A 108839-nucleotide genomic window follows, 5' to 3' on the forward strand; every position below is an offset into this window, starting at 1 on the left:
GGATCTTTGACATGTATAGCAAATCACCTCAGAATGATGGCAAACGGGCAATTGCCTTATGTTAATCTGTATAGATAATTACCAGTGATGCTTAGGAAATGGATCTACTTCAATTGCCTATTGTTCACGGAAGGACTCCGAGCTGTCACAAGAAGGGCTGAAACTGTATAAAGATGTTCGGGTCCCAATCCTTTTTATCTCAGATCTATTTGAGGCTTCATGCAGGGGAAGCCTAAGCCATAAGGACTGAGATCCCAGTCCTGACTGGACCACCCTGAATATAAACATTGGACTATAACCTAAGAATTGTTTCTGAAAGAACTCTTTGCAACTTCAAAGCTCACCATCTCTGCTATTAATCTGAATCTCAAGTTTGTACTCATGTCTGTATATACACTGATCTTTCAACCAATACTCTCTCTTTTCTTTTTTAATAAATTTTAGTTTAGTTAATAAGAATTGGCTGTAAACCTGTATTTGGGTAAGATCTGAAACATTCATTAACCTGGGAGGTAATGTGTCTGATCCTTTGGGATTGGTAGAACTTTTTTATATGATGAATAAGATTTTCAATAATCCTTATCATATTTGACTTGGGTGTCTGGGTGGAGGCCTGAGGCTGGATTACTTTAAGGGAACTGTGTTGTTGGCTTCTGGTAACCAGTGAGGTATTATAGAGGCTGTTTTGTGCTGGCTTGGTAAATCTAAGTATTGGAATATCCACCAGCTTTTTGGAGATTGTCTGCCTGTGGTGGAGCAGCTGCCCCACTCCTGGAGAACCGGGGAAAAGCAGTCAAGTAAGGCTGATTGGGGAAGCAGCCACAGCTGGGACCACACCCAATCAGGGTCCAGCTGGCCCTGCTAAGAGGGCTGGGGGCCACGAGCTGAGGAGTCTCTCTCTAGATGTGGGAAGAGAAGGACCTGGCTGCCTGGGAGCTTAGGGTACAGGGAATAGAGCAGTGCTGGGGAAAGGCAAGAGGAGCTGGGGAGCTCCAGCCTGGAGGCCTTGGGAAAGGCCAAGGCAGCTACCTGGGTTGCAGAGGCAGCTGGTCCGACCCCCTTACCAATCATGAGTGGCCATTACAGACTGCAGTTTGCCCCAGTGAGTGGGGGCTAGAGGATGACTGGCAGTAGCCACTGAGGCAAGGTGGATGAGAGGTTTCCCCTGGGAGGGGAGACCTAGAGCGATGTGGGGTACTTTTGGGGCAGAACCCTGAGGTAAAGGGCACCAGGGTCCAGGAGGGACACGGGGCCAACGGCAGGTGAGACACTGGCCTGCAGAGGGCGCTCTGTATGCTGGAAAAGAGCTAATGCCCAGATGAACAGCAGGAGGAGCTGCACCGGTGAGTCTCAACCTTGCTACACTGCCCCATTCTCTGCCGTTCACCCTGAGTGACCTTAGTGGGCTCCCCTGGAACCCCAGTCACATAAGCTTACTCTATAAATCTGTTGCTACTGTCTTTTAAAAATCATATCACTGCTGCTGTTCAGCTCCTAGTCTGTCAGCTCTGCTCTCTCCAGCTTTCTTTTCTCTCTTTGCTGCAGCTTTTCTTTGGCTTCTCTTGCTGTCTCTCTGGCTCTTCCTGCACGCCTATCTCCTTTTCAGATGCAGCCTCTGCACTCCAAAACTGTTGCTGGCAAAGGGCCTTTTATGTTCGTTCTTTATCTAGCTTCCTATTCTTAGAAACAGTTACTTACTTGCACGTGCACAGTCTTGACCATTATCTCAGAATTCTGATTGACAGCTCTGTCCTTTACACCCCGCTGTGACTGGTATGAGTGGGTTCTGACCAGCTAGCTGCTCCTCTGACTGACCTGTCACCCCTTGCTGCACATGCTCAATAGTTGCCATTATTGCACATGCTCACTGTTGGCCTTTACCTCAGAGCTGTGATTCTGCCAAGCCACACCCATACCCACTTGGCTCTGTGCCAGGGCACATTCTTTTTTTTAAATCCTAAAATCTCACTGAGCATTCTCAGGGTCAGCAGTGTCCATCTCACGGTGGAGTGATTTTGTTTGTTTGTTCAGAATAGGGATCAAAAATACAAAGTAGAGACTAGAGAATCTTCTCTGGTAATAAGTGCCGCTCTCATACTACTGGTCCTACACTGCAGGGCTGGAGACCGTTCCGTACACACATCAAGAAATGTGGCCTTGCTCATCCAAAAGTTCTGCAGCCCAAGCCTGTGTTATGATAGGATCCCACCAGTCAGTGCCCCTTTCTCAGGCCCAGAAGTGGCGCTCCGCCATCTGCAGCTGCTCTGTGAACATTACCAACAACCTTGAATTGGGTGTGGCTATGTCCCACAGCTATCTGTCCTCCATGAAACTGTCATTTTCTCCACTGATTTGGTGGTGGTTGCAGCTCTGCAAATACCAGAGGATTGCGTGTCCTGTGCTTATAATGCTCATGACAATAGTCCAGAGCTGTGCAGGCTCCATACTTCTGACAGAGATGGAAGACAGCAAGGAGGGCCATGGGGGTTCATGGGGAATTTTAGCAAAGGTGTGAGAATATATGGGATATACAGGACATTATGGAATGGAGAAAGTTGCATGCTGGGAAGGTGATCCCTTGTTCCCAGTCACCCCTGTGAGTCTTAATTTTGCCCCTGCCCCCATCCATTGCCACAATTTATAAAAAGACAGTGCACTGAATGGTGGCAAATTGCATGCTGGGCTACCTACTCATGGTGCACCACACACTGTATATCAACACAAGCTCTCCTGGTGAGTACACGCAGTGCCGATGCAAGGAGCCAAACATGTTCACAAGTGATATACCAACTGCGGTGGCTTTATGCCAAAATAAGTTGTGGGGCAAAAGTTTGTAATGTAGAGCTGGCCTTCATCTAGTTACCCAGCACAGTTCTTCATGGCCTATGTCTCAGATGGAAGTTGCCTTCTGCATTACTTACACTCCTCAGATTGCACAGGAGAGGTGATGCCATTGTCATCACCAAACTATAATGTGCAAGTTGCAGAATTAACTTAGAGAACCAGGAATTCAAAGGAACTGCTTTTCCCTCAGTCTGCTGTGGGATACTGTATCTAAACACTTTCACCTGACTCAATTCTTCTTAAAGCCTGGCAGGAACCATAGTAACAAACTGCACCATCTGTTGACTAAGGGCTAAATTATCTCTTAGGAAAGGAAAAGCCATAAATGGCCTAGAAGGGATTTAGGATGGAAAGACAGGGAAAATAGCACAACAGCATGGCCAGCAATTATCTGACTTTCTGAGGTGTGGGCTAGATTTTGGTTCTATTGAAATCAATGGCAAAACTCCCATTGATTCCATTAAGGTCAGACTTTGGCCGTTAGTAAAGGCAATACAAACAAAAACTCTGTGCTTCAACTAAGTTATTAAAAAAGCGGCCTGTCTAGTGAAAAAGAGTGGAGCTGGAGGGAAAGAATGGAATATGAGATGATTTCCAATGGCTCACACAAGTATATACGTAAGACTCCACCTAAATTAATGTTGGCAGAACTTACTTCAACCGGGTTTAATGTGCAACCGATTATCTGTCTGTCAGTGCCAGATACTTCAGTGAGATAATATCTTTTATTGGACCAACTTCTATCTCTCTCAGCAACAGAAGTTGGTCCAATAAAAGATATTACCTCACCCACCTTGTCTCCCTAATATCATGTGACTTACATGGCTAGAGCACTGCACAGATACTTCTGCAATCCTTTATCCCTTAAAATGCTACTATTCCTTCAAGTGGCGCTGAGATGGAATTTGGATATACAGCTTTGTCATCACAGTTGCAAGCATTGGGGACCCCTACCTCCAAACACAGTGGATTTATTGGGCTTCAGTAATTTCTACTACTGCTCTTAGGCGTCTTGCAATATATCTTATGGGGTCTTTGATAAATCTCACTCCTCAAATGATGGGGTCAAGACCACAGATTTTTCTTCCACTAACTTTAGTCCCCTAGTGAGACTTTTCCATCAAATATAATCTGGGCCTATATAATATAACCTAGCATAAGGTAAATTTGTGGGAATTACTATATAACCATTTATTTTAATGCAAAAGAAGCTGCCCACATATTCCTGTTAAATTATTGTCAAGCTTCTTGCAGAGGGCTCTACAAGGCCAGGGCTGCTACTTTCCTGATGCTAAAAATAATGACTGCAAATTAATCTTTAATGATTTTTCAGCTCTGCAAATAGAGCAAAAAATAATTTACCTTGAATATATCCAGTTCTACAATATACTCTGTCTTATTTTGCTATACAGGAAAAGAATGTGGTGCCTACGGCACAACTTCCCAGTGAATTCCCCATGTGTCTTCTCTCTGGTTAATGGCAGAGATTGGCATCTAATCTATATATAGTGTAGCATAGCACAATAAAAACAATACCTGCATTCAGCACATATAGTTGATGTCAGCAGTTGATATTTCATGGGAATTGAGAAGAGAAAGAAATGGAGAAGAAAGAGAGAGGAGGCCCCTTGCCCCCTCATTTCACATAACTTCCTTTGCTGCCAGATGGGAAAGCATGGGAATCCTTCCCCTGAATCTTGAGATCACCATCCTCGGATCCTGGCATAGTCACATCTGTTTCCCTGATTTCCTACTTTTCTGCTTTCCTTCACCTGCACTATACCCACTGTCTTTGTAAAGCTTCCTGAGATGCAGCTTCTGCCATTTGATTTTGCTTTGTGAGTCAGAGCTCTCTCCTTCCTCATAATTACTACTGATTTGCAATACCACCCAAAAGATGCTATGCACTTTTAAAACACAGAGGAAGAGTCTCTCTCCTGTAAAGCCCTCACAAGCTACTTAGCTGTTTTTATTTAAAAAACAACCCCTTCCCTCCCCCCACCACCCACACACAAACAGCTATCCTTAAAGTTACTGAATAATAAAAGAGTCTGTCAGATTTAACATAACCCCAGCTCTCTCTTGGTTTGTACCTATTTTATTTAAAAGAATCTATAGCACGCCAGCAGATAAATTTGTTTGTTTTTCCTTTAAAAGGAAAGGCTATATTCTTCTTTGTAAATGATGTAGACAATCAGTTATAATTTCCCCAGATTGAACTTGCAGCTGTGACCAGATAGCTGATGTCCTGGATCAGTAGTTTTAAAGTTTGCTTGAATGGGGAAGCACTGTCTTTCTTTGATGTTCTCGCACCTGAAATCTATACCTACAGCCCCCTACATTTTCAGAAAGTTTCCCTTTGTTTTTTCAAATAGCCTAGTTATATCTCCCAGGCCAGGCTCAATCAAGGTGTTTCAGAATAGGAATATGGAATGATTTTATACCACTATTCCTGTTTTCATTTCTATACACAGAAATTAAAAACACAAGAAACAGATGTTTAATATCTTCCCTAAGAACAAGTGTACACATAGGTACTTAAAACCTGGGCCAAATCATTCACTTCAAGGGAGCTACACCAATTTATACCCATTGAGGATCTGGCCCTTATGTTTTGGAAATCATACATGCCATCCTCTGGGGCATGCAAAAAGAGTTTTGTATTGTACTTGAGTAATACGATTCCTTTTGAAATACCTCTGTCATAAAGGGAAAACATGCTGCCCACTCAGGAAAAGTAGTATTGAGGGGACACTGCCTGAGCAGGATTGCCTTGCAACATGGCTCCTTTGGACTCAAACTGTCAGGGAACTGAATCAGGGGCCAGGAGGAGGACTGACAGCAAGGGCCTCTACATAGATCACCCTGTATCTCCAGAAAACCTCTGGAGATCCCTGGGACTCGGGGTGGAACCCCTTGCATCTTGCATGTGTGTAAATACTTCATCCCATTCCCTTCCCAAAGGAGGAATCTGGAGGAAACTCTACAAGACCAACCTTGCAAAAGCTTCTCCCAGTCCCCTTTTTCTACAGGAGCCTACTATAAGATTACACGGGAAGACTTCTGAGAAACTTCAGTTAACGCAATATGTGGCTCTCTATTTATTAAACAGTATTTCACTTAAGGAGCATGTTACATTTATGTGCACTAGACTGCACTGGCTTCCAGTTAGTTTCCAGTTAAAGATTAAGGTGGTGTTTTTGACCTATAAATCTTTAAATGCTTTTGGACCTGATTATCTCAGACTATACCTCTAAGAGTATATCTTTACTGCAGAGTTAATTTATCTCACTCTACATTCAAGTTACTCCTCTCAAGTTGGCCTACCTCAAACGTAAGCAGCTGCACTGTGAAATAACTAGGTGTGGAACAATAATTGAAATTTAGAACTTATTAAAATTTTTCTTAAAGACATTTACTTTGTATATTTTGATATGTGATGCTGACAACTTGTGTTTTAATGGTTATAAAGCTTTCCATCTTTGAATCAACATCTACTTTCATTAAATTATTGTCTAACTCTCCTCTCATGATTTCCTGCAACTGTGAAAATTTAAATAGATAAAATAAAAATGACTTACAATCCAATTTTGTGCAACTGAAAATCTAAATTGATAAAAATTGAAACAAATGCTTGAAAATAAATATAGATATCTATCAACATTATGTAAAAAAAAAAAAAAAAAATCAAATTCTTCAAGCCTAGAAATAACACTCAGGTTGCTGCATCCACCCTCACCCCCGTGTGGCACTAGAGGCACATCAGTAAGCTGATCTGCACTGAATTCTTTCACAGTGCATTGTGGGAGAATTAGTCTAGGCACACAGGGGGAACAATGGGAAGGCATTGGAGGAGTAGCAGTACTTAGTGGAACTAGTCTGGATTTACACTGTGGTGTGTGGATATGTTGGCAGCTGATGAGTTGTATTAAATCACTGCTTTAGCCCATAACCCCTGATTTAACAGCCAACTTGAGTTTAAAGCACCACCACACTCAAGTTAAGGATTTGTGTGTGAGAATAGGAGAGGAGTTAGTGGCAACATTTGAGTTATAACTTGAGTTAACTGTGCAATCCCTAAGTGGGATACCATAGCAGCTGCAATCTCCTGGAGTGCTTCAGTTGATAGCCACCTCTGCTCCCCTCCCCATGCACTTTAAACAGCAGGGGGCTGGCAGCAATACATTTTCAATTATAAGCCCTCAGTGCTGGAACCTGCTCTCACCTGCTGCCTGCCAAAAGCCTGGATTTCTTGACTTTCATGGTATGTTACAAGGCCTATCTGTTCTCCCAGTCTTTTCCTGAAGTGAACTGAAATGTGGGTTGATTGACATAGAGGGAGAGATCCTATTTGGGGTGAATGTGATGTTTGTTGAGCAGGGAGGAGTGATATGAAGGGGGCAAAGTTTATTTGGGGATGGGCTTGGAAGCTTTTAAATATTAATCTAGTGGCATTTTTGTATGCATTTTATACATTATGAATGGCATCTAGTCAGTGGGACTGTGAGCAGTTGGTATCTGAAAACCAGGCCACTTATTTAGGAATCTAGATCTTAATTTAGCCATACTTACCTCTAGGCACCCACATTTGAAAACTGTGGTGGATTAAGTGATTTGCCCAGGATTAGAATTTAAGGAGTTCCCAGCTCCTAGCTTTGAGCATAATTTGGAGGGGTAATGGCTACAGTGCAGTCACCTGGGATTAAAGCCAGTGCAGGTGTTCAATTTAACAGGATGCTCAGTTTGATCACAGGTACATAGTAAGTATTAGTGAGGTTGTATAAGAGGAAATTGTGACAACAGAAATGCACTCAGTGTTAGAGATATCTGGGGATAGAAGTCCTTGTGAATTACACAATACTTAAATTACAATACATTATCCGTACTGGATGGCACTCAGTTGACAGTTCTGAGGGACTTTCTGAAGCATTAAAAAAATCTGTATTTTCTCTCTCTCCCAGATTCTCTCCTCCCCCCCTCCACCCCCATACACACAGTAGTAGCAGAGCTGGAGGGTGGCCAATGTTGTTTTCATGTTTGAAAAAGGTGCTCTAGGTGACTCAGAAATTACAGCCCAATGAGCCCTTTAGAACACACAAAAATGCAGGCTGTTCACTTGTAGGAGACAGGAAACTGAGATTCTTCTCATTAAATTCCCTACATGTTCTTGACGGGAGCAAAGTTTGACTCTCCATGGAAGTGAGGAGAGGGAGGATTAATCACTAAAGCCAGTTGATTTTAAGGGACAGAGACATCAGCCACCTGGATGAAGTCCCCGTGTCTCTGGACTGGCCCCTCTCTGCCAAGTCCGTATGACTTATACAGGAGCCATTCTGAAACAAGAAGAACAGGAGTACTTGTGGCACCTTAGAGACTAACAAATTTATTAGAGCATAAGCTTTCGTGGACTACAGCCCACTTCTTCGGATGCATATAGAATGGAACATATATTGAGGAGATATATATATACACACATACAGAGAGCATAAACGGGTGGTAAGACAACTCCCACCTGTCCACGCTCTCTGCATGTGTGTATACACATCTCCCCAACACATGTTCCACTCTACATGCATCCGAAGAAGCGGGCTGCAGTCCACGAAAGCCCATGCTCCAATAAACCTGCTAGTCTCCAAGGTGCCACAAGTACTCCCGTTCTTGACAGGTTTCAGAGTAACAGCCGTGTTAGTCTGTATCCGCAAAAAGAAGAACGGGAGTACTTGTGGCACCTTGGAGACTAGCAGGTTTATTGGAGCATGGGCTTTCGTGGACTGCAGCCCGCTTCTTCGGATGCATGTAGAGTGGAACATGTGTTGGGGAGATGTGTATACACACATGCAGAGAGCGTGGACAGGTGGGAGTTGTCTTACCACCCGTTTATGCTCTCTGTATGTGTGTATATATATCTCCTCAATATATGTTCCATTCTATATGCATCCGAAGAAGTGGGCTGTAGTCCACGAAAGCTTATGCTCTAATAAATTTGTTAGTCTCTAAGGTGCCACAAGTACTCCCGTTCTTCTTTTTGCGGATACAGACTAACACGGCTGTTACTCTGAAACTTGTCATTCTGAAACAGGCTCCCTGCTGGCCCCTGAAGGGTGCAGAGGGGGAAGGTGGATATGCTAACTTACCCTCCACAAAAGTTCCATAGACTCGGTGTGGGAGGAAGGCTCTGCGTCTTCATCCATTCCTCTTTCCCAGGTTGTTGCCTAGATCTTTCCCACAGATCCCAAAGCCCACTAAATCCACCATAGAGTCTTAGGGACTTGGCTAAATCATGCTGAGTAGACAGCTCCTGCAGATTTAGGAGATGTTATGTAGGCAGCACTTGCCATTTATGTGCCCCCTAAATCAGGATCCACTGGATCTTATAAAGGTAACTGGAAAGTCACTTAGGGAAGTATCACAGAGAAATATAGAGAAAGTTGGATTTATTACTGTACTTGCTCATGGATGGATATGTAGCTGAGCAAGAGTCAGTGTACAGGTGGAGAAATCTTGTACTTTCTTAGCTGACACAGTAAACTTGGAATCTGGGGTCGCTTTAGCAGTTGTGAGGATCAAGCCAGAAAGAGCTCAAGCCAGAATTGGTTTGGCTGGATTTAGATGGTGCAGCTGGGACTATCAGTTGTTCAAATAGTGTGCAAGCCAAGCAGAAACAAGATACAGTGCACGATATCATTAAAAGTATCTGCCACAACCATACGCTTGCTGTTTTGGATCTCAAAAATATTATCCCTGTTTAGAGTTAATTTTGAAATATGGTGTCAAATTTTATTATTTAAATCCCAAAAGATGATGCCAACTTTGAGCTCTTGCTGAGGCCTTTGGAAACAGATATTTTGGATTTAACCACCAAGTATATTTGGTTGTTATAGCACTGAAGGAAATGATAAAAAGCTATGATTTGTCTGTCACTTATTTGTAATAGTGAGTCAGGGGCATTCTTAAGGAGATCAAGACAGGCAGGTTTGTGGGCACATTGTGTTTCATGATGGACTTATTCACTAGGAGAGGATCTTGTCTTGCGTGAGGCTTTGCAAAAGCTAGAAACTATTATACTAGAACTCAAAGCAGTGAAAGGCAAGCCTGCCTTTTATGTCTACAATCTTATCTCCAGGGATAGATAATATGAAGGGGTAAACATTTCTGGGTCTTTGGAGGTAGAGAAGCAAAAAACAAAAACAAAACCAATCAAAACCAACAATCAGTATGCTTGAAGCTGTCAATATAGAGATCAGATTCCCCAGGCTACAGCAATTACCATTCACATGGTTTCAGTGCTTTGACTTTATATCCTGTCTTCTTACTAAAATAAGAATTGGTCCAGTATGGCAGTGTACAAATTAACAATCAGCTGGACTGCTTTACATAGGTGTTGAAGGAGGAGGAAAAGGAGAGCTCCCTATATCAGTGGTTGTCTCTAAAATTACAGTTAAATGCCACCAAATCCACGGCAAATTACAGTGCACATTCATGTTTACAAAAGCTTTTAACCAGCAGGTAATCTGCCTTTCAGGATGTATTAGAATACAATAATAATTGCCCTGTAACACTGCAGTGTTAGAACATGGGCTTTCCCTGATGACATTAATCAAAACAAGCCTCCACATATATTGGTAAAAGCATACTCCAAGATGTGATGCAGATTCTAGTGAATAGCTCAAGTGCAGTTGCTTTCCAGCCCCATCATGCTATTCTCCACCGGTTTGAAGAGGGAACGGAACAAAACATTCATAGACACAGTTATGAGCACAGGGAGACAGCACGAATGGAGGACTAGACAAGTGCTATTGTCCATTCAGTTGGAAATCTATATCTGACATTAACTCTAATATTGTTTAGGTATTAGAATTTGTACTTTAATTCAAAATAAATTATTACATAGTCTCAATTCTAACTTATGGTCTCAAACTAGCATTGGTAATGATGTTTTAATTTATATTTAAGTCAGGACAAAATAAAATTTTAAGACCAAGTGTGAGTCAAACATTAAAAGGAAGGAAAAAAAAAAAAGAAACACTGGCACAATAGTCTAAAAGAGAATTAGCAGAATGCAGAGAAATATCTTTAGACAAACACAGAAGCATCAATATTTCGTTTTAGCTTACAGAAGAGAATGAGACTATGGTCTGAAAATTAGGACAATTTTCATAAGCAAATTTTAATTACCTGCCCATTAAAAAATTAATAGAAAAATGTTTCCAATCCTGCTTTCTACCCATGAAAGTGGAGGTTCTTAAGATGCAGTCATCACCTTTAGACTATTACATCCACTTTTGCAAGATGAGGGTTTTAGTGAACAGTAGATGATTTAACACATTAGGGGGAGGAAATGTTTTTTAACGTAACAAAATGTTGCTGATTCAAAAATGTGGGGGCAAGCATATTCAGCAGAAAAACCCATTAAGCTATTAACTGTGCAGTTAAAGATAGATGAGGTGTATATGAATGATCAGTTAGCTAATACTGGAGTGTGGATCTCACCACTTTTAGAACTAAATGCAAAACTAAGTTTAGCATTACTTCAATATTTTTTTGGTACTCAAAATAAAAACCCACTCTTAATCAAAACAAGCAACTTGCTCTGATCTTTAAAGGGTGAGGGGGAGATACAATTTTAATTTTTAAAAAATTGTAGGTGTTCAGCTCTGAAGGTGATGATTGTGGCATAAGAAACACTGTAGAGAGCTAATTGTTTACAGCAGTTTACAAGCTCCGTTGCTGAAACAGGAAGAAACAGTGTGCTGTAAGGCTTAAAAGGTTTAGCACAAATGCAGTGGATCTTGTAAGTGCTGAGGAGTTTACAGACTGTGTGTGTAACACTGGGACCCTATTAGAGGCACTTGGAGCATGGAGGGGCAAAATTCTTTGTTCAAGTTTGTTAGCTGAAAAAGCCAAATAGTGTCAACATGCAAAGCATGGGTACATGGAAATAGTCCACCTTGGAAATTCTGTCTGATTAGATGACTATTTCTGAATGAAGAAGCTGACAAGATCCACTGAGGAAGCTCTTATCTGAGCAACCAAGTGACCATGTTAGCAAGTGTTAGCTGTTCGGTGAGCCAGTGCACCTTGCAGTATGAATCAGTCAACTAGCTCTATATTAAACAGAACAAGCTCCCCAGTAGTAGAGTCCTCTGCTGGTCCAGTAGACCTAAGCTTGTTCAAATTTTGAGGGAGACAACTGACTTTCAGATAACAGAATTCTGGTCAACCAGACTTCAGATAACAGAGGTTTGACTGTGGCACAATGATTTTGTAATCTCTCCTGGTCAAGCCTGTAGTGTGTTTAACCTGTACACAATTGATAGCTCAATGTTTTTCCTTTTATTCCTTTGGGTGAAACAAAACCAACAACAAAATGAGGAAATTAAATGCAAAATGGATGTCTTCTGCAGTATTAACTCAACCACCTTGGACATTTGTATATGTAGTATAAATGTGTATAGCATCAGGAAGTGGTCCTTTATAAATATGACAAATCCCTGTCCTGAAGATATTACAATCTAGGGCCATGATCCTATAGTGTAAACATTCCTGCCTATACATACATTAATGCATGTGAGCAGTCCCATTAACTTTATAGCCCATTCCCATAGTCTGATCTATATGTGTGGACTTTTATGTTCTCAGGGAGTCCCACTCTTGTCAATGTGGCTGTGCAAGGGAAAGGGTCCTCATTTGCAAATCTCTTTGCAGCATCCAGGACCATACAGAGTAAAGCCCCTGTTCTCCAAATACTTAAACATGTGCTTACTTTTTGGCACTAAAGGAAAGCATGTGCATAAATATTTGCAGGACAGAGCTAAAAGAGGAGGAGGAGGAATGATATACAATCTGTTTACCCTGTTTTTCTTTTTCCTATTTTGCTCATTTATTTTATTAGCTTTTGCCTTTTAACTGTTTGTTTCATACCCTGTTTATGTCCAGATTTGACAGTTTCAGCACTTTCCTAATATTTTAATTTATATATTTGTACCCGTTTTGGCTTTGTAGCTCATTTCTAACTCTAACCCTACCTCATTTTCATTTTTTAAAATCTCTCTTCAGTATTTTGTTTCCCTTATTATTTGTAAAACATCATGTATCTTTTCATGTATGGTGCATTAAAGCACACCATATATACACAGTTCAAGCAATCTAGCTGAGTTAACAGTGAAGCAGCAACTTTTCCTCTTGGAATTTCCTGCCTTTTGAGAGCTTGGTTAAAACACTAAATCTTTATTTAATTTTTTTGGTGCAATCTTCATATTACATTAAGGCTAGTTTTGTGTATTTACTTATCTTCTTAAAGAGCTCTTAAATACTAATCCTAGAATCCTTTCACCCACCCCTTACATTTTGATACAGGATTTCTTGTTGTTTTAATTTTAAACTGGATCATAGGTATGGGGTTTAGTCAATAAATAGTTGTCCAGGACATAACAAAAGGGGTTATTTAAACTGAGTGACTTAAGGCTTAGAACTATATTTTTAATTAGATAATAATTAATAATAATAAAGTTGTATAATTGTCCTCTCCATAGCTTTTAACATCAAGTCGCTCCTTCTTTACAATGAGAATCACATGATTACACGTATAAAAGACAAAATAAAATAATCATAATTAGTACACATAAACGTATCTAACAGTTATAGAACTAATTAATATAAAGACGGACAGACAACGCAATATAAGCCTTAAAATACTATAAGCAGCCCTCGCAGTCTTAAAAAGCTGAATTACTAGAAGATTCAGGAATCCACGGCTGCTAGGGAAAGAGGCAGCACAGAAAAGCCAGCACTAGTAAGAGGGTTAATGTTTCCTGTTTGCCTTTAAACCCCCCTCCCCCTAACCACCCCCTCAGAGCTCAGGCGGAAGTGAGTTCGCTCCTTTGGAGATTAAAAGGATTCCGAACTCTGATCAGTTTCAATAACAGGCGTCCAGAGAGAGGGAAAAGGAGAGGGCGCGTACCCAGACCACGAGCTGCCCGGAGCCCCTGCAAAAGCCATGCTCTCAAACACAACCTGAGGAGAAAGCAACCACCCCAAGCCCCCACCGCCACAAAGAGGGGAAGGGGAGAAGCCACCCATTTTCCCCCATCCCCCCCGTGCGATGGCTCTGCTGGAATCCAACATTATCTGTATCACTTGGGATTCTGCTGCTGCTGAGTGAGTAATTGCTATTGCTGCCGCTGTTGCTAATTCAAACCCGGTGCCAATCGCTAGTGGATTTGGTTGTGCAAATTGCGGGGGAAGCGCTTTTTTTTTTTTTACTTTTGTTTCTTAATAAAACACTACACGAAGAGGCGAGATGACAAAGGAAATGTGATCCCAGTCGTTGCAGAGGCTCAGGCGAGCGAGCGAGAACCGGAGAGGACGAGGGGGGTGAGCGTGGGACTCTCGGATAGCATTGCACAGCGGCTCCAATTTGTGCAAGCGAATATAATACACCCCCCATGAATAATTCAGGGCGGCCGGCGGGGACCTGCCGCTGCTGCTCTACCCGGCGGCTACCGCTGCTGCTACAGCGTGTGCGAGCCACCCCGAGCCTGCCCGGGCTGCGAGTCTAGAGGGGAGACCGCGTGCTGGAGCGAGCCGGTCTGGGGCTGACCCGAAGCGGGAGCGGAGCCAGCCCAGGAGGGCGTGCGGGCAGCGGTTCAGAGCGATCCAGGGCTGGGGAGAACGCGCCCACCAGGACCGAGGAGCACCGAAGCGACCCCCTGCTCGCTGCAGTGTTGGGTGTCTCTCTTTATTGCATCCCGCCAGCCTGAGTGTCTCCCGGGGGGGGTCCGGCACCAACACCGCCCTCCATCCCCATCCCCCAGTCATGCGGTGGTGGAGCAGGCGTCGGCGGGGGAGGGCTGGAGCCGGAGGAGTCTGCTTGGCCACTGTGTTTCAGTGTCTCTGCCTCTCCTAGAGCTGGACTGAGCCGCAAAAAGGGGAAAACAAACAAAATATTTCTCTCCTTCCTCTTCTCCCTTCTCCCCCCCCCCCCCAGAGGAGCTAACTTGGAAGCCCTTTGCCTCGCCGCCCAGCAGCCCCTCGGGGTCAGAGGGGGGCTTGCCCCGCAGACCCCCCGGCGCTATTCTCCGGCTGCTGAGGAAATCGGAGCCGAACCTCCCGCAGCGCTAGGTCCAGTTCACGCTGGATTTGGGGGGGGGGGGTCACAGGAGTGGCGCCCATGCACTTGAAGAAGAACATAGTCACCAACCACGTTGTAGAAGTGCCGACCCCGGGGGAAAGAGGCAGACTCTGTGTCAGCCAGTGACTAGTTTTGGGAAATCGATACAATTTGTCCAATGCGGACCGGGATCGGAAGCTAAGTACGGGTAGGGAAGGCAGACTCCATTGGCCACCAGCGAACGGGACAACCGCACCCAGCGCCCCCCACCTCCCCCAGGGGCGAGGCGCTCCGAGGATCCGGCTCCCTGCAGACACCGACTAATAATCGATGCCAAGCGATTTGCAATCCGGTTTCTCCATGAGTCCCTACTGCTGAGGCGCTTGCACGCCGCGGCTCGTGCCCCCCTCCCCCCGCAGCCAGGCCGCTTGCAAATGGCTTCGTTTCCCGAGGCGGACTTCCAGCTATGCCCGCTGTGCAAGGAGATGTGCGGCTCGCCGGCTCCCATCTCCTCCAACTCCTCCACCTCCTCCTCCTCCTCGCAGACCTCCAACTCCTCCTCGGCGGGCGGCTCGTCCTGCGCCCCGTCCCGCCGCCTGCACGTCCTGCCCTGCCTGCACGCCTTCTGCCGCCAGTGCCTGGAGGCGCAGCGCCAGCACCCGGCCGCGGGGGACGCGCTCAAGCTGCGCTGCCCCATCTGCGACCAGAAGGTGGTGATCTCGGAGCCCTCGGGCATGGACGCGCTGCCCTCCTCCAACTTCCTCCTCAGCAACCTGCTGGACGTGGTGGTGGTGGCGGCCGCCGCCGCCGAGGAGCAGAAGAACAACGGCCGGGGAGGGGGAGGCGGCGGCAGCAGCAGCAGCAACAACCGGCACCACCACCCCCGCCAGCAGCAGCAGCAGCAGCACCGCTCGGCCGGCAGCGGCTCGTCCCCCGCCGCCGCCTCTGCGATCGCCCCGTCCCCGTCCTCCTCCGGCGGGGGCGGCTCGGCCTCACTGCTGCTCCGGCGGCCGCACAGCCGGCAGGGCGAGCCCCGCTGCAGCTCCTGCGACGAGGGCAACGCGGCCAGCTCGCGCTGCCTGGACTGCCAGGAGCACCTGTGCGACAACTGCGTGCGGGCGCACCAGCGCGTCCGCCTCACCAAGGACCATTTCATCGAGCGCTTCGGCGGGGCGCCCGGCTCCGCCGCCGCTGCCGCTCCCGGGCCGGCTGCCCAGCTCGCCCTCGGCCAGCCCTACCCCGCCGCGCCCTACAGCATCCTCGCCTCCGTCTTCCCGGACCGGGCCAGCTACTGCCAGCACCACGACGACGAGGTGAGCCTCGCGCGCGCCCCCCTCTCCCCCCCCCCCCGGCGGCTCCGGCGCCTTTGGCAGCGCTGGGCTGGAGTCCGCGGGATTTCACTCCCCCGGGGCTGCCCCTTCCCGCGCGCCCCGTCCCCCTCCGGTCTCTCGTGGAGCTGTCCGCGCTCCCCCGACTGAGCCGCCTTAGAACCCCCCCGGGAACGCCGGGCTCAAGTGTGCGCCGGCCGCCTGCGCCGAGCTGCCCGCTCGCCCTTCTGCCTCGGGCCCCTTCTCCCAGCTCTTCCCGGCGGGGGCCATGGAGTCCCTTAGCCCTTCTGGGGCTCCAGGTTCCCTCCGCCTGCACCCGCAGAGGGCAGCCAGCTGCTACTCGGCTCTTGCCTGGACTCTGTTCCCACCAGCCCGCGGGTCCTCTTGATTCCTTTCCCTTCGGCTAGCTGTCCCTGTTAGCCCTTGGAAACCTAGTCGGAAATATTCCAGGGGGTGGGGGAGCTGGTTAGAGTGTCTTCATTTTCCCATCAGAAACATCAGTGTAACAACTGAGTGTCTCGTGTGTAACGCTGGCTACGGTAAACGGGGAGAGGATATTTGCGTTCAGATCAAGCACTTCCGAATGGGCCTGAAAGCCGGATGAGCTTTAAGTTCTTTCCCAGAAACGTGTTTACTGGCTGGCAGCGAGAATGTGCTGGTTTGCTTTAGACTGTCCTGTATGGGAGGCTTCCCACCTCAACTGCACCCTCCTGCCTTAATCAAAGGGCGGGGAAGAGAGGACTTCTAAACCTTCTTCCACTTCTATTTGGTTTCAGTTGGAGATGGGCTCATTGTTCCTAGTCCCCATGAGTGTGGTTTCAGTTTTTTTTGTTTAATTTGTTTAAGAGCACTATCTATAAACGTTTATCGTTTCATCTGAGCCGCTAGAAGACCCACCAATGTTCTTAACAGTTCACTTGGTATTGTAAATTATAAATATTTCAGAGGAAGAAGTATTGACTTTAGGGATCAAACATCTATTTTTGCTAACCTAAAAGTAGGTTAAAAGTTGTCATTGGGTCCCATTGCTTACTTCAAAAGATGGTGCATGTTTAAAATTTTTGTTTTTGTGGTGGGGAAATTAGTACATATAGGCAAAGAGTATGATTGTGAATCTGCCTTCTGGTCAGACCTGTGAGGTAGCTTTTTTGCTTTTAATTATGCAGTGGTGTTGTAGCCCTGTGGGTCCCAGGATATTAGAGAGACAAGGTGAGTGAGAGAGTTTTATTGGGCCAACTTCTGTTGGTCTCTCACCCACCTTGTCTCATTTACTTTTTTGTGGAGGAGAGGGGTGGTTGAGAATGGGGGGTGGAGAATGTATGCTTTCCACAGCACAAACTGCTTTTATAGGCTTAAATAGTTTGGGTAATGGATTTCCCCTAAAACTTGAAAGCACATATAGTGAAATTAGAAACAGAGTCTTAAAGAGTCCCTGAATCTCAAGTTTATAGCTGGTCAAATTTTTGAAATACATGGTAAGCTGGCTTGAAGGGATGGGGAATCATACACTTCCGCCCCCCTACCCCCTCCAAAAAAAAGTTTAAAAATCAAATAGCATGTAGAACTGTATTTTTAAAAATCTGGAGAGATTTGTTGGAATGCAGAGAATATTTAGATAAATACAGTAAACTTGACTAACTCCAGGAGTAAGATTGCTTACTGTTAAGACTTAACACCATCCAAATGGATACTTAACAGTAAAGATGACAGACTTGTCTCCGAGATATTGATGTTGCATTAGCAAGACTATGAATACTCCACCATAGAAGCAGAAAACCATTAAAAGGTGTTGGGAGAAGAGAATGTGATGCAGTAGGGAAAAACAAACTTTCAAAGGAAGTAATCAGTTTTGGCAAATGTATTAATACTTGTCTACATACTCCTGGTTAAGATTATAGCCATATTTTTATAATACAAAGGAGATAGGAGTTTGATATTGCCAAACTCTTGCTTAATCTAGTCTAATCTTTTTTAAAATAATATCTCCTTGTATAATAATAATTTTTGGTGGCTATATTTTCTTAAAGGCGTTCCTCGTGAAAACAAACATTTTCAACATGCAGCTGAAATGTCTATGCCTGTTCTAAAATAGTACCAATGTGTCAGCTTGGACTGACTTAATTTAAAACTGGAAAATGGCACTCCTCTCTTTCCCTTCCCTCTTTGGAGCTTAGCATGATGCCTCAGTGGAATTTTCCATTAACTTCATTGTTCAGGATGATTTACTCCCTTCTAGTTATTTTTGTGTTGATTCTGTACTACTTTTGGAGATAAGATCCCTGCCTGAAGACTGAATGAGTGCAGAAAAATTCCATGGACGCTGCTGAATAAATATCTTTTCAATTGGTTGAAAAACTGGATGCGTTAGGAAGTGTTAGTTCTATTTAGTAGGGACAGCTAGGCTACTAGAGTTTATGCCAATGTAATTGTAACTGATTTGTTCTCTAGTTCCAGTTTTTTTTATAAGGTTGTCAGAGGAGCAAAGAACAGAACATTTAAATTTAATAGAATGAGTGTTTAGAAAAGCATGTTTTGGAGAAGGGGGGAGGGCCAATGAGAGGAAATGCAAAAATCTCCTCATTAGCACTTGGACCTCCTGTAGTGCTTGCAAAATTTCTCTGTGCCTACTAGTGGATGTCCTAAATAACTATCAGTGTAAAATCCAGAATGGGGTAGCCGATGATTACCATTTGAAACAATACTTGTTCAGCATTAAGGGCTAGATAATTTCCTTCCTTTAAAAAGTGGCCCATAGTGCTTTAGTTTAGACCAGACTTATTGGATGTGTGATAATAACTGTAGTGAAATTCATTCACTCTTTTAAGTGTTCTTAAAGTTCTTTGTCACAATTTCCTACGAAAGCACAGCCACATGCAGTATGACTATGAGAAGAGTGGTGTTACAGCTTCCAAAGTGAGTGCTCCATACTCTCCAGCAACAAGCTAAGGGCAGTTCAGGAGCTCGAGCTCCCACTTGGTTAAATTCCAAGGGAGGAGTAAGCCATCTTGCATTTTTATTTTTATTTTAGATGTATGTCTTTTCTACATAAAAATGTTTTTATGGGGTACTTTTAGAAGTTTATTACATGAGCAACAGAGCTCCTCCTGTGATGGTCATCCTCTTCTATAAAACTTCACTCTGACTTTGTAAAATGTCAAATGTTTCATATTCCTACATTCGAAGCTGTAATGTAAATGAATCTATGAAATTAGTAATATATTTGTAGCATTTCATTATTGAACAACTAATTGATTAGCTAGATAGTGTCGTGGTGGTATATTAACTGGTGCACATGTGGTGTCTGATAAATGAATAATAAGTACTTAGTATTTTCAAAGACCATCCTCTGGAAGAAACCTTGTAATCATTCTACAGAAACATAACTGACAAAGAACTAAAAATTTATGGTAGCAAAACTATACTGCATGGGGAAGAGTGGCTGAGAAACGGTGAGAATTGTCATCTTGTTAACAAAATGCATTGTTAAATGAGGGTTTTTACTTTTGGTAGCATCTAATGATGTAACTAACAAAAGACAGGAAACTCCAAAGGAAGGCTAGAGTGGCAGCCTCACTTTGGAATCTTCTTGCTCTAACAGTGGTTTTAAAACACATTAAGTACACATGCATTAGAGCTAGGATAGAGGTCAGTATTATGGATAGTTACATGTTCACAGTTTCAGAATTGAAGTACCCAGGGTCCTTGGGACTGGAAGTTAAAGTTACAACAAGATCAACATAGTCATTCAGCCTTTTACTGTAGATACTTGAAGTTTCTTGTGGTCTGTTTGGGAGGGTCTCCTTAGATAAGTTGGGTTTTGTTCTGCTCTATGCTGTTGATGCACAGAAGACTACACAGCTGTGTTGTGTACTATGACTATTTCTATACAAAGTTATTGATAGGGCCCTACCAAACTTATGGCCATGGAAAATGCATCATGGACTGTGAAATCTGGTCTTGTGTGGTTTTTGTCTTGTACTATACAGATTTCACGGGGGAGACCAGTGTTTCTCAAATTGGGGGACCTCACCCAAAAGGGCATTGCAGGGGGATTGCAAGGTTATTTTGGTGGGGAGGGGGGAGGTGTCATGGTATTGCCATCTGTACTTCTCCGCTCTGAAGGTAGCGCAACAGCTAGAGGGTGGTGGCTGCTGACTGAGGGCCCTGCACTGCAGGCAGCAGCGCAGAAGTGTAAGGGTGGCAATATTATACCATGTCATTCTTTCTTCTGCGCCCTGCTCTGAAGGCAGTGCCGCCGCTAGCACAGAAATAAGGGTAACAGTACTGCAACACCCCCTTCCCCCACTACGCTTGTGACCACCACACAGTTCCCTTTTGCGTCCGGACCCCTATAATTACAACACCATGAAATTTCAGATTTAAATAGCTGAAATTATGAAATTTACTATTTTAAAAATCCTATGATCGTGAAATTGACCAAAATGGACTGTGATTTTTGGTAGGGGCTGTAGTTATTGACAATTCAATGAGACTTTATTGAACACTGAAAATTGCTTAGAGCCCCATTTTCTTGAATGTTTTAATGTGATAATGTTGTACTTAGGAAAAATGAAGCAAACTGGGTTTTAATCTTGTTTATGTAGACTTTATTTCTGTTCAGGACTAAGGGCTTGTCTAGATGTGAACTTAAGTCAAATTGACTACAGGTGTGAATTAAAGTGCATCAAATCCCTGGGTGGATGCCCTCATTCAAAAGTAAAGTGGCCTTTGTTTAGCTTAATTCACAAGTGAACTAAAACCACTTTCTTTCAGAATAAAGTGTTCACATAGGAGCTTAATGTACTTTGTAAAGTGCCTTGAGATTTGTGGCTGAAAGGTGCTATGTAAAAACCCGATATTAAGCAAAATTTAGTGTCTGGGTTTGTTGACAATATCAAATTTGAAGAATTTCTTAGCTATAGTAGTTTTGGGCATTATTGTAATGCTAAGCGCTGCACACAGATGCATCCTTATTAAACATGGCTCTACTTCAGGAAGTAACTTTTTAAAAGGCATTGTGGGGTTCAGGGTTTGGGTCCCAATGATAACTCTATCAAGTGAGCCCAGCTGATATTCCTTAGTTGGCCTGCTATTTAAGTGACCTTTTTAATTTTTTTTCCCTACATAATTGACAGTTGTTAGTTCTGCACCTCGGCTATGCTTGAGCTCTCTGTCTCCTGGTATTTGCAGAGGGCTAACTAATTGTCACTTAAACCATTCTCATGAAGCACAAAATCAAGTGGTAACCACACCTCACTCTTAAAGGGTGTCTACAGGGTTTTTTTTTTTGTTTCATGCACAAAATTTTCAATCACTACTACCACGAGTTCAGTTTTGTTGCTGGTAACGATAGGCGGGTTAGTGTAGAGGCAATACTATCAATTGCCAGGAGCCATCTACATTAGTGTCCCCATTATTACTGGCTTTGTTGCTCTCACTGGCTCAGCTCCATTTGAAAATGGGGCTGGGAGGGAGAGGGGGAAGCCTAGTGTAGTCAAGGTCTTTGCAATGTTGGCTCTTCGATGACACAGGTGCCTTAAACAGTTTAAAAAAAACCACACCATTTTTCTTTTGTTTATCAGAAGATCCTATTTTAAATTTGCAACTGAACCGCGCCTCTCCCTCCCGCCCCCCCCGCCCCCTTAAATTCACACCTGGAGTTAATTTGGCTTGTCTTCCTGTGTAGACATGCCCTTAGTCCTGAACAGAAATAGTCGACATAACATGATTGTAGTCCACTAGGGGCAAATTTTTGTTTGTTGCTCAATAAATACTTTAATTTAGAAGAATACTAAACCAGGACACTATGTAGCCTATTCTCTCTCCTCCCAGTGCACATGTTTAGAGCAGTGCTAACCCTCTTCATTTTACAAGTGTAGAGGTAAATATCTTCAGCCGTCCAACTTTTGTAACATGATGCACAAATTTTACTCGTTGCAGAACAGTGCTCTGATATTACAGTGAAAGAATCTTCTGTTTCTGAGGATTAGATGGGTATGTATTGGACTGCTGTGTTGCTTGCTGATTCTTCCAGAAGTTTCTCTGGTCCCAAACTTTTCATATCTAACATACAGTGACTTCAAATGAATCTTGTATTTTAAACATCAGAGGGGTAGCCATGTTAGTCTGTATCCACAAAAACAACGAGGAGTCCGATGGCACCTAAAAGACTAACAGATTTATTTGGGCATAAGCTTTCGTGGGTAAAAATCCCACTTCATCAGATGCATGCTCCTCATTGTTTTTGTTTTAAACCTGTAATTTTTCCTCTTTTCGTGCTTCATCACACTGAGATTCTTACTTGTTACTAGTATGTGTTTTTTGTTGTTTTTTAACATGGCCAGTTTGATTTCCTTGTTATGGTAACAAGCACCATACAGTCTTTGCCCAAACATTCCTACTGTAATTCTCAGCATTTTTGGCTAAACAAACTGGAAATCTTATTATTCTGGTGTCCAGTAAATTCTGATATCACTACTTTATTTGCCTAATTTAGCATGACTTCAGACCGTTTCCACTGAAACAAAACTTGGAGAAACACAAAGTCCCTGAAACTGTTTATATAAGTGCTTTTTTGTGGGTGGGTGATTGTTTGTTTTGTTTTTCTTTAAAAAAAGACCAAGTCTGTCTCTTTTAGAAGTTGGCAACACTGGCTAGAAATTGTATGCAGACTAAACTACAAATTGCTGAGTATGTAATAGATTACACGAAAAACACAGTGAAGATATGCATATTGTGTGCATGTACAAGCTGCTCATTGGTGTATAGAGATCAAAAATCATGAGTCCGATTTCCCCCCCTCCCCCTTTGTTTTGTTTAAAAAAATCCACAATATAATTTTCTTTGTCTCTTGAATTTTTTTTTAAATTCTGTTGTGTGTATGTGAGAGAGTTAGTGTTACACTTGGGAGAAGACCATTGGGAAAGGTGGTTTTTTGGCCCTGCTGCAGGAGCTTTCACCCCCACATCTGCCCATTCCCTCCGCAGCAATTAATCCTGTCCCCCCTTCTCTCTCAGCCCCCAGCCTCATCGCTGCTCCTCTTAGGGTTCTTCAGGTGCAGAAGGGGAGGCGGAGAGGCACTTCCTCAGGGCCGGCTTTAGGACCTGCGGGGCCTGATTTGAATACCCGGCGGCGGTCCGGGTCTTCGGCGGCACTTCGGTGGTGGGGGGTCCACTCTGGGTCTTCTGCGGCACTGAAGGACCCTCCCGCCACTGAAATGCCGCCGAAGACCCACAGCGGACCGCCTCTGGGTGAGTAAGAAAAATTAAAAGGTTGCCTAAGGCGCGGGGCCCGATTCCGGGGAATCGGCCTAAAGCCGGCCCTGACTGTCCTGCCTGTGTTTCTCCAAGTAGGGGAAGAGGGAGTGGAGCTATGCTGAGCTGCTGGTTTGCTCTCCCAAGAGGGAGCAAAGAATGAGCAAGGGGAGAGACTGCCAGCTTCGAGCAGGGCTGAATTTCACGAGGGGGTTGGAGCGTCTCTTGTCATGGGGAGACCAGCTCCCGCACCTTCTGAAATCCTGTTGCTTGCAGACAAATTGCAAGAGTTGGCAACACTATATATTTACCACACACATCAAAACTGATGGCTTGCAGTACAAATCCTGCGCTAGATGGACAATGCATGGTGACATCAAGACTGATGCGTACATGGGTAAGATGTAAGGGGCCATCTACTGTCTGGCCCTCAGTGTGGCATGACCGTGCAAGCCGTTTTTAATACAATATTAATTATTTAGAATCTTTGTTTTTACAAATACATTGAGATTTTTTTAAATGTTTTTTAAATATTCTACTTTTTATAGGTTTGATCAGTTATACAATGACAAATCGAATGTTTTAAAATAAAATGAAATCATAACTGCAAGTAGCTAGGTGTAATTTTATTATTCTTGTTTCCCTGGGCCCTCCCACAGCTCCCTTTCTCCTGCTGCCATGACCCTCTGCTCCTTACATAGGGATGAAGGCAGGGCAGTGGCAAGGACCGGTCTGGTCCTTCACAGGGTCTCTTGCCCACAGCTGTGCACCCCTGTTTTCAAACCAACTCTGAAAAATCACAGGAGCAAAGGAACTTCTTGCATCTTCGCTAGAGCTGCTGCTGCAGGCTCCTGCTGTGTGACTCATAATAAATTGGCAAGAGTTGGCAACATTAATATCAACACTGAGAACTCCTGTCTGATTCAGTACTGTTTAACATTAAAATCTGAGTTCAGATGCCTTTCTTACAATTGTTTTTCTTCTCTTCAAAAGAGAAATTAAGAGATGTCAGAACTGTGGATTTTGTGGGGGTTAGTTTTTGTTTTTTTTTTTTTTGCTGTAGCAGTTAGATCTTGTATTGCATTACAGTTTACCTTTTTAAAGGCTGTTTTCATACATAACTAGAAAACTCAAATGTACCTACATCTGCTACATTAACAGCTTAACACCTTTTAAAATTGTGCCAGCTGGTTGTGTGGTGTAACTTTGGCTCCCCCTAGGACATACTACACCAGCTAGCTTATGTTAAACTATGCCTATACTAGGTGCTAAGTTGTTTCAAATTTAACTTGAATTAAATAAATTTAAAAAACACTTTTTTTCCTAGCCTCCATAATGTCAAGAGTATATGATCTTCAAATGGCTTGCTATGTTGCTATTATGTAGACTTGACAGTATTAGATTTTTATTATTTTGATGGATAATAGAGGCTTATTCTTAAGCAATTTAATTTTTTTTTTCTCTCAAATTCAGTTTCAGGAAATTATGGAGGGGACAGACAATTTAATGATAGACATTGAGATTCAAAAAGTTAAAGCTTCATACATCATTATAATGCAAATTGTCAACATCACATGGCCAAAATTTACAAAGTAAATATCCTAAACTCAACAAATCATACCTGTTTTACTATTCATTCACTAGTCCATTTCGAACCAGCCTAATTCAAAAGTCTACATCACTGGATTTTGACTAAGTTCTGAAGCAGCATTTTTCCTTTTTTGTCTACATTTCTGTTTATTATTGGTGGAAGTGTGTGTTTTTGTCCGTTTGTGTGTACAGTGAAATTGATGTGTATCAATTAAAAAATATGTAATCCTTCCAAGCCTACTGTTACTGCTTTCCTACCAGATCCATTGCTTATCTCTTTTCAAAAACAATGCACACACATGCTGATGAACTGCAGGAACTGTTACAGGGTTTTTTCACCCCTGCTCTTGAATGCACAAAGAAATTGTCTTGGGATTTTTGCCTAGGATGGCAGGCTGATGCAGGTAGACTTTTACCCCTTCTATTTAGTTTTTCGTTTTTGACTATCTCACACTATTATGCGAGTTAATTATAGCTACAAAGCTTCACAATTCCCCCTAGAAAGTAGCTTTAAAATTCCTGAAAATAAATATATATTAAACACCCCGTCACCCAAGCAATCTTTAGAATATGCTGCACTAGAGAACCACTTATTTGTCTCTGAAACGTAAATTATGACTACATAATACAACCTATCATGTCAAGGGACCTGGTAATATTGTTTTCTTACAGTATGATTCTGTTTAGTAGTATGGATGGATTATGAGTAGCCATTGGACTAGTCAGTATTGGTCTCTGTCATGGGACAAGCTTAATAATCTTTTGTGATCTTGATCCATGTCATGTCAGGTAACTGGGTGCAGGGTGTCAAGATAAAGACCTTCTAGCACATCTGTGTTGCAAATTTTACGTGGTACTGGAAGTAAATGATATGCTTACAAATAATAGAGCAAATGAAGCCACTTGAATCCCTCACTGTGGAAGGAAACTATTCTATATCGACTTTTTTAATATGCTCATTGCTAGGGCCCTACCAAATTCACGGCCATGAAAAATGTGTCATGGACTGTGAAATCTGGTCTTTTGTGTGCTTTAACCTTATACTGTACAGATTTCACGGGGGAGACCAGCATTTACCAGATTGGTGGTCCTGACACACAAGGGAGTTGCAGGGGCGTCACAAAGTTATTTTAGGGGGATTGCGGTATTGCCACCCTTGCTTCTGCACTGCCTTCAGAGCTGGGGGGGGGGGGAGAGGGTTGGAGAGTGGTGGCTGTTGGCTGGGTGACTAGCTATGAAGGCAGTGCCATGCCAGCAGCAACTCCGATGTAATGGTGGCAATACCAAACCATGTCACCCTTACTTCTGTGCTGCTGCCTTTAGAGCTGGAGGGCCATAGAGTGGCGACTGAGGGCCCAGCTCTGCAGGCAGCAGTGCAGAAGTAAGGGTGGCAATACCATACTATGCCATCCTTACTTCTGTGCTGCTGCTGGTGGCGGCTCTGCCTTCAGAGCTGGGTTCCTGGCCAGCAGCTGCTGCTCTCCGGCTGCCCAGCTCTGAATGCACCGCTGCTTCCAGCAGCAGTGCAGAAGTAAGGGTAGCATTACCACAACTCTATTCTCTCTTCCCTTCCCCCCCCCCCCCCCCCCCCCCAATAACCTTGCGAACCCCACCGCAACTCCTTTTTGGGTCAGGATCCCTACAACTACAGCACCATGAAATTTCAGATTTAGATATCTGAAATCATGAAATTTATGAATTTTTAAAATCTTATGACCATGAAATTGACCAAACAGAGCCATGAATTTGGTGGGGCTCTACTCATCACTGTAGCCTCTGAGCTTTCAGTAGTGAATTAAGCAACATGACTACACATTTGTCATGTGGTGTTTGTTCTCTCATCTCTTCCCAGAGGGAAAAGCATGTGCAGTGGAGTGTCTTGTTGGGTAGGTGGGTTTGCTCTCTCTTTTTCCCCCATGCCAATGCTTCCAAGCTTTTCTTGAGAGCAAATGTTATTGCAAAGAAATTAGAGAAGAATCAAGGATGTCACTTGGGAAAGACACTGCTTTTTACAAGAAACCGTCTGGCAAGTTAGATCATAGATGTGTAGTAAAGCTCAATGTAATAGAGCTAAATTGTGGGAATAGATGAACGAAATGGAAGCTAAATTATTTGTTGCAACTGATAACCAGGCCAAAATTTAAACCACAAATGGATGCGACCCTGATGCAACTCAAGAGAGCAATGGGCATTGTTGAGCTGATGAAAATTGTGCCTCTCAAATTAGAGTATTGGCAAGCAGTGAAAACTGAAGTGCACCTAACTAAAAAAATACCAAAGCACAAAAACTGAATACAAAGGCAAACAAATAGCAGATACCAGATTTGTTGACACATTTATTGGAAACTAACTGCAATGTGACAAAAGTGCAAGGGGTTTGGTGTCACAAATGCAATAAAAACAATGTCTCTGAGACCATAAACTCTTGGGAGGCCATGTAACACAAACCGTTGAGCAGAGCCAAAGAAGTTCTGTTGGAGCCAGGCATGGATGCTGCCTCTGATAGTAAGGAATCAGTCTGAAAACAGCAGTAACTACAGGGAACCATGCAAAATAATTACTGAAACCATGAGAGCCTTCAAACTGCCTTAGTCCAAGGTTGGCACCAATCTAATTTAAAATAGGAATGATTACAAGTGTCCTAATACTTGACTGTTTTTGCTTTTCTTTGTAGTAACTGTTTGCCCATGTGGCAAAGCCATTGAAGTTCAAAGGTGGTGGCTATTGACAAACCTTCACTAAGAAGAAGCAGAATATATCTACTTTGTTAGAAATTCAGGTCATCTATTCTGTTCTCCATCTTCGATGCTCCTATGTGCACTTGTATGAATTGGCTGTCTGTGGTGGCTTTTCTTTCTCCTGACTCATAAGCTACTGGTTTCCTTTTCAGGGACTGTACAGAGACTCTTAAGGTATTTCTACACTGCAATTAGACACCTGCGGCAGGCCCTTGCCAGCTGACTCAGGCTCGTGGAAGTCGGGCTGTGGGGCTCTTTAATTGCAGTGTAGACATCTGGGTTCAGGCTGGAGCCCAGGTTCTAGGACCTCGCAAAGTGGGAGCCTGAGAACAGAAGCCTACACTGCAAACAGACACCCCTGCAGTCTGAGTCATCTGGCATGGGTCAGCCGCAGGTTTTTATTTTTTATTTTTTTATTGCAGTGTAGACATAACCTCAGTAGAGAGAGAGGTGGTGATGAATGGCTGCAGGCAAGCTCACTTGCTTGGCGAAGGCTTCACTCAGGTCTCTTAGGTGTTAATTGTCATTATCTACTAAAATGAGTAATATTTCATCTTCAAACTGTATCCATTACAGGGCTTACTTTAGGAGTGATGACGTTGGTCTTCCCTCTCCATACATGCCAAACAGCTGGGTGTAGTAACGTTGAGTCAGAATTTTCAAAGATATTTAGGTGACTAAAGATATGGATAAGTGCATAGTGGGACTTTTAAGAAGTGCCTCACGCCAATCTGAGTTATACTTGTAGGTGCTTCTGAAAATCCCATCTGCCTCTTTAGGCATCTAAAATACCTTTGAAAATCTGGCTATTTGTTCCCCAAATGATAAGTAGTCTGAAACGAAATAGACTGCTTGAGAGAAAGTTCAGTCAGCAGAACATGTAAAATAAGATAAAGACATGTTTGTAGAAAATTCTTGAGTTGAGAATCTTTAGATGAGGCTTAACCAGGAAAAACTATTAATCTCGCTGGAGAAGGAATTCATCTACCTTCCTTCCTTGTGGGCAGAGGTGACTTGAAATCTTTTGGAGGTTGAACTCCTAGTTCCTTATTCTAGCAACCATTGGCAACGATCAGCCACCCACTACTATCCCTCACAGATTCTGTTAGTCTGAAAAAAGGTAAAGAACATTGGCTGTATGTCTGATAAAATGCTTAGCAGTCAGATAATTACTGGTGCTGACATTTTATATTGTCCTCATTAGACTTCAGAGTTAAAATGAATGGGAGTAGGCTAGGACTAAAACAATATTCCAAGAGGTAATTTGTAGACGTGAGCAGATGGGATAGCAGCAGTCACAGTCTGAAAGTTATGTTCTTGGGCTAGAAAGCTTAATTTTATAAATGAGCGCTTCTGATGAGATAGATTCTGCTTATTATTCTGTGGCAGGATAATTACAATGAACATAGACCCATTGTTCATCTTGCTATGGACCTTGTGGCATTGGCTGCATATTGGTGAGTTCAACATGTGCAACCTAAATAATACTTTGTGGTTGGCCACTTAAGTTTGCAGCAACATGCTGTACACAAGGGTTTGGACTGGTTCCAAAGACTCTTCTTACACTATCTATTCTTTCATCATTGTGTCATGTCCATAATGGCCAGTGATGTGAGATGTCAGATTGCTCACAATATGTACTGGTATTCTGACTTTATGTTCCTTGATAAAGCCACACTTAGAGTTGTATATCTTTTTGGTGTAAGAAAGGGGGAACCGTGTGTGTATGTATATATAATAAAATAAGCTTAATGTTGCCATCAAAATGAAAAATGTATTACACTTTGAACTAGGCTTAAACAATTAGACTAATGAATATCCTTGTTTTCATATCACAATTCTGTTCATTAATCTTGCATGTGGCAGGGTAATTGCATACTGCATTGTATTAAATGGACCCTTCTGTTTGTTATAGTCTGTTTGATTTGGAGGTCATTCAGGGTGTCAAAACTGCTTTCTAGCTTTATTTCATTACAAATGTGATTCCAGCTGTTGCTTCAAGCCCATACTTATACAGAGCAACACAGTTAGAACCAAGACCTAAGACATAGTAAACAATAAATTTCTTGAGAACCTACATTTAACTCTGGCATCTCCAAGTCAAATATAGTTACTCACGAAAAGCTTCATTTTGTAAAAACTAGTGTCCGTGTTTAAATCTATGATGTAACCCTTTGATTGCGTCTTTTCTAGGATTTTTCAGTTTGGAAAAGAGGAGACTAAGGGGGTTATGATAGAGCTATATAAAATCATGAGTGGTGTGGAGAAAGTGAATAAGGAAAAGTTATTTACTTGTTCCCATAATATAAGAAGTAGGGGCCACCAAATGAAATTAATGGGCAGCAGGTTTAAAACAAATAAAAGGAAGTTCTTTACCCAGCACACAGTCAACCTGTTGAACTCCTTGCCCGAGGAGGTTGTGAAGGCTAGGACTATAACAGGGTTTAAAAGAGAACTGGATAAATTCATGGAGGTGAAGTCCATTAATGGCTATTAGCCAGGATGGGTAAGGAATGGTGTCCCTAGCCTCTGTTTGTCAGAGGGTGGAGATGGATGGCAGGAGAGAGATCACTTGATCATTACCTGTTAGGTTCACTCCCTCTGGGACACCTGGCATTGGTCACTGTCGGTAGACAGGATACTGGGCTGGATGGGCCTTTGGTCTGACCCAGCATGGCTGTTATGTTCTTCTTGACTGGCCTAATTTTCCTAACCAGTTATCCCCTGTTACATTTACCCAATGGGGAGCAAAGGGAGCAACTGCAGAACTAAGGCTAAGGGAATCTCTGCTAAACTTGCAAAGTTGGAAGACTGGGTGGGGAAAAAAAGATAAAGTGCAGGATTCGGACAGGAAGCTGAAATTAACTGACCAATGTGTCTGAGCAAGAAAACATTTTGCTTGCTTTGATTACTATATAAAATAAAACTTAAAGGTACCAAACTATAGTTTCCTTCCTCTCGTTCACCTCTTCTCCCCATCCCACAAATTGAAACCTAGTTCCGTAGGCCAGGAGAAGGGATTAAATGACTCAACTATTCTGAAATCCTTTTTGGACAAAGGAGCCATAGCTTCCATTTTTCTGTCAGCATTTTTTTTTTTTTTCCAGTGGGGAGGCATATTACTTTATGGGATCAGAAATCAGCAGAAGGTCTACTTCAGTGGTCCCCAATCTTTTCTGTGGGGCGGACGCCGGACGACTAGCTGCCGAGGACCATGGATGCCGGACAAGCAGCCGCTGAAATGCCACCGTGAAGCGGCAACATTCGGTGGCATTTTGGCGGTAGCGCTTCTTGACATTGCTGCTTCTCAGCGGCATTTCGGTGGCTGCTTGTCCGGCAGCCAGTAGGTGGGCACCATGGTGCCCGCGGGCACCACGTTGGGGACCCCTGCTCTACTTGATCTTTACTGAGTACTTTGTTACTTCTGTGTCATCTCCTTGCTTGAGAAAATGACTGGAAAGATTTGCTGAGTATATTAGAAGCTTCAGTCGTGGACCAGGTCTTCATTGCACTAGGCTGTGTGTACACACACCGTGCATGTTCCCTCTCTCCTTTACCCCAGCTATCTCCCCCCCCCCCCCCCCCCGGCCCAAACACAAGACCTCAGCTCAGAAAGAGGCCTCCAGGAGGCTCTGGAAGTCCTACTATGACCCATACTATGGGGTTAGGGATCAATGGTACCTTGCTGGGGCCTGTATCTGTTCCCTTATATGCCCCCTAGCCATATGTGGGCCCATGGAATCTATGCATTTGGGACCCAGACTGAGGATCCTGGGCACTGTCTTCCAGAGATCACCTCCAAGGGAGGCGTCTCAGCCCCCTGTTGCTTAACAGGAACAGTTGGTATTGTCAGATTCACTGATAGCATCTTCATTTTCACATGAGGCGGTGGCATCAGTCTCTCCTCTCCCCCAGATGATTATAGACATGCCAGAAGCTCTTGAGGAGGATTATAGACCCCCTCCAGATCCCACTGGGAAATGTTCAGGACCCTCCCACCCATAAGCTTCTAGACATTCTCCGCTCTATGGCTTCTTCTAAAGTGGTGCTCACAGTCAATTAGTCCATATGGGAGCTTGCTAAAGCTGTTTGGCACACACCAGCTACCTGTGCCCTGTTGCTAAAGCGGGCTGAGAAGAAGTACTTTGTGCCCTCTAAAGGGACTGAATTCTTATTCTCTCACTCTATCCTGAGCTACCTCGTGGTCCAGGCTGTAATGGAGCAACAGAGGCTGTACCAGTCCAGGCCCGCTCCCTTGGTCCATGTCACAGTTGATCTCCCCTTTAAGGGGAGCAGCCTGTTCAGTGAAAAAACTGTGTTGCTTCACTCCCTCAAGGACTCTCATGCCATGCTCTGCTCTTTGGGAACATACACCCTGGCATCTTGCAGGAAAAATTCTAAGCTGCCACCTTGTAGGTACTGTCTAGCCCCCAAGGACATGCCAGACATCTCTCACCATCACAGACCTCAGCCGCCTATCAAGAAGGCATTTTGACAGGGCACTTGAGCCATCAACTAGTCCTTGCACAACCAGTCTGCCCCGTCCCCTTTGGTGTCTGCCTGATCTGTTTCCTTCTAATGTGGCAGCATATAACTTCAGACAGAGCAGTCTTGTCCATTTATTTTAATCAGCTACACAATCAAATTCCTGTCTCCCCTTTCTCCAAAACTCCCTTGCCTGTCTCTCTTCAGGGACCCCACTCATGAGAGGATTCCCAAACAGGAGGTGGGCTCCTTAATCCAGCTGTGAGCAATAGAGCCTGTATTGCCTCAACACATGCAGAAGGGCCCTTAATTCAAATACTTCCTAATCCCAAAAAGGAAGGGGGCCGGGAGAGCTATCCTGGACCTAAGCAGCTGGATATCTTCATCCGTCATTCAAGATTCAGGATGATTACCCTGGCTCCTATAATCCCTTCCCTGAATGAACATAATTGGTATGCAGTCCTTGGTTTGGAGGATACTCGCCCAGTGCACAGGAGATTCTTCTGCTTTATGGTGAGCTTAGAGCCCTTTGGCCTATTGACTGCCCCAAGAGCCTTTCCAAAGGTTCTGGCTGTGGTAGCGAAGCACTAGCTCTGACAGTGCAAACCAATATTTCCTTGCCCAGGTGACTGGCTCTTCAGGGGATGGTTGTATCAGAAGTCTCCTCCCTACTTGACCTGTTTCACTCCTCGGGACTCCAGATAAATCCAGAAAAGTCCACTTTAACCCCTACAAGAGTTTTATAGACCTTATTTGACGTGAATCTGTTCTCAGTTGAGCCAGGGCATACCAGCCTCAACCGATTCCTCTCCATGAGCGACCTCATTACTCAGCTTGAACTCAGTCTGCAATGAGAGTTTGGTGCACTGACCCCCCCTTTGCAAGGCACTGCCTCCAGTGTCTCTAGGCATGGCGGAGAAAGGTCTGGGCCCCAAGCAGAGACCCCTCTGGATAAACGGGTCTTGCAACATCTGTCCTTGCTAATCTGAGGGGAAATAAAGAACGATGTCTGCATAGGGGTTCCTTTTGTTCCTGTTTCATCCATAAAGACTGTGATGATGGATGCCTCCTTACTGGGTTGGGGAGTGCACCTGGACAACCATACACCTCAGGGTTCCTGGCTGCACAAGAGTCTGCACAGCCAGATTTCTGCCCTTCATCGCGTCCTCTCATGTCCAGGTATTGTCAGACATTTTGACTACTGTTTGTTATAAACAGGTCAGGTAGGGATGCAAAACCATGTTCCGAAGTGTCCCTAGCCTCTGTTTGCCAAAAGCTGGGAATGGGTAACAGGGGAAGGATGATTTGATGATTCCCTGTTCTGTTCATTCCCTCTGAAGCACCTGGCATTGGCTACTGTCAGAAGACAGGATACTGGGCTAATGGACCTTTTGGTCTGACCCAGTATGGCTGTTCTTATTATATAAACAAATAAGGGGCAGCACCCCTCTCTGTAGAGAAGCAATGAAGTTCTGTAATTCTGTGTCCAGCATCAGAGCACCCTTTTCTGCAGTGAACGGTGTAACAGACAACCTCTGCAGACACTTTCATGAAGATCACAAGTGGGAGCTCTGTTCTTTTGGTGGTCCAGCAGAATTTTTGGGCAGTGGGCATTCCCATTATGGGACCTTTTTGCAACCCAGGGAAACAGGAAATGCCTGGATTATTGCTCTTGGAACACCTGGAGCACAATTCCAGAGGGGATGCCTTCTGAGTGCAGTGGCTGGACTTGTCGATGTACATCTTCCCTCCCACTCCCCTGCTACCTCATGTCTTTCAGAAGATCAAGCAGGACATGGTGCTATCCGGATTACTGCTGCCATGATGGCAGAAGCTGTTCTGGTTCTTCGCTATCCTGCAGGTAGCTTCTTACCCGTGCATACACCTACAGTCCTTCCTGAGCCTACTGTCCCAGAACAGAGACAGAACAAACCACCCCAACCCAGTGTCCCTTCATCTGGTAGGCCTAGTTTTTTGGATGGGCAAAGGCCTTGTCTTGTTCAGAGGAGGTTCAATCTATCTTCTCAATAGGGGGAAATCCTCTACAAGGAAGTGCTATATTGCCAGGTAGAAGAAGTTCTCCCTATGGCCTCAGCAGCATCACTTACCTCCTATCCTGGAATATCTTCTCTCCTTGAAGTCACTGGGCCTATCTATCAGTTCACTGCAGGTACATTTATCAGCTATTAATATTAATCCCTTTTATCCGCCAGTGGGAAAACTGCTTGGTTTCACCCATTCCACAATGGTAATGTTCTTAAAAAGCATCATCAGAACATTCCTGCTGGCATTGAAACCTACGTCTGTCTGGGACCTGAACCTGGTGCAGGTGACACTTATGACCCCTCCATTTAACCCCTTAGCCTCCTGGTCCGTCTTACTTATCGTTGTTTTGTTTGTTTTAAGGTAGCCTTCCTAACCCCTATCACCTTGGCCAGGTGAGCTTGGGACCCTTGTGACAGACCTACCTTACGTTTGCTTTCACAGAGCTGCCCGAGATTATACCCCAGGGCTTAAAAAGACTCCTTTTGATGGTATTTTTTTTCACTAGAACCAAACAGCTGACCTCCTAGTATTCTACCCAAAACCTCACAATAGTAGATGAAGACAGGAGCCTCCATTCCCTGGATGTATGCAGAGCTCTAGGCTTCTATCTGACCAGGACAAAGCCCTTTCAAAGATCTGAGGCTGTTTCTCTCTGAGAGAATGAAAGGGGAAGCAGTCTCTTCCCAAAGACTTCCAAAATGGATTTCCAACTACATCCTCCTCTGCAATGGATTTAAGGAGGTCATTCTTCCCCACTGCCTCTTATGCCGTCTGTTGGGAGCATAAGGATGCGAAGAGTGCAGGCATGGACTAACAACTGACACTGCTGTTGAAGAGTTTCCACTCTCAAGTGGGTGAGTACCCAGAGGGATCATGCATCTCAAAGAACTCCAGTTAGTATGAAGTAAGTAACCTTCTCTTTTTGGAAACTGATTTAGCAATTTTCCAGTTAATTGTGTAGCCTGCTGTGCTGTGGGTGTTAATGGTCTAATAGCAGCACCTATGCTAGTTCTCGTTGGAGGAGGTAGAAGAAATGTCCATGGTTACTTCTAAGGTATGGGTCCGAAAACGAATTTTTAAAAAGTTTATTTAAATAATTACATGTAAGTCCTCTAAGCAAAAAATGGATTCATGGCCCTAGGGGTGGGTGCGGGGAAAGAAGAATACTTTTTTATTTATTTATTTATTTATTTAATGAATTGAGAACTACGAAAAGCAAATAATCAATATCTGATGCTCTTAGCACTTGCCTGACAGTGCTGCCTGCTGCCACGTGGCTAGACAACAGGAAGGCTGTTTTTTGCCTACAAAAGTACTGCACAGCTTTCAGTTGTGCGCTCTCACTCATGTTCCCGTGTGGGGAGGGGGAGATGGGAGTTTTGTTTTAAGTTCTTGGTGAACATGAGCAGTGTAGCTCTGAGTTACTGTAGCAAGCCTTTGTGGTTCTCTTTCCTTTTTCTGAACAAGTAAGGTAGAACTTTTTGAAAGGGAGCTTACCCATTTTCAGCACTCTTAAAGCTCCCTCCCAGTCCAAGAAACTGCTTTTCAGAGTAAGCTATCCTGCCTGTCATGTTCTTTTTCCCGTGTGGTGTTCTAGAAGGACCCCATTCTTTGAGGTCTGGGGTTCTTCTTCGTTAAATACCCCTGTTGCCATGAATTAACTCTTCCCTGAAATGTTTCTGATCGTGGTGTTTGTTTACCCACTGTGGCTCCTGATTGTACCTTCTGTGACTACTTTTCATGTCATGAGATGGGACTGTTCAGAGTCTTGATACCAAATCTTGTTCGATCTAGGGTAAAATTTTCAAAAGGGTCTAAGTCCTGTTACCCAGAATAAGATTAAGTTAAATGTTAACGGGGGAGGGGAGGAAGGAGTGCATTGCCTGTTTTTGGTGCATCTGGTAGAGTGAGAAAAGTTTCATGTGGACTTTGAGAGGATCAAAGATATAGGTTGAGATAAACTTCTACAGTGGCTAGACCAAACAGGGCTGTGTGAGCAACTGACCATGATCCTGATACCATGAAAGCAATAAGGGATGTCTGGAATGAGCTAGCTTGTTCACTGACCACTAACAAAGGAGTATTGGCAGAACTGGCTACAGTCCTGGCCACCCCAAAACCTGTTGTCAAAAGACCCTGCATGTTGGGTGATATGAAGGCTGATAATTGTCTTTTTCATTTTTCCACACTTTGAATATTCCTCTCATATAATTCAATATGGGGAATTTGGGTCAAATTGGATGCCTTTACTGAAAGGATTGAATCTATCACAGGGAATCTGGGACACTGAGGTGTCAATATTGAGCCATGTGATTTAATCTCTCTTAACTTTATGCTCTTAACAAACACTGCTTCCACTATCACATGCATGGGGAAGTATGACCACTCTGTCATTCAGTAAGGGTTGGTGGTTGGGCTGGGAAAAATATTAACAATGCTGACCGTGATCTAATCCTGTCAGGAACATCTGGGTAGGTTGGCTCCATCTCTACTCCTATCCCTAGCACCATCCATGCCTCAAACTATACACGTCAACAGCTATAGCTTCAATACCTGAATTGGGAGTTTCCTTCCCCCTGTTGCTATATGGGTTCCTCAGCCTAGTGTTCCATCTCCCTTCTGAGATCTTGAGATTCTGCGGCAATTCGGCGGTGGGTACGCCGCAGCTGCGGGACCAGCGGACCTCCCGCAGGCAAGCTGCCGAAGGCAGCCTGCCTTGCGGCTCCAAGCACGGCAAAAAGCTAGAGCCACCCCTGTCAGGAGGACTTATCTCCTTCTTGGGCCAGATACATTTTCTCTTCAAGCAGAGAGATGGTTGCACAGTGGTGTGTATCTAGACAGTGGTGCGAGCAATATGTTCAGCAAAACAACCCAATGTTCCTCTTTTAAATGTACCTTTTAGGTGATGTAGCTATTTAAGCTCCATGGAATACTTTGGGTGCAGGAGATAGTCGCCAGAGGTCAGGATTATAAAGTGGAATCCACTGCATGTGGGAAAGGGCACTATGGGATGCCTAACCATATATTTTACATAGGGCTGTCAATTAATCACAGTTAACTCAAGCGATTAACTCAAAACAAATTAACTTGATTTAAAAAAAAAAAAAAAAGTAGTACTTGTGGCAACTTAGAGACTAACAAATTTATTTGGGTATAAGCTTTCGTGGGCCTATGCCCAAATAAATTTGTTAGTCTCTAAGGTGCCACAGGTACTAGTCGTTGTTTTTGCTGATACAGACTAACATAGCTACCACTCTGAAACTTGAATAAAAAAAATTATTCATGATTAATCATAGTTTTAATTGTACTGTTAAACAATAGATACCAATTAAAATTTATTGTAAATATTTTGGTTTTTCTGTTTTAAAATATATTTCAGTTATAATACAATACAAAGTGTATGCTGCTCACTTTATATTTTTATTACAAATATTTTCACTGTTTATCTTTTAAACAAAATGTATAGTATTTTTCGATTCACCTCCTACAAGTACTTGTAGTGCAATCTCTTTATTGTGAAAGTGCAACTTACAAATGTAGACGCTTTTTGAATGCAGTTATGTAACCAAAAAAAACTATTTAAACTTTTAGAGCCTACAAGTCCACTCAGTCCTACTTCTTGTTGAGCGAATTGCTAAGACAAACTTGTTTGTCTACACTTACGGGAGATAATGCTGCCTGCTTCTGATTTACAATGTCACCTGAAAGTGAGAACAGGCATTCACATGGACCTTTTGTAGCTGGCTTTGCAAGATTTTACACTTTTATTTTGAGTTCAGTTATGGAAAAAAAAATTCTCCATTTGTAAGTTGCACTTTTTTGTGAAAGCGATTACACTACAGTCCTTGTATGAGGTGAATTGAAAAAATACTATATCTTTTTTACAGTGAAAATATTTGTAATTAAAAATACTATAAAGCGAGCAATGTAAACTTTGTATACTGTGTTGTAATTGAAATCAGTATATTTTAAAATGTGGAAAACATCAGAAAACCATTTATTTAAAATATTTTTGATTATGGTTTAACAGTGCTATTAAAACTGCGATAAATTATTCATGATTTTTTAAATTGCGGACAGCCCTAATTTTACAGTAAGAAGAAGAACAGGATAGAGTGGGATGGTTCAGGACATCCACACAGCAAATGGAGTTGTGCATAGAGGAACTAAACAGTGTGCTACAAGAGGCCTCTAGCAAGGACAGCACACAATTAGAATCCACCAATTATTAGCTTTGGAGCTGCAGACAGCTTGGGGACAGTGGTGTAGGATTCTCCATGCCTATGAATCAAAAATCATTAGCATGGATACCAGCAGTAGAATTCTAGGTTCTGTTCCTATCTTTTTCACTGATTCACTGCTTTAATTAAAAAAAAAAAAAAGGGGGGGGGCTTTTTACCTTAGAGTAACGAAAGCACATGAGCTGTCCTGAGATGGTAAACCCAGAAAAGGCTGGTGTTTAGCACTGACTTTTTGCCTACTTTATTTCATTTGTAAAACTGAAGTGCTTTGTCTTCACTGTGGTTTTTACCTTGGGATAGCTTATGCGCCTGAGTTACATGGAGGTAAACAAAACAAAAATATGCCTTTTTTTTTTTTTTTTTTTTTTTTTAATTGCAGTGAAGGGAAGGTGTTGTGTGAACCTGGAAAAGTTGCTTAACACCCCTGTATCTTTGCTTAACATCCTTACACCTCTCTTCTTACAGATGGAGATGCAGGAGGGGGAATAGAGGAGTGGAGATTATACTGTTTTTAAAAAAAACAAACAAAAAACTTTGCTATACTTTTCCCTCAATTTTGACAGATTTCTGACCAGCTCAAACACTTATCCACCTTTTGAAGCACTTTTAATCTCAAAGTGCTGTGAGAATGCAAAGTATTTAAAACAGAGATGTAAGCAAGTAGCCATATTCCTGATCTTAATAACCCCAATTCTCTTCAATCAACAGTGCACAAGTACTCCAGTATTACATGTTTTCTTCCACAAAACCAAGAGAAAACAGTAGTGTTCTTTCAAGAATCTGTTTTTAAAAAACGAATGTTGTATTGGAGTGCTGTATTGGTCTTGCTGATATTTGTCTCTAGCAATATCACTTCTTCTTAATGTCTGTATTAATATTATTAAAATAATGTTGCTGAGGCTTTCACATAGTGCAAACATTATAAACTTCACTTTCAAAATGGGGTTTGGTGGGAGATGAAGGATTTTAAGGCTGATGTTAAATTTCTCAAGCAAATCACTCAAAAAATCCATATGCTCCCAAAAGATGTTTCCATAATGGAACATTTGTTCAGTAGCTATATAAATGGATTATCTTCTCAAATTCTCTTAAGTATCTATCTGTGGTGGATTTAAAAATGCAAAATGTTCTTAAATCTGTTTAAAGCAACTGAAAGTAGTTTTGAAACTATTTTGAAGGGGAGAGAGGAAAAAAAACTAACTTCTTGACAAATAGAAGGACAGGAGTTTAATGCTTCAAACATGTCTGACCTCCCACCCCAAAGCCATTTTGACATACATTCCCTACTGAATTTGAAAGAAAGATCCTTTTTAGTAGCCAAATGGCTTCCTCCTCTCTCCCCTCCCCCAATCCCTGCTCAGTGTATTTGCAATGCTCAGCCTTCCGTTGTTGCTGCCTGGTTGCATGGTTGTTATGTATCTCTTATGTTGATGCTTAAATGGTCCTAAGGAAAACTTAACTGTACGGAATGTGGCTGAAAGAATAACCGCAAATGTTTCATGTAGTCCAAAACAGAGTTCTCTTGCCTCTCCTACTCTTCCCCCTTTCCTCCCCCCCTTTCAAATTGTGTGAAGTCCTAAACCTGGTAGTCATGCATAGAGCTGGTTGGGAAACATTTCCCATTTGTTACTGCAAAAAATTCAAAACCTTTTGTTGTTCAGAAAAACCTCAATGAAAAGGTTTTATCAGGAAGCCAAAAATGTTATAAACTTAAAAGCTTTTTTTGACAAAAATGCAGTTGAACTTTTCCACAGAAATGTCTGTTTTGATGAAAAAGCTGTTCACTGGGGGGAAAAGCGTCAAACAAAATTTGTTCAGGTCTTTGTTACGGATGGCTTTTCTCTACTGGTGGTGATGATGAGTTTTTAGTTGCTTGCTTTCATAAATGCAAGTGCTAGGTCTTTTTAATACCACCATTTAGGGGGCTGAGATAAAAATTTGTTGTGTTCTGATCCGGTGAGGAGAGGCTTGCCTGGCAGCCATCTACTACAGAGAGGGAAAGGGTGTGACAAGATTTTGGGGAATGGGTCCCAAGCCCTGGTACTTCTGGGGATTGATTTCCTGTTTAAAGTATGGGGATGAGAGGTTATTGGGATTCCATTTCTGACTGCCGCAGACTTGCTGTGTGACCTTGGAGAATTTAGTTACTTAATTAACCTGCCTGAGTTTTCACCATCTGTAAAATTACAGGAGTGAGGACTGGTTTGCTGTTCTGGAGTGCCAAACTCTTTTAGAAGTGCAAAGCATGGTGTTCTATGACCTGGCACTTGGGCTGCTTGCCCCTGCTCTCCTTACCTTTAATGAGCAGCCTCTGGTGTGAGCCCAAAAGTACTTTGCATATCTCATAAAGTGTGTGACCAACAGTGGACCTTGGCCTGTTGTGAACCGCAGCCACAAGACAGGGCAGCAGAGCTATTAGCACTTGCTAGTTAAACCAGAGTACTTTTCCTCCAATGAATGCTAAGATTGATAGGGGAACTACAGGGAACAAACGGAAGAATATCAAAGGGTAATGAGAGAAGATGGAACACTTTATTTTGTACAAGGAAATCACATGTTGTCCTGCCACCTTCATTTTAAAGTCACCTTTGTCTGGCTTGTCGTCGTCCCTCCACGAACACAAGTTGACGCCCCACCATTCTGTTTTGTTGCGAGCATGTTCTTTCCATTTCTGGCCAAAGAGTTTTGTCATTTTAAAGTGGTCACTTGGAAAGTACAGCTTAGATCTTTCAGAATGCATCTGTAAACCTGTAAAGTTAACACTAGAACCTATTCAAAGCAAGACCTCCATAACTATTACAAATTAACTTCCAACTGTGTCAGTGTATTTTTAAAAAAAAGCTTGATGGAATGAACATGAATTATTGAGTATGTGGGGCCTGTGGGTTAAGCCTCAGTTGTGGTGACTCAGCTGTCTGGAAATTTCAGTGCTGTCTCTCTAGTCTAAGGACTTGCTAGCTTGGGTCCTTCTTCTTTTTTTTTTTTTTTATTTAATGGTATTTATAAGTCAGATGTTGATTCTCCTCAATAGCAGTGCTGCTTATTCTTGGCTGAAATCTGCTTCCTTTACCTATGTGGAGGGAGGCAGCACAAAGTGAGTTTTATGTATTTGGGGCATGTGTGTTGGAGTCAAGGGTGTCTGGGTTTCTAATGTCCCTGTATTTGGCATGCCAGGTCACAATGCCAGGCCAGTCCTGTGCATCAGCACACTGAGACACAGGAGGGGGTAGGGAATTCTAGTTATCTGGTCAGTTTACAGATGCTTTAGCTTTCATTAACCCCCTGCTGCTGGAAACTCTTCTTGACATGGCAGAGATGGAGAACTAGCTCCAAGAAGCTTCACAAGAATAAAAAAAACAAATGTTTCAATGTCTGAATACACCATAGATTCTGGGATTTGATATGCAAGAGATCTGTGTTGCATTTACTAAGGCTGTCTACACTACAGCCTATGTTGGCAAAATGTATGTCACTCAGGGATGTGAATATTCCACTCCCAAGCGACATAAGTTACACCAACGTAAGAGTTCCCGTGCACAGCGCTATGTCAGCGGGAGAGCTTCTCCTGTCAATATAGCTTATGCCACTTGCAGAGGGTTTGTGTGTGGTGTGGCTTTTTTTGTTTTGTTGTTGTTGTTGTTGGGTTTTTTAATATGCTGACGGGAGCTTCCGTCGGCATAGAGCACCTTCACCACACACTACAGCGGCACAACTGTGTCAGTACAGCTGCGTGCTGCTGCATCATTGTACGTATAGAAATACCCTTAAACTGCCTATATTCCTTTACAGAGTGTCTCTCTTGAATTGGTCACCTGTGTATGTGTCTGAGTTAGGCCTGAACAGCTCTTTCACAGCTAAGGCTAAAAAGAGGGGTTTTTTTTGTTTGTCACTAGCAAAACCAATGCTCTTCCCTGCCTTAAGTTTTAAAGGTAACAATGAAAACTAGAGGGAATAATTTTTGTTATAAAATTGCTGAATTATAAATACTTAAATGTTTTATCAAGTGACTTGGAGTTAAATTGCTTCATATTGAATTAAAATTAGTGCCTTGACTCTTTTTTTCAGGTATGCTGAGCCCCCCACAGAAGTCCCAAATTAGAATGTTATACTGGTATAAATGTGCCCACATTTGGTGTGTGTGTTTTTTGTTTTATTTTAACTGCTTTAGTAATGCGAACATAAGAGTTTTGCCATTTTAATCTGACTGTATACAAGCCATAAGTTTCCCTTCAGAACCATAAAAACTGTTGACCCTTCCAAACGTAAATAGGATGCAGTGTTGTCGTCTTCAACCAGGAAATCAGCAGACAGGTCCAAAGAGTTGTGAACTTCCCCACCTCAAATAGGCTATTAATTCTGAAGCAGCCCCATACCCATCTGCCAAAGCCTCCAGCTTTGCCTTGCCCCCTGACAACTGCTCCAGTGAGCTTGTATTGGGAATGCAAAAATCTGGAATGTTGAAAATGTTGGGGCACCATAAAATAATGCATATCACAATAAATAACTTGAGGATTACTCTACTGTTAATTAAACAGGAAAATGAATAAGGTAAAAACTCGGGTGCTTTTGAAGCTGCCACAATCTTCCCTCTAATGTTGCACAAAAAAACCCCACAACAAATCAAGGCTTTCCTATGAATTTTAGGTCCAGCTTTCCAAGGTCGTTATCTTCATGTTTTAAGTAGTTAAAAGCAGCGTTGATGCCTGTTGTTTGGGATAGGTGGTATATATATGATATGATATTCAGGCTGGGGAAGGAATGGAACAAAAAAAGACGTAAGCATTCCTAGGGCTTGTGAAAACTGAGAATTTTCTGAAATTCTCACCTTCACTCTAGCATCATTAAACCCTACCAGCATGCACACTTGTGTGGGAGCATTAAATGGACCAAGCCTATAAGTTGAGACCTATAAGTTTCCGGTGACACCTACAAAGGCCAGACTTGTCATTTCTGAGGTTGTAAAGTGTGTAGTTTTTTAAAAGCAAAGCACACACCTTTTTGCAAGTCCTCTTTTAAATATTGTCTGCATTGAATGTTCTTTATATTGTTTGCAAAGAAGTTTGTTAGATACCATAAAGTAAGTGTGTGTGTGTGTGTGTGTGTGTGTGTGTAAGAGTTTCTATTTCCATAGTTTGCAGTCACTTAGTACTCTTCACTATATATAAACAGAAACATAACAGTTGCTTGGAACTGATAGTCCAGATGAATTTTTAGTTACTTCCTTCTCTCCTGAGTTTTCTGCCTGATTTCAAAGCTTAAAAAAATGCAGCAGTTAATGTACTTTAAGATCAGTAATGATACAGTGCTGACAAAATTATTGCAAACATACCTTAACTCTTCTAACTTGCTGGTTGCATTTGACATTGTTATAATTGTGCCTTTCAAAATACCTATCTTATGATGATAGCTGGATTCAAATAAAACAAGTGTGTTGTATTGGAAGTAGTGAATAAATGTAACTGTTGGGGATGAGAAGAATATTAGCGTACAGTGTAACCAAGGCTTCTGTTCATTATAAGGGTCTTTTGACCTACTTATTAGTGAGGGCATTGTTTGGTAAGCCAGTCCAGGACCCATCCCGCCAGGCTTCTGCACACAATTAATCATTTCCTCTTGACCTTCTGCTCTTTTTTTTTTTTATAGCAAGCTGCATTGATCAGAATCCTTAACTCTCAAGCTTGCTGCTTTATATATATATATATATAATATAAAAAAAAAAAGAAATCATCTAATAAGTTTCCTGCTATTAACATTCTTAGTAACTTTCTTTTAGACACTCATTCTCTTCCCCCTTCCCTGTCTGTATCAGCTTTTGATCAAGAAGCATTTAGGAGCTCTTGTCTCACTGGATGGCTCCTTTAAATAAGTTCATTTTGAAGGAATCTATACTCAAAGTAGCAGCATTTTAAGGCCTTGTGTACACTGGGGTTTTTATTCACCTGTGTAGCTGTATAAGGATGGTCTTCATGTTTATCTTATACACACTGCCAACACTTAATAGTATTTGGTATTTTTGTGTATACCAAAAATTAAACCATTGGCTGGAGTTCTTTACTTCTGTATAGGTGCAAAGAGCTACCAGGATTGAAGGATGGATAGCGCCTTCAGTACAAAAGACTTGCAAGTTATTCTCGCTAGTAACCTCCTTGCTATTTCTTATAGCATGATAAAGGCCCAAGAATCTAGGGGGAATAACCAGGCCTATTTGTCACCAGCACACCTCTAGTTTTATCTTCCTCTCTAGTGGCTGACAGCTCAGCCAGTCCTCCCTGCAACAGAGCTCTTCTGAGGGAGATGCCAAGCCTTGCATCAGATTCCAGAACATTTTTGGCTCACTAAATAGTCTAATTCCCAGCTGTGTTCTAGGGCTGCATTTGCCTTTGGGGGAGATGTGTTTTTTCAGCTGTTCCCTGTTTGAGACCTTTGCCCCCTGCAGGATTTTGGGGTGGTAAGGCAAAAGGAGGGTCTGTGTCTCCTGCTTCATTCCTCGTTGAACCTCTCTTTGGGGAGCTCTGCTGGCCTGGGTCAGAGGTAGCCCCAACCCCTTCCTCATCAGACCAGGCCAGATGAGGTCACCTTGGGCCCCCTGCCTCAGGCCTATAAGGAGCCAGACAAAATTGGGAATAGGCTGGCTCCAGGAGCTAATAGCTCCCCTTTCCCCATCTCCATGAGAGGAACTAGGACAAAGGGCATCATGCCAAATGGAAGATGGTGCCTATCTTCCCTAAAGCCAGCATCAGCAGCCATGTTCTGGGCTAGGGAGCCTTGCTACCTCCTCCCCACCTCCCTCACACTATTAGCGGGGAGGGGACTAGACACTACTGATGCCAGAGTGTATGGCTAAGGGGCTTCAGTGTCAGCTCACTCCCACTTCTATAACAAGCCTCCTGGGGACCCCTTCTGATCCCAGGCTGGGGGAACATACCATATGGCCCATGTAGATCCCAAGAAGTACAGAGAGGTGGAGCTTCTGGGGAGTCCATCCTTGAGGCCCAGAAGGGACGACCCCACCCCCATGGGTGAGAGAGACACAAGTGCAGCCTTAATAGGGAAATCGTTAGTTGCTTGAAATATACATGGAGGAATCTGCGCCCCATTTCACTCTCACTCCCCAAAGCAGAATTATAGGAACAAACTCCCAAAGGGGAAATAAATAAACTAGCATTGTTTCACTTGCAGCAAGGCAGATCAATTAAAAGAAGACAAAGCCACGAACTTGCTGATAGTTCTGGGCATGGGCATAGCTGCATACTTCCTAGGTGAGCAAAGCTAGCTGTCTAAATCAATTAAGACCTAACTGATGTGGGGTGTGTGTGTGTGTGTGTGTGTGTCAGATAATAAATACATATTTAAAAACAACCCCCACCAGAGGATAGACACTTTCAGGCAGAGTACTCAGTACTGTGAAACACTCGTTGGGAGATCTGCATTTGCCTTAGACCAGCTAGGTAGCTATATATCCCTTCCGCTACCCCCTGGGAAAATGTAATAGAAGGATGGGAATTTCCTGCCACCTGTAAGACTGTGAAAACACTGGGCTTTTGTTCCCAGCTGCTGCTGTGGGTCACAGTGCCTGAATGTCTAAGTTATTGTTCCAGCTTCTGCTGCAGGTTGCCATTCATTGACGCCACCTCCCCTCAACAGCTAGCTAGCGAGTGAGGGAGGAAAGGAGCAATACTCGGCTGTGGAAGAACAAGTAGGCAGTAAGGCACCATTTATTTGTAGCCCCTCAGCGTACATTTTAGAAGGTCATAAGTTTTCCCCATGCTATTAACTGGCATTGGAGCACCCCCCCCCCCTTTTCATCCCCAAAAATGAACTGTCCTCTGACACCCCAAGTGTCTCAACATTGCTTGTGAAAGCATGCAAACATGGGTGGACAGCATTGAAAGTATGGTCTCTCACAACCTAAATAGCACATGGCCTATGGGGCTTCTCCTGGGAACAGATAGTGGGATACAAATCTTTTATGCGCATGCACAGCGGGGCCTTTGGTCCTTAAGACAAATGCTCAGGTAAATCAATTCCCAGATCTTCGTGATTCAGTGAGCAACTTTGTGGGAATGAGGCTATTCACAGTTATCTGGAAAATCAACTTGAAATCCTGGCTTCTACCAGATAGAAAGGAGTAAGGGTTATATGGCACATTGAAGTAGACCATGAAGTACAACAGGAGAAAAATATCACTCTGCAACTGGTAGCTAGAACAAGGGCTGTGTGCTGAGGCAAAGTCTTTGGCTGCCTTAGGGCTGGTTGGGAGTCATCCAGATAATCCTATCTGGAGTTAGACCCCTGATTGGTGCCAGACTGTCTGTCAGTTTGTGAGATCTGGACAAATGAGGTGACTGGACATTACCTGGTTGGTGGTGGGAGAGAAGAGTACTCTATATGGAACTGTGTAAGAATCAGAGACAGATTTGTCCTATTCCCCACTCAACCAACCCATGGGAATGCTGGGTTATGAAACTATCCATCTCCTTCAGATTGGAGCAATACAACCTCATTCCAGATCCTATTTCTAGTCTCAGACAATCTAACAAAAAAAAACAAAAAACAGGGCTCTGTCTGAAACATCTGAATAAATGCCTGTAGTGGAGGATATTCCATTCACATTTTACCATTCTACAAACAGTTCTTCCATTTTGAACATGGAGGGCAGCTTTTTGTTTTTCCAGTTGTAATTGTTGTCACTTGATCTGACACTTTATCTCAGAGTCTCTTCTAAGATCATGGTAGAATTAATATTGACTCTAAGAAATTCACTTCACTTCTCTCTTCCGCGACCATTTTTCTGATAAGGGTTTTCAAAACCCGTAAGGAAATGCACAGTTGTATTGTTCCTGGAGTACTTTGGATTCATAATAAACAGACAAATGGCACTAAGGTAGTCAGTCATCGGCCTGGGCTGAGGATGAATGCTGTCAGGATACAAGATTTCATTTCAGAAGAATGTTAATGGACAATGAAAACGGCCTCAAGAAAAACAAGTATCAGAGAAACAAAAATCCGGTTCCTACTGGAGCTTGTTGGGAATGCTGATCTTATACACAGACCTACTTCAGTGAACCAGATGGCTCATAAGCTACCTACCCAGTAATTTATGTTCTCTACCTATAGGGCCAACAGAGTGAAATGTGGTGGAAACAAGTTTCCATTGTATATTCTCTGTTCTCTCAACTGTGTGCACACAGTCATACTCTTTGAAGAAATCCACTCGCTGGTGAACCAGGCAGAGTGATTCTTCTGTCAAATACCATCTAGGGATAATGGAGGTGGGTTATTCAATTCCCACTCCCTATTAGGGAATAGGTACCAGAAAGAGAACACCGCATCCACGGGCTGGAACACAGTGATTTGTTAAGGTCTCATAGCACTGTTCCTATCATGGATATAATAGACTTGTTTTGGTTGTAACAGTTGTCTTTGAGGTTTTTAATAAATAAAATAAGAGAGAACATGATCAGCCTGATCCCAGAGAGAAAATCAACTTCTCCGGCTCTCGGGGGGAGCAAAGTTTCCTATCTTGCTGCACTGCCCATACAAGGGGTGATAAATGCTAAGATTTACATGGTAGATGTTGGATTAAGCAGAGTAGAACCTGCACCCAGAAATATCTTCCATCGTAAGTCAATTGGGTGGGCTGATGATTGACTTACCTGCATCTGGAAACAGCAATAAAGTGTCCTGTGGCCTCTTCTTGTGCCAGGATCTGGAAAATGAGGTGGTGAATGGCCCTCCAAAGCTGGGCAATGTCTCTGCTGTATGCCTTCCCACCGTTTCCACTGCACTCCAGGACCAAACAAAAGATAAGAAAGCGATGACTTCTGGTCTGAAGAGGCTGTGGCTTTCAGGTCTGATTAACCTAGCATTGGACCTTCTGATGCTCTCCATCTCGGAGGAGGTCTGCTATTGCAAAACCAATCCTCTATCCAGGACTAGACCGTCCGAAAGGATAATTGGATGAAGTGATTATCCTCAGAGAGACGTCAAATAGAACTTATTCTACCATAGGGGATCATTGCCTTGAGCTCCTCTGGAAGGCCCTCAGTGCGGGTGTCTGAGTGCCCAAGAGAAAAGCTCAAGTTGCTGTAGTATAATGTTTATGTCCAAGCAAATGAAGCTTGTATACACCAACATCAATGGTTTCCTTACAGGAACAATCCTTATTCTATCTCCACAGGGCCATAGAACACCACTTCAGTCTGCTGCTAGCAGTCCTACTCACATTGAACCACTTCAGGAAGTGCCCTTATGTTACTTATTCATTAAAGTAAACCTCCCTACTCTCTCCAATCAGATGAGTTTTTAGAAGTTGGGAATTTCTTAGATGAGACACAGCATTTTACTTTTAATTCAGATAAGTAGCCCTTACACTGTCCTCACATTGATCCCTAAAGAAAATTCAATAAATATCCATCCTTCTGTTAAGCATCAAAAGTCCAATGGGTGGGAGCACTGATAATTAATTCTAGGGTAGAGAAATCATGTCTCCTGTATTGAGATATATTAGGTGGCTCCTGGGTCAATACATAAATTCACCAAGATTCTCCAGATTCGTGGGGGGGATTCTGCACCACTGTGCAAGCACAGAATTAATGCCCCCAGCAGATTTTACTATTTCCCCACAGACTAATTGATTCATACGCCCCTGCTGGGCAGCGGTCTTGAGCAGGTGTGTCTGGTCTGGGCTTCGGGAACAGGGAGAACTGTAAATCATTGCCTCAGGGAGCAGGGCTGTGTGTGCATGCAAGACTCTGTCCCTCTTGTCCATTATCATGGTGTGCCTGGGGATGGACAGGGCTGGTGGCTTCTACCATGCCCTGCTCCAGCTGCTAGTCCAAGGGGGTGGGGTGGGGAGAGATGGGACTTCCTCTTTCCCAGCACATGCTGCTCACGGAGACTGGTCAAATCCACCCCGGGGAACCTCCCCCCAGCTGCAGGAAGGCTCTACACCCTACCCAACGCTGCCCCCTGTCCCCATCGCTCCCCAGCGGTAAAGGGAGGGGTACATGGAGCTTTCCCCACGCCACCCAGCATCTGCCCAACCTTTGTGCATCCAGATCCTCCCACTGAGCCACACCCCTGCATCTGGACCCCCTGCCAGGCCTCTCCTCTGAGTCCCCCATACTTGAACTCCCACCCTGCTGAGCCCAGACTCCCTGCCAAGCCCCCCCCACACACCCAGATCCCCACCCTGCTGAGCCCCGCACACCTGCATCCCCACCCCACTGAGCCCCAATCAGCTGCACCCAGACCCCCACACCCAGATTTCCTCATTGAGCCCCATCCCCCTGCAGCTGGACCTGCACCCAGACCACCCTCTGCTGAGCCGCGACCACTTTCACCTGGACTCCCCACAAAGGCCCATTTGCTCTGTACCCAGAACCCCCAATGAGCCCCTGTGCATCCAAATCCCCCCCTGAACCTGGACCCCCCACTAAGTCGCCCACACCCAGATTGCCTCACACAGAACCCTCTCACCCCACACCTGGATCCCCTCCCCACTAAGCCCCTCCACACTTGGATCCTACTGGGCTGAGCCTGCCTGCCTGCCTACACCTGGATTTGGAGGAAGACCTGGGCATCAGGGCTGGGGCTTCCACTAGGCGACCCCATGTGGTTGCCTAGTGTGGCAGGATTTGGGAGGCGGCATTTTGCCGTCCTCGGCGGAAATTCGGTGGCAGGGGGTCCTTCTGCTGCGGGTCCTTCACTCGCGCCGGGACCCGCCGCCGAAGTGCCCCGAAGACGCGGAGCGGAAGGACCCCTGCCACCGAATGCTCAGAAGAGGAGTGCTGCCACCTAGGGTGGCAAAAACCCTGGCACTGCTCCTGCTGGGCATGCAAGCAAGACTCCTGGAGGGGCAGGGCTCTGGGGTGTTCCTGGGGCTGACCCAGTCCTTGCGCTGTGCCTTACTGCTGAGTCTCTGTCCTGAGAGGGCAGGGGAGAGGGGACTGCAGGGTGACCTGAACTCCCCATTGCTATGCTAGAGCGTCCACTCCCATTGCCTTTGTAATCTATTGTCTGTAACAATTTCAGTTCTAGTCCAGTGACTGTATGGTGACATGCTAAGTACTACTTAAATCGTGCTATTCACTAAGGCCCCAATCTGACAAAGTACTAGTTTCAGTGTGGATACTCAGGTGCTGAACTTTATGCACATATTTAAGTGTTGTGCTAGATCATGGCCTAACTTCACTCCTAAGGATGTGCTTCTCTTTAGGTTAGGTGACCATATTTTGAAAACCAAATCCGGGGAGAGACCAGGTAAGAGCACAGCAAAGTTGCTAACACTAAACATGTAAGTTGAGGAGCATAGCGAGGAAAAATTTTTTAGTAGCTACTATTTTAACAGTTGCACATATACACAATAAGTACAAAACAAATATGCATATAATCACCCATGGATGTGATGTCACACTAAACATATACTTTCAGACACTGGTTACAAATAATACACACTGTTCAGGAAAAAGAATACTTCATCCCATCTGCCACATACTGTGATCATTGTAGTTGTGTCATTGCATTCATGTGGTTTCCCTGTCACAAACTCATTTAACAGAGTTTCTTCATCAAACAGTGCATTCTCATTAATTGTCACATTGGGGCATTTCTTCTGCAGTAACTCAACTCCTGTTTCAATCTCGGATCTTAAAGGACATTTCTTTAAAAGCGGATGCTTCAAATCGTCAGTATGCTTTCCCCATGCACATATGTATTCTATGGATGTATCGAAGAAAGATTTTGATACATTAAGATAGCACTGATGTGTCTCTACTCCTTCTAGGTCTCTCAGTAGTTTTCTCACTAAAACAGGCACAAAGTATTCATACCTTGCTACCAATCCCTTTTTGAGATTAAGATATCGGCTAACCCTACAGGATAGCAATCATCTCCCTCAATCGATTTGATTGTGTCATGAAAAAGTGTCATGTTTGCATGGATAAAAAGCAAGCCAGAGTTTGGTATTCTGGTATTGATTCTTCAAATATTTTGTGAAGAACTACTGCGCATTTTTGCTCTGACAAGAAAAATTATTTCAATTACTCAAATTTGAAGGATTGTCTCTAAAGCAGGTAAGACTATCAGCAATCTGGCATTATGGTATCCCAGCATATTCCAGTATTATTGTCCCATGTACTCTCAAAAACTTTTCTGTCTTTCCACACAAACAGTGAATATGAAAATATCCAAAAATCTTAATTAGGATCCTCTCAATGTCTACCAGGATTGTATCCTTTGCAGTTCGGGCATAGTTGTGCACGATGTGAGCAGGGAATCCAAGGCCAATCACTTCCCTTTTTAAACTTTTCTTTGTTGTGCAAATTTTCTCTTCCATGTCTGCATAGGCCGCCAAAGTTTGTGTTTGTATTATCTGCTGAGAATGCCGCAACCTTATTTTCAATTCCTTCTTGATAACATAGAATTTATCGTTCTGATGTTGCTCCTTCAAGTTTAGTAAAATTCACAGTTTAATTTGCACACATACACTGCCGTCATAAGCCTTGAAATAGCGATGCAAGACAAGAAGCAGCTTTACATGTCCATGATTCGATGCATCAGCAGTATCTTTCCAGTCGTCAATTTGTTCATCATTTGCCCATGGAGCAAAAACATCTACAACAGTTGCTTCGCACTTTGTCCACATGCATGAGAATTTTGGGTAACTGAATGTTATTTAAATTGGAAGTAAAGTCCATTGACCTGTGAATTTTGTCTAACGGTATGATATGTATATATTTCTTCTTGCAAAGCAAGGTCATACTCTGTTGGCTCAACCTTGCAAAAAAAATCAGTAACAGAACTTGAACTGTATGGTTAGTGGTACCTTCCTGTTCTTTTGTAGATGTCCTCCCTCCACTCAAAATGGAATATACTAACTGGCATATTGAACATAATACAGATGTTTCTTTTCTGGTTGGTTGAAAATATGGAAAATCTTTTTGAAGCTGGTTGTTAAAGCAGCATTTACGCTTCTTTGACAATGCCATATTCACTTGGCACTCAAAGACTGCTTCAGTGCCTCTGGTGCAGCCTGTAACTCTGTCAAGCAGCAGTATTATAAAACTTCGCTGCAGTGAAACACCACTACCTAGAACCAGGCTGACAGCCATCCAGCACTACTCCAGAACCCACAGAGCACCACATCCGGGAGAAACCGTGACACGAGGACCCACCACATGGATGCCCATTGACAACCCAACATCATCACTTTATCAAGACTACCCCTAACCAGAGGTGAATTATCTGTACTCCCCAAGGGACTGAATTTCTGCCCCACCACAGAATCTGATACCATACGAACATTTGGAGAACTAAAAGAATTTTCACCAACTCTGCCTCAAAGAATTCTTTCACAGCAATTAGGACATCACCTACAATTACCACCTCCCTAGCGACAGTCATTATTCACACTTGGAGTTGCAGCTAGCAAGAGATGTTAAGAGTAACAAGAAGGGTTTCTTCAGGTATGTTAGCAACAAGAAGAAAGTCAAGGAAAGAGTGGGCCTCTTACTGAATGAGGGAGGCAACCTAGTGACCGAGGATGTGGAAAAAGCTAATGTACTCAATGCTTTTTTTGCCCTTGTCTTCACGAACAAGGTCAGCTCCCAGACTGCTGTACTGGGCAGCACAGCATGGGGAGGAGGTGACCAGCCCTCTGTGGAGAAAGAAGTGGTTCGGGACTATTTAAAAAAGCTAGATGAGCACAAGTCCATGAGGCCGGATGCACTGCATCCGAGGGTGCTAAAGGAGTTGGTGGATGTGATTTGCAGAGCCATTGGCCATTATCTCTGAAAACTCATGGCGATCGGGGGAGGTCCTGAATGACTGGAAAAAGGCTAATGTTGTGCCCATCTTTTTAAAAAGGGAAGGAGGAGGATCCAGGGAACTAGAGGCCAGTCAGCCTCATCTCAGTCCCTGGAAAAATCATGGAGCAGGTCCTCAAGGAATCGATTCTGATGCACTGAGAGGAGAGTGATCAAGAACAGTTAGCATGGATTCACCAAGGGCAAGTCATGCCTGACTAACCTAATTGCCTTCTGTGATGAGATAACTGCCTCTGTGGATGAGGGGAAAGCAGTGGACTTGTTATTCCTTGACTTTAGCAAAGCTTTTGATATGGTCTCCCACAGTATTCTTGCCAGCAAATTAAAGAAGTATGGGCTGGATGAATGGACTATAAGGTGGATAGAAAGCTGGCTAAATCATCGGGCTCCACGGGTAGTGATCAATGGCTCCATGTCTAGTTGGCAGCCGGTATCAAGCAGAGTGCCCCAAGGGTCGGTCCTGGGGACGGTTTTGTTCAATATCTTCATTAATGATCTGGAGGATAGCATGGACTGCACCCTCCGCAAGTTTGCAGATGACACTAAACTGGGAGGAGTGGTAGATACACTGGAGGGTAGGAATAGGATACAGAGGGACCTAGACAAATTAGAGGATTGGGCCAAAAGAAATCTGATGGGGTTCAACAAGGACAAGTGCAGAGTCCTGCACTTAGGATGAAAGAATCCCATGCACTGCTGGCTAACGGCGTTTGGGGCTGTATAAGTAGGGGCATTGCCAGCAGATCAAGGAACGTGGTCATTCCCCTCTATTCGGCATTGGTGAGGCCTCATCTGGAGTACTGCGTCCAGTTTTGGGCCCCACACTACAAGATGGATGTGGAAAAATTGGAGAGAGTGCAGTGGAGGGCAACAAAAATGATTAGGGAGCTGGAACACATGATTTATGAGGAGAGGCTGAGGGAACTGGGATTGTTTAGTCTGCAGAAGAGAAGAATGAGTGGGGATTTGATAGCTGCTTTCAACTACCTGAAAGGGGGTTCCAAAGAGGATGGATCTAGACTGTTCTCAGTGGTACCAGATGACAAAACAAGGAGTAATGGTCTCAAGTTGCAGTTGGGAGGTTTAGGTTGGATATTAGGAAAAACTTTTTCACTAGGAGGGTGGTGAAGTACTGGAATGGATTACTTAGGGAGGTGGTGGAATCTCCTTCCTTAGAGGGTTTTAAGGTCAGGCTTGACGTAATCCTGGCTGGGATGATTGAGTTGGGGATTGGTCCTGCTTTGAGCAAAGGTTGGACTAGATGACCTCCTGAGGTCCCTTCCAACCCTGATATTCTATATCCGTCAAAAGAAAAAAGAATCATCTGATTGGATGCTCCACAGTGGATTTCACAGATATTTCTCCTGAACAAACATTACATCCATCACAGTTTTTCCTCCACTGAGAAGACCACTGTACAGTTCCTGAAACCCAACCACCAGATAGTGATCAAACTAGCAGACAAAAGAGTGCCAACGTAGTTCTCCACCTTGATGATTACATCAATGAGGCTAACCAACAACTCTCTGACTCCACCTACTACAAGGAATTCGAAGACCCCATAGCATAGTTCACACAGGAATTTAAGGATATCGGATCTTCCCCAGACAACTCCAAGAGAAAATCTACCACCTCATCCCCAATGAACTCACCTCAAGGACCTTCTGCACACTTCCCAAGATGTATGAACAAGGGAACCTAGGCAGACCCATCAAATCTGGCCAGGGCACTCTTACTGAAGGAATAGAAACCATCCTCAAACCACTCACCACACAAAGGGCCAGTTTCCTTCAGGACACGGCAGATTTCTTCCTGAAACTCCGTAACATTAACAACCTCCCTCTGAGCACCATCCTTGTCACCTCCCTATAAGCCATCATCCCTCATGATGGCATCACTGCCTGCCTGAAATATCTAGAAGACAATGGGAGTACTTGTGGCACCTTAGAGACTAACAAATTTATTAGAGCATAAGCTTTCGTGGACTACAGCCCACTTCTTCGGATGCATATAGAATGGAACATATAATGAGGAGATATATATACACACATACAGAGAGCATAAACAGGTGGGAGTTGTCTTACCAACTCTGAGAGGCCAATTAATTAAGAGAGAAAAAAAAAAAAAAAAAAAAACTTTTGAAGTGATAATCAAGCTAGCCGAGTACAGACAGTGTGATAAGACAATGGACAACCTCAGATTTCCACCCCAAACATGCTTCCAAACTCATCCATTTCATCCTTGCTATAGCAATTTTACATTCCTCAACAAATGCTTTGTCAGTACCAAGGGAACAGCCATAGGTACTGGGATTGAGTTCCCAATATGCCAACTCTTCATGGGCCACCTTGAGGAAGACTTTCTGGACAATTGCACTATGAAACCAATGATATACCTGAGATACATCAATGATATTTTCATTCTTGGACAGGTGATCTAAACTCCCTCATAGATTTCCACCACACCTTCAACCACCACCACCACCCATCCAGGAAACTCTCTCTAGTACACTCCCACACCAGCATCAACTTCCTGGTCAGTGCAATCAACCTCAACAAGGGAACCCTGCAGACAGTGATGTGCAGGAAATACATGGATCACCTCCGTTACCTCCACAGATGCAGTAACCATGCCAGATGCCCCAAGAAATCTGTTATCTACAGCCGAATACACAGATACCACAGAATATGCTCTGAGGAGAAAGTCCAGGATATGCATTTTAACACACTTAAAACAGCTTTCAGTACACAAGGACACTCCACCAGAGAAGTAGACTGCCTCATGGAATGAGCCACCCAAATACCCTTAAAGAACCTGCTTCAATACAGGAGTTAAAATAAATAAATAAATAAATTCTCACCGCCCACACTAGAACCCATACAGGGCCTCATTAAACAATTACAACCCATACTCGATGGGTCTTGAAATAAATCTTTCAGACTCCTCTTCTGGCCTGCAAACAACCCCCCAGCTCATCATCAGAAGCAGTCTCTTTGCAGACCAGAACCCACCAATTCAAAGCATCATCAGACCCTGCCAAAACAGATGCAAAACCTGCAGACGTATCTCTACTGCTACAATGATCAATGCTCCTCACAACGCACCTTTCAAGATCCATGGGTTCTCTCTCTCGATGTAGATATATTCCTATTTCAACATGTGGTGCACCACATCCAGTGCACTAAATGCCCCAATAACAACAATGCGTGTGAAACCAGACAATCATTATGCTCTCAAATGGACGTTCACCTAAAAATAAGACAAAAACACCATATAACCTGTGGGTGAACACTTTTCACAAAATGATTACTCCATATCTGACCTCTCAAGATATGTCTTGGACAGCCACAGTTGGCTGATTGCAGCAGACTTGAGCTCGAGCTAAGGGGCTGTTTAACTGGGCCGCAGTCGGAGCCCAGATGTCTCCATTGCCCGAGCCCTGTGAGCCTGAGTCACCTGGCATGGGCCAGCCACGGGTTTTTACTTGCAGTGTTGACGTACCTTCAGTCTTTATCCTGAATGAAATCTGCACAACACCTTCAAAAGAGCCTGGGATCTTAGTCATAATTTTGCTAGACACTAAAAATCATGATTTTAATAAAGGTACTGGATTTGGGGCTTATTACAACAGCCTGAAACCCACTAACTCTCCTTTTTTGTTCTATGATTTCTTTTGTCTTATATTAATGAGGCATTTCACCTTGAATGGTCTCTTAGAATATGTGAACTACTTATGCTAAATAACCTATTCCAGCTTGTATTTAGCTGTGACACTCTCTGAGGACTTGTCTACACTTAAAATGCTGCAGCGGTGATGCTGTAGTGCCTCAGCGTAGACACTACCTACACCGACCAACAGGAGTGCCGTTGGTAGAGGTAATCCACTTCACCAAGAGCCAGTAGCTAGATCGATGGAAGAATTCTTCCCGCCATCTACTTCTTGTCTACACCCAGGGGTTAGGTTGGTATAGCTAAGGCCTGGTCTACACTGTGGGGGGATCGATCTAAGATACACAACTTCAGCTATGAAAATAGTATAGCCGAAGTCGACGTATCTTAGATCGAGTTAGAATCATTTACTCTGCGTCCTCGTGGCACGAGATCGATGGCCGCCACTCCCCCGTCGACTCCGCTTCCGCCTCTTGCCGTGGTGAAGTTCCGGAGTCAACGGCAGTGTGATCGGGGATTGATTTATCGTGTTTACACTAGATGCGATAAATTGATCCCTGATAGATAGATCACTACCTGCCAGATTGTAGACGTACCCCAAGTCTCAAGGGTGTGGATTTTTCACACTGCTAAGAGACATAGCTACTTTGAAATAAATTCCTAGTGTAGACTAGGCTTGAATACCTTTTCCAGACCTGAAGAAGGCTCTGTATAGCTCAAAAGCATTTCTCTTGGACCAACTTCTGTTGGTGAAATAAAAGATATTACCTCATCCACCCTGTCTCTAATATCCTGGGACTGACACCACTACATCACCTGAACATCTATGTCAATATCACTCTGCTGATGGTTGACAGAACTGTGAACAGCAAAGACAGGCATTGGAGCTATTCCCAGGAGAGAGGGGACCCCAAACAATGGAAGCTAGGAGAAGGGTAGAATAATAAACTATCCTTCCTTTTCTTGACTTCAATGTGTCCCAAGTATATGAAAAATTGCCTGTACAGAGGGACAAGATACAATGTGCTGGTTTTCCACTTAATTTCTTGCACTTACATTAGAATTAGGTGATACTTGTAACAATAGTAGGTTTAAAAAATGGAAGAGACTGTTAACTGTCATTTTTATACTCTTTTTGAAAGATTAAGAAAAATCCCCACCACAAAAAATTGACTGCACAGGAAATCTAAAAAGCCTAGTTACTAAATTTACATTCTGCCCCGGGTTTCAACTATGTTGAAAAAAAGACAATCCCACAAGAGTGGTGACTTAGTTTTACATGTAACTTACCCCATGAATATAAAGATAGTAACACACCTTAATATGAGGCACATGAGATTGTTGCCTATGTGCTTGAATGGAAAGGTTATAGTTTAATTTGTGCCTTTAAGGCTTTTTTTTTTAACGTATTTTCCCACTCTGCCAGATTGTCCATACTGCCATCAGAAAATTGCTTGGGCCACTTCTTACAAAATCAAAGGTCATCTCTGTGCCTTGGTGGCAGCTGGGAAACTAATGATTTAATGCTGCTTTGACCTTTTGGCTTTCTAGTTCATTTGAATCTGACCCAATGTTTTAATTTTCCAAAACTGCTGGGCATTTGGCTTTTGTCTGTTTCCAGATGTAACTTGCATTTTGACTTTGTAACAGATGTAACTTTGTGTTTATGAATTGAGGACAAAACAACAAAATCCTCTTAGTTTAAAAAAAGGAGAGGAGCAATACAGAACTTTGACTCATTTTTGTAGCTACAGATTGCATCTTTCCAGTGAGACTATAGATTATTCTATCACCTATCTGTAATTCCTGGTATATGATGGTAGGATTTGAACACTTGCCCTGCATTAAAATCCAGACTCACCAATGCATCTTAATGATAATATCTCTTTAAAGCGCCATTTCTTTTAGGTTTGTTTCAAAACAAAACATAACTAAATGTAAAAACCTACCTTCCATTCTCTTGTTTTTAAATAAAAATGTAGTAGAAACTATTTGTAGCTTTTAAACTCTTCTGTGTATAAACTTGTGGATGAAAGACTACCCTGGTGGGCGTAAAGGGTATGTCTGCACTACGTTTTAAAATCCAGGGCAGCAATTCTCAGAGTCCAGGGCTACAGGCTGGGGCCTGCCCTATGGCTGGAACGTGGACTCTGAAGCCTGGGAAGGGCAGCTGGGTTTCAGAGCCTGAGCCTGAATGTCTACACAGGTGGTTTTAGTGCTGTAGTATGAGCCCTGTGAGCCAGAGTCTGTAGCTGTGGGCTCTGAGACTCACTACCGTGGGTTTTAAAATGCAGTGTAGACCTACCCATTGTGATCTCTCATTGTGGAGAGTGCAATCTTGTGTGATTCTGTAGAGGGTAAAGGAAGTGTGAGGTGGCAGAAAACTGGTCACTGGGAACTTGCAGGGTGAGCAGGCAGTTCATGTTGTAACCATTTTTCTATTGCTAGGTTTAGTAAAGGACCAGAGTTCTGCATAATGGTTTTTCCTCTTAGGATTAGAACTATATACACACTGCATATTCTAAATGTGAGGTGAAAGTTGCATCAAGTTGATCCCTAATGATCATAAAATCTATAACTTGAGCCTGCTATTAAAGAGGTGATAATGGAAGAGGGAAAGCAGCCTAACATGACCAGACTTGCTGTGAAAAGACCACTGAGGGGTTAGATAGACACTATATTCACTTGAAATCTTTTTCTTTGTTTTCTTAGTAACACAACTAAGTAAATTTGCCAAAATAAATTGGCAGACTGTGCTTGGTCAAGGACCCAGGTTACATGGCTCCTTGAAGAACCACAGTGTGACTCTGAAAGCTGGGTTCAAACTTGATCCTTTAAATAAGCATAGGACACTAATCTTGCAGAACAGATGGGCTTCTAAAATTTTTATTGGTCTTCTTTATGGCCTGTGGCTCTATCACCTCAAGCTGTGATCTTGTTAAGTCTTAAGTGAATCAGGATTGGGTCTGATTATTACTGGGAAAGGGGAGTTGCAGAAAATGATGTTGCTGATTCAGTAGATGTTCTTTCTGATGAAATAATAGGAAACTAGTGCCCTAGTATTGTTTTAGAGAGTGGTGGGAGTGTTTGTTTTTTTGGTTTGCATTGGTTGTTTTTTAAGTGAGACATGGTTACTTTAAAACTCAAAATTCTCTTTCTCCCCTTCTTCACCTATTTTTCTTTAAAAGTATTGAATTTGGCTAGAATGCCTACCTTGGTAAACTGTTGGCAGGATTTAGATGAGCTTAATGTAGTCGGGATTTAATAACTTTCCTTACCTCAACTGTGTACTGTTGTTGCACTGTAGAGTGAGGCAAAATGATGCTGGTGTTTAAATATATACGATTGTAATACTCAGTTTTTAGACCTTTTTGTTGTTTTAAAACAACAAATCTTAATTAAGAACTAGGTGGCTGAAAGGACTGCAGGATAGGAACTTCCAAGATGTGGGGAAGAGGATAGCTGCCATTTGCAAACCCTGTTCAGAGACTTTTATGCCAGATGCAAGAATGGTTTGAAGAGGGTTTGAGGCAAGGTGGGTTGCATACTTTAAAGGGCCTTCAATGACGGGACTTGACTCAGTAGCTTAATTCTACCATGCTGGGGAGCCTGGTTTACATGTGTGGCTATCCCCTGTCCACACCACAAAAACTGTTTGTTTTTCCTTTTCCTTTGAATATAAACTGCTAACAAAGCATTTTATATTTACATATTTAAGTCCATAAAGCTTACAGCTAGTGTTCTCATTAATTTACACAAACTGTGTCCATTCACAGTAAAATACACTTAAAGTATCTAAACTAGTAAATGCAAATATATGCAACATGGGAGAAATAATGTTGCTGTGGAAGCATTTAGCATTTCCTGACAACTTCTCCCTTTGGGTTGTGGTGGAAGTTAAATAGATAACATCAAAATTGCACTAACAGGATTTCTTTTAATTAAAATATTGTTAGGATTGGGCTTCTGGCCCACCTTACGTCGTATGCAAATATAGATGTTTGACAAAATAGCTGGACCTGTAAACCTCTTTTAATGCTGAATGGTGTATGCTGTTTTCTTGTTAAAAATGTTAATACTCTTGAATACTGTAACAATAGAACCACTTTAAACAAGTTAATGCTTCGTTGTTGAGACTGCTTACAGTAACAGATTGACGTTAAACCCACATTTGCATTTTCTTTGTACTAATCTGAGGCCATGATAAAACTCCTAAATGTAAATGATTCCAGTTAAGTTGACTACTGCTTCTTCCCTTTTTCTAAACAAATAAAACAAACCAACTTCTGGCTCCCACAGATTAGTCTCCAACTGTTTCTAGGGTGGAATTGTTCTACAGTTTATCTGTGCTACTGAAGAAGATACCTGTTGATGACAAGAGTGTCAGCAGTGGGTGTGCTTGAACTGTGCTGAACGCACATCTGATGCAGGAATTACTGAGTGCAATTCTCTAGCCTGGCTAGATATAATGGTCCTTCTAGCCTTTAACAGCTGTGACTAAATTACCCTTGCCTACTGTTGCAGATGAGTGGTGCTCAGCACCAGTTTAGCTGCACTTGTTGCTGCTCCTGTTGTAATAAGCAAAAGGTATTTTTTGTACACTAGACAAGGCTTAAGATCAACAAAAAATCTATAGTAGTAAGATCTGGGGTGGTATAAAGGCCATTTGGGGGGTGGGGGAAACACTTTTAAAATCAAGGGAGCCAAAGAAGATATTCCTGAATCATGCATTATTACTGTTTCTAAAAACATTGTTCACCAGGGATTTTTTTCCCTTGCTGATTCAAAATACATGTAGGAATTCCATTCCCCCCAACAGCCAACTTCTTGATTGGTGTATGTGTGGGATATATTTTAGGAATACTTTTAAAAAAAGTAATTGAATGGGTTTTTCAATTTACTGCCTGTGAATGACACAGGGAAGGCACCAGAGCTATCTGTAGAATGACTAGTTTCAACATGCACTACATTTTTATGGTGGTGTATTGAGGGGGGTGGGAGGAAATCTGTAGTCCGTTCCCCCACCCCCACCCCAGTCCAAAACCAAAACTGCCTTCACAAAAGCATTATGAACAAAGTGCCAAAATCCAGGCAGAGCAGCATTGCTAGTTTATTCTCCTTGACAGGGAATGCTTGCAATAAATGTCTAACTTAAAAAGTTTGGGGAGGGAGGGAGATGTTGTAAGATTACATGACTGTACTAGAGGAAAGTAGCAAAACTGTTACTCAAAGAAATATTTTTGTTCTGAGAAACTTTGACCTCACCTTGTTTAAATCTAACTGCCTACTATTTGGCCAAGGGAGGGTAGATTATTGCTGCTAGTGTATATTTTACAGTCCTTCTTATCAGAATATCTCCAAAGTACTTTTAAGATTAATGAATTAAGATTTACAGCTCCACCCTGTGGAGTAGATGTGTTAATTTGCATAGATTCAGGCCAGAAAAGTCTACCTAGATGATCAGAATACAAACCATAGAATGAGGAGTCCTTGTGGCACCTTAGAGACTAACAAATTTATTTGGGCATAAACTTTCGTGGGCATAAGCTTTCATCGGCTGCATGATGTGAAAAATATAGGAGCAAGTATAAATACATGAAAGGATGGGGGTTGCTTTACCAAGTGTGAGATCAGTCTAATGAGAGAAATCAATTAACAGCAGGATACCAAGGGAGGAAAAATAACTTTTGAAGTGGTGAGAGAGTGGCCCATTACAGACAGTTGACAAGAAGGTGTGAGTAACAGTAGGGAGAAATTAGTAGTGGGGAAATTAAGTTTAGGTTTTCTGATGGTATCCATAATTTGCAAACTTCAAAAGTTATTTTTCCTCCCTTGGTATCCTGCTGTTAATTGATTTATCTCGTTAGACTGACCTCACATGTGGTAAAGCAACCCCCATCCTTTCATGTATTTATACCTGCTCCTATATTTGTCACTTCATGCATCTGATGAAGTGGGTTCTAGCCCATGAAAGCTTATGCCCAAATAAATTTGTTAGGTGCCACAAGGACTCCTCGTTGTTTTTGCTGATACAGACTAACACACTGAAACCTGAAACCACAGAATTTCACTTGATTAAACCTGAATTTTACAAATTTTGAAGCAGTCACAACAAAAGGATAAAATGACTTGTTTGGTTTTGGCATTTCTGAAACTGACAACTCCAGACTCCCAGCCTGTGATTTTTATTATCTATAGCTGGATTGTTCAGGAAATTGAGCTCTTCAGCATGTACCATTTCATCTTTAATATTTGTCTTTTTTAGAAGTTATTAGTGGTTTTTCCACCAAAGACCTTTTGATCCAGTATTTATAGTCAAACATCGCCAATATTTATTCAGTATAATTGCTACATGGCGATGGGGATGAAGATGTTTGAATAAACAATTGGTGATTTCTCTGATTAGATCTTTTTATTCTTAGATCTGTTTTTCCTTTGATTTACAGTACCTTCTTGGCAATAACCGTATGTTGTGCCATAAAGTGATAGATGGACAAGAATTCACTCATTTAGTCACACACAGGGGATTAAAGAATAACCTGCAGTAATGCTTGTTGTATGATTATTGAAATGCCCTTCTGGCTGCTGAGACAGCTACGTCTCCCAAAACAAACATTAAGTATAAGAGCTCGCTTAGAGGGAGTGGAGCACAGTTGCTCATTGCCAGAAAATGCTTTCGTGAGTCATCCTTCATACAACACACAAGTATAATCCTCCTAAAAATGAAGAGTAACAAGCATATTAATCAGAATAGATAAGTGTGGTCTTGGATCTCTTTTACAAACACTTGTTTTCAAAGGAGAATATCTTAATTTCTCTTCCGGGAATAAGATGCTCTGTGATAAATTAAAACCCAATAATAATAATTTTACATGGATGGTATAATTCAGCATTGATCTAAGCAAGCAATTGTGATGCAATACCTTTATACTGTATGACTGTGTGCTTTTGTATTAACTGCTGGTTTTCTCTGGTGCACGTGAAGTCATCACAGAGATTTTGTTTGAGGATATAATTGCTTTGTTTAAGTGATGCCCAAACTATACCAGCAAAGCCTGTTGAGCACAGACCTGGCCTGAGAGATCTAAAGAGCTCAATTTGTTAGCTTATCAAAAAATATTGAGGGGTGATTTGATAATCATGTAAAAGTATTTTCATGGGGAGAAAATACCTGGGTACTAACATGCTCTTTAATCTAGCAAAGAAAGACAAGAGCCAACTGCTGGAAGCCAGACACAAATTTTTAACAGTGTAGGTGACTAACCACTGGAACAAACTACCAAAGGAAGTGAAGTGGTGGATTCTCCATCTTTTGATCTTTAAATCAAGACTAGATGTTTTTCTGAAAGATTTTCATTAGCCAAACACCGGCTGTTGGACTCAATACAAAAGTAATTACAGGTCTGTCACATCTTACACGCATTTAACATGTGCGATTTCAACTTTACACGGTCGACAAAAACAAAAAACCAAAAAAACAAAAAAAAAGAGAGAGAAAAATAACAATTTTAATACTATACCTGTAGTGCGGGCAATTCTGCCCGCCATTGAACTCAATGGGATTTTGGCTATACACAGTTTTCGCTTTACGCGCTAACCGTGGAACGGAACCCCTGCGTAAGATGAGACAGACCTGTAGATGAAATTCTATGGCTTCTGATAGACGGAGTTCAGACTAAGAGATCTAATCATCTCTTCTGTCCTTAAACTCTATGGATCTTTAAATGGAGACTAAAAGAGCATTATTTTGCTCTCAAGTTGCTGAGCAGCACTAAATCATGAGCTGGTATCCCTCCTGATGCCTAACTTTTCTGCATGTTGGCTTGTCTGGTTTAAGAGTTTTAGTGTTTCTTAAGATGTTGCCAGTATTCTTGTAAAAATCCTATTGGACAAAGATAAACCCTAATTTTTGAGTGAATGCTCTAGATCTAGTATTCAATTTTAAAAGCAGACTTGGGCTCAGTAGTTATTGAGGAACAGCTCACCTTGGGTGCAAGACAAAGACAGTTTGTTTTTTAAATTTTCAGGTGTCCTGCCATGGAATTCATGATATAGTTTCCTGTGGAGTTGTTCTGTATTCACACTAAGGAATTCCAAGATTCTTCGTTTTTGGTTTGTGATGTATGGTTCTTATAATGATCGTATGGAAAATACTGGCTTAACATCAGAGCTTTATTGTCAAACTAAATATTTACATTTCAAAGCATTCATACATACAAGCTAATAGATAGGTGACTAATAAAATTATGTACTTGAACATAGAGCTCTGGATATGTGCGTTTTTAACAGCTTTAAATTCTGCTAAACTGGTATTTAAAGAAGATTGGAATGTAGCTTATGATTGGACACTTTCTTCTATAGTGCCAATAAGGTAAACTAATCACCCAAATAAATGATCTCCACCAACAAGCTCAGCACCTTCTCATATTTTACATACATATAATTTATTTTAAAAATTAATATAGTTTGAAGGTTGCTCCATTGAGAAAGTTAAGAACCTACAAACCCAGCTTTACCACTTTTTTATGACTTAACAGTGGCACTAACTGCCAAACATACCACAAGTGTAAACTTTGAGGGCCATATTCTCTCTCTTCCCCTCCCCGGGTGTATAGAATCATAATATCTAGGGCCAGAATGGACTTCAACAGATCATCAAGTCTGGCCCCTGTGCAGGGACAGGACCAAGTAAACCTCGACCATCCCTGACAAATGTTTGTCCAACTGGTTTTTGAAAACCTCCCATGATGGAGATTCCACAGCTTCCCTTTGTAAGCCTGTTCCAGAACCTAAGTATCCTTAGCTTAAAGTTTTTTTTCCTAATATCTAACCTAAATCTCCTTTGCTGCAGATTAAGCCCATTACTTCTCATCCTACCTTCAGTGGACGTGGAGAACAATTGATCATCATCCTCTTTGTAACAGTCCTTCCTTACCATATTTAAAGACTGGTATCAGGTTCCCTCTGTCATTTTCTAAACTTTTCATAATTTTTGTCGCTCTCCTCTGGATGTTCCAGTTTGTCCACATCTTTCCTAAAGTGTGGCACCCAGAACTGGATGCAGTACTCCAGCTGAGGCCTCACCTATGCTGAGTAGAATTAATAATTACCTCCCATGTCTTACATACAACATTGTTGTTAGTACACTTTAAAATTATATTTAGCTTCTTTTACAGCTTCATGTTGTTGACTAATATTCAATTTGTGATCCACTATACCCCCCAGATCCTTTTCAGCAGTACTACTGCCTAACCAATTATTTCCCATTTTGTAGTTGTACGTTTGATTCCACCCCCTTCCTAAGTGTAGTACTTTGCACTTGTCTTTATTGAATGTCATCTTATTAATTTCACACTAATTCTCTAATTTGCGAAGGTCGTTTTGAATTCTAATTCTGTCCTCCAAAGTGCTTGCACCTCTTCTCAGCTTGGTGACATTTGCAAATTTTAGAAGCATACTTCCCAGTCCATTATCCAAGTCATTAATGAAAATATTGAATAGTACCGGACCCAGGACTGACCCCAGAAGGAACCCACTGATACATCCTCCCAGTTTGACAGTGAACCATTGATAATTGACTGCAGTTGAGCTATGACTATTCACACAAATTTGAGTATCGGAACCCAAATCTTCATTTTTCACGTAGCTTGATTTTTATTTTTATATATATATATATGCTTTCCCCCCCCCCCCCCCCAAGCAAGGGAGGATGGAAAAATATGCTTCTGAAGTCACACAGCCATAAGGACTTTTCTCAGACTCTTCTAAAACATTGTTCTTAAATAGAAACCAAACACATTTTTAATTGGAAAATGTGGTGATTAAAATGTTTGTAGAATTTTAGAACTTTCATAATCTGACAACCTTAACTACTGCACTTGCTACCAAGCAAGCAACAGCAGTAATGGATGCAGTAGTCAATACAGCTAAAAGAAGTGAAATGCTTTTTGCTCTGTGAACTTCCAGAGTTCTGGGCTGAATGGAATAGGTAGGCTTTTTGCCTTTTAAAATTGATATTGGACTCCATAAAAGTAGTGTTGAGCTTGTTTCAAAAGTGTAAAACCTTAGATGCTTCATTTTATTCCCCCCCATGCTGCTATTTATTTACAGTAAGCTTTCGAGCCTAATGTCTGGCTTTCTTTAACTTCCAAAGTATTTTTGTCCCCATCAGTAGATTCTTAATGTTGTAGTTTTAAAAACTATTCTAGTCTGTCACATTCAGTGTCAATATTGTTTGTGCATATGATGCTGGGATAGCATAAGAACTTGAAGTCTATTTGTTCCTTCTTAGAGAGATAGCTGCATGCAAACACATTTTTAAAAATAAACATTTTTTACAGAGAGATAAATCAAAGTTTTCAGTGTGAGCTGTGGGGCGAAAAGGCACCCATTGGCTTCACCAAGAGGACACTTTTTAAACACAAGTTAAGAGAAGGCTCCTCAACTGCTGTTTTCACTGAATTTTCCTCGTGGCTACTACATTCCAGTGCTTTTGTCTGTGCCTGGTATTTCGGAAATTTTGGTGAGGGGAGTTAGGTGGGTGGGGCATTCTGGAAGCTGGTCAACAGTAAGGAGGGGAGAACTGGTGTGGGAATTGTAGAGTCGGGTCAGAGTTTAACTTTAGTGGCCATTCATCAGATGCTGATTGATTGCTGTGGAATCCCAGGGGACATTTAACAACATCTCCGCCCATCCCCCCATCCCCTTTGAAAACAGACGGACCAAAAAATGGGGAGAACGACACCCAGGAATCTGCTGTTGTAAAATGTTTTTACAGTGCACTGTACAGCCTTTCCTGAAGCAATCACGTTTATTGTCTTGCTGTCGTATTTCTTGGGCTCCTGTGGCTGTAAAAGATGAATAGCCCTCTGATAGGGTTCACTGACTCTGTTTAATTTGAAGTAGGCTGCCTTTATTGTTTTGTGTTTAAAATTATATACAACCAATTTAAGGAAATATTTTCTATTTGGAAATAATCAACCCATGGTTAACTTCTTTTGGAATAATTCACTGCTAACCATCTCATTCCCATCACCACCTTCCTGCATTTCTCCTTCTCAGGATGATGTATTTTTTTGAGGGAGCTTCTTAAAATATTAATTGTGATAAACTGGAATTCTCAAAGTGATAAGAACATTTGTTACTCTTCCTTTTTACATATTTCATGTCAATCTTCCAGTAGTCTTACAGTTAACTGACTAAAATTGCCCAGAGTTTAACAAAGTGGAGAATCGTATATTTAAAAAGAAAAAATAAAATCTCTTATTCCTTAACTATCTTTAGAGCAGAACAGCCTAGTAATAATTACAAAACCAAACAGTAAATCCAGTAAACATAGTTCTTGTGATCCCTAATTTTTTTTTTTTAAATTTAGGAGGAAAGGGGTATCTTTTTATCTCCTATTTTCCTTCTCTACACTCCCTGCCCCAAACAAGATGGCTGTTTATTTCTGAGGCTATAGTCACATAATATTTGTTCTTAAATTGGGGAACTGCGGATGAATGGGCAGCAGTTAATAACGCTATCATGGCTTAGAGGTCATTCCAAAATCCTATCCGTTAAATTACCATGTGGCAATCTGCCCTTGCCCTTTCATTATCTGTGTATCTTCAAGTGGGACAAAAAATGAAGTCTCAAGGGAAAAAAACAATCTTATGCTTCCCGCCCTTATGGTTGTAAAAAACAAGAAAATAACAATTTAAGTGGAAGGCACCCCCAAATGTTAAATATACACCAAGAAAGAGAACTTTTTGCAAGGTAGCTATATATGTTTCGTTTTAGGGGATGTGGTTGAGTGGGGGAGAACTTGAAATCTTTTGAAACTTATCTGAGGCAAACGTAAGACCTAATTCTGATCTTAAAAATTAGATTAAATGAATACATTTTGTCATGATAGAATGCTCTTCTGTAATGGAAGATTAACTTTTTATCCTTCTACAGATTGTGTTTGTATTAATCCAAGATTAGTCATAGTTTTTTAAAATGTATATGATGTCCAATAATCATGAGCCAACCCCTTCTGGTTTCAGTCTGCTATTCCAGAAATGGGAAAAGGGCGGGGGGAGCAGTAGATTAGGAGGGTCTTTTATATGTAGTTCTCTACAAATTTAGTATATATTTGTCTGCTTGAAACAGAACCCTTATATGTATCTTTCTACTGCAAGAAAAAACTGGAATCTCTACTGTTTTGGTGCAAGATCTGTGTTTGTTTGGATCTTAATCCTTCCCGATTAGAATCAATACAAAACTTTATTCTGAGCTACAGATATCACAGTCCATTAGATTTATTGGGCTCAGATGGCCCTGTTTGATGGTGGGAGAAGCAAAATAAACACCACCAAAAAACAAGCGAGGGACAGGAAACTTGGCTGCTGGCCCTGAACCTTGGGCTTGGGTTCAGAGAAGGAGACTGAATAATAAATGATGGCAGTCAGTTTTCTTACTCACTAATTCATTGTGGAGTTGGCTGTCAGTGGGCATGATGCTATGCTTCTACCCACAGAGTCCTGCTGACAGAACTCCCTTCCGTCACCCAGATAGTTCTGAATTCCTTACAGTTACGGTAACGAAGGGGACAGTCTGGCCGTCTGATTCTTTGCGGGTACATTGGGGTGTCAGACTCTTAACACTCAGATAAATAAAGAAACCAGTGCAGCTAAATTGTGCTTAGAGCAGGGGTTCTCAAACTTCATTGCACCGCGACCCCCTTCTGACAACAAAAGTTACTTTATGACCCCAGGAGGGGGGACCGAAGCCTGAGCCCACCCAAGCCCCACTGCCCTGGGGGGGGCGGGGGCATGGAGAGCAAAGCCCAAGCCCCACTGCTCCGGCCAGGGGTGCTAGGCTGAAGCTCAAGGCTTCAACCCCAGGCCAGGGGGCCTGCAACAGGGGGCCTGCAACCTGAGTCCTGCTGCCAAGGGCTGAAGCAAGTTTAAGCCAGCCCTGGCGACCCCATTCAAAGGGGGTCGCGACCCACTTTGGGGTCCCGACTCACAATTTGAGAACTGCTGGTTTAGAAGATTCTAGCACAGGCCTGCACAACTCGTAAAGCGGCAAGGGCAAAGAAAACAGCTGAGAGCCGTAACCCTCTGAGCGCCGTCAACCCCCCCCCCCCCCCGTCCCCAGCACCGCCCACCCCACGGAAACACACCCTCCTTCCGCAGCGCTGCCCCACCAAAACAGCAGTATTGAACCTCGGTAATATGTTATAGCGGGCCCCTAAGGTAGTATAATTAAGGTAAAAGAAAAATGTCTTTTTGCTAGAAGTAGAATAAGATCTTCCCCCCACTTTGTAATTAATTGCCCTGTTGAATGAATGAGGTGTGAATGAGGAAGGTGTGGAAGGCAGGCACCTCCAGACAGCTGCAACCCTTGGAGAGGGCAGGGCCGGCTCTAGGATTTTTGCCGCCCCAAGCAAAAAAAATTTTTGGCCGCCTTCCCTTTCTTTTTTGTGCCCCTCTGCCCCTGGTCTCACCCCAACTCCACCCTTCCAAACCCCTTCCCCAAATCCCCAGCACTGCCTCCTCCCCTGGCGTGCCACATTTCACCCCCCCATTGCTTCCTGTGGGCCCCCCGCGACCTCCCGCCCTAGCTCCCCCAGGCGTGCCACCGCTCCGCTTCTCCCCCCTCCCTCTCAAGCGAGGGAGGGCGGAGAAGTGGAGCAGTGGCGTGTTCAGGGGAGCCGGTGGAGCAGAGGTGAGCTAGGGTGAGGGGGAGCAGAAAGTAACGGGGGGGGGGTAGAGGAACCGCTCCCTGATCCAGCTCACCTCCGCTCCACCACCACCGCCTCCCCCCTCCCTCCCAGCCTTGCTGCGCGAAACAGCTGTTTCATGCACGGCAAGCTTGGGAGGGAGCGGGGGAGAAGCGGTGCGGCAGCGGTGCACTCGGGAGCAGGCAGGAGCAGGCAACAGCAGAGCGGAGGCGAGCTGGGGCGGCGAGGGCACTTTTTCTCCATGCCCCGGAGTCGGCACCTATGATGGTCGGCGCCAGAATGCCGCACCTAGAAATGTGCCGCCCCAAGCACCTGCTTGTTTTGCTGGTGCCTGGAGCCGGCCCTGGGAAAGGGGATGGGAGCCAGACCAGATCAGTAGAACAGGTCAGCCACCGACTCACCACTGGCCTCCTCAGCCCCCCTCCCCCGGCTCGCTTATTCACCCTCCGCCACTGCCTGCTCGCTCGCCTCCTCAGCCCCCCCTCCCTCACCCACCACTTGCCTACTCACCTCACCCCTCCCCCCCCACGGGCCGCACAGTGAGCCCATCTACTCAACCCCCGCGGGCCGCACAGTGAGCCCACGTGGGCCGCATGCGGCCCCCGGGCCGCATGTTGTGCAGGCCTGTTCTAGCAGGTCATCTTGAAGTTGACTACACTCCTCTATCCTCCTCCAGCTGCCTTTCACTGTCTAGTCATCTTTATTGCAGAGTCAACATATTTTGAGGACTCTGAGGGGAGATATATAATTTTTTTAAAAAGCTTAACTTTATTAAAGGGTGGTGGAACTGGACTAAGCATGGTCATATTAAGCGGGGGACCACCACTGTATATGTGCTTGCTTCAGAAGCACATATACAGTGGTGGTCCCCCGCTGATTCTCTTTCTCTTGTAATTAAATCTAGATTGCAAAGCCTCTTGATACATCACCTTAGAACAGTGGTCCCCAAACTTTTTACCTCATCCACCCCACCCCATCCACTCTCCCTCACTCCCTCCAAGCCCGGCCAGAAGTGGAGTCACGGCTCTGGGAGGGAGGGGACACGGACGGGGTAAGGGCCTGAGGCTGAGGGTGGGAGCAGAGCTGAGGCTGGGGCCCCGGGCCGGCATCTGGGGCCTGAGCCCAGGCCAGGAGTGGGGCTGGGTGGCGCTTCCTGCCTGCCCTCCATGGGGGCTGGCCCAGGCCCCCGCCGCACCCCCTGGAATGTTCTTCCTTGCTCCCTTGTGGGGTACGCCCCGCAGATTGGGGACCTTTGCCATAGAAACTTGCCGACAGCTTTCTCACTCGAATGAGAAGGTTGGCTTTTCAATTCTGCCTTAAGACTTTACCATGTTCCCTATGTAATCTGCATATCTGAAATAAAATTGTCACCTTTGTTAGTTGGTTTAATTAAAAATGTCATTACTTCATTTGCATCCATATTCTGTCAGGAGAGGGGGAGGATGGGAGTGGGTTGATTGAGCAACTGCTTGATTAGTTTCTCTGTCTGTGGTCTGAATGACTCCTAGATTAGGCATTGTATTCTGGGCAGCAGCAGCATCTGGATCTGTGTGACAGGACAGTTCCCTGGCCTTTGCCCTAGCTTTGCTTCTGGCATTAGCTGTTTGAGAGAGCTAATGACAGGTTTAACTTGCTGCTGGGCTCTTCTTGCTCATATGATCACCATTTTCTTTTCCGCTCTCATCCTTGATAGTGAGAAGCATAATCCATGTTGCATGTTTTTAAATAACATCAGATTCATTTGATTTGACTTGATACCTTGCATGGCGTTTCACCCTCTTTTTTTTCTCTCCCCCCTAGTTGTTTAAAAGTTGGATGGCCCAGCAATATTTAATGTATGTTCTTTTGTATGCTTACATTGAAAATACAGCGCTGAAAGAGAAAACTATAATACAGTATTAGGGGTAGCCGTGTTAGTCTGTATCTACAAAAACAACAAGGAGTCTGGTGGCACCTTAAAGATTTAACAGATTTATTTGGGCATAAGCTTTCGTGGGTAAAAACCTCACTTCTTCAGATGCACCTTGTTGTTTTTATAATACAGTAAACTGACTTATCATATTATGCACAAAAGGAATTTTCTAGTACAGGAAGATGCACAGTTCCAAATTTAATATTTAGAACGTAAAGCTGCTTGATATTTTTCAAAATATTCAGAATGTTTGAGGTATCAGTCTTGTTCAGATGCTAATAAGAATGCTTTAATTTCTCTAGCAGAACAGTCTGTGTCCAGAAATGTAACTCATTTTTTAGAAAGGTTTTGTTGAAAACCTCCTTCAAAAATGTATCCAGAAATAAAGATTAACTACGTGCACACAACCTTGTTTGCTGCTACAGATATGTTTCTACATAATATGAAATGTATCCACGCCAGGTGGAGGAATGAGCCTGTTTACCTGGCTTATTATGATCAATAAATGGAATAAATTTTAGGAAAAGGAAATCAGAATGGTAGTCTCCTCCCCCCAGCCCCTTCCAAAAATAATAATAATAAAAAAAAAAAGTTGGTACAGAGAATGTTGGTTGCCATTAGATTTGGTTGCCTTGCCTCCTACCCCACCACCGCTGCATGCTCAGATGAACATTACCTGGCTCTTGTTTCTGTTTTGCTCTTGGTCATTCCTGTGGAGTAGATTTTCCATCATCCAATGGAAAACCTGTACTTATGGTATAAGACTTTACTTGTATTGTACAGTGGATTTGGCTTTTCAACAGCGTTTTGGATTTTCTAGGACTTTTTATGATCTACTACATCAAGAATGCTGTGTGTAGGTATAAGTTAGAGTTTTAGATTTCACTCTGAACTTCCTTGTTGTGAGATTGTTTGGTTTTTACACTCCTCCACAGATCTGTTTTTTTAAAGCCCAACTGATTTAACGTCTAACAAAACACAAATCTGTATAGGATGCTACATCTGTGTACCACTTCCCTCTGTTGGATGGAATGCAAATATGCAAGCAGTTACTGCTAGTGAATAAATACATGATATGGCGTACAGAGTTTCACTCTGGAGTGAATGTGGGTTTGGGATTTGGTTTAGTTTTATTAACCAACCTGATTCTGTGATGTTGTGCAGTCTATATGGTTTTATAAAAACATGATAAGTGAATATAATGTAACTGGGATATGCTTCATGCAAAAGGTCTCTTGCAAGGTATCATTACAAAGCTTATAATCTACTGAGTGTGATCATCCATTTGTATAAATGTACCACTCTTGTATCTAAAACTAGAAATATAAAATATAACTCTGAGGGCCTATTGTAATTATGTAAAGTGTGGGCCATTAATGATTGTTTGGAATCTTGATGACTCCCATTGTCTGTAGATGGCTGTGTTTACCTGTGAGTCTTCCTGTATATGTGTGTGCTGGCAAGTGAGTAATGAAGTCTTGCAGTGACATGTGATCATGTCACCTGAACTGGAATCCATCTTTAACCTGGTGCTTTTCCAGTGCGGGGGGGGTGGAAACCCAGAGGGACAAAGGGTTCCCGCCTTATGCAAAAGATATATAAAGGGGTGGAAGAGAACAAAGGGGGGAGAGGAGCTATCATGAAGAATCCCCTAGCTATCACCTGAGCTGCAACAAGAGCTGTACCAGGGGAAAGAATTGTGCCCAGGCCTGGAAGGTGTCCAGTCTGAGAAAAAACTTACTGAAGCATCTCTGAGGGTGAGGTTATCTGTATTCAATTTGATTAGGCATAGATTTGTGCATTTTATTTTATTTTGCTTGGTGACTTACTTTGTTCTGTCTGTTACTACTTGGAACCACTTAAATCCTACTGTCTGTATTTAATAAAATCACTTTTTATTTAGTAATTTACTCAGAGTATGTATTAATACCTGGGGGAGCAAACAACTGTGCATATCTCTCTATCAGTGTTATAAAGGGCGAACAATTTATGAGTTTGCCCTGCATAAGCTTTATGCAGGGTAAAACGGATTTATCTGGGTTTAGACCCCGTTGGGAGTTGGGCATCTGAGTGCTAAAGACAAGCACACTTTTGTGAGCTGTTTTCAGGTAAACTTGCAGCTTTGGGCAAGTGATTCAGACCCTGGGTCTGTGTTGGAGCAGACGGAAGTGTCTCGCTCACCAAGACAGGGTGCTGGAGTCCTGAGCTGGCAGGGAAAACTGAAGCAGGGGTAGTCTTGGTACGTCGGGTGGCAGCTCCCAAGGGGGTTTCTGTGATCCAACCCGTCACGGATTCCATTTGTCTTAAAAATGTATAGTTTCTTCCTCCTAATTCCAGCTTCTTCCCAGAAGTTCCACTGACACTGAAAGTGCTGGCTGGCACAGGAGAATTGCCACAGTTCTTGGCTTTGACACCACCTTTGATGATGATGGCAAGCTTTTGCATCCAGTTTGCCTTGTATGTTCTGTCTTGCAGATAGACTGAAAGATTAGAGAGAGGATTGTCCTTGTTTTTTTGCTTGATGTGCCCAGTGCAACAATAGTACAGTAAATTTAAATGGCTCAGTAACTTTATGCAATGTTTGTATATGCAAGAAAAGTTATCTGAAACATGTAATAGGTGACATACCCAAACGGGTGAGTGTTGGCAGATGGTTTCCGTTCTTGAGAGAAGGGTGGGATGGACATCCTGGTATTGTATTGCAAAGAAAACAATAACACTTCTATTTTATTTTTGTCCACGTATGAGTGGCTGCTTACAAGAGGGATCACTTTTCCTCTGTAGAAGCTGTTGTGAACACTTTGCTTATCATTACTACCCATAATATCTCCTCTTATGATTAAGGTACTTATTTTCTTCTGTGGGTAGCTTAGTGTGTCATTAAATTTTTTTTCTGTGTCCTTTTCAAGGTGCTGCATTTCTACTGTGACACTTGTTCTGTCCCTATCTGCCGGGAATGCACCATGGGACGACATGTGGGTCATAGCTTTATCTACCTCCAAGATGCCCTCCAGGATTCCAGAACCCTCACCATTCAACTGCTAGCAGATGCTCAGCAAGGACGCCAGGCTATTCAGGTAAGTCGCTCACGTGGTTAAAAGAATCTTCCCTTTTGTCTACCACCAGCTGTGCCTGCTGCTACAATGTCCCCTGTGTGTGAAGGGCAAAAAGCCTCTCCTTTCAGCATCCCCTATCCTCTCCCCCATCCTCTCCCTTGTTGCACTAGGTGATGGTCTTTTCATTATTCAGGAAGGAACTTCCTTGTCAACAGCAAATCAAAGGAAATGCCAACACACTATTCACATGCATCTTTGTTGCATCATCCTTTCATAAATAGGGACATCATGCTGTTTCCACGTGAGACACTGCACAATTTGACATGTAACTTGTTCTAGGCTCAAAGTTCTGATCTTGTAAAGCTATCTTGGTTTGGAGGTGGCACATGCCTCATTGCAGCTGTATAACTGCCAACAACTATCTCCAGCTTTTCAGAACAGGGACTATCTCTTAGTATGGTTCTGACCAGTGACTAGCACAATGGGTCCCCCAGCATGGTTTGGAGTTTTGGGCAGTGCCACATGACAAGTAGTAAGCATCAGCTACTTGGATTAGCATGATCAGAATTCCACTCTGTGTGGGTGAGGTGGGGACCGATTACAAATATAACCTTCTCAGAATAGGAACACGGATGAATTTAAGCAGAGTGTGGGTGAAGGCATTTCTGTATTCAAGGATCATAAAGCATTTTGTATGAAAGGTGTTATAGAATTAAATAGTGCCACTTCTATGGTGGAATGCAGCAGCTGTTCAACAGCACACAACAAGTCTAAATACAGGACAAGGATGGAAGAAAATTACCATACCCCTTCAAACTACAGGAAAAACTTTGGTAGGCAGAAGGGAATTTGACCAGATACACAGGTAAGGACCCAATTCAGCCATCTTTACTCTCCCTGAGTAGTACCTGACTCTACAGGTAATCCTGCTGATGTCAGTAGAACTTCTTGCCAAGTAAAGTACTGGTCAGCATGAGAAGCATGACAGAATCAGGCTCTAAACTATCATCTTCTCCAAAGTTGTAATAAGTAACGCATCACTTATACAGCACTGCCCACTTTCAAAGCTCTTAAAATATTAATCTTCATAACACTCTTGTAGGCAGTTTAGCCAAACTCAAACATTTAAAAGTCATAAATCAGACCTTAAACCAGATCTTAAAAATTAGATTTAAACCATCCTCCCTAACTCCCCGAAAATTGAGTGCTTTTGATTTGCCTTCTGTTTTGTTTTAACCTTTAGAGTATATTCAGTTCATGTTTTCCTCTGGAACTCTGAAGGCTAGAGAAAATTTTTCTTTTAAATGAAAGCTGACACTTGCACATAAATCATTTGTCTTCTGTAGCTAGGACTTTAGGTACCACACCAAATATTGCGAGACTCTCAATAAAATCAAAAAACTCAGAAATTCTTGGTAGTTGTATTTTGTTTGCCCCCATCTTACAGATGGTGATACCGAGGCTCTGAAGATAAGTTGAATTTTCAAAGATGGTCTTAATCTGAGTGCTTAACTTTAGCCATCTAGAACAAACCTACAGTGTGTAAGTGAGACATCAGTTAGACCTGTTGGTGCTCAGGACCCTCTGAAAATCAGTCCCTGGATTTTTGCCATTGGGCATCTGAAATCCTCAAAGCACAAACTTTTATGAATGCCATGAATTAGTAGCAGAGCTGGGATTATCATTTCATATTCTACTTCCGAGCCTCTTGGCCTGTGCAGTAAACCTGCTGCATTTCCTTTTGGAGATCACAGCTCTCCCCTAAGATACCAAGGGGAGAAAAGCTTAATGCTTTCACAATAAAAATACAAAAGGAGGATAACAGCTACTTAATTAGAAACATATTAAAACTCTTCAGTTTATTTTAAATATTAATGAATATAGTTTAACTAAAGGTAAGTTAAAAGTACACCTCTACCCCGATATAACGCTGTCCTCGAGAGCCAAAAAATCTTACTGCGTTATAGGTGAAACTGTGTTATATCGAACTTGCTTTGATCTGCTGGAGTGCGCAGCCCCGCCCACCCGGAGCGCTGCTTTACCGCGTTATATCCAAATTCATGTTATATCGGGTCGCGTTATATTGGGGTGGAGGTGTAAAAGCAGAAACCCCATCCTAAATGCAGCTCATGGCTGAGGTATTGGAAGGATCTTTGAAATCTGGATGTGCGGAAAAGCCATGTCTGGTTCAGCACCTGGGTTTGAAGAGAACATTAAGAAATGGCTGCAGTAATGCTGTGAATAAATATATTCTGCATGTTCAACTCTCAGATGTTAACTCTGAACTTACACAGTCCTTGTGTTATAAGGAACATAGGTTACAAATCAGAGGTTGTTTGATGTATGCGGAATTAACTCTTGATTTATTATTTTTTTAGTGCAGTACTACCTAAGAGCCCTAGTCATGGACCATTGTGCTGGATACTGTACCAAATGCAAAACAAAAATACTGTTCCAATCCCAAAGAACCATACGATCTAAATCTGTTGTAATTCTTTTAATCTAAAAATAGACTATTATGACTTACCATCTTGCATCTAAGTAAACTGAGTAGCAGCATGAAATATCTTTAATCAAAAAAAAAAAAAACATAGTAGAGCAACCAGAGCATACCAGTGAATCTTGACATAAGTTAGAATTTTTTTAAAATTAAAAAAGGTTGATATTACTTATATTCAAATCATTACAGAGACCACAGGGTAGTATTTCTTTCAGTTCCTTGTTTGGTGCTAATGTGTGAGGTTTTTGTCTGGGAACTCTTTGTAATTAAAAAACACCCACTAAGATGAAGCTACGTTTGAGAGGTTTGAGTGATAAATCACTAATTCTATCTGATAGAATGTCCTCTTACCAAGGGCTACAAATTGGAGTCTCTCAGCTGCCACTGCTGGTCATGAGAGGGAGGAATTTGTGTTGTGTTGGGAGAAATTGGATGGGAGATTCTAGTTCCCTGCTGTGCCATAGGCTCATAGGCTTAGTTTCTCTGTGCCTTAGTTCCCCAACTGTAAAATGGGCTAATACATTCCTACCTTTTAGGGGTGCAGTGAGGATAAACACGTTAAATTGTGAGGCTCTCAGTATAGTAATGGGGGCCATGTAAGTACCTAAGCTAGAGAAATAAAGAACAAAACTGTTCATAAATATGCTAATCAAGCTGTCTGGGGCAGCAGCTGTCACTTTTATGGTCATACTATGGGTAGCACAAGAAGTACCACTACAACATAGATATTAAATGGTAGGCTGTTTCTCCCTATCCCAGTTTCTGGAGGCTCATTCTTGGGGGTTGTGCACTGTAGTCGTCTAAAAAGACACGTGAGCCAGAACACAAAATCAATGGGGTTTCTGGAGCTCAGAGGTGAGTGGCTCATGTAGGGTCTAGTACATCACAACTCCTTCCAGGCCTGTTTAAGATGTCAGCTTTGTTCCTGAGCCAAGAGTTGTCAGATGTCAGATCTGTTCCATAGAAACCATGTAGAAATATTTGTTTACCTTAACCAAAAGAAGGCTGAGGGGGGATATGATTGCTCTCTTTAGATATATCAGAGGGATAAATACCAGGGAGGGAGAGGAATTATTTCAGCTCAGTACTAATGTGGACACGAGAACAAATGGATATAAACTGGCCATTGGGAAGTTTAGGCTTGAAATTAGATGCAGGTTTCTAACCATCAGAGGGGTGAAGTTTTGGAACAGCCTTCCGAGGGAAACAGTGGGGGCGAAAGACCTCTCTGGCTTTAAGATTAAGCTTGACAAGTTTATGGAGGGGATGGTTTGATGGGATAAAGTGATTTTAGTCAATAGGTCAATAACGTGCCATCGCTGGTAATTAGTAACAATGGTCAATGATGGGATATTAAAAGTTACTACAGAGAACTTTTTCCAGAGGGTCTGGCTAGAGAATCTTGCCCGCATGATCGGGGTTCAGCTGATCGCCATATTTGGGGTCAGGAAGGAATTTTCCTCCAGGGTAGATTGGCAGAGGCCCTGGAGGTTTTTCGCCTTCCTCCGCAGCATGGGGCAGGGGTCGCTTGCTGGAGGATTCTCTGCTATTTGAAGTCTTTAAATCATGATTTGGGGACTTCAACAGCTGAGTCAAGGGAGAGAATTATTCCAGGAGTGGGTGGGTCAGCTTTTGTGGCCCGCATCATGCGGGAGGTCAAACTAGATGATCATAATGGTCCCTTCTGACCTTAGAGTCTATGAGTCTATTTAATGTGCCCCAAGTTTGAGCAAAGAGGAGGATATGGTAGCTAATAGAATCTCAATAGTACAGTGACATTGAATTTCTTCAAGATGGCCTGCACAAGGGTCTGTCTGTTAGAAATTAGATTATTGTTTTTTACTTCCGTTGATTTTGATGCTTTATTTGCACCAGTTGGATGATTGAGTAGCAGACTGTGCCTCTTAATTTTTTTAAAGCAGAAATTAGCCACATGGCCAATCTGCAAAGAGTCGTGTGTATTATCACATTCACCCTTTTCCCTCTAACTCTGCCTCATTCCTTTCTCTGCTTCTTTTACTTCCTCTCACCATTCCTTTCTAATTTTTTTTTTCACACTTAAAACAGCTGGCAGAAGACACTTAATGTCATGATGAGTGAACCTGTTAATGACAGTTCTGGACTGGGGAAGCACAAAAAGCATTTGGACCTGCAAGATCTTGTAAATGTGAATCCTACAAATAATTCAGGACTGAGGAAAAAAATATATATAAGTGAAATTCAGAGGGTGAGGGTCAAGCTGAAAGGTTAGTGACACTGCCACACAGGAAAGCCAGTTATGGAGGAGAGATTTTTCTTCCAGGCCATAAGGAAAATGAAGCTATGAGTTCAGCACATGGAATAGGGAATGCTTCCTACATGTCTAGCACTTCCATGTTGACAGGTCCAGAAGAAGCTGCATTCAGACCTCGTAGACTAGCTTGGTTGAGTCTCTTTTCTAAAATGTTGATACAGACTGCTTAAATGATTGGTTTTTGAGACTAGCCCAGTTGTCTAGTATCTAAAATTAAAATAGCACAGGGAGGGCTATGGAGGTGCAGTGCTCAATCCTTGGATGGTTTCAGAGTAGCAACCGTGTTAGTCTGTATCCTCAAAAAGAACAGGAGTACTTGTGGCACCTTAGAGACTAACACATTTATTAGAGCATAAGCTTTCGTGGACTACAGCCCACTTCTTCGGATCCACTTCTTGGAGGATCAGCTCATGTTCCCGTTTTAGCAATCCCGCTGGTTGGCTGAAGGATTGGTGTTGACAGGCTTTAAAAGAAATGTTGCCCTGACATTGGAACTTAAGGATAGACAGAAGTGATAGGTTTCTGCTGATGAACGTTATATGTAAAACTTAGCAATTTCTTAGAGAAGAAAAGATAAACTGTGCTTAAGTGGGGATAGGAGTTAGGATATTGAGCCCCCTATGTTGAGATGTCTGGAAAGCATGCAAATAACCCCAGTTGGAAGTTTTGTAGAAAGGGAAATTTATTTAAACTCTCTCTGAGGTTTTGGAGGAAACTCAGTTAAAAATCTGAAAAGGATGTTGTAAATGAGTTAATTCAGTCTGCCGCTCCTGCTGACCTGCATCTCAGGGTATGCCTAGACTAGGATAAAAGGAGTGTGGGTTTTAAAAAACGTGTTAGTGAACTTGTTTGTAAAACCCTATCTCAACAGGGCAAGTTGTATTTTTAATATTTGAGGTGCGCATTAATCTGCCTTAGCATTGGCCTCCAATGTGTTAAAATACAATTTACGCCATCTACAGTGGTTTCAAAACATGTTGATTCAAATAAGCTGGATAAGGAGATTTTAGGAATACACCACCTTGCTTAGCCTAGGCAATCCCTTAGTTGCCTTTGCTGTGGTGTTTGACAGTATGTTGTTTACAGCTGAAAACTGTAACAGGCCTTGGTCATTAGCAGAACACAGAGGAAGTGGTTCTGTTATCTTCCAACATCAAAGACTTCAGAGTTGGTGGTAGGCATGGCCATTAGGGCAATGCCTTTTTGTCTTACTGAAATAAATTGAGAGGATTGCTGAGGGGATTGCCTGTTGGCAAGGTAATAAGTAGCACCCAGCTGGGGAGCAGATGGGGTGGAGTCTGACCACCTAACACTTAAGAAATTGAAAGGAATCTAGAAAGACCAAAAGCAAAACAGCTCAATCTCCTCCTCCCCCCTTCTCCAACTCACCAGTGAGTCTGGAAGGCCACCCTAAATCTTTACAATCTTATCTTGCATTGGTAGGAATTTAATGTTTGAGAGGGGTAGAACAATATGCTAGTTGGTGGGGTTTGGGGGGAGAAAGGGATTTTTTTTTTTAAGCTGGAATTGATGTTTTAGGTCAGCGGACATAAATTTTAAATCTGAAAACTCTAAAATGCTGCTGCCAATCCCTTGGTGGAATAAAATGAGACTGATTTATCAGGACAATATTGTCAAATACAGTTGCTAACTTTTTTCAGTTTGATATAACATACCGGTAATTATAATTTGATAGAATTATCTGCACCACCGCTGCTGCTGCTGCTGAACTGATTTGAGTGCTAATGTAGGCAAGACAACATTTGTTCACCAGCATTGTAACCTAGACCTACTCTGAGCTGTGTCAAATGACAAAGGGGTGAAAATGCTGGTGCCCTGTCACACCTAGTGCTCTCACCAGTGAAGCTGCATAGTAAATATCCAAAAAAAAAAAAAAAGTCCAATATCCTCAAGGCCTGCTGGGTGTATCTTTTTTCACCACTGTTTCTACACTTCTCCTTAAACTGTCTCTTTTGCAAGGTTTTGCAGGTTCTGCACTAGTATTAAGCTAGTTACTGTGTAAGAAACGGGCCTTTATTTCTAAGTCTTAAGATGCCATTGGCTTGTGTGTGTGCTGTAAAAGGACACTGCAAACAATAGTGATAAACTTTATTATAGGTCAGCCTGTATCTGGTCCAAAATATAACTTTTGGGCAAACTGGAGCTCCTTATAAAGCCTAGGACAAATAGAAGCATGTCACAATTTACAAATAAATCCACTTGAACAGCTTGTTTTTTAATTACTGTCCCCATGCACTGAGGACCTGAAACTGACACTGATTTCACCAGTGAAACTGGTTTGGTTATTTTATTGCCCAAGCTGAAAGAAATGTAAAACTGTAAACACCATAAATAGTGTCAGGTTAAACAGATTTACTCAAATCACTCTTAGATTTAAGATTTTATTTATAAAAGTGGTAGAAATGTTTGTTTACCACATTAGGTTGATTGAATCCCTTCAAGTATTTAATATTATGTCCTGCTGTGTTTGCTAAATTCCTTGAATTTAAAATTTTTGGGTGGGAGGAGTGACAGGAAAAATGAAAGTTGCTAAAGCTGGTATTTCTGCAAATTGCTCATGCCTAAAAGTTTTTGGGAAAAGCTTGTATGTAAAAAATACAAACCAAAGTTGTGTCTGCTTTTTGCTCTAAAAATGGAGCTTTGTTGCTATTTCTAGTCTGCCAATTTTCTTACCTTTTTAGCCTTATTTCCATCAAAACTCCTTGTTTTTGTTTTAGTCCCCTTTCCTTCAGCTCCCCTCCCAACTCAAAACAATCCCCCCCCACCCCCCATTTTTTTTTCCATCTGGCTGGTTTCTGGCCTAGTCTATGGCTAGGTCTACAGTACGGGGGGGGGGGGGGGGTGAAGGGGGTCGTCGACCTAAGATACGCAACTTCAGCTACGTGAATAGCCAGTTCGACTTACCTGGCTGTGAGGACGGCGGCGAGTTGACCGCTGCCACGCCGCCGTCTACTCCGCTTCCGCCTCTTGCCGCGGTGGATTTCTGGAGTCGACGGCAGAGCCATAGGCGATCGATTTTATCGCGTCTTCACTAGACGCGATAAGTCGATCCCCAATAGATCGATTGCTACCTGCCGATCTGGCGGGTAGTGAAGATGTGCCCTTTGTTGAAAACTTAAACCTGCTTAATTAGGTCGATTTTAGGAATAGTTTTTACTTCAACCCAGTAAATGTTGAGCAGAGACAAACTGATACATCTCTGGGTAGTCAGTTTTTACTCTGGGGAATATCATTGGATAGGGATTGGAGTAGGAACGCATTGGAAGCAGCGCTAATATCGCAGATACCAGCAAAACAATTGGAGCTTTCAGTTTTACCCTAATTTGACAAAATATTAAAAGCCAAAACAAATCCAGAAACACAACTTGTCACTAGTTGCTATTTTAACCCATTTGTTTAGCCTCAGGTCTTACCACTTGCAAATTAGATTTAAACTCATAAGGTGCCCTCTTTCACACTGTCTCCCATTGTTCCCTATAGTGATGGTGCCAAAGTTCACTTACTGAGGGCTTGTCTACACTGGCACTTTACAGCGCTGCAACTTTCTCGCTCAGGGGGGTGAAAAAACATCCCCCTGAGCGCAGCAAGTTACAGTGCTGTAAAGTGCCAGTGGAGACAGTGTACCAACGGTGGGAGCTATTCCCTTTGTGGAGGTGGGGTTTTTTTACACTACAGTGCTGGGAGAGCTCTCTCCCAGCACTATGCCACCACTACACAGCCACATTAAAGCGCTGTTGCACCAGCGCTTTAACATTGTTAGTGAAGACTAAGATGCTGCTCCCTGACAGGATAGGGGAGCCACCATCTTAATTGAAGCCAGGTTGGCTTCATTTGTGTTGGGAACAATGGGAAACAGTAGGCATCTTTGAAAGAGAGCAGCTTTTGCAATGGTCCACTCTGGTTTCAGTCAGTATGAGATGGCAGCCATTTTGGAGGAGGGCAGTTCTTAATAGAATTATCTGTAGGATAACTTTAGCTGTCAATAGAAGCTGAAGAATACACTTTCCATTATGAAGGATTACAAAAAATGTCCATTAATCCTAAAAAGTCTCAAACTATTTGTTGCACCAAATCTATTCAGTGGAGTGGGTAGAAGGAAAAACTGTGGTGAGATGGGTATGTGCACCTCAAGGGAATGGGGAGAGGGAAACTGATTGCTTTGCACTGCTCCAGAGTGGGATAAAGCAACCATGTGGTACTGGTGAAATTAGCCCTTAAAGCTTAAGTAAAAAGGCTTAAAGATGATGATGCATATCTCCAAACCTTTAGAAATACAACATGTAACATTCTCTTTGGCATTCTTGTTTGGGGATTCATTTCTGAAAATTTAAATAATCTTTTACAAAAGGAAACTTTCCAGACAAAACTTGCTTAAATAGACTTAAGGTGGAGGGTACATATCTGTAGTTCTCAGAATAAACACATTACAGGGGATGTCCCTAAAACAAGCATTACTAATTCAGGAAATTCAGAGTTAGGGTCAAGGTGTAAATTTAAAAGAAATGTAAACGTATTAAAATTTGGAAATGCTGTAGTAAAAGCACTTAGAAAACTTAACTCCACCTGTTGTGACCACATGAGTCAAATGAAAAATGTTTTTTTAGAAACTAGTTGAATTTAATCCAGACCACCTAATACCATAATATACTAATTATAATTGTTTTGCATGGTGTCATTATAGGCTAGAATTGAAATTACTTGCAAATGCACAGTTAAGACACCTATACCTTAACATGTTTGGATTCCTTCTAAGTTTCCTGGTCTTGTAATGCTTTTTGTGATGATAATTATGACATCCCTGTAAGGATTTTACTCTTGAGTTACTGATACATACTTTCAACCTTAACTCTATTTTAATGTATTTTTTATATTCACAGATAACATCTACATTAGCCAGATCCTTGACTTATGTAAATTGGTATAGCTACATTAATTTCAGTGGAGCTATGCAGATTTACAAGAGCTGAGTATCTGGCTCTTGAGTGTCACATATGATTCAAAGGGACTGGAGCAAGTCCTTGTCTTTGAAAGATGCAAATTGTTTTCATGTAGTTTGTCAGTGGGATTATCAGGTAATCCTTTTATGTAGATTTTAAATGGCATATCTCTGTCAAATCTTGGAACAATATGGAAAGAATGGTTCTAAAAAGTCAATCATTTTTATGCTACTAATATAAAAAATTAAATCGGTCTGATGGGAAATAATCAAGATGGAACTGTTTTTGGAAATTTATGCCAGCATTTGGCCCAGTTTCTAGCTTCTAGTATATTCATAGGAGAGAAATAAAAACTTGATGCAAAATAATTTGTTATAGCATTTTATAATGATTGGATACTGTTTTCTTCATATATTCATCTTGCCTCCTTAAGAGTGGAAAACAGATGTGCTCTGACCTACATGTTTGAATATTCCTCAATGTACACAATACACAGTTCATAAGCAGATCTCTAATGTTCCTTTTGTCTTTAAATAAACGCACATCTTTTACTTGGAGTGTCAATCAGTTTCTAGTTTCTTCCAGCATCCAGCTGTGGCACCCTTGTCTTTATAGCACAATGAATGTAACTGATAATACCCCTTTAATATCAAGACATCTCTGAAGTCCTAGTCCCATGGTCTCTGGAGTGTCACAGTAGTAGCCCGTCTCATATTAAATTGCAGAATGCACTTCCTCAGTGTATGTAGTCCAGCCAGAAGATGCACTTCTCTGGTAGACCTGAAGTGTCCTTGAATGCCTCTGATACCAGTTTACTGTTCCCCCTTTTTGTGGCAGCTCCACAGAGCCCCACTCTGGCTACGGAGTATAGGAACTGGTTCAGCAGGTCTGGATCTGTTGTCTCACCTTGGAATGGAATGTTTGATTCAAGTTTTACACATTGGGCTCCTGAGCCCAGACCCTGCCTCTCACTATGTTTGTATATGCTGAGGTGTTTGTATAGCACAAGTGCTTTGAAAATGTAAAATGTTGTCTGTGTAAGTACTAAGTAATTATGCCTATTAATAATAAACTGAAAAATTACATATCCTCTTAAAAGCTCCCAGGAGAACAAAGACTATCCAAATAGAAGCTATTGCAGTGTATATATAATATGTGCTTTGAAATCTGAAAGTATGAATAATACAGCATGCCCGAGATTTCCTCTGATACTAGAGTTCTGTACACTTTACACAGTTGCTACTATACAAGTAGGTTTGTGGCAGAGAGCTGGCAGTATTGAAAGACTGCTGGCAGCAATAGCTCAGTGACTGGCAGTGTTTCAGTGCTGCAGCCATTCTTCATTGAGACTATTCTCACTTCCACAGTCAGCTGGGGTTTTGGAGTGACTGCTTTTTACACACGCACACGTTTTATTTGTATGTGGAGTATTTTAAGGTTTAGGCTACGAAAACAGGATTAAAAAGACAACAGAAGCTGAGGCAGGTCACATCCTGAAAGACCAGTCTTTGTCTTTGAGCACTACATTTTCATCATCTAGGTAGATCACTCCAAAATAACTAGAAATGATCAATAAATAGTACGACTCAGTAAACCTCATTTTGGGACTCTCTGTAGGAGGAGATGTGTTCTATGGATCAATATACAACCCAAAATGGAGCTTATTCTTTTGTGGCCTTAACAGTAGAGTATTCCTGAGGTTCTTAATGAAAACCAAGCTGAGAAAGAAACTGATACCTGAAACGAAGACAAATTTAAAAATTGATCTGCCTGAACTGTGATTTCTAGAGAAGATGGAAGTGTCAAAACAGTGGGTAGCAGAATTTTGAAGTCTATGGAGAGGTAGGAGAGTTTTATTCAGATAGAGTTTAAAAGATTTCTACTTGAACGGGATAATTAGACTACAAAATCAGCCTTGATTGTGTGGAGGATTAATTTTATCTTGGATTTGTTCCTTGACTATCTTGAGGAAAGGTAACCTGTTAGAGGAAAATACAAAGATCCACATTTATCTTAATTATACACCGTGTTTAAAACAAAAAAACACACACACAAAAAAACAAACCCACAAGGCTCCTAGCAGTATTAAAGTGGCAGGTTTTTAAAATGAGATTACCTATTGCTGTAGCTGGTGAAGCTCCAGTTTAATTTCAGAAACACTCACCTTTTCACTGCAGCAGAGGAAGCTGATAAATATTTAGATTACTTGGCCAATCGCAGGTGAGGTAGAAGATGAACGATTCAATTTGCACATCTCAGACTAGGACTGAATTAATCTGGCTCTGCCACCGTAGCTTCACAGGAGAGTTATGTATGCCTTCTGGTGAGCACTTGCTTTCAGATCCTCTTTAATTTTATTGTTTGTTTGTTTGTTTAAATGTAAAACTAGAATCATCTTCTTCTAAACTATTCAGTTGGCCAACGCAGCTGGTTCTTAGTTCTCAGAGACCCCTTGGAAGGCTGTCTAAAGCAGACTTCTAAGAAGAAGTAGAACTTGCTTCTCATCTAACCCACATATTCCAGCCCTTTCGTTGAAGGGGAGCTCTGTCTTGTTTCTGTGGGAGAGCTCACAGACAAGCAGACTGTGATTACAGGAATAAAAATGGGCTCCTCCCATCTCTATGCATCTTTCTCAGAATCCCCCTCATCACTCCATTCTCTCTGAGGCTGCAGTTCCTTGACCTAATCTGCTGAGCCACAGAATCTCCACTGTTCCTACAACACAGAATATTTGTTAATTTGGACTGTTATCCAGGCTTTGAGAGACTGAATTTAGGTGCCTGGAACATCAATATCCCCTTTTGTGCAGTTTCCTTTTTAAAGTAACTTCCTCTCTACTCTTATCAAGGAGATCTTCTACCAGTTAGGAATATTGCTCCCCTTGTCTTAAATTTAGATGTTACCTACATTTATAATCAGATTATAGAGTTCTAGCATGACAGTCTTTTACTGAAAGTGATGTTCTTAAAAGTTTGTAACCCAAGTCAGATTTGATCCAGATGTCATAAGATTCTATAAACAACTTCCCTACCAACCCATCCAATGACCATTACCTCAAGACTCTATATCTAGTTTGAAGCCCTTACTAGATAGACAGCTACTTACAACACTTTCTCTATTCTGTTTCTCAGGATTGAATTTCTGAGGATTATTAGACTCAGCTGTCAAAACATGAGGCCCTAACCATACAACCCTGGTGTATTGCACCTTCCATGCTTCTAAAAATGGTATTTAGAAAGGAGTGTACTTTTATTGTGAAATTGAACAGTCCTTCACGGATAGTAGGAAATTGCCTTGTCTGCATTCTAACTATCCTTGTATCCTAAGGAAAAGTAATGTTATCTAGATGTTCACATGGCCTTCAATCTGTACATTTTTAGAAAAATAAACTCTTAATCTATCACACAGTGATTGCATTTTTTAAATGAAAGTGGGTGAAATCTTTGATTGTCAAGTTGCTATAGTGATGTATATTGGAGGTCAACAGGGCCACAAGTGCCAACTCTGACCATATCTATGCAAGAACTTGAAGTGATCATAAAATACCAAAACCACAGTACTGGGTAGCAGAAGGCAGATTCTTTTGATTAGGATAAACGAGGCACATTGTAGTTTCAGTTGGGTAAACTTAGAGCCATGATTGTCAGAAATTAATACATCTTCATTATTGCCTTATTGATTTGTTGTCAAAAAGCACTGACCATGTTAAAAGAACTTCCAATCTTGGGGGAAATATATGGGTTTTGCTTGGTAGTGTAAAATATAAGTGAAGAGGCACAAAATAAGTTTCTGAAAACTACTATGGAACTGATATCTCCATGATATGTCTCTGCCAAAAGTTTGACCAAAAAATTGTCTTTTTGCTTTATGCAGGGATGGAAAAAATGGTGGTGGTGAGTGGCAGAGTTAGGGAGAAAAGGGGAATAGTCATTTTAATCACACAGCTGACAGTAGTGAACTTTTAATATTGCTATCTTTAGATACATACAGGAATAGGCTTGGAGGAAAATAATAATCTGAAAAAACACTTCTGAGCATGCTCAGTAGGCATTAACTTTTTTAAAGCAAAGCCTAAGCTAGCCCTAGCCCTTTGACAGAACAATGCACGTTTCCCCGTGTAGTTCAGTAGTGGCTGATGCTTTCTGACATATGCCAGGATTTTTCTCTGTATGAGAAATTGTACAATATTTTTATTCTGACCCAAAGAAAAAACTCCCCTATCTGCAACAGGAACAAATTGTGAGCATAGGAAGATCTGATCATAATTTTTTGCTTCATTTTGCAATATTTTGCAAATGCTAAGCTTTCATTTAGATATTTTTCTCCATTGCAAACCTCCAGCTATCACAATGCAGAGATGTTGCTGCCTAGTAATCCAGCCTTGCAGAAAACTATCTCCAGCCAAATAATAGAAGTCCCAAGTTTAAGAATGTCCCAGTCCTACCACCACCACTATAGTAGTTCTGTTTTAAGGAGCCTTGATTTTAAAAATGCAAACTTGTAATTCATGAACTTCTGGGTCTACTTCAGGCTTTGCCACTGGCCTTGCCTATGTTACTTTAGATGGCACAGCCTTATGGCTCCTGACTTTCCTATTGTAGATGCAGCCTCTCAGTCTGACTTCAAGCATATCTTTTAGCTACTGTGATTCACTACCTATCTGTAAAATTGGTACTTAACTTCTGTGGGGTGGGGTCGGGTGATGTCTCTGTGAGTTAATTGTGTGAGGCTTAATTTTTAATTTAATATAGTCAAATTAACTTGTTCGGGGATTTTGTTTTGTTTTTCTGGGACTACAGACGCCCTCAAGTTGCCCTGCCAATTTTTATTTGTATATGTTTTAAAGATACAAAATAGCTCTCCCCTCTTGGTGTGTGAACAACAAACAGGAAGAAACGACTGACCTGCTATATTGGGGAGACAAAGTGCTGTCAAATGCACAGATAAAACACATTTTTTCTAAATTTTCAATTACAGTAATTTTTAGGTGTCACTTGTCTGAATTTATTTCTATCTCTTGTTGGCTCCAAGTGTGCCTTCTAAGTTGACTCTCCTTTTTAATGTTTGCACAACACTTCTCTGACTGCATTGTATAAATGCTGATAGTTTCACTTTATTAAATATAGAACAGGAAAGTTGACTACACTTGTGTCTAGAGGACTTGACATTTCAGTCTTTATCTAAGACTTGCTCATGTCTCCCCAGTTTTAAAGTGTCAATAGACTTACTTTTATTTTCATGTGCCACCACTCCTTTCTCCAAGTCATATATAAAAAGTATTGCTGTCTACATATAATTGACTTGCATAGAAATGGCATCCATTAGTACAGTGGTCCCCAAACTTCTGAGGGTCACAGCCCCCTTTACCCCTGTCCATGCCCCCACCCTGCCCAGGGCCAGGAGCAAGGCTGTGGCTCAGGGTGGTGGTGGTGGAAATGTGGACAATGGGAAGGGGGCTGAGGCTGGGGGTGGGTCTGGGGCCATACCAGGCGCTGAGGTTGGGGGTGGGAGCAGAGCCAGAGCTGGGCTGTGGTTGGGGCCAGCAGTCTGGCCTGCAGCAAGGTGCAGCTCCGCTCCCAGCCTTGCTCCCAGCAAGGAATGAAGCCGAGGCTGGGAGTGGGGCTGGGAGCAGGACCAGAGTAGAGCTGGGGGCAGGAAAGGGCTGGGTGACGCTCCCTCCCTACCCCTGTGGGGGCTGGCCTGGGCCCCCTCCTCCCAGATGTTCCTTCAGGCCCCCCCGTGGGGGCATGTTCCACACTTTGGGGATCTCTGCATTAGTGGAAAACAGAAGTCTTACTAGAAGACTAGACTTGTATCCTGTAGTAAATGTATTGTTAGTCTAAAATACTTGGGGATAAGAAGGTCATTTTGGATTCTCAACATACATGTCTAAAGAATGTAGGTTTGATATCGAACTTAAGATGTGCATACTGGACCAAATTGTACATTAACTTGAATCCTGTGCAACTCCACTGGTATCAGTGGGGTTTGCACAGGCTATATTGGGGAAGAATTTGGTCCTATGTAGTGAATTTTGTATAAATTCCAACATCTAATATGTGAAACTGACATGCACTCAGGAAAACTACATGAAAACAACTGCCTTGAACTTTGTCCTACAGCAGCATTATGAGAGCACATTGACCTGTTTCTGTTCTAGTGCTGGAGGCATTGGGTTAAATGTAAGAGCCATCACCTCATGCAACTTAAATTGGTTTGACTAAGCAATGTGTGTGTTCTGTTTATTCTCCAGCTGAGTATTGAACAGGCCCAAGCTGTGGCAGAGCAGGTTGAGATGAAAGCAAAGGTGGTGCAGTCTGAAGTCAAAGCTATGACATCTCGACATAAGAAGGCCCTGGAAGAACGGGAGTGTGAGCTGCTGTGGAAGGTAAAAAGCTTTTTATAGAGGTATATTTATCTGTTCTAATTACTAACAATTAAACTTTTAAGATGGAAATCTGACCTGTCTTTAAATTAGATTAGGGCAATGGTATGATACCCTTGTGTTGAGTTGTATTTTGAGTGGTATTTACAACACAGGTAATCCCATTTTAAAATCGAGTTGAGGATTAAGGTAGTTTCAACATGAATGAGGATGGTAGAATCTGGCTCGTAATAAATATATATCCATTAGATTCGAAATGTGTACTTTTAAGAACAAAAATGTACTGTCACATAGGAATGAATAGGAAATGCAGTAGCCCTGATTATTGCTGGATCCACAAACAGAGCTGGCCAAAACACAGGATTTCTGGTTCACAGTGAAATTTTGAAATTTAGTTTCTGTCGGACTTCTACGTGGCCCTGCAGCAGCACTGTACAGCTCTTGGAACAGGACTTGTTCAGTTAGGGTTACCATATGTTAGGGTTACCATATTTCAGCGAGCAAAAAAGAGGACGGGAGGAGCCCCGCCCTAGCCCCGCCCCTGCCCCTCCCACTTCCCGCCCCCCCTGACCTCCCAACCCTCCCCCCGTTCCTTGTCCCCTGACTACCCCCTCCTGGGACCCCTAACTGCCCCCCAGGACTATCTAAGCCTCCCTGCCTCTTGTCCCCTGACTGCCCCAACCTTTATCCACACCCCCACCCCCAGACAGACCCCTGGGACTCCCACGCCCCATCCAACCACTCCCCACCCCCTGACAGCCCCCCCAGAACTCCCAACCCATCTAAACCCCTCTGCTCCCTGTCCCGACTGCTCCGATCCCTCTCCCCACTCCTGCCCCCTGACAGCTCCCCCCCAGAACTCCCAACCCATCTAAACCCCTCTGCTCCCTGTCCCCTGACTGCTCCGATCCCTCTCCGCACTCCTGCCCCCTGACAGCTCCCCCCCAGAACTCCCAGCCCCCTACCCCCCCGCTCCTTGTCCCCTGACTGCCCCCTCCTGGGACCCCTGCTCCTAACTTCCCTCCAGAACCCCACCCCCTACCTAAGACTCCCTGTTCCTTGTCCCCTAACTGCCCCCTCCTAAGACCCCCCCCCCCAACTGCCCACCAGGACCCTACCTGTACCCTGACTGCCCAAAACTTTCTCTACTCCCCCCAAAAAGCCCCCCCCCCGTTTCTTGACTGCCCCCTCCAGAACCTCCCTGCCCCTTCTCCTGCCCCCCTTACCCTGCTGCTCAGAACAGGGTGTTGGGCTCTGTGCGAGCCGGACACGTGGCTAAGCTCCCCAGCACAACAAAACCCGGTCCCTGGCCCTGCACAACAAAACCCGGTCCCTGGCCCGGACCGGGTTGCAGGGGAGAGCTGCCCTTGTATCAGCACAAAGTGCTCTCGCTCCCGTTTTGCTACGCTGCATGGCAGTAACCGCTCCCAGTTGCAAAAGGGGAGGGCTGCACTTTGTGCTGAGACACTTGCTCAGAATGCAGGGTGGAGCTCCTCTCCAGCTGCTCCGGAGTCCAGCCCGGGACTTTCCTGCAGCCCTCCCAGCTGCTCCGGGGGAGGGGGGAAATCCCGGACATTGTGAGTGCTTTACAAATTCCCCCCGGACGCTATTTTTAGCACAAAAAGGAGGACATGTCCGGGTAAATCCGGACGAATGGTAACCCTACCATATGTCCGGTTTTTCCCGGACATGTCCGGCTTTTCGGCAATCAAACCCCCGTCCGGGGGGAATTGACAAAAAGCCGAACATGTCAGGGAAAAATACCGTCTGGGCACTTCCTCTCCCGCGGCTGCTCTGCTCCTCCCCGGACTCAGACTTTGGCTCTGTTTAAGAGCCAAGCTGCCCGAGCCAGCGCTACTGGCTTCGGGCAGCCCCCGTGCCTCCGGACCCTGCACCGCTGGAGCAGAGCAGCTGGAGCCGGGGAGGAGAAGTGCCCAGCCGGTGGCTCGGGGTCCGGAGGCAAGGGGGCTGCCCGAAGCCGGTAGCGCTGGCTCAGGCAGCTTGGCTCTTAAACAGAGCCAAAGTCTGAGTCCGGGGAGGAGCAGAGCAGCTGGAGCCGGGGAGGAGAAGTGCCCGGCCGGGGGCGCAGGGTCCGGAGGCATAGGGGCTGCCCAAAGCCCGAGCACTACCGGCTTCATGGTTTGCCGGGCAGCCTCAAGACCCTGCGCCCCCGGCTGGGCGCTTCCCCTCCCGGGCTCCAACTGTGCTGGGGAAGCGCCGGCCGGGGGCGCAGGGTCTGGAGGCTGCCCGGCAAACTGTAAAGCCGGTAGCGCTCGGGCAGCCCTTTTCACTTGGCTGGGAGGGAGGAGGGGGAGTTAGGGCGGGGACTTTGGGGAAGGGGCGGGGAAAGGGCGGAGTTGGGCGGGGCCGGGGGTGGGAAGGGGCGGGGCTAGGGCCTGCGGAGTGTCCTCATTTTTTATTTTTTAAATATGGTAACCCTAGTTCAGTTATTAAACAGAGGAATTCTGACTACTACTTTAAGTGATGGTCCCTATTATAGTCCACTGAGGATTCATGCATGCGCACCATGCATCTGCAGCTGGAGATTTTGAAATTAGTAGTGTCCATTGGTCCGTGCTGAGCCCTTGTCTTGCCTCATGGTTTCGTCCAAGGTGATAAAGGGCGGGACAGACCAACTGCATTTCCAGTTCCTTCTTGCTGCTGCATGGTCTGGGTTGGAACTGTTAGTGTCCTCTTTTGCGTGTAATGCACTTAAAAAATATACAGTTGTACACAGCTAGTTTTAGAGTGGTTTATTGTTTTTATGGTTGTTTTATAGTTTTAAGAGTAGAATTGGGGTTTTGAGGGGGAGTTTTGCTCAGCGTGAGTCATTTCTCTCTTTTTCTCTCCCTCTTCCCCTCGCGCCCCCCGTCCCCCCCATGCAGGTACTGGATTATGCGGAAACCTGCTTTAAAATATGTGCCTCCTGCCTGTGTTCCTTCTCAGTTCAAGCCTCCAGACAATTTAGTGGAGGACTGTAAATGACACAAGTGATAAAATTAAAGACTTTGCTCAACTAACTATTTTATATGAAATAAACAGGCTTCACTATGTAACCATTCACTGCATTTATACTCCCGTTCTAAGGTGAAACGATCCATCCCGAGGTGATCAGCCCCTGAATGAGAAGAATGGGTATAAACCTTTCTCTGCTGGATGGGTGTGCCTATCTAAAATCAGTGTAGTATTCTTTTTATAATCAATTATAATAACAGTTTAATTAGCATTAAATCCACCTTTTTTACCATAATTAAATATTTTCTATTTTCTCATTGGCTATTTAACATTAAATACTTTCATTAGCATCGGAATAAAAACATATCAATAACTATCAATGTAACGTTTTCAAAAATATTAGCATTTTATTAAAAACAAGTAAGGACCAAAATATGTTTACAACATGACCTGGGGTTATTTCCTAACTTATCTCCAACTTGCTTCTAAGCTGTCTCACTTATTTCACCCAGCATTAGTCCTCACTGTTGTCAAGCCCCAAACTTAGGCCCAACAACATGTTCTTCACTTATATTTTTAGCACATTTCTATTTCAGAAAAACAAACATCACTTCGATAAGCTACACATTCTAAATTTTTAATGTTGCTATTGTGACATGAACTAAGCTTTTGATTTTCCTCATTTTAAAAAACTAAACAAAAAAAAAAAATGGCAGAGAATATTTTTTTACCACTTCCCAACACTCCTTTGTACAGGTGTGATTCCACATGTGCAGACACCAGAATTAATTTTAAAATAGTTAGCTTTTTTTGAAATGTATTTGTAAAAGAGGAAATGACCAACTGCTGACAGCTTTGTCGAAGTTTTTCTTTTAACTCAGTACATCCAGAAAAAAAAAAATGTAAGTAGCATTTTAGGCCTAACTTTTCAGAAGTGATTAGTGACTTTCTAGTCACTTTTGAATATTAGGCCTTAGGGAGCTGTTCAAAGGAAGGGATGAGAATCTTTTTAAAATGTCCATGTTGAAAACACACTTGGCAGAAACTGCCTGCCTTGTAAGTTTAATAACACATGTCCACACTTCCATTGCAGAACTTCTTCCTTCATCTGTTAAACAGTCAAGCAAACATATAACTGCAGTCCTCAAACATGATGCGCATTGACCAGATGGATACACTAGCTGAAATTTCTGAATGTTTGCTTGGCTGCATAACTGATGCTGGAGGTACACTCTGCAACAATGAAGTGATTACACATTTCATTAACTTTCCAAGGCCTGTGTTTTTGCCATTAACATCTTGAGTGGATTTCTAAAGTACTGAAGAATATGAAAATCTATATAGATTCATAGATTATAGGACTGGACGGGACCTCGAGAGGTCATCGAGTCCAGTCCCCTGTCCGCATGGCAGGACCAGATACTGTCTAGACCATCCCTGATAGACATTTATCTAACCTATTCTTAAATATCTCCAGAGACGGAGATTCCACAACCTCCCTAGGCAATTTGTTCCAGTGTTTAACCACCCTGACAGTTAGGAACTTTTTCCTAATGTCCAACCTAGACCTCCCTTGCTGCAGTTTAAACCCATTGTTTCTGGTTCTATCCTTAGAGGCTAAGGTGAACAAGTTCTCTCCCTCCTCCTTATGACACCCTTTTATATATTTAGATATATATAAACTGAAAAAAAAATTGTCACTCTGCCTATAAATCCTATTATGCCAGTCACTTAGTGCTCCCTGTGACTGGAAGATGGGACAATTGCAAAGCAAGGAGACTATTTTTTAGTTTAATAATAATAATGACCTTTCTTTTAAATAGCAAACTAATGCAGCAAAACTTCATGGCAGAAGTGTGTGTTGCTTTTAAGTAAGGCTATATTTGTCAGAGGAGGGACCAGTGATTCTCAGCAGGTTCATTTTGCAATAAGCATCCACATTTCCCCTAATTATGAAGATGTGGTCTATGTGAGGAAAATAGAGAGTTTGTCCTGTAAACCACTTCCCCATCCATTCATAATCTCCTAACATCCCTGTGGCAACTACACTACAATTTTATATAGGAATTAGGAAAGCAACACTAGAAAAATATTTCTGAACTGCTAGCTGTCTTTTAATATAAATATAATGGGTTTGTTTTGTTTGTTTTTAAGGTGGAAAAGATTCGTCAAGTCAAAGCCAAGTCCCTTTACCTGCAAGTTGAAAAGTTGCGTCAGAATCTAAATAAACTGGACAACACTATTAGTGCAGTTCAGCAGGTCCTAGAGGAGGGTCGTAGCATGGATATTCTCCTGGCTCGGGATCGCATGCTGGCTCAAGTGCAGGAACTGAAGAATGTGAGAGGCCTTCTACAGCCGCAGGAGGATGACAGAGTCATGTTCACTCCTCCTGACCAGGCTCTGTATATGGCCATTAAATCAATGGGGTTTGTCAGCAGTGGGGCCTTTGCTCCTCTGACCAAAGCCACTGGGGAAGGTCTCAAACGTGCACTACAGGGCAAAGCGGCCTCCTTCACAGTGATAGGCTATGACCATGATGGTGAACCACGCCTTTCAGGGGGCGATATGATCTCTGCAGTGGTGATGGGCCCTGATGGAAACCTATTTGGTGCAGATGTCAATGATCAGCAGAATGGAACATACCTGGTCAGTTACAGACCACAGCTGGAGGGAGAGCATCTAGTCTCTGTCATGATGTGCAACCAGCACATAGAGAACAGCCCGTTCAAGGTCATGGTAAAATCTGGGCGCAGTTACATTGGCATTGGACTACCAGGGCTTTCATTTGGCAGCGAGGGAGACAACGATGGCAAGCTCTGTCGCCCCTGGGGAGTTTGCGTAGACAAGGAAGGGTACATCATGGTTGCTGATCGCAGTAATAACCGCATTCAGGTGTTTAAGCCCTGTGGCACCTTTCACCACAAATTTGGCACCTTGGGTTCCAGACCTGGTCAGTTCGATCGCCCTGCTGGTGTTGCCTGTGATATCTCGCGTAGGATTGTCGTGGCTGACAAGGATAATCATCGCATCCAGATCTTTACATTTGATGGGCAGTTCATTCTGAAATTCGGGGAAAAGGGAACCAAGAATGGGCAATTCAATTACCCATGGGATGTGGCAGTCAACGCCGAGGGCAAAATCCTGGTCTCTGACACGAGAAACCATCGGATTCAACTGTTTGGACCTGATGGTGTGTTTCTGAATAAATATGGCTTCGAAGGGGCACTCTGGAAGCACTTTGATTCTCCAAGGGGTGTGACTTTCAATCATGAAGGCCATCTGGTAGTGACAGATTTCAACAACCATCGCCTCCTGGTCATCCATCCAGATTGCCAGTCAGCACGCTTCCTTGGGTCAGAAGGCACCAGCAATGGCCAGTTCCTGCGCCCACAAGGCGTGGCTGTGGATCAAGAAGGGCGCATCATTGTGGCCGATTCTAGGAACCACCGAGTGCAGATATTTGAGTCAAATGGTAGTTTTTTATGCAAATTTGGCACTCAGGGAAGTGGCTTTGGTCAGATGGACCGACCTTCAGGTATAGCTGTCACCCCTGATGGCATGATTGTTGTGGTTGACTTCGGAAACAATCGAATTCTCGTCTTCTAATCTGTGTTATCTGAATTAGGAAGAAACTGTCTCAGGGAAATTCTTTTTAAGAGAACGAAAAAATACAACGTTAATTCAAACCTACCTCATCTTTAATTTTTTACAGATGAATGTACTTATCTTTTCTGCAGGGAGTGATCCTGTAAAGTTATAAATTCTATCTACCTCATTATCTTTGTGTTCTCCCTCTCTCTCCTCCTCTTCTCCCCCACCCTGCCCCCCAGCAGTAAGTTTTACCTCTTCCCCACATGGGGCATCATGCACAAACATGTGTTGCTGTGCACATTAGGTGGTTGCGTGATGAATTCTGTAGACGAAGCCAAAAAGGCGCTCTATAATTTTTTTAAAGGGGGGGGGGAAATCAGTAGCATTAGATATTTGTAGAAGATTTGTGTTCTTGATCGTACTGTGGTTTTTGCGGGGGGAGGGTTTTTGGGGGTTTTTGTTTTGTTTTTGTTTTTTTAAATGCTGCTGCAGCAGAGAACTTTTTCCTGTTCTCCTTTTTATACCTCATTGTGTTTGATTTATTGTTCAACATAGTGTCTTGTTCCCAGAAGACTTTGATCTTTTTGTGGAAGTGGGTGGGGTTCACTAGTCAGGAAAAGCAAGTTTGCTTTTTTGCATATGTGTTTTGAAAAATGCAGTAATCCTACAGCACAAAGTGAAGCCCCTGTGAAAATGCACAAATTTCTTGGGGAGGGGGGGAAGTCATTTTTGGTGACTTAGTGTAGTTGTCATAAAAAGTTTAATGAAAAAAGCAGGACTTTCTGTAATGTGTTCTCTATTCTATAATTTCTTTATAGCCTTTTGTCTGATTATTAGTCACATTTTAAAAACAAGGTTCCATTCTTCCTTCCATTGTATGTATGTCACTGTTATGTGTATCGATGCCTGTTACAAGGAGCATCAAAACAGGGAAGAATTGAACCCTGGAGTTAAAATTTGTTTCATGTGAAATGGCTGTGGGGTTTTTTGTTTTTGTTTTGTTTTGTTCCCATAAAGGCTTTAGTTAGGGGAGTAAAGATTAATAGGTTTGTCAGGACAAAGTAAATTTTCCCAAAAATAAACAATAAAGCACAACTTTGGAAATTCAGGGTGCATTTCAGAGAAGTCCACATTTTTAAAAAATCAGATCACAAAACCAGTCAGTGACATCAGCTGAACTTTTTGTTTTCTTTTTCCTTCATTCCTCCCCTAAAAAAAAAAAAAAAAAAGTTGGATTGAAAGGTTCGAAGAACATTTTTTAATGTACAGGCATTCTTAATGGCCCCTGGTGAAAGGTAGCCAGCATGAGGCAAAATGGAGCCATATAAAAGCTCGGCATTGTCATTCCATGGCATCACCGAAAAACTGCATTTAAAATGGTGACAGCGTCTAAAAACTATACTAGCCAGATTCTTTAAACTCTATAAACTGCAAAACTTAGCTCCAATGGGGATAGGAATTTCTTGTTTTTCTGAGCAGCTGAGATTTTGAGGAGGGGCTTTGGTTACCAAGCCATGGGAATTTGATTCCTTAGTGGATTACAGTCCACATTTCAATAGCTTGCATCTTAATATGTTAGCTATTGATGTTGACATGGACTCTTGAGAAATTGCCTTGCCTTCTGGATAGGACTGGTATTGGCAAACCATAAAGGCTAATATAGGGGGTGGAGAGTTTTTGCACTATGCAGAAATTGAAGAGTTCATGCATCAATTAGTTTTTTTTCCCCTCTGCAGTGGTGTAAGATTAGTGTTATCAATTCCAGCAAGAGAAGAGCCCTGATTGAGAAGCAAGGTTATTAACTAAAAGGCTGAAGGAGAAAGGGTTCATCTCTTCCTCCAGCCACCACATACACAAGCAATCTGAAAAATTGAAGGACTCTTTTCATATTAATAAGAAATTTCAAGGTGCACTTTCACTTGCTTCCACTGCTTTCCCTATTACTATAACATTTCCAAGAAATTCATTTCCTGTTTTTAGAAATCCTAATAATTTGTCCAGGCTTATGACAGCAGCCACTTAGGAAGGTGAGGATTTTAAGAGGTGGACAATGAAGAGGGAGGCAGTGAGATCACAAGAACACTTTTAAAACAGAAAAACCTCTAAATTACACAGGATAATGTAACTATGCTACTTTCAGCTAACACCTCATGAAGCAAATGCTCAGCAATGGGTATCGGCTGGGCTTAATTTTAGGGATAGTGTTGTTGTTGTTTTAAAACAAAATCCAAGATAATCTTTTAGAGAGATCGGTCATTAAACTTGTATATGGCTCTTCAGAATTCGTGTGTAATAGAAAGCAAATTACTCCTTTTAGCTTTCACAGCCCACTTTCCTTCCTTTTGTGGTAGCCTGGGGAAGTTGATATTGTTTGTTTGTGTGTTTTTCTGTGTTTTTCACTGAGAGAATTATTTGTAACTTGGCTGTGAAAACAAATTAGACTCCGAGACCTAGATACCAAAGATAACCGGTTGAAAGCTTTAATTTGACAGTTTGCAGAATCCTTCCATTTCACCTCTTTGTCTTATTAAAAATGCTTGGCCTTTTTACCTTGACCTTTGTGGTTGCCACTGCTGGATTATGTCAGAAAAGCTATTACGCTTAATGCTTGTTGATGCTGCCCTTTTGTATTTTCTGTTCTCCCTGCGTGCCCCCCTCCCCATCCCCCAGGCATTTTTTTTTAAAGTATTTAACTGCTCCTGGCATGCTTTGAGTTGAATTGCAGAAAAATTCTTCTTGTTTATCTCCATCACTATATAGTATAGAGATGTGAAGGCTGGTGGAATTTCCATTGACTTTCACCATGTCATATTATGTTACTGCACAAGACTGGGGAAGGCCACACACCTGTCTTTATTTGGGGGAGGCACAATGTCTTCCTTTACAGTTGCTGTTTACTTAATTTACTGGATCTGCTTACAGCTCAAACAAGACTATTTGACTTCAAAGTGTTTCACATCACGTTGGGAGGCTTTTGTTTAAAAAAAAAAAAAAAAGCTGTGTGGCTACCCAAATGATTTCCTATACTGTTACTGTAATAGATAGTGCTAAGCACACTTGCTCTCATTGAAAAATATTAGTGTAGCTTATAAAATGGAGTGCTTATAATGCAATGAGTAAGTAGTGTAATATTATAGGAAAAGTTTAATGCCAACATCATATGCCCCATAGGGGCTTGTTTATTTGGTATGTAATTGGTAGGATTTCAAATCTGGCTCAACGTTTGTTCTATGTATGTTCATGGACAATTGTTGGATAACGCTTCCACTGTCCTGATACATGTAGAAAATAGGCGAATAGACATACAGGACAGGAGTGTAGGAAAGGTAAGCAAAGGTCTGACACTGGGTTGCAAACTCCTGAATTTTCTTAAACTGTTCAGTATAATCTCCTGAACTGGTGGTAGTGGATTAGGGGAAGGAGAAGGTTGGTTATCTCTTCACCCCCACCTCCAGTCTCTAGCTTTGGAGAAGAATAACAGATTTGGATCTACAGACTTGTGCACTGAATGCTCCCAAAGGAATTTAACTGTGCCAGGTTAAATCAATGTTGGCTGTCAGTAAATTTTCGCTTTGTGAAATGTTATCATCAGTTAACTCTCATCATCTCCTAATTCAGCCATATGAAGCAGTCCTGTTATTTCAAAACTGTTTTAGTGAGAGTTTCAGTGATGTCCTGGCTGAGGGCTTATGAGGCAGCCATGGTGCTAGATGATGCAGTACCCTCCGGTAAGTCACTCCTTTAATTTGTACCCTTTAAGTATAACTTATATGGGGAAGCCCACAAGTGCATACCATAAAGAGGGAAAAACCTAAAATTTAGTGTATATGAGGGCCAAAAATAATCAAGTTGGAAACAGAAGAAGGCACTTCGTTGTGGCATTCCATTGGAATTGCTGGCGATCGACTCAGTCTGTTTAGTTATAGTTAAGCCAAATTAATTTATTTCAAGAGCAGTCTTTAGGCTTGATCCAGCCATATGTTTTATTTCTTTTGAAGATCATAAAATTTCTATGTTCAGTTCTGGTTTTAAAAAAAATGTGCCAAAGTGTTTTTATTTTTATTTGTGAAAGGAGTGTATCCAAATGGTGCCAAAAGGTAATAGGGTATTTAAAAAATAAAAATAGAGATGTTTAGACAAACAGTTTGGAGCTGTCTAAAAAATTAAACACTGGTACTTGCGTTAGACAAATATTGTACCTCAGGTCCTTGAGTCCTTTGGAGATCAGTGGAACCCAGTTTGCTGTGGTACAGAATGCACAAATAGAGACCCAACTGTTTTTGTTTCTTAAAGTTCTACCTCACCATGGAGAAGTAAAGCATCTACCTCAATGTAGTATCAGACAGGTCTCAGAAGAAAGTGTTAGTCTGCATGCAGGGGAAGGGTACATCCTGCCTGTAGGATACGCATTTTTGTTTAAATGGAAATATTAGATGTGTACAAGTGGCTATTTTGTTGTTGTTGTTGCCTCCCTGTGGAAATATTAGGCTGCCCTTGCTAAAGAACTGTAAATAAAACCAAATATTCGTACACTCAGGCAAATTGATTCTAATCATCCTCCTGTAAGTTTGACTCATTTTCACTAGAAATTATGCAAACTGAAACTATTTTTTTTTTTCAGTATTATGACACTACTGGTTGACATGACATACTTTGTGTCTTTATTTGCAGAGTTCTTATGTCCTTAAGACCTTTAGGTCTTCTCTCTACAAGAGAAAAATATTTTATCTATTTTTGCATGCCTACAAATGTATCCTGTCAGAAAAGACTCTAAGGGTATAATTTCTTTAAACGCAATGCTATACCAAATGCTTGAAGGGAATGAGATTGATTCTTTGACTTGGTGATTGTATATGTAGTTTTCTTGATGCAACGGGATGTTTTCCACCATGACAGTGTAACCAAGTTCCTGTTCCTGGAAGGCAATTCAGATTGAATGTTCTTACCAGAGGCAGCCGTTGTGTTGGGTTTTTATTTGACTTTAATAGTGGCGTTCAACAGACCCGTTATTTTACATGTGGAGTAAAGTTTAGAGAAGCACATTATCAGATTACTGTATTAAAAATTCTTGTTTTTCTCCCCTAGTCATTGTTGAGTGATAAAAGTTAGAAGAGTGGGTACAGAAAACCACTAATGGTTATATGCTGTGTTGGGTTTGGTAAATGTTATGGTGGAAAATGTACCTTGATGTCTTTTTAAGTGATCTTACGGGTTAACAAGCCAATTTGGCATCTTTTTCCATCATGGTTTAACCAATAATGGTTCTAAAAAAGATTTGTGTACCTGCATGGTCTTAGACCTTCTCTTAATGATTGTATCAGCTTACAAACTCAGGTAGATATTTTTGTTTTAAAGCTCTTTTTACAGAGCCTTACTGACTGAATGTTACGTGTCTATGTAGTGAAGTAGGGTAGATACCTTTCTTTAAACTACCAGACCAGTAAACTCCTTTATAGGTTTGTAGAATACTTCTCAGTCTATGTACTAGTTTCCTACTGATGTCTTGTTTCTGAGTTTTGCTTTTTTTTCCTCCTAAAATGACTAAAAAGTTTTTAACTAGTTTGTAAGGTGTGTTTAGTCACCCAAATTGGCGGGGGGAGGGGTGGGTTCTTACTGTATGTGACTATTGTTTGTATTGTGCATTACTTGTCATGCCTATCTTGGTTAGTGGTTGATGCATTTTAAGTAAAAAGAGTGAGGGCCCGTACATACCATTTAATTTGGTCCTTTGTTGAGGCATAGTTTCAGTGAAATTGGAAACATCAAAAACAAATGGAAGCTCTATCCAATTAAGACCAATGTAACAAATTCTGTAGACAGTTTAAGTCCTCGCTTGATTTACTGTAGATACAAGCCCATCTTATAAAATGTAATTACCAAATTAGAAGTACTGTCATCTTGATATAGTTCAGCACAGTAATGCCATGAGCTTCGAGAATGATTCTGTCAGTTCTTGGAAGTTGTGCATCTTGAGTCAATTGCTCTTGTAGTTTCCTGTTCTGCTGGACTCTACTTTTCTATTTTAGTGATTAAGCATGCTGTTTTCCTAATAAGAAAAAGTGCTCAGTGGGACAGACATTGCTCTGAGCAGCTCATTAAAAACAGAGCATTTATAACTGTTAATGGAACAGGTCATGTCAAAAAAACCCTTCCATTAACACAACCCCCACCATCCAAAAAAGGGTTCACTTGTCTATTTAGACAAAAATTGCTGGGCTTTGTAACTTAAAATGTTACGTACTGCAAAGAAGAAAGCATGACAGGTTATGGGCAAACTGTTATGTAGAACAAACTAACAATGTTAGAGAACTCTTGTGTTACTGGAGGCTTCTGAATGTATCTTTGTGGTCCATAGAGAAGGCTGAAGGATGTAGCAAGGAGATGATGTATCAGCTACTGGCAGCCTTAAAACAAAGTCAGTGTCTCTCTGGACTTTAAAATGTTCCTATGCAGTTTATTTTATTTTTGTTTAATCAAATAAATGTGAGTTTTTCATGGCAAGCTTGGGTCTCGTGTGTGTGTATATTATCCATTTAAAAAAACTTTGTTGCATGCTGTAAGAAAGGACAAAGCACATCTTGGAGAAAGTGAAACTGGTTCTCTGTAAACGATAGAGCTTCTAAAACAAAAATTGAGGAAGTGTATGTCGTGTTCTGAAAGACCAGAGGAATAAAGTATAGGAAATATGAGACCTTTGTTGAAAATACACCAAATTCTCTTTCCCAATAATATGCAGGTAATAGTATTTTGTTGCAAGGCCAAAATGTTTTCACCAAATTCTCTTTCCCAATAATATGCAGGTAATAGTATTTTGTTGCAAGGCCAAAATGTTTTCAATTTAACAAACAGTTGGTTTTGCACCGTGCCTTTATAAATCAATATCACTTTTGTGAATGAAGGATGGTCTGTGGTTAAGGCATGGGCCTTGTGTCAAAATATATCTTCAGTTCTTCCAGAGAGTTCCTGTGTAGCCTTGGACAAGTCGATTAATTTTGGTGCCTCCATTTCTTCTTCAGTAAAATGTGGGTGATAACTGCTTTACCTCTCAGAGTGCTTAATTTGTTGTTTGTGAAGTACATTGGGAATCTTATGGCAGACACAAGTGCCAGGCAGCACAATTTAGCTTAAAGATCGCATAATAATTGGTCATGCAGGCAGCAGTCCTCTTTAGCTCACACAGCTTTGGACAAATGTTGAAAGAAAATATGGGGAGGGAGGTCTTCAATAGACTTGGAAATGAGAGTGGGTGAGAGGATGCATGGTGTATGGGGGGATGAAATCTAGAGCTTCCATTGTGATGTAAACAGCCGTTACCCAAGTTCCCTCTAAGCTGCGCGGTTGCGCAGCAGGCTATCAAGGGCTGCGCAGGTGGGGGGACAGGTGCCTCTCCCCTGGCCAAGGAACTGCTGTGGCCAGGGAGAGGCACCCCTCCCCCGGCTACAGGCATGAGAGAGGGCTGGGGGAGTCCTCACTCCCCGCCACAGCCCCGGGGCAGCCTGCATCCAAACCTCTCATCCCTGGCCACACCGCCAGAGCCCTCACCCCCTGCATCCCAACCCTCTGCCCCAGCTCTGAGCCACCTCCCACACTCCAAACCCCTCGGCCCCACTCCACATCACCTCCATATTGGTGCACATAACAAAATTCATTCCACACATGGACCTAAAAAATTAAGAGAGAACATTGGAAGTTACCACATAAGAACGGTCATACTGGGTCAGACCAAAGGTCCATTTAGCCCAGTATCCTGCCTTCTGACAGTGGCCAGTACCCAATGCTTCAGAGGGAATGAACTGAACGGGGCAATTATTGAGTGATTCAGGAGTAATCTTTTCATCCAGTCCCAGCTTCCGGTAGTTAGAGGATTAGGGACACCTAGAGCATGGGGTTGTGTCCCTGACCATCTTGGCAAATAGCCATTGATGGACCTATCCTCCATGAACTTAGCTAATTCTCTTTTGAACTCAGTTATACTTCTGGCCTTCATAAAATCCCCTGGAAATGAGTTCCACAGATTGACTGTGCATTATGGGAAGAAGTACTTCCTTACATTTGTTTTTAAACCTGTTGCAAATTAATTTCATTGGGTGACACCTAGTTTTTGTTATGTGAAGGAGTAAAGAACACTTCCTTATTCACTTTCTTCACATCATTCATGATTGTATAGCCCTCTATCATATCCCCTCTTCATAGTCTCTTTTCCAAGCTGTACAATCCCAGTCTTTTTAATCTCTGCTCAGATGGAAGCTGTTTCATACCCCTAATAATTTTTGTTGCCTTTCTCTTTACTTTTTCCAATACTAACATCCTTTTAGAGACAGGGTGACCAGATCTGCACACAGTATTCAAAAAGTGGGTGTGACATTCCCCTCTGGTGTTATCTGGACCAGATACTAGGGCACTCCAATCCTTGACTCTGGGAGCCAGCCTTACCCTGCTCTGCTGTGAGAACCCCCAGTCCTGGGCTGTTCATGCACAGCCTCCAGCATGTAAGCTGCTCCTTAGATTGTGCAACCGAATGACACTAGCCAATATCTCCAGTCCCAGACACAACCCTAGGAACCTCCATCTTGCAGTGTCCAGTTATGCCCACTGGACACTGCAAGCTTATATGAGTTTGTCAATTTAACAAATAAATTGATATGTACCAGGTTTGTTATCCCAAGGGGAGTCTCTGACACGCTTCAAACCAAACGCACTGCTTCAGGTAGAATAAACAGATTTATTAACTACAAAGATTGATTTTTAAGTGATTATAAGTCAAAGCAAAACAAGTCAGATTTGGTCAAATGAAAAAGCAAAACGCATTCTAAGCTGATCTTAACACTTTCAGTGTCCTTACAAACTTAGATGCTTCTCACGACCGGCTGATTGGTTGTCCTTCAGCCAGGCTCTCCCCTTTGATCAGTGTATGAGTCACTAGGTGTGGTGTCTGTAGATGGAGGTGGAAAAGAGGAAGAGCCTAGCAAACGTCTCTCCCTTTTATCATGTTCTTTCTTCCCTCTTGGCTCTGAAAATTCCCACCTTACCTCAAATATTCTGAAGTTGACTTTTCTTGACTTGGACCCCTCAGCGCAGCAATCCTTTCCTTGGACTCTCTTGCAACCCACAATGACTCAGACCACTGCTTTTGCAGTAAACTAGAAATGGTGAGGGGCTGAGGCACTTGAGTGGATGCTAGTGGTCTGAGATGCACTAGCCAGTGACCAGTCTGTTAGTGACCCTATATTAGTTAATGTTTTAAAGCAGGGGTCTCCAAACTTTGAGACGAGGGCCATATTAGATTTTTGAAGGGGCCGAAACGACTGTGAAAGAAATTAAATATATGCTAAATTATTTAAAAAACAACACTACTCGACTGTGTGAGTGTTGCATTAAACTCTAAATGAGGTATAAAAGTTAATCGATGCAGGTACTGTGAAATCACACTATTTGTCAATATGTTAAAAATCATTTCACATTTTTTAAATTTTATTTCTAAAAACTCACATTTGTATCATACAAATACTGTTTGGTTCTATTAGTGATGTAGTTAAAATTTAACCATTATGAAATTAATTTCCATCTTCTTTACGCCATTTATTGGAGATGTAATTAAGCATCTGGTTTATATTTTTACTCTAAGGCAGGGGTCCATGCCTGCTCGGCTGCAACAACGACTCTCCCCTAAGTTGGCTCCCCTTTTGGGGGGACACTGGCTCCCAGAGGCACTCACCCCTCTGCAGAGCTCAGCTGTGCTGCTGCCCTGTGTGAGCTGCTGCTGGCAGCCCCTCCCTCTGCCTGCTCGTGCCTACTCAGCTGTTAGCTTCTCCCCTATTGGTTGGAGAGCTGGACAAATGGAAGCCCCGGGCTGTAGTTTGGAGACCCCTGCTTTAAGGCCTTGTCTAGTCTAGGCACTTTTGTCAAAAACTTCCCACCTCTGCCACCACCAGTTTACTTCCACCACTGTTCACAACTATGGAAGGACTAGTATAGAGTAGAATGCCAGTGGCCACTGGTGTTTTAAGGCTTTGATTTCTCTGAGATCTGGTAGGTGGTGGACAGTAAAAACACTGATAACCAACTGTAGCTGTCTACACCAGACATCAGCTCAGTTCAACTGGAGCTGAAATGCTGGAAGCCCTCTGTGCCATCATAGCACTTGAGGTACGCTGATTTGAAACCATTGCCTGTTCCCCAAAACCCAAGCAGAGGGCCTTTGCCAGCAGGGGGCTGCAAGGAGAGGGTGAAGGAGTGATCATTTCAGAGTAGCTCTCTGGATGAGGCAAAAGACTTGCTTCCTTTCTTTAGTACATGTATTTACTGCTGTGAGGGAAGTGATAAGATTGAATCCTGCACTACTGACTT

The 108839-nt window shown here is 42.6% G+C and overlaps 1 protein-coding gene across 1 annotated transcript; it reads left to right on the forward strand.

Moving 5' to 3' along the window:
* The first annotated feature begins 15387 nt into the window (after nucleotides 1-15387).
* TRIM71 (tripartite motif containing 71) lies at nucleotides 15388-98828 on the forward strand. Its single transcript, XM_054017065.1, has 4 exons — nucleotides 15388-16266; nucleotides 75664-75831; nucleotides 91815-91949; nucleotides 97056-98828. The coding sequence occupies exons 1-4, from the start codon at nucleotides 15388-15390 to the stop codon at nucleotides 98505-98507; spliced, it is 2634 nt and encodes an 877-aa protein (XP_053873040.1). The 3' UTR covers nucleotides 98508-98828.
* The last annotated feature ends 10011 nt before the right edge of the window (nucleotides 98829-108839 follow it).

Source organism: Malaclemys terrapin, chromosome 2 (genome assembly GCF_027887155.1).
Source record: "Malaclemys terrapin pileata isolate rMalTer1 chromosome 2, rMalTer1.hap1, whole genome shotgun sequence".
Lineage (NCBI taxonomy): Eukaryota > Metazoa > Chordata > Testudines > Emydidae > Malaclemys > Malaclemys terrapin.

Coding starts and splice junctions, on each gene's coding strand:
- TRIM71 (XM_054017065.1), top strand. CDS start 15,388: ATGGCTTCGTTTCCCGAGGCGGACTTCCAGCTATGCCCGCTGTGCAAG. Junction 16,267..75,663: donor GCCAGCACCACGACGACGAG/GTGAGCCTCGCG, acceptor GTCCTTTTCAAG/GTGCTGCATTTCTACTGTGA. Junction 91,950..97,055: donor AGTGTGAGCTGCTGTGGAAG/GTAAAAAGCTTT, acceptor TTTGTTTTTAAG/GTGGAAAAGATTCGTCAAGT.